We start from the raw sequence: 144,179 nt of genomic DNA, 5'->3' as shown, positions 1-144,179 counted from the left end.
AGGTTTATCAAATACTTTTTGCAAGGGTTACTGTACAAATGATATATATATATATATATATTTATATATATTTATATATATAGACATCGATGACAGGCGCAATGGCCCCCAGAGCTCGTCGGCCTTGCGGGGCCTGTGGGGGTGTCCGGTAAAACAGTAAATAGCTCACGTCTTAATCCGCGAGTCCTCCCATTGAAGTTAACTCGATAGCAGTTAGCCTACTACTCCTTGCAAAAAGTAATCTTCTCCCCCATTTGACCCCTTCCATGGTGCTGAACCAAATCGTGTGAAATGACCTCTTGGATTAATTAATTAATTTATTGTTGTTTATTCGAAAACCCCTAATTTATTTTACCTGCTAATCTCATGTCATTTTAATGACACAATCAAGTGGATTTTTGAGGAAATAATTTAGATAAAAGGAGCACTTACAGCAGCCTTATTTCAGTTTTCACCTGCCGGATTGCGTTTCTTATAGGGTTTATAGGCCTAACCCACTAAGCATTTGACATTTCTTTGCAATTTTTTAAATTTAACCTTTATTTAACTAGGCAAATCAGGCGACATCTTTTGGAAGTATTCAGCCGTGATTTGGCCCAAAAATAGACGCCTATAATTGGTCCAGACCAAATTAGAACCAATCATAGACATCTATGTTTCACAAGTTTGGACAGCACAGTACAGTACAGTCAAACACAGCAGCGTACAGTACATTACAGTACAAAGTACAGTAAAGAAACCTAGTACAGTAATAGGTCGCAGTTGTAAATGAGAACTTGTCCTCAACTGGCCTACCTGGTTAAATAAAGGTGAAATAAAAAAATATATAATACATTTGCCATTTAGCAGACCCTTTTATCCAAAGCGACTTACAGTCATGCGTGCATACATTTTACATATCGGTGGTCCCGGGAATCAAACCCACTATCCTGGCATTGCAAGCACCAAAGCTCTACCAACTGAGCAACAGAGGACCACATTATATTGTCCTCTACAGTAGAGTACAGTACAGTAGAGTAAGATAAAGTGAAGTATAGTGTACTGTATTGTACCCTACTTTAGTATTATGTACTCTACTCTACTGAACTAAACTGTACTCTACTGAATTAAACCATACTGTACTCTACTGCACTTTACCCTACTGAATTAACCTCTACTATACTGTACCATACTCTACTGTACTCTACTCTACTGAATAAAACGTGACTGTCCTGTACCATACCATAGCGTACCATTCTGTAATATACTCTAAGGTGCTCAACTGCGATCTGCTGTACTAAACTGCCATACTGTAATGTGATGTTCAAACGTGTGAAACATAGCCTAGAAGTCTATGACTCGTTCAGATTTGGATCTGGTCTGCACCAACCGAATTTGTACTTGTTTGGGGGCATGGTTCATTAGAACCATACCCAACATTGCAAGTGTTGGTTCACATTTACATTTTGGTTGTTCAGCAGACGGTCTTATCCAGAGTGACTGACAGTCAATGCATTCAACTAAGGTAGATAAACAGCAACATATCACAGTCATAGCAATATCAAAAAAAATTATGTAACCATTACTGAGAATGTTATTGTTGTGGGCTGTTGGTTTATTCTGTAGGTTGATCTATTTGGAACATCATTACAGCCAGTTTTAAAGTTTTTGAAAAACCTAACATAAATGCATGTGACAGATTAGAGCACTAATGAATATTCTGTTGCAATCTTCAGTTGGATCTTCTTTCCTATATCATTGTGATATAATGCTTACTTCAGAAAATATTCATAAACTTGATTTATTCCACATTTTGTTGTGTTACAAACTGAATTCAAAATGGATTAAATATTTTTTTTCTCTCACCCATACACACAAAATCCCTTGGTGAAACCTACATTTTTTGAAAAGGAAATACAGAAATATCTAATTTATGTAACTATTCACAGCCCTGAGTCAATACATGTTAGAATCACCTTTGGTAGTGATTTAAAGCTGTGAGTCTTTCTGGGTCCGTCTCTAAGAGCTTTGCACACCTGGATTGTACAATATTTTGTCACATTGTCATCTTGTCATGGTAAATTATTGTCCTGCTGAAAGGTGAATTTGTCTCCCAGTGTATTTTGGAAAGCAGACTGAACCAGGTTTTCCTCTAGGATTTTGCCTCTGCTTAGTTCTATTCCGTTTCTTTTTATTCAAAAAAACACCCTAGTCTTTGCCGATGACAAGCATACCCATAACATGATGCAGCCATCACCATGCTTGAAAATATGAAGAGTGGTACTCAGTGATGTGTTTTGTTGGATTTTCCCTAAACATAATGCTTTCTATTCAGGACATAAAGTACATTTCTTTATCAATTGTTTTGCAGTTTTACTTTAGTGCCTTATTGCAAACAGGATGCATGTTTTTGAATATTTTTATTCTGTACAGGCTTCCTTCTTTTCACTTTGTCATTTAGGTTAGTATTGTGTTAGTAACTACAATGTTGTTGATCCATCCTCACTTTTCTCCTATCACAGCCGTTAAACTCCGTAACTGTTTTAAAGTCATCATTGGCCTCATGGTGAAATTCCGTAACGGTTTCCATCCTATCAGGTAACTGAGTATTGATACAGCATCCAACGTGTAATTAATAACTTCACCATGCTCAAAGGGATATTCAATGTCTTACCAATAGGTGCCCTTCTTTGCAAGGCATTGGAAAACCTCCCTCTTTGTGGTTGAATCTGTTTTATATTTGCTGCTTGACTGTGGGACCTTACAGATAATTGTATGTGTGGGGTACAGAGATGAGGTAGTCTTTCAAAAATCATGTTAAAAACTATGATTGCGCACAAACATATTTAGGCTTGCCATAACAAAGGGTTTGTTTACCTATTGATTCAATACATTTCATCTCTTCATTTGAATCCATTTGTACAAATTTGTAAAAACATAATTCCACTTTGACATTATGGGGTATTGTGTGTAGGTCCGTGACACAAAATCTCAATTTAATCCATTTTAAATGCAGGCTGTAACACAACAAAATGTGGAAAAAGTCAAGGGGTGTGAATACTTTCTGAAGGCACTGCATGAGAAATGCACTCGTACATGAATAACTGCATTTCCATAAGATTGCGTCTGGTGTCTTCAGTGGACGTTATACCACCTGATAAAATGAAGTGTGCATAAACTTGAGTCAACATTTTTTTGTTGTTGACAGTAGTTGTGCGCAAGCTATTGATAATAAGAGGGCGCGAGCATATTGAACGTTTCCTCGAGGAACCTTTTCGCCCTGAGGTTCCAACAAGAACCATTTACAATAAGAAAGAGGATTTCTCCAGATGAAAATAACCTTTTTTACATTTCAAGGTTCATTATTGAACATCTAATTCTTAGAGTGTAGGCTACAATGTAATGTTTGTCGTATTAAAAAAGATTCTGCTAATGTCTCCAGTCATATAAAGTCTAGTAGAATTGCATGAAATGTGTTTATAAAAGGCCAAGAAAGGTATATCAGATTACGTTATTCATAAAAATGTGTTACTCACTGGTTAATGTAATAACCACTGGTTGATGTAATATCTTATTACAGTTAGCGGAAAAGTTCATTTTAGCGTTCAAAATTTTATTACGTTTCCAGGCAAATAATTTTATTTACTGGGTTTATTACATACACAATCGAAAAGTTATTACAAATCGAAAAGTTATTACATTTATAGGTGTTATTACATTTACCCTTTTTACAAGGATGTTTGATATGCTTTTAACATTTGTAACACAAAAAATCACGATGAAAGTGGCCATTTTGGGCCCTTTTAAGTTTTAAGACCTATAATCGCCCCCTGTAAGACCCAATGATTCATGAACCATACATGATACATACAACTGCTTGGTGTCCCTATACTCCTAATAGTGTGCTCTAAAATATGGAGTATAGTTACATTCTGAAATACAATTTTACACATTAATTTATTCAACATTAAAACGATTCATATTAATATCTCAAAAGCACCCTTTCTGATTTTGTTAATGTTTAAACATATTGTTTTAAACAATATAGTCTACAAGTACGTCACATTTCCAGAGTGGGCTCCCTGCTACTTTTACATATATTATATATTTTATGAGCACCACCAACGCAGTTAATGGAAAATTGGATTCAAAGAGAACTTCCTCTGCTCGTGATTTGCTGAATGTGCAATCATGCAGGAGGGTTGTGATTGGTTAATTACTTAGAACGTCAATTTCTATGTATAAAATTGATACTTTTCCCAAAAGTAACATAGAAGCCACTCATCTGCATCTCGAGAAAGAATCTTTAAAAATAGATTATAAACCGATTAACGAAGCCTGTCCTCGGATAAGGACTGATAGAGTTTGAAACGCATTAAATGACTTAAATCTGGCACTCATATTGTGTGACTTGCGTTAATTCCTTTGCAGCTCCTTCTCCTGCATCAAATTAGACGACTTTATTAAGCGGTTTGTCATCTCATAGCTTTCCATTCAGAGCAACAAGGAAATCACTTTGTCTGTTAAAAGGCTGGGGATTCCATTATTTCCCTGAAGTAGGCTACTTACATATTCGACAATGTAATGAATAACGGTGAGAGAATAATAGAGCAGGACTAGGCCTACACCAATCCCCCTTCAAAGGCCTATCAGCAACATAATACATCGAATTTCACTGAGTAGGCCAAGCCTAATCCAGGCATTAAAAAAAGACGCGGAGGCAAGAAGAAAATTAAGAGCCAAACACCTGTCACATTGTGACGGTTGTCCGACAGTCTTTGGCGTAGCCTCAAAGAGGAAAACAGGCCTTGCTAAAACACTCATCTGAATGCCAAGATGCATTTGAACACATTTGGGTAACCACACACAAGTTGTGTTATTTCCGACAATAGGACAACAGGCCACACAGGCCATGAAACAATGGAACGTTATAATTTGGATCAACAGGGGCTAATAAATGCAGCATGAGCATTAGCCAGTGTCAGCCACCAAGTGGAAGTTGTCACTGGGCAACTTCTGCCTCAGATGCCAGGCATTCTGTTGGCCCTACAAATTAGTCCATCAATAACATAAAAAAGTAACTCACTATCAAATGGACAATAGTGCACTATAATAGGACTGCAGTGGAAAGCCCATCCTTGGAACTCAGAGAAAATAGAGTGAGAGAGAGTGAGAGTAAGAGAGACAGAGAGGGTTTACCCACTCTGTAGATGGGCTATTGACTTTTCCCACCGTGTTGGAGAAAAGGGGACTATTTACTCCACCGCACAGCTGTAGGGGAGTGATAACCAAACTTTGATTTACTGCCATGTGGGCAACTAGAAGAGAAGAAGGAGAGAGGGAGCGAAAATAAGAGAAAGGGTGGGCATTGGGTAGGTAGCTCAGAGACAGAGGGAGATTTACAAAACATCATTATAATTCTGCTATAGAAAAACATTTTCTTGAGCATTCAGACATAATTTAAACCTTCCCATGGAAGACCATTTCATGCCTATTCTTCCGCTTCTGTATTCTGAAGGTACAAATTAGATGAGATGACTAGAGGGGGAAATGAGGTAAAGGACAGAGGGAGAGAGAATCTAAGGAAAGAGAAAAATACGGAAAGAGGTAAATATATTTGCAAAGAATAAGTAGAGTGTAAGTATAGGAGTGTAAATTGAAAACGTAATACTACGTTTAACAATCAGTTTTTATTCAAACATGATCATTGTTTATCATTTCAAACACACTATTAATGACCATCGCTGAGTAACAGGGATTGTGACAATGGCCATCACACAGTCAGGCCTTTTACCAAGAGTTGGACAAATACTGCTCAACTGGCACGGATTGAGGGTCAGGGGTGAAACTCTGACCAATCTCAACCAATCCCAATACAAGAGAATGCAGGAAAGAATAAAGAGGAGGATTAAAGGTAATCAACCTAAAAGAAAACATGGCATCAATTCTTCAAGATTAGATATTTTTCCTTTCTCGCTCTCCGATTTGTATTTTAACGATGTGAGGAGTGGAGAGATAGATAGATCACTTTAAAGCAGTAGGGGCTGTATGCGGCATCTTTTTCCCTTGAACACTTTCACCTGCGAGAACCGCTCGAGCACAGCGGGGGTCATATCACAAGTCAAATGGCATGCCTTACAGCACAGGACGATGAATAGAAAGACGGAGAGAAAAGAGAATGATTTTTTTTTTTTTTTTAAATGGGACCTAAAATGACTTGGCCCAAAAAATGAGAGGAGAAAATAGCAAAACAAAAAGATAACGCAAGATTGCAAAAGAACTCAAGAAAACTACAACTAAAGGAGACAGGAAAATAGGAGGGAGAGATGAGGAGAGCGAGAGAGAGATGCTGTGATAATCTCTTCTACAGGCGTACAGCCAGTCAGTGAATGTATCAGCTTCAGTGAGTGCTAACAAGGTGTAAATACAATAACAAGCATGTAATTAAGTGAGCATGATGAAGTTAATGGAGATAACACATTCCATTTGAGCTGCTTATGAATATTCTATTAGATGTTATTAGGCAGCTGGAATAGCTGTTAATTTAATCATCACTCCGAGCAGAGAAAAGTTCTTTGTGCAAGGGTAATTGCAGAGAATGAATAATTAATTTGACAATTGTACCAGTGGATTCACAATGCTGCAGGGCTCAGGGGGTGGTAGGTGGGCTGAGTGAGTACCGGGTAGACATGAAGGCTGAGGGAAAACGAGCAAAGCGGATCAAGGACCATTTTAAGTTATCAATGTGGTAAATTACACGTAAATATGCATGTAATCGCACAGTCCACATTATATGACATGAGGAGTTACAGATGCAGGGCATGAGAGAAAATAGAGAGCAGTAGCGAGACGGGAAATGAAAAGTTGTTCTAATAAGAATAGAATCAAAGTCTAACGAGAATCTGTCGATATTGGATATTCAGTTGTCTATGTTTTTATGTTTCACTGAATAGCTCACACTGTGTTTCAAATTGTCGCCACATTTAACTTGGTAGCCAGCAATCAGGCAGAGAGGATTGTGGTCTACATGTAGATCAGCTGTGAACGCCGTCCCCTGAATCTCAATCATACGTATTCCTCTACTCATTCCTCCATTTCTCTCTCTATCCCTCTCTCTTCGCTTTTGCCCGTCCTATTCATAAATCAGAGCTTATTCCCGAGCAATTGTGTTTTAAGAGGAAAAGGGAACAAATGTGCCTGTGAAGGATTAAGGGGAAATTGGTTTAGAAGGTTTCTATGTGATGCAGGTGAGAGAACACATTCTTCAGGGAACTATGCTTTTGTACGTCTGTTTGCAGATGACCAGGGGCCAAATCGGGTCGGTACTAAATTACAGGGGCCTGATCAGTGAACCACAGAACTGAGTCCAATCATTGTTCTATGGTCTCATCCGTACAACATTGGCAGAAATATTCATAGGGAAGAATGAATCAAATTTCCGACTGGGTTGCCTTTCATGTTGGACCAAGTTGTGTATTCCATTTTGAGTGTAGTGGTGGAAAAAAGATGCAGATGTATTTATCATGAATTCTAGCCAAGCAGCTTATAGTGTTTGGTACTGCATGATTACACATATTTCTGTAGTAGGTATTGCAATAGGGTATTGCAAGCTTTCAGTTATGTAGAAATGTATGAGGGAATCACTACAATGTCTTATTGAAGGGAGTTTAACATGCAAATGTATTTTATTGTCAGTAGAGGCGTGTGTTTATTTGTCTTGATGCGTGTATGTGTGTGTGTTTTCTCAAAATTATACGGGTGAACTATTGCGCGCTGCTGAACAGTGGCCCCTGAATCAGGGGGAATACAAATAAAGTGATGAATAAATATATACAGCAATAGTTCATGAATGCCTAAGTGGTGTCTGAAGAACGGAGGACGAAGACATAATCATGTTAGCCTCTCCCCTCGACTCCGGCTTAGACAGATGAGCGTTCATCTATTGATTACACAACCAACCAGCCTCCCTGCCTTTCACTCCAAACTCCCAAAGTGTTCATTCACATTTAAACGAATCCATTGTAAGAGGGTCCCCTTTTTCAATCAAGTGACATCAATCACAGCAACGTGTGATGATAACAATCCCTTAGGTCCCTCAGTGCTCCAGATGAAAACACCAGGCCTGGAGCTGGACATAAGCGTTCCAAACGAGGCCTAGCCTGCCAGCTCAAACACATGCTCCATGTCCCATTATTTATGAAGGGCTATCCTTTTGCCCTCTCGTCAATTACTCTCCCTATCAATTCCCTGAGTCTGAGGACTGTTTTCAATCAACATGGGCCGTCCAAGCAGTGTGATGGTGCAGAATATTCCTCCTTCCCTCGGTCTCCTCATCCCGCTCCTAGGACAGTGATTGGTCCACTTTGCATTGTGGATGCGCCTTGATTGCATCCACTGCTAAAATGAGCGCTGTCAAAATGTCTTGACCTGAGAGGAATATATAGGAACATCATTTGTTCTACCCCCTCCCTATTGAAAACATTTCAACTGGCTTTACTGGAGAAAAAAATAGACAGTCTGAGGGGTCAGGAATTGTAGGAATGGATTCTACAGGAGTGACTGGACAAATAGCTGGGCTTCTATCAGAGCTATCCTCCAAAGTATTTCATCATCAAAACTGCCACCCACAAAGAGATCATGAGAAATGTATCATGAGAAATATTGTTGTGGAGGAGCAAAGATGTATCCTGCTCCGTTCCCTGTGTTATCTGTGAGAGAAGGGAACAGAGCTGTGGAAACCTTTTGTTTTGTTTGTAAATCTGTCAGTAATTGCCCTAACCCAACACAACACCTGCCACTGTTGTTCCGGTCATACACACGAGCAATGGAGAAAAGACCTCCTTCATAATAGTTTGTTTTGATAAGGCATTGTGTGCGGAGCTGATGAGCAGTGACTGTCAATTTGATTAGGCGTTATTCTTTCTGTTAATTGTCATTATTGGGCCTGCGCCACTGTGTGTCACCATAGAAGCCATGCAATCCTCGCATGAATAACACTTAGGGGGGAATTAAGAAAATATGTGCATGGTTTTAATTGCTCTCAATACTTTCGTTTGGCTTGGCAACTGTTGACCCATGCACTGTAGCCTGTCAATTCAGCAATGCACAATGCACTATAATGAACCCTTCACCTCCAACACACACACACACGCACGCACGCACGCACGCACGCACGCACGCACGCACGCACGCACGCACGCACGCACACACACACACACACACACACACACACACACACACACACGCGCACGCACGCACGCACGCACGCACGCACGCACACACACACACACACACGCACAATATGACACTCCATGACTCCTCTTTGTTGATTTATTTTGTTGTAAGGCTAAAAGCTATTTCACCACAAAGTTGCAGATTTTTCAGCCTGAGCAACGCTGGACTAAACCATCTGTGAAATTACTTCTTTATCAGAGCAATTCAATGTTCCCCCTCCTTTGACTGCAACCCCCTCTACAAGCCCCCCCCCCCCCCCCCCTCACACACACACACACACACACACACACACACACACACACACACACACACACACACACACACACACACACACACACACACACACACACACACACACACCTGCACAATGGCCACCAGGGAAAAAACACACCTTAAAATACCTGAAATTATTCAGTCCACATTGGTGTCCAGTCTAGTAGTTCAAACAGAATGCTTTGCTACACCTAAAATCAACAGTTAAGCAAATGATTAGAGCTCCATCCAGCCAGGTCGTTCGGGATTGAAACTGAAATCAGACATCTATCCATGTCCTGAGGGAAATGCATTCCAAACCGGCCACTAGGGGCAAGAGTGAGAGCTATTGCCATCAAGTAGGCTTGGGTATTGCTAGGGTGTTGTGGACTCTCGATCGGAAGGTTGCATGTTTGATCCCAGTCAAGGACACTAGTTTTTTATTTGAACCCTATCCCAAACCTTACCCCTTACCTTAACCATTCAGAATGAGTGCCTAAACTTAATGTTTGAACCCCCCTATCCCAAACCTTAACGCTTACCTTAACCATTCAGAATGAGTGCCTAAACTTAATGTTTGAACCCCCTATCCCAAACCTTACCCCTTACCTTAACCATTCAGAATGAGTGCCTAAACTTAATGTTTGAACCCCCCTATCCCAAACCTTACCCCTTACCTTAACCATTCAGAATGAGTGCCTAAACTTAATGTTTGAACCCCCCTATCCCAAACCTTACCCCTTACCTTAACCATTCAGAATGAGTGCCTAAACTTAATGTTTGAACCCCCTATCCCAAACCTTAACCCTTACCTTAACCATTCAGAATGAGTGCCAAAACTTAATGTTTGAACCCCCCTATCCCAAACCTTAACGATTACCTTAACCATTCAGAATGAGTGCTTAAACTTAATGTTTGAACCCCCTATCCCAAACCTTACCCCTTACCTTAACCATTCAGAATGAGTGCCTAAACTTAATGTTTGAACCCCCTATCCCAAACCTTACCCCTTACCTTAACCATTCAGAATGAGTGCCTAAACTTAATATTTGAACCCTATCCCAAACCTTAACCCTTACCTTAACCATTCAGAATGAGTGCCAAAACTTAATGTTTGAACCCCCCTATCCCAAACCTTAACGATTACCTTAACCATTCAGAATGAGTGCCTAAACTTAATGTTTGAACCCTATCCCAAACCTTACCCCTTACCTTAACCATTCAGAATGAGTGCCTAAACTTAATGTTTGAACCCTATCCCAAACCTTAACCCTTACCTTAACCATTCAGAATGAGTACCAAACTTAACCCTTAACTTCAAAATTTGACGTTTGGAGAATTGGAACGATGCAGAGCAGCAGGAGCGACAAAAACACGTCGAAATTTGACGTTTGGAGCAACTTCGAAATTTGACGTTTGGAGAACGTGGATGAACGTCTAATTCTGCAGTGAGACTGTGAGAGCTTGTTGCTCAAGCAGCATGATTCTGGTCCTCCAACTTCCATTGTACAGACTTCAACAGTTATGTCTGCAGCTGCCGTTGAAAAAATAAAATCCCAAACAGGTTTGATGAAGCTTAACAAGAAGAGCCAATTTGAGTTAATTTGATGGGCAAAAATGAGAATGAAAAGCAATCCACAGAGCAGGGTCGCCTCCTGAGTCAATATGTAAATCTTTACAAGGCAAACACTGTGGGAAACAAAGACATTTAACTGAAGCACCAGTTGATGTCTCCACTTTTTGCTGCGCATAATTTGTTCCCATTGAAAGCTATAATTGTCTGCAATTTGAAGTTATTCATTCTAAATTTTAGAAATTAATTTCAATTGGGAAATGTAGAAATGTCAGCTCTCATGAAAGGGATTTGATTTCAATTATCCTTGCTCAAAAGACTGTGATTCCTAAATACACTTATGCAAAATTATGACATGAATTTGTGTTCCAGAAATTCAGTGCTTAAAGAGCGATTAGGCAGTAAATGGATGGTCTTTGAAATGGAGTGAATGTGCTGGGCTCCATTTGAAAGGCACTCAATTATCCCTGATTGCTCCCCTTTATAAAGTATCACAGAGAGATACCTGCTATTGCAGTAATTTGTGGGAGAAATAACATGCAGCAATTTGAACGGGAGAAAAAAGGAAACTATAATGGACGCCTGAATGTACATCAATACAACTGAGGAAGAAAAGGGAAAAGTGAGGGGGAGATAAAAAAAAAACGTGGAGATATAGGAGGGAGAGCAATAAAAAAATGAGGTGGAAAGTCACTGTCCACGAAATCCCAGCCCTCTTGGACAAACATGCAGCTCAACGACCCCATAACCCGACCTCAAATCAGTCTCTCTCCCTCTCTCTCTCTCTTGCTCTCTTGCTCTTTCTCGCTCTCTCTCCCTCTCTCTCTTGCTCTCTCTCGCCCTCTCTCTCTCTCTCTCCCTCTCTCTCTATCTCTCTCCCCCTCTACCCCCCCCCCCCTCTCTCAACTATCTAGCGCAAATCAGCATCCATTGTAACAGCTTGAATAGAATCATTATAAAACCAGAGGTTTCTTTCAAAATCAGTAGGAACCAGTGAATCAATCCCGTCTACTTTGAGCAATTTTGGTCCATCATGATAGTGGGCAGGGCAGACGGGGGGTGGGGTTGTTTGTACTGTGATGGGGTTTAATTTACTTTCCTTCATAACAGAAGTGCATGTATAGAGGTACCTTTACTCAGTTCCTACTCAGACTTAATTGGCAGCTGCCTTTCCCCTGGCGAAATAAGCTAAAGTCACACTGGTATGACATTATCACACACCACCGCACTAATAAATCACTATTCCTAGACAGGTATGTGTGCAGCAGCATGCACCTTTCATGGTTAACCAGCGGAAGAAACGCAAATTGATCTGAGCAATATTTGTCTTTTTTTTGAATATCTGATGAGGCAAATTACTCAGCGGAGGAGAAGTCAGTGCCACTCCATGTGAATGAAGCGAAATGAGGAATGAATCTCTCGCTCGTATCTAATGATGATCCCATCAACTCCCAGACAATCTGACAGGTTCCTCTGCCATTCATTTGACCTGGGTCATCACCTACAGTGTATTGGATATCTGACCACCAGCTACAATCCCACTGCCTATAATGGACTCACGCGTCCCTTCTTCTAGAAAACGGTTACTCAACTCTACCTAAGTTCAGGCTGTGAGTATATTATACATTTGACATGTTTTTTGTTGTTGTTGTGGAAATTCTTCATGGCTACTATAAAGGGAACACTTAAATGCAGAGATGCCGTATGACGGCACTGCAGCCTACATTATTTAGTCAGTTATTATGGGGAGAAATTAGGATGTCAGAGAGGTGGGGAAAGGAAATAAATCAATTCTAGCAGCTGACAGCTCATTCCAAGGATATAAAGCTCTCCCAATTGCATAATTATACCAGTCAATTTCTAATGTGATGAACACAGACACCTCCGCAATGAATTCTAGGTCATTTAACAAAACAGAGCAAAGCTCCATGGGCATAGCATTTAAAGCAACCAACCTACAATGTCTCTTGTTGCTCTTTTCTCTATATATCTCTCTCTCCCTTGGTAGTCTTTTGTTCAGCTGTAAACGTCCGTCTCCCACCTTGGCTCTAAGCGATGAGGAGTTAGCCCAAAGAAAAGGCACCAAATAAGCCCTCTTTTACATGTTCTGGTTAATCAAGGGCTTTCTATTCAGCAATTTGACCTATTGTTTATCACAGATTATCACTCCCCCCTCCATCCTAGCCTTCCACCAGCCGGTTACCATGGGCGACCTGCATGGTGAGCGTAATTGCAATAATTTGTGAAGCGCCATGGCAACCTCCATTAAAGCGGGGTAAATAGCCTACTAGGTCTTTGTGCCACACTGTTATTTCTGCTAGCGACGCTGGGCCAGACTGGGGAGTGAATGTGTAAATGTATATTTGCTTTTGCCCCCTGAGAATGTAAGCCTGCTAATGAGAACAGTAGCGAGGTGTCCGAGACTCTTCATCTCTCGTCTTGATTAATGCCTCTGTTTGGACAGGACTCTCAACAAACAACACCAATTTCTTATCTGTAGCCATGTTAGCTTCAACCCCCCCCCCTCCCATCTTTACTTTCCTCCATCTACTAAAAGACAAACTGCCCCACTGTATTTGTCCAGTCTTCTATTGCTAAGAGGAATTCTTTATTACAGGGGTGGGGATTGTGGGCTTCACTCATTCCAAACAATAATGGCTTGGGAGGGGTTTGGACAGGTGAGGCCTGGGTTAGGAACCAGCTTTCTAATGCGTTTTTTCTGTTTTCCACAATGTATTTGTTCAAACTAGACTCTTATTAAGGGTGCTTTACCAAAAAGTGGGCTAAACATTAATAATTTCAACACTCAAGGCATTGTCCTGAGCGTCCTTTGGCATCCCTATAATGTGTGCTCTTGTTATTGTGAACAAAGTAATAATGGATGTAATAGTAGACATTGGATTATGCAGCAAGTGTATATTTTATTTAAAAAAATACTGTACTTAAAGTGCAGGAGTAGATGGACTTACAGGGTGCTATGTGATACACTGTAACAGAAAACTGTAATTTATATGGTAATTTTAGGTATTATCCACAGTAAGAAACGTGAAAACGTTGTACTGCAGCATTCTGTCAATTATGGTACACTGTGGGGAAATTGCTGTATTTTGAATGACACTGTAATTCCATCCCACAGAATACAGTACCATACTGTATCTTCAGAGCGCCAAAAACCTTTTGAACACTAGTGGGTGCCTGGTATTGTTGTTTCTGGCTTATTAACATATTTTGAGGCCTGCCTTGTAAGATTTGTTGCACCCGTGAGTGAGAATGCTGTACCAATTTTACTCCTATGTGGTTAAAGTGTCCCTTCAACCAAACATGTACAGGGGACAGATTGGAGAGGTAGAAAGTCTTTAACCTTAAATGGTTAAAGCATTGAGCCTTGTAGTCGCTGCCATTTTGAAAGTCTTTGTTAAGGCCTCTGGAAGATGAATATACCGTAATGTGTAAACACTTAGGAGCCAACCTGCTTGCACCAATCCCATGTAATTACAGTAAATTACTGTGAAATACAAACCCCTCCCTTCAATAAATGTCATTCATTCATCCGTGTATTCATTTATTCATTCATTCCGATTACGGTAGCGTTTCGTTTATTTTTTACAGTATAATTCAGTCAATTTTACAGTACTGTACTGTGTGTCATTACACAGTACTTGTTTTGATACCATATTTATATTACAGCAGGTGTACTGCAATATGAAATACATTATTTTACTTACCACCGAGCTGCCTGTAAGCTACTGTTAAATTCACAGTAACCCCTTTACAGCGCAAGACGCCACCAAGTAAACTATTGCTTATTAATAGCACCATCTACATACAACAATGCAAACAGGGGGGTATGTGTACCCTCATACATGGGGGTATGTGTCTCTGTAAAGTTACATACATATATCACTGTCGTCCATGTAATGGGAGATGCAGAAAAACACAGATATTTGACGAGAGCTTCATTAGTCTTCTTTGTAGATTCCTGGATATTCTTTAAGTAAGTTCAGGAGTTTTTAGATCCCATGGGTCCGGTCACGTGGTCATGAAAAACTCCGGGCCCACTACATGATTTGACAGCCTTTTATGAGTGTCGTGTAATCCTCTAGATCAGTGACGTGTTCCGCTGTGTGCCAGACCAAGTTCAGTGGGCTACTGCGTTTATCTCCCAGATGCCTCTATTTCTCTGGCTAATTAGTGGACATTTAGAGCTGTCTTCATTATCATTGCTGTTAGTGCAGAGGAAACCCAAATCCACTGTTTTGCAAAGGGCTCTCTTAATTGGATGGAGGAATTCCAAAATGTTTACACATCGTTCTCTATGAACGGGTAATGGGCCTGTGCTAAAGTGGTGGTGAGACAGATGGTGCAGTTTGGGTTTTGTGTCGCAGTGGGGTTAAAACAACAGCATTTTTGTTAAGATATCCATGAGGGGCCTGAACAGCGCACACACACACACACACGCACACACACACACACACACACACACGCACGCACGCACGCACGCACGCACGCACGCACGCACGCACGCACGCACGCACGCACGCACGCACGCACGCACGCCCGCCCGCCCGCACGCACGCACACACACACACACGTACGTACGCACGCACACACACACACACACACACACACACACACACACACACACACACACACACACACACACACACACACACACACACACACACACACACACACAACTTTCCAACTTCTCTGTATCTGCGTGAAACTGGGAAATGGTGTGCACTGTGGCGAACTGTAACAGCTGCTGAGAGAGACTTGCTGCCAGGATTCATGACAACCTCAGGAAAAACACATTTAATTAGCAAATTTATTCAGTAATTCAACACTCTGCATCAGAGTAAGCCACTATGATTTCCTTTAAATGGAGGATAATTGAGTGAGAGGGTTATAAACAGCATTTAAATGGGACTTCAGATCCACACACAGGAGGAGTCATAATAACCACTAATGACTGCTAATCAGGAGACGCTTGTGTGGCAGACAGGGCCCCCTCTCTACCCCAACAGCTGCAATAAGTGAGAGAGACTGAGATAGACACACAGGGAGATATGAGGAAGAGAGGGAGGAGAGGGTCAGAGAGAGAGAGAGAGACAGAGAGAGAGACAGAGAGACATTTGATGATGGGAACTCTGACTGTAAGATAAATTCACGTAACTTAATTTTGGACTGCACCATTTGACCATTATAATGTGTGGGCAGCAATACGACTATGCAGTTAAATATGGATCAGAGGGTTATTGGTTATAATCATAGAATGGGCCACTACCTAAGACAAATAAGACAGCTGACTAAATAGCTCATATTCAGCTGTATGATACATGCGATGGCACGTACGTAAGTGGCAGGAGAGGTGGAAAAGTGTATGTATGTGTGTGTACATAATGTGCTTACAAAGTGTGTGGTGTGTAACTCTTGGTGCACATGATAAGCATGCGTGTCAAAATTTGGCGTAATGTTTTCTGTGTAACGTGAGTGTATTTACGTACAGTATGTGTATTGTGCGTGTGTGTGTGCGCATGCATGTGTGTGTGTGTGTGAGAGCATGTGTCATGGTGTGTGTACGTGTGTGTGGGGGTGACCTCTGCAGCAGAGGGATGTGGACAGGTGGGTGACATGGTTCTGTGGTTCAGAAATAAGGGCGCTAATCTTGGGCCTGCAAACGGAGACGCGGACACTCTGCGTCCTGTCAACAGCAATCTGCCAAGCCCCACCCCTAACTCACCCCTCGGCCCCTCCACCTGAGACAAGGACACAGAGCAGCTATTTCTGTGTGAATCTCATCTTGGAGAGACTCCACAGAACGGCTTATGGGTCCCTTTTATGAGGTGACACATTTTTTGGAAGTGGAGGGAGGGGGCAGGGAGGGAGGAGGGGTCTTATCCAATGACAGAACAGCCCTCTCGCTCTGCTTGTCGCTCTTCCTCACAAGGTTAGCATGGATTCTGAGGTTAGGCGAGAGGATATGGTTGGTCATAATGGCGGGGGGGGGGGGGGGGGGGGGGGGGGTCATGAGTCTCAGTTTAAAGAGATTAGAGGGAAAACAACTGCAAAAATACAATCTCCATAAATAACGAGGCAGATTCCAATCTAAATGAATCATTATCAACTACGTGCAAACATGCCCAGAGTTCATCAGACTGCTGCCTGCACAGTGATCTGGCGGAGCCCTACTCAGCGTGTGATAAGTGACTGTGGTCTGGGGTCATGAACAGAACTGAATGATCGGTGTGACTGTTGCTGTTCCAACAGGTGGGCTGACTTAGCACCGTTATTATCACCTCAGAGCACAGTCGCTGAACACTGTTCTAGGAGACCTCCCCGGGGGGCGGGAGACCGCCACAGCAGAGCTGTGAGTTATTATTCCTGATTACTCCTGATTTTACTACCTGTCTACAGAAACCGTTTGGCTACATACTCCACACAGCTCTCTCATTCATGGTTTACTGCCTCTCCACACCATCTTAGCATGGTCACGTGGTGCTAGGAAGAGGTGATATTCAGACAGACAGACAGATATATAGATAGAGAGTGAATGAATGAGAGGATGAATGAGAGAAAGAGAGCGGTAGACACACACAGAGAAAGAGAGAGAGAGAGAGATATGACTAAAACACATCTCTACCCTCTCTAATGAATAAGCAGTGATGAGAGAGCAGTGAAGACTACAAGGCTACAGTTCCATTTGTCTAATTAGATTTCTCAGTGCTGCTCTCTGTGTTGAGTTTGTCACAGAGCTCATTAACCTTTGACCCCAAGGCCAGAGGGTGAGACAGTGTTTTGACAGGACTGACAGCTGATGGACTGGGAGTGGGGGGGGGGGGGGGGGGGGGGTATCGGTGAAAGACAAGCACTTTGACCATGACCTAGGAATGCTCCCCAGGGTAGAGGTTGGTGGGGCTCGACTTTAAACGCATACCAACTGACACATTCCAAGCCAATCAAAACATAGAACGGCATGATGTCAGTATCTACACGTGTCCCATAACCCTTGCGACGTTGACCCCCCCCCACATACCTTTTCATGTAGGAACACAAGCTCATACACAGATACCCCTCTTTGTGTTACTTCATTAAGAAGACAGACTGTCCTCTTCATACTGGCCCTGGACACACATCAGCTCTACCACAGGTTTCTACCACGAAGAAGATTTGCACTCTATTCTTGCAGTCACTCAATCTGTCACCCTGTTCAGACCACTCAAGGAGCACACAAGGAAATACACTTCAAAACACAAAATCCAATGGGGGAACTAAATGCCCTTGTCTCCAAAACAAGTGATATACAGACGCTAACATACTGTATGGCCTTCCAACTATATACATTATGTGTGTTTTTCCTACATTTGTATCAAATATACTACATTTATACTCTGACATAACTGCCACAATATCTGCTTTTCTCTAGAATGTCAGTTGTAATACCTGGTTTATCCCAATCAGTGATATCCTAAAGGGCTGAGGTACAGTTTCCCCCTGCACATTATCTCTAATTCTCTCTCTCTCTCCCTCTCTCTCTCTTTATTGGCATGGGTAGCATATGTTTGTATTGCCAAAGCAAGTGAAATAGATAATCAACAAAAGTGAAATAAACAATAAAAAATGAACAGTAAACATTACATTCACAAAAGTTTCATAGGAATAGAGATATTTCAAATGTGAAATTATGGCTATGTACAGTGTTATAACGATGTGCAAATAGTTAAAGTACAATAAACGGTTTTTCTTTTCTTGTAGCAACAGGTCACAAATCTTGCTGCTGATGGCACACTGGGGTATTTCACCCAATAGATATTAGAGTTTATAAAATTTGATTTGTTTTCGAATTCTTTGTGCTTGTCACGACTTCTGCCGAAGTCGATGCCTCTCCTTGTTCGGGCGGTGTTCGGCGGTCGACGTCGCCGGTCTTCTAGCCATCGCTGATCCATTTTTAATTTTCCACTTGTCTTGTCTGGTTTTCCCACACACCTGGTTTCATTTCCCTCATTATGTGTTGTGTATTTAACCCTCTGTTTCCCTCATGTCTTTGTGTGGTATTGTTTATTCTGTTTCATGTATTGCGCACGTTAGTCTGTTGCGCTGGGTTATGTTAGCCCGTATTGTTATTTCGTGTTCACTTTGCCGTGTGTTTTTGGTTCGCCAAAATAAAAGGCTCTGTTGGCTACACCATATCTGCTCTCCTGCACCTGACTCCCTTACAACCATTTACGCATACCTGACAGAATATCACACCCATTATGGAGTCAGCAGGAGCAGGTACCTATGGTAGTGGAGTTGAGGAGCGCGTCCAGGAGCACACGGCGTTGATTCACCATCTCGGCACCACCATGGACCCCGTCTGTCAGACGATGGATCGCTGGGAGAGACAGGGAGGTCCTCCAGTACCTCCTCCAGCACAACAGGGGTCCTCACTACCCGTCCCTCCTGCACCCGGTTCCAGTGGGATGCGTCTCGCCCTTCCCGGGGAGGATGATGGGACGGCGGCACGGTGCCAGGGCTTCCTACTACAGCTGGACCTCTACCTGGGCACCGTTTATCCAGCTCCTTCGGGAAGGGAGAGGGTGTCCGCCCTCGTCTCGTGCCTCTCAGGGAGAGCTCTGGAGTGGGCCAACGCCGTGTGGGGAGAAGGAGATGCGGCGTTGAATGACTTCACGGAATTCACCCGCCGCTTCCGGGCAGTCTTCGACCACCCGCCCGCGGGTAGAGCGACGGGTGAACGTCTGTTCCACCTGAGGCAGGGGACGAGGAGCGCCCAGGAGTTAGCACTGGAATTCCGGACCTTGGCCGCCGGAGCGGGAAGGAGCGACAGGGCCCTCATCAACCACTACCTTTGCAGCCTGCGCGAGGATGTCCGTCGGGAGTTGGCCTGCAGTGATACCACTCTTACCCTCGACCAGCTGGTGGACATGTCCATTCGGCTGGATAACCTGCTGGTCACCCGCGGACGTCCAGAGAGGGCTCTGTCGATTCCATTTCCCAGCACCACCGCTCTGGTGCCTATGGAGCTGGGAGGTGCTGCGCACAGGGAGACCGGAGGAGGGGCTGTCACGTGTACCATCTGTGGCCGCAGAGGTCACACTGCTGGTCGGTGCCGTGTTGGCTCCTCTAGGGTTCGAGGCAGCAGGCAGGGCACTCTGGCGTCACCCCAGGTGAGAAGGCACCATTCTCACCCAGAGCCCTCTGTTGCACACATGTTTTTGTTTGTTACCTTTCTTGAGTTTTCCCCGCATTCCCAGCATAAGGCGCTCGTCGATTCAGGCGCGGCTGGGAATTTCTTTGATAGATCATTTTCCCATAGTTTAGGGATCTCCATCATTCCCGTGGATGTGCCCTTCCCCGTTCACGCCTTAGATAGTCGGCCATTAGGGTCAGGGTTGATTAGGGAGGTCACCGCTCCTTTGGGCATGGTGACGCAGGGGGGTCATACGGAGAGAATTAGTCTCTTTATTATTGACTCTCCTGCGTTTCCGTGGTGCTGGGCCTACCCTGGTTAACTTGTCATGACCCCACTGTTTCTTGGCCACAGAGTGCTCTCACAGGATGGTCGCGGAAGTGCTCAGGTAAGTGTTTAGGGGTTCCTGTTGGTGCCACTACGGTGGAGAGTCCAGAACAGGTCTCCACAGTGCGCATTCCCCCTGAATATGCCAATTTGGCTCTCGCCTTCTCTAAAAAGAAGGCGACTCAATTACCACCTCATCGACGGGGCGATTGTGCGATAGATCTCCTGGTAGGCACTGCACTTCCCAGGAGTCACGTGTATCCCCTCTCACAGGAGAAGACGGTGGCTATGGAAACATATGTCTCCGAATCCCTGCGTCAGGGGTACATTCGGTCCTCCACTTCACCCGCCTCCTCGAGTTTCTTTTTTGTGAAGAAGGAGGTCTGCGCCCGTGTATTGACTATCGGGGTCTGAATCAGATCACTGTAATGTATAGTTACCCGCTACCGCTCATAGCCACAGCGATAGAGTCAATGCACGGGGCGCGCTTCTTCACCAAACTAGATCTCAGGAGTGCTTATAACCTGGTGCGTATCCGGGAGGGAGATGAGTGGAAGACGGCGTTCAGTACCACCTCTGGGCACTATGAGTACCTCGTCATGCCGTACGGGTTGATGAATGCTCCATCAGTCTTCCAAGCCTTTGTAAACGAGATTTTCAGGGACCTGCACGGGCAGGGTGTAGTGGTGTATATTGATGACATTCTGATATACTCCGCTACACGCGCCGAGCATGTGTCCTTGGTGCGCAAGGTGCCTGGTCGACTGTTGGAGCATGATCTGTACGCCAAGGCTGAGAAATGCCTGTTCTTTCAACAGTCCGTCTCCTTCCTAGGGTATCGCATTTCCACCTCAGGGGTGGAGATGGAGAGTGACCGCATTGCAGCCGTGCGTAATTGGCCGACTCCCACCACGGTAAAAGAGGTGCAGCGGTTCTTAGGGTTTGCCAACTACCACCGGAGGTTTATCCGAGGTTTTGGTCAGGTAGCAGCTCCCATTATCTCACTGCTGAAGGGGGGCTCGGTGCACTTGCAGTGGACAGCTGAGGCGGACAGGGCCTCAGGGCCTCACCTGAGGACTCCGTTTACCTTGGCTCCCGTGCTGGCTCATCCGGATCCCTCTTTGGCGTTCATAGTGGAGGTGGACGCTTCCGAGGCTGGGATAGGAGCTGTGCTCTCTCAGCGCTCGTGTATGCCACCGAAGCTCCGCCCCTGTGCTTTCTTCTCGAGGAAGCTCAGCCCGGCGGAGCGAAACTATGATGTGGGGGACCGGGAGTTGTTGGCTGTTGTCAAGGCTTTGAAGGCGTGGAGACATTGGCTTGAGGGGGCTAAACACCCTTTTCTCATCTGGACTGACCACCAAAATCTGTCGTAGATCCGGGCGGCGAGGAGACTGAACCCTCGCCAGGCAAGGTGTGCCATGTTTTTCACCCATTTTGTTTTCACCCTCTCTTACAGACCAGGTTCCCAGAACGTGAAGGCAGACGCACTGTCCCGGCTGTATGACACAGAGGAGCGGCCCATGGATCCCACTGCCATACTCCCGGCCTCCTGCCTAGTGGCGCCGGTAGTGTGGGAGCTGGACGCGGACATTGAGCGGGCGTTGCGTAGAGCCCGCTCCCCTCCAGTGTCCCGCTGGGCGTCTGTACGTTTCGTCTGCTGTCCGTGACCGGCTGATCTATTGGGCCCACACGTCACCCTCCTCTGGTCATCCAGGTATCGGTTGGACGGTGCGCTGTCTGAGCGGGAAGTACTGGTGGCCCACTTTGGCTAAGGACGTGAGGGTTTATGTTTCCTCCTGTTCGGTGTGTGCCCAGTGTAAGGCTCCTAGGCACCTTCCCAGATGTAAGTTACACCCCTTACCCGTTCCACAGCGGCCATGGTCACACCTGTCGATTGATTTCCTGACCGATCTTCCCCGATCATGGTCGTTGTGGATCGTCTCTCTAAGTCCTGCTGTCTCCTACCTCTGCCTGGTCTCCCTACGGCCCTACAGACTGTGGAGGCCTTGTTTACTCACGTCTTCCGGCACTATGGGGTGTGACTAGGGTGGGCATTCTAGTTTCTTTATTTCTATGTTTTTCTATTTCTTTGTGTTTGGCCGGGTGTGGTTCACAATCAGAGGCAGCTGTCCATCGTTGTCTCTGATTGGGAATCATACTTAGGCAGCCTTTTCCCACCTGTGTGTTGTGGGTAGTTGTTTTCTGTTTTGTGTCTGCACCAGACAGAACTGTTTCGTTTTGTTCTCACTTTGTTATTTTGTTTCAGTGTTCAGTTGGAATAAATTATCATGAACACGTACCACGCTGCGCTTTGGTCCAGTCATTTCCAGGAAGAGGATCGTGACAACAATAGAAAAAATCTATATACAGTGTGTGCAAATGAGGTAAGATTAGGGAGGTAAGGCAATAAATAGGCCGTAGTGGCGAAGTAAATACAATTTAGCAATTAACACTGGAGTGATAGGTGTGCAGAAGATAAATGTGCAAGTCGAGATACTGGGGTGCAAAGGATAAAAAATAACAATATGGGGATGAGGTCGTTGGATGGGCTATTTACAGATGGGCTATGTACAGGTGCAATGATCTGTGAGCTGCTCTGACAGCTGATACTTAAAGTTAGTGAGGGAGATATGAGTCTCCAGCTTCAGTGATTTTTGCAATTCGTTCCAGTCATTGGCAGCAGAGAACTAGAAGGAAAGGCAGCCAAAGGAAGAATTGGCTTTGGGGGTGACCAGTGAAATATACCTGCTGGAGCTTGTGCTACGGGTGGGTGCTGCTATGGTTACCAGTCAGCTGAGATAAGGCGGGGCTTTACCTAGTAAAGACTTCTAGATGACCTGGAGCCAGTGCGTTTGACGACGAATATGAAGCGAGGGCTAGCCAACGAGAGCATAAAGGTCGCAGTGGAGAGTAGTATATGGGGCTTTGGTGACTAAACAGATGGCACTGTGATAGACTGCATCCAATTTGCTGAGTAGATTTTTGGAGGCTATTTTGTAAATGACATCGCCAAAGTCAAGGATCGGTAAGATAATCAGTTTTACGAGGGTATGTTTGGCAGCATGAGTGAAGGATGCTTTGTTGTGAAATAGGAAGCCAATTCTAGATTTAATTTTGGATTGGAGATGCTTAATGTGAGTCTGGAAGGAGAGTTTACAGTCTAACCAGACACCTAGAATATGTGGACAACAACAAATACCTAAGTCAGAACCGTCCAGAGTAGTGATGCTAGACGGGCGGGCAGGTGCGGGCAGCGATTGGTTGAAGAGCATGCATTTGGTTTTACTTGCATTTAAGAGCAGTTGGAGGCCACGGAAGGAGAGTTGTGTGGCATTGAAGCTCTTTTGGAGGTTTGTTAACACAGTGTCCAAACAAGGGCCAGAAGTATACGGAATGGTGTCATCTGCGTAGAGGTGGATCAGAGAATCACCAGCAGCAAGAGCGACATCATTGATGTATACAGAGAAAAGAGTCGGCCCAAGAATTGAACCTTGTAGCACCCCCATAGAGACTGCCTGAGGTCCAGACAACAGGCCCTCCGATTTGACACACTGAACTCAATCTGAGAAGTAGTTGGTGAACCAGGCGAAGCAGTCATTTGAGAAGCCAAGGCTGTTGAGTCTGCCAATAAGAATGTGGTGATTGACAGAGTCGATAGCTTTGGCCAGGTAGATGAATACGGCTGAACAGTATTGTCTCTTATCGATGGCGGTTATGATATCGTTTAGGACCTTGAGCGTGGCTGAAGTGCACCCATGACCAGCTCTGAAACCAGATTGCATAGCGGAGAAGGTACGGTGGGATTCGAAATGGTCGGTGATCTGTTTGTTAACTTGGCTTTCGAAGACCTTAGAAAGGCAGGGTAGGATAGATATGGGTCTGTAACAGTTTGGGTCTAGAGTGTCTCCCCCTTTGAAGAGGGGGATGACCGCGGCAGGTTTCCGATCTTTGGGGATCTCAGACGATACGAAAGAGAGGTTGAACAGGCTAGTAATAGGGGTTGCAACAATTGCGGCAGATAATTTTAGAAAGAGAGGGTCCAGATTGTCGAGCCCAGCTGATTTGTAGGGTCCTACCTCATGCAACTCTTTCAGAACATCAGCGATCTGGATTTGGGCGAAGGAGAAATGGGGGAGGCTTGGGCAAGTTGCTGTGGGGGGTGCAGGGCTGTTGACCGGGGTAGGGGTAGCCAGGTGGAAAGCATGGCCAGCCGTAGAAAAATGCTTATTGAAATTCTCAATTATTGTGGATTTATCGGTGGTGACAGTGTTTCCTAGCCTCAGTGCAGTGGGCAGCTGGGAGGAGGTGCTCTTATTCTCCATGGACTTGACAGTGTCCCCAAACGTTTTGGAGTTTGTGCTACAGGATGCAAATTTCTGTTTGAAAAAGCTAGCCTTTGCTTTCATAACTGCCTGTGTATATTGGTTCCGAACTTCCCTGAAAAGTTGCATATCGCGGGGGCTATTCGATGCTAATGCGGTACGCCACAGGATGTTTTTGTGCTGGTCAAGGGCAGTCAGGAACCAAGGGCTATATCTGTTCCTGGTTCTAAATTTTTTGAATGGGGCATGCTTATTTAAGATGGTGAGAAAAGCACTTTTAAAGAATAACCAGGCATCCTCTACTGACGGAAGGAGGTCAATATCCTTCCAGGATACCCGGGCCAGTTCAATTAGAAAGGCCTGTTCGCTGAAGTGTTTTAGGGAGCGTTTGACAGTGATGAGGGGTGGTCGTTTGACCGCAGACCCATTAAGGACGCAGGCAATGAGGCAGTGATCACTGAGATCCTGGTTGAAGACAGCAGAGGTGCATTTAGAGGGCAGGTTGGTCAGGATGATATCTATGAGGGTGCCCGTGTTCACGGACTTGGGGTTGTACCTGGTAGGTTCATTGATCATTGGTGGATTTTTAGAAGTAGAATCTTGAATTGTTTGGGCACAGACCTGGATGGTATGACAGAACTCTGCAGGCTATCTCTGCAGTAGATTGCAACTCCGGCCCCTTTGGCAGTTCTATCTTGTCGGAAAATGTTATAGTTAGGGATGGAAATTTCAGGATTTTTGGTGGCCTTCCTAAGCCAGGATTCAGACATGGCTAGGACATCAGGGTTGGCAGTGTGTGCTAAAGCAGTGAATAAAACAAACTTAGGGAGGAGGCTTCTAATGTTAACATGCATGAAACCAAGGCTTTTACAGTTACAGAAGTCAACAAATGAGAGCGCCTTGGGAATAGGAGTGGAGTTAGGCACTGCAGGGCCTGGATTAACCTCTACATCACCAGTGGAACAGAGGAGGAGTAGGACAAGGGTACGGCTAAAGGCTATAAGAACTGGTTGTCTAGTGCGTTCAGAACAGAGAGTAAAAGGAGCAGATTTCTGGGCGCGGACGAACAAATTCAAGGCAGAATGCTAGCAGAAGGGCCTTAGGGGGACGTCGCAATGGAAGAGTCTGTTGTAGCCCCCTCTGACGGTTACGTCGGCAGACCAGTCATGATGGATCGGCAGGGCTTCGTGTAGGGAGTAAAAGGGTTCAGGCCAATTGGTATTGTAGCCCAAGAAATTGGCTGATGGACCTCTTCAGTTAACAGTCCGATATGCTCTAGACAGCTAGCGGGCCGCTGCTAGCAGACTGGCAGGAGTTGACCGGGCTAAAGTTAGCTGATGACTGCTAACAGTGGCTAACTGATTACTAGCTAGTAGCTAGTTAGCTGGCTAGCTTCTGTTGGGGGTTCCGGTTCGTTTTAATGGACAGTCCAGCAGGCATCGGCTGTGTAGCCGAGTGATCATAGGGTCCAATGAGCAGCACTAGATGAAACAGGGAACAGTTCGGTAGTCGATTACTACGTTGAGCAAGTGGGAGACACGGCGTTCAAGGAGCTAGCAGGCCGGGGTTAGCAGATAGATCATCACCAAACATCCACGACGCAGAGGCCGGTTGAGAGCTCATCGTCGAGTTATGTCAGCTGACCAGCAGACCAGTCGTGATGGATCGGAGGGGCTCCGTGTCAACAAAGGGTCCAGGCCAATTGGCAAGAGAAGTGTTGTAGTTGGTGTACTTTGTTTGCTAGCTGGGAGATGGGCCTAGCTCGGGGCTAACTGGTGCATGCTTCTGGACAAGGGCGTTAGCCATAATAGCTCCTCGGTAGCAACTAGCTAGCTGCGAAGAGCTTGCGGCAGGAATCCGGTGATGTAGTGGAAAAGAGCAGTCCGATATGCTCAGGGCTGGTATCGCGCTGTGCAGACTGGCAGGTATTATCCGGGCTGTCTAGGCTAAAGCGGCAGGAGTCCGAGCTAAAGGTAAAGACAGCTAGCAGAGGCTAAAAATGACTAAATAGCTAGTAGCTAATTAGCTGGCTAGCCTCTGATGGAGGTTCCAGTTATAAGGTCTAAAAAAATAGCTGATCCGTACCACATCGGGTGAGGCGGGTTGCAGGAATGTATATTTATTTCGAAAATGGAAAAAGAGATTGAAATGTATACAAAAAAACTGAAAAATACAATATTTACATGGGATGAAAACAAACACGTCTTACTGCTGCGCCATTTTGGAATGGAACGCAGAGTCTCAATTTGGTGTTTGTCCCATTTTGTGAATTCTTGGTTGGTGAGCAGACCCCAGACCTCACAACCATACAGGGCAATGGGTTCTACAACTGATTGAAGAATTTTTGCCAGGTCCTAGTTGGGATGTCGAATTGTATGTTCCTTTTGATGGTGTAGAAGGCCCTTCTTGCCTTGTCTCTCAGATCGTTCACAGCTTTGTGGAAGTTACCTGTGGTGATGATGTTTAGGCCGAGGTAAGTATAGTTTTTTGTATTCTCTAGGGCAACAGTGTCTAGATGGAATTTGTATTTTGGTCCTGGCAACTGGACCTTTTTTGGAACACCATTATTTTTGTCTTACTGAGATTTACTGTCAGGGCCCAGGTCTGATAGAATCTGTGCAGAATATGTAGGTGCTGCTGTAGGCCCACCTTGGTTGGGGACAGAAGCACCAGATCATCAGAAGACATTTGACTTCAGATTCTAATAGGGTAAGGCCGGGTGCTGCAGACTGTTCTAGTGCCCTCCCCAATTCGTTGATATATACAGTACCAGTAAAAAGTTTGGACAAACCTACTCATTCAAGGGTTTTTCTATATTTGTAGTTTTTCTACATTGTAGAATAATAGTGAAGACATAAACTATGAAAAAACGCATATGAAATGTATGTAGTAACCAAAAAAGTGTTGAACAAATCCAAGTGACCTCATGAAGCTGTCATCAAGGCAAAAGGTGGCTACTTTGAAGAAGTAACTTTTTTGGTTACTACATGATTCCATGTGTTATTTCATTGTTTTGATGTCTTCACTATTATTCTACAATGTAGGAAATAGTAAAAATAAAGAAAAACCCTTGAATGAGTAGGTGTGTCCAAACTTTCGACTGGTACTGTACGTTGAAGAAGGTGGGGCTCAATCTGCATCCCTGTCACACCCCAAGGCGCTTTGGAAATAAATGTGCGTGTTTTTTGCCCATTTGAACTGCTCTCCTTCTTGCTCCTTTCTGTCTCATTTACAGTTGAGCCTCTGTGAGCATGGCTCTGTCACTCTGATGTCACTTGAAGGTCACTAACCAGGCCGGGAGGCGCATGCCTCAGTGCTGTGGTAATGGAACGGAGACTCACCCTGCTCTGCACCCCTAAGTCCCCAGAAATCTCACCTCTTATTTAATACAACTGCCTGAAATCACTTCAGAAGCCTGTGAGGGCAGCATTCTGGACCTGACACCTCTGTAAATCAAGACCTACCTCATCCCTATCCTAAACATACCCCTCTCCTGGCCTGGCCTGTTATCCGCTGAACAAACATCTTGACAATGCTGGGGCTGTCTGGTGCATACCCCAACACATCACAGACACACGCAACCATCACTCCATCACCTACCAATGTGGTATAACCTATACATCCACCTCATACCATACAAGCACCAGCACTATCCAATAACCATCAGCCATTTACAACCACATTATTGATCACCCCATACCCCCATTCGCCAGGCTTTGTTCAGTGTTATCATAAACAAATAAAGTCTTTGAGTTAGTTTAATTGCAGTCTTTATTTCACCGTGCAGTGCTGTTCAACAGAGGTATTGCTCTTCAGGTTTGTCCCCCATTAATACTATCCCTGCAATAACTCTTAATTACAACCTCTAAAATACGTACCTGACAACAATCAAGTTGTAAATCACACTTTATTTAATCCATAAAAGTAATCTATTTATTTTATTTTGTCCCATTAAGCGACAGCCTGATCCCTAATGAGTCTGACCCCATTCCTCTGTAGCAGTGTCGTATCTCAGAGATGTCAAATACATACTGGCACCGTGATTTTCCAGTCCCCCCCCTCTTCCAATGAATACTGGTGGAAAGGGCTGAAGGTGGGAGGCTGTCACAATGCAACGCATGCACCTCTCCCATTTTGTCTTATTCCTGGAAAATCAAAGGACACATTTTGTGGTTCTGACAACTGAGAGTACATAATCTGGGAGTGCAGACGAGCATGTGCTGGGGAGAATGTTTACTCAGATCATCTCTCCTCCACCCCCCTCTACCCACTGGCTCCATCCCTGCAGACCCCTCTCTCTCAGCCCTGGGTGAGTGAGTTACGGCCACAGGAATGGTCCACATTTTCACACGAGGTGGATTCACGGAGCAGATAATGGGTCTAATTTAACTCTGAGGCCGGTGGCCAGTTGCCAAGAGGCCAGGGATCAGACTCCTCACAGTGTTCCACAAACCAGTGGCACAGAGCCACTAGTCGGTAACTTAACTCAATTAAGCCTCACCAAACTGCCCTCTATGGGAAGAAATGACTCGGACCCACATTACCCTGGAGGGATTACACTCAACCAGGGTCCTAGACCTAGTCTACCAGATAAAGCTCAATGCTTGATCCCTTTATCTGGAGACATCAGGGTACATAGAGCCTGGCGTGGTGAAGTAGATCCTGGGGGTGTTGGCTGTGTGCTGCAACACAGGGAGTGCTCATGGTTGGTTCTCGTATCTAATTAGGCAGTGGGCTAGTTCAACAGCTTTGTGTTGCTGGGTCAGAGAGGGTTATCCTATGAGGTGCTAGTTGTGTCATACGGAACCTTTTCTAAGCAGTAGAAATTGGAGCATGGTCACAATGCCTCAATAATCATTGTTGTTTGTGTTGTATTCTTGGCCTTTACTAAACAGACCTTTGGCCTTCTGAAGTAGGCCATGTCATCGGGGAACCATTCAGTTCTGGGGAAGACCTGGCCATTCTTAGAAGGAATTCCATCTGCAGCCCCCTCCAAATAGCGCAGGTGCTTGTTGCACGTCAGCCGACCCCCCCTCCCTGGCAAGAGGCCACTCAATTCACTTAGATGGCAGGCTACAATTTAACCTGTTTCCAAGAAGCCAGTGGCACCACCATTAATAAAAGAAGGGACCCGCTTTGGTTTAAACACCCAGAACAGATTTGGTTCATGAGTAACAATAGAAGGTAAGTGTGATAATCTGCTGCCCTGCATGCCAAACATTATGGGCCTACTTCAGAGGTACAGGGACATGGCATCCTGCCACCTCCACTCAGAAACTCCACAAGGCCACAGATCATGTGTGTGTGGCGCCAGGCCTTCTTAGAAGACAAACACTGTCGGAACACTAGCCAGACATGCTAGAGCCAACCCTATTGCCCTACGGTCTATATTCTCTCCATTTTAAAACACACACCGGAAGAATGTTGCTTTACAAACCAGCCTTTGCCAACGCCATGTCATGTAACTAATGCTTTGTCTCTGAGATATGGGCACCATCTGGTTGACAAATAGAACATGTACATCCCTACGCCACACTACACAATCACTGACGCCCAGAACATGTGGGTAGCCATGCACTCACTGATGCCAACCATCATATGAGTACATAGCCACAAAAAAACCTTCCTTCTACACATCGTTCCTTCAACACATAGGAATCGTTCTATACAATACCATACAATGAAAAGGATTCATGTGGTTAAGGGTTGGAAGTGGATAACCCATACTTACTATCCTCAGAGGTACAGACCTAATGCCACTCTGACAGCCAGCTGATGGCCAACATGCCACAGTGGCCTACAGTCTGTCTGAAGCCTAGCATCTCCTTCAACAACATCTCCCTCTCTACAATCACACATTGGTCCTGAGGGACAGATCCCCTTCCCCAGGAGCCATTAAGCCATACCGTGAACAAGGCTGGCCGATACATGAGAACCATCGTTGAGAGCTGGGCGGCTGGGTGCTGTCTAGTTTGGAAGTTTCACATTTCTCAAGAAAGGTCCTGTCGTGACTACCTCTCCGTGACTATTGTATGTCAGGATGGGATATTGCGGGGACACTGTGGAGGAGTGGACCCATTCAATCATCTCATTGAACAGTGGCTTTTAATTGGGTAAGATATATCCTAGTAGCCCTTTCCTGCAGTCAAATGACCTAGTGGGCTCATGGTTGTAATGTTATTCATCTTTTTTATCATTTCATAATTAATAAACATGATTATTTTTTAAACTGCAGAAAGTCCGGTGTTTCCATGTCCAACGGTTTTGTTATATTTCAGTCTTCTGTGATGTCTATAAAGTGTAATATTGGGATGCAAACTCAAAATATCTATATTTTTTTGCCCATAACCATGTGTGTGAGTTGTATTATTTTCTTTCAAGTAGATTGTGACCCTGATTTATCTCACTGCAGTAAAAGGTTAATAGAATTTTATTTGGTATCCTTTCAGAACACTAGCTAAATGGCCCGGCTGTTAAGGTAACATAATTTGTTGATTTGAGTGCTAAGCTGATAATTGGGAAAGCTGGGAACGATGGACAGTGTTCATTTATATGATCTGATAACACCACAGAACGCTTTGCTGAGAACACTGAACTAACAGAGGGTGACCAGTAGCGTTCCAAATGAGTCACATAATGAGGCCCAGAGCACTTGATTTGTCCCATTTGATCCCAGCGCAACAGCCCCAGTACTGTCTGTCCCCCCATAAGCCATCTATTAATCAAGGAGACACGCGCAGCTGTTTGACACCCCCCGTTCCTCCCTCTCAGGGCCCCCCAACCCAATAGAGCAGATAAAAGGATTCTTCACGGTATTACCGCATGCCCCCCCCCCCACCCACCGTCCCCCTCCGTCCCCGACAGAACAGGTGTTCACTGGTGTGACGTCACCCTCACAGACCCCAAGGCTGACTGTCAACCCGGTTATGTCGGCTGCAGGGACCAGCGCAAATGGTCAGGACCTCTTATCAGTTGCTTTATTTCATTACCCATCAGTATGTCTTTTCTGAGATCTTAAGATTTCAACTTTCAATGAATGTTAAACCAGTCTCAATGAGCATTCAACCAGTCTTTCCAATGTTTCCAATGCGCAGTCGGCACAATATTTTGGAAAGGCATTTTTTTGCAGCGCTATAAACTAGTGCTCTACTGCCCTCCACTGGTTTGAAACTCCAATGGAATAAAACACGATTTACGTTTGGAACTGGCACATTTAATTCAACATAGCGAATAGTGTGCTTAACTGTGACAGATACATAATATGGTCTGCACTTTGCAGAAACTGTGAGTTTTATCAACCGTCTCATAAACACTGAATTACAAACTCTCAAGGGAAAGTATGACGTCATGGTGTGTATTACAGCATGATGGGGCTCAGGACACAAAATGTCTACCTCCACGTCATACTTTTCTGATTCCACATACCCTTCCATCCTAGACATTATTGTGAACAGCTGAAAGTCTTTACTGATAAATAACATGCTTAACAATAGAAATGTAATTGACCACAAACCAGTAGGTCAAAACAAAGGCTTTGGGTAACAGTTCCTTATACTTCTCCCTGTTGCCAATGATTTGCTACCACTCAAATATTATTTTCAGATCATCAGGCTTTCCCCAATCTTGCTCCTCGAGTTCACCCTTACAAAAAAAAAACATTTAAAAAATCACTTGCTTTTCAGACACGTGAACACACCTGTGAATAAATGACGTGATTTTTTAAGTAAAAAATTCACCACTTCCAACTATGTCTGGTCTTCGTCCTCCCATCCAGGATCAACAATGCTTATCTTCAGAGGCAAACCAGCAGTGGGGTGCAGGGTGCTGGAACAAATGTTACAAAACTTGCAACTGGAAAAAAGGCAGCGAAAGCAAAGGCCAAGATAACACAACCAAAGACAGGAAAGAGGGAGTAGTTTTATTTAATTGAGTATCATAAAATGGGATCCATTCATAATTAATTTGCTCTTGCAATATTTCGTTTCGTTGTCAATTCTTTTGGGTTTATGTTTTGCTTTCAATATATTTATTTTGGTTTGCAATACTAAGGACGTTGCTCTCGACTTCAGAAGCTTTGCTTGATATTAATGGCATAAATGTAACTCACGCACTAGAGGATTCCACCATTCTAATAACCCTATTACTCTATTAAAGGTGTTTCAAGCTGCCATCCTTAATTGAAACATTAACAAATGGGACTCCCCGCCACAGTTTCGGTAAAAAGCTGAGGGATGGGACTAGAGAAATGCAACCACTCTCAAATCCATAGACTACAAATACGGATGCAGGGACTGATATTCAAATTATAGTTTTAACCATGTTTTTAGGCTAAGCAGTGTACGTTTATATTTACAAAAATTGCTCATTTGTCATGCGTATTTTTGCAAGGGAAGGCCTAGCCTATAGCTCAATGGGATAATACAGTCTTATGTTATGGTCCAAATGTCCATGGGCTGATTTAGGCATAAGGGCATAGTGTCAATGTCCATGGGGTGATTCAGGCATAAGGGCATAGTGTCAATGTCCATGGGGTGATTCAGGCATAAGGGCATAGTGTCAATGTCCATGGGGTGATTCAGGCATAAGGGCATAGTGTCAATGTCCATGGGGTGATTCAGGCATAAGGGCATAGTGTCAATGTCCATGGGGTGATTCAGGCATAAGGGCATAGTGTCAATGTCCATGGGGTGATTCAGGCATAAGGGCATAGTGTCAATGTCCATGGGGTGATTCAGGCATAAGGGCATAGTGTCAATGTCCATGGGGTGATTCAGGCATAAGGGCATAGTGTCAATGTCCATGGGGTGATTCAGGCATAAGGGCATAGTGTCAATGTCCATGGGGTGATTCAGGCATAAGGGCATAGTGTCAATGTCCATGGGGTGATTCAGGCATAAGGGCATAGTGTCAATGTCCATGGGGTGATTCAGGCATAAGGGCATAGTGTCAATGTCCATGGGGTGATTCAGGCATAAGGGCATAGTGTCAATGTCCATGGGGTGATTCAGGCATAAGGGCATAGTGTCAATGTCCATGGGGTGATTCAGGCATAAGGGCATAGTGTCAATGTCCATGGGGTGATTCAGGCATAAGGGCATAGTGTCAATGTCCATGGGGTGATTCAGGCATAAGGGCATAGTGTCAATGTCCATGGGGTGATTTGGGAATCATGATCAAGTCGAATGACAGTCACAGATGTGTCGTGTGGGCCATTAATGACGTTGCTTGATTGATTGAGCTTTCAGTAAACATTGCAGTGGAGTACATAGATAGGCAACTTTAAGCTTCCTCTTGACCCACTGGAACAGCTTGTCCCACTACTATGTCTGGGTCCAAAGGTCGCCCCAGTCAGATCATTTTTGGGAGCAGTTTCTATTCATGAAACTCGGAAATATCATGTTAAAAATTAAATTATATTATCCCACGAGACCAAGTTGAACATCTGTTTCCAGTAGACACGCCAATAATAAGGTTATTTATTACTTTACAAATGTAAGAAAGTTCATAACAGCATGACTACATTTACATATAATTTATAAGCTTAGACCAAAAAATAAGAGAGCAGTCAGATTGTAAATGTCTGTTTAGGCCTACGTGGGGAACCCTTGATTCACCTCCTTTCCTTTACAGAGCCTGAAGTATCAACTACTCTTTACCTTGAACTTTGCACATTAGATTTTCTTGTCACCGGGGTCAGACCAGCCAGCAACATGCAAACTTTCAAACTCCCTCATAGATTGCAGGAGTGCAGCACTGACAGGCTTGGAGTACGAGCAAGCGGACGAGGCGCCAGTCGGCAGGTGAACAAGGCAACAGAACATCCAGCATGGTGGGAAGGAGACGTGGCTCCAGAGCCAACAGCGGACCACACCAGCCCCAACAGCAACGCAGTGGGGGACCCCGCAAGGTGAGTTAGACTACCTATAGGAGGTTTATCAAACGGTTAATTTAATATTTTTTTTGCATATAATGTCTAATCTCTGCCAGGTCTGAGGTGATTTACTGTCAGAGACTACTGATCCACATTTTGAGCCTATTTTTCAGTACTTCATTCTCAATGACAAACCCTATATGCAGCCAGCATTGCTGACTCAGCAAATGTTGCATTTTCTACAATTCTATATTTGATCTATCATTACTGGTAAACATACTGTAGCCAACAACAGTCAATTATTATGTTGCTCTGGAAATAAGTATTGTGTAATATGATCTTATTGTATGCTTTAGTGAATCTGTGTACAGTATGGGAGTGCATGCGTCGAAGGTAGGCTATACCTGACTCTGTACCCCAGTGTATTGTATAACATAGGCAGCTACAAACGATTCCTCAATAAATGTCATGGTACTGTCACTGTTGTAAATGTCGTAATGTTAAAGCATTGTGGTATAGCTCTTCGCAAGGTAAATTGATCTCTACCTTCAATGAAAACTTTTTCTTCCGCAGGGATTGAAGTCAATTCTTAAATCATGTACAGATGTCAAACAGCTCAGAGTTCAAAGTATACTGACAACTCTACAGATAATTCCTAGCAACCATATACACACCCACTAGCCCTCACATGCAGATATAAACACTAATGAAGCCAGAAATTCCTTACATATCCAAACACTTATCACAGCCCCGATGATTTCCATCACTGTAAACATAAAATACTTTACTTATAGAGTATTTATTATCCCCAAATCATTTATGTACCGATATCCCCTCCCATGAGGTAGGTTAACTCTTTCTGTGTCATCTCAGACTCTGAGGGAGCCAGCATTATTTGCCAAGAAAACAGGATATGAGTCAGAAGTTCCTCATGAAAAGATGACCATCGCCCAGGCCAAGAGAGGCACGCCAGGTCAGTCTTCATTACAGGTCTCCACAGGCCAGACCAATCACAGACCAGTCAGACTGATCATAGGTCAGTTTCACCACCAGTTTTATCAATCCTCACTGGGAATATTGAAGGATGGGCAGCGGAAGAGAAGAGATAAGGGCCAGTCAAGAGAGAGTCAGAGGGATGTGAACGTGAGAGGTGAGACAAGGAGAACGCAGCGAGACATCGATACAGTTATTGTTTTTGCTTTTCTTGTAGCAATCCGGCCAGTGCGAGTCTATGCCGATGGGATCTTTGACCTCTTCCACTCTGGACACGCGCGTGCTCTGATGCAAGCAAAGAACTTGTTCCCCAACACACATCTCATAGTGGGAGGTAAATCATATCTTTTGAATTTCAAGTGCCTTTCAAAGACTGTACAAACAAGCATGTACATAAACCACACAGAGAGAGTATGTCATTGTGTGTCTGTCCTTGCAGTCTGCAGTGATGAACTCACACACAAGTATAAGGGCTACACGGTGATGACAGAGTCGGAGCGCTACGAAGCCCTGATACACTGTCGCTATGTGGATGAGGTGGTACGGGACGCTCCCTGGACCCTCAGCCCTGACTTCCTGAAGAAACACAAGGTCGGCACTTCTGGGTCATATACAGTACACCACTCAATATTACAAACCATCTGCGTTGCTTGCGGTTCTGGGTTCCAGGCTGGGGTTTCTGTATAAGCACTCTGTGACATCTGCTGATGTAAAAGGGCTTCATAAATATATTTGATTTGATCAGTCCTAAAATCTGATACAGATGTACATAGCCCATGTCCCTTTTTTCCACATAAAATAATTTTAGTGCTATTCTGGGATTTCACCAGATTGACTTTGTGGCCCATGACGATATCCCATACACCTCTGCAGGATCAGAGGATGTCTACAAACACATCAAGGAAGCAGGTAAACAAATCTGCTCTGAAACAGACATGAACTTGTAGCCATTTGAGATTGTGTCTCTGTGTGTTTGCTGAGCTACCTACCGCCTATTCCCTTACCTGTGCCATCTTGGCTGAGCTGTGTTCTCTCTGTGGGGTCTCAGGGATGTTTGTGGCCACACAGAGGACAGACGGCATCTCTACATCCGACCTCATCACCAGGATAGTGAGAGACTATGACCTTTATGTCCGACGCAACCTGCAGAGAGGCTACACAGCCAGAGACCTCAACGTTAGCTTCATCAGGGTATGAATGACCTAATCACCTAATGAATTTTGAACAATTAATTAAGTTGGAATAACCATTTGTTACAATAATTTGTATTTGAGGAAGTGAAATGGTTGTTACAGTGTTGGTGGTTGTGGTTGATAACAGAAGACCACCTTTAGTTGATGCCTTATAGCCGACCACTTGACTTGTCATACATAGGCTGTTCTCTCTGCTATCGCACGGCAAACGGTACCGGAGCGCCAAGTCTAGGACCAAAAGGTTCCTGAACAGCTTCAACCCCCAAGCCATAAGACTGCTGAACAGTTCATCAAATGGCCACCAGACTATTACATTGACTTTATTAATTTATTTTTTATCTTTATTATTTGCACTGACTCTCTTGCACTGGCTCTATGCACACTCACTACTCTACCCACACACTGACACACACACACACACACACACACACACACACACACACACACACACACACACACACACACACACACACACACACACACACACACACACACACACACACACACACACTGCTGCTACTGTGTTTATTATCTATCCTGATTGCCTCGTCACTTTTACCCCTACCTACATGAACATACTGTATTACCTCAACTACCTCGTACCTCTGCACATTGACTCAGTACTGGTACTCTTTGTATAAAGCCTCATTATTGTTATTGTGTTACTATTTCCTTTTTTTTTTAGCAAATATTTGTCTTACTTTCTAGCTCTGCATTGTTGGGAATGGGCTCATGAGTAAGCATTTCAAGTAGTCTACACATTTGATTTATTCTGCAGGAGAAGAAAATCCGTCTGCAGAACCAGGTGGATCGTATGAAGGAGACGGTGAAGACAGTGGAGGAGAAGTCCAAGCACTTTGTGTTCAAGGTGGAGGAGAAGAGCCATGACCTCATCCAGAAGTGGGAGGAGAAGTCACGGGAGTTCATTGGAAATTTCCTGGAGTTGTTTGGTCCAGATGGAGCGTGGGTGAGTTTACCTTTAGCCCACAATAGATACCATAGTAGGAAGAGTTAACGGTCAATAGGGGAAGATAGTTAGTATTGATCTCATTCCTCTAAGCAAGTGACCACTCATTATGAACAAGTAGCTTAGTAAAGCAACACTTACTTGGACAAACAAAAAAACTATTCATTCACTCTTTCTCGCCCTCTATCTCTCCCTCCCTATCTCTTGCTCTCTCTCGCTCTCCCTCTCTCTGAGCAGCATGTGATCCAGGAGCAGAGTGGGCGTATGCTCCAGGCCCTGTCACCCTACGCGTCACCCGTTGCCTCGCCCCGTGGCTCCCCCAGTAGCAGCCCCACCAGAGGGCGCTCCCCATCGCCCCCCTCCTCTCCCACATCCCCTTCCTCCCGATCCCCTCGTTCCCCTCATTCCTCTCCCACCTCCCCTTCCTCTTGTAAGGGTACCTATGCCCATCCCTTAACCTCCCTCAGCAGCACGAGTGAGGGGGATGACGAGTAGAGATGGCACTGTCATTCCCAAACAAACACAAACACTCAGTGTACACAGTTACTTTGTGCACTTTGTGTATGTAAGATGTCGCCCACAGTTTACCATATTTGTGTTATTTGATTGTGTATGTTGTTAAGGTAACTGAATGCACTGTGGTATCTCAATCAGTTGACTCACTCCATTCTCACTTCTGATTCCGGTACCACACAAAAACATAAAAAGAATACCACTTTCACTGTCTCCATTTTGCATCAACCAGGCTTTATTTTTCTTTAGAAATACTTAGTGAAACGCTCAAATTTGCATTCGGTTGTCTATGATATGCAGTAAAAACAAAACATTTCGCACATTTTCTTTTTAAAATAATACTGTTTCTATGAAATATTAAATACAAAACAATCATTTCTGAGAGTATTTTGTCATGCAATAAGTAATCTAAAGTAAGATATGTCTCAATTTATTTAGATATTGTTCCATGCATTTCCTAAGCATCCAAAGTGATTATAATCTCTTATAAACTTACAGTACCAAATTGCATCATCATGCATTCAAATACCATCCTGAGTAACATTTCATGTCACATGTCACAAACACATACATACTAACCTAATCCCTTTTTCTAAGCTGGGAAAATGCCCACTGGGTTAATCTATTGAAAACCATTGCACACTGCCAAAAAATGATAAACTAATATTCTTGTTTCACACAGTATACTGTTATGCTAGGCCATTATTTGCATTAGGGTAAAAAGTACATTATTTCATGTGGTGTCACTCCCACGTGACACTTATTAAACCTAATAACAGAGTCATGCTATCTGACGGAGGTGGTCACCAATCACGATCTGCTACCATGGAAACTGTGGTCAATAATAACATACCAGCAAACAAGGAAATAAAGATGATCTGGATTAAAACTGTGTTTTGACTTTACCTGCCTGATGGAAATAAATATGTTACCTGTTGAGACAATATTTCAGTCAGTGCTGTGCTTTAGTTCTGTGCTTCACTGTAGGAGTGGAAGGTAACTTAATTTGTCTGTCATGTGACTAGACATGACCTATGGCATGCAGCGTTGCCTGAGGGCCACACTCAAGAGTTATTTGATCTTGTACTTGGCTGCATCACGTGGGTCACTGCTAGGGTTGCTCCAGTCATCTGCCTCAGGGCCAGTCTGGTAATGTCTCCACGCTGACTTGTTGAAGACGGGGAGACGTTCAAAGGACTCACTGGACAGAGCCTGGAGGTCAGTGAGAACCAGATATAAAACCACAGCCAGATGATAATGACAATATGCTACTTAACTAAACGCAAGTCCTTAACGCACCTTCAGATAGATGACAGCGTCTGTACCCACCCCCTCCATGGAGTAGAGGTTCAGGTCTCCTTGGAAGTAACGTGCATAAAGTCGAGAAATGGGGAGACCATACCCAAAGCCAGCCTAAGGACGGAGAAGAAAGAGTGGTTCATACTACAAACTGCGGGGTCAATAGACTGGCCGCGTCATGAAAAGTTGCGTGCGCAGTTCCTCGTCAGAAACCAGCTCTTCTCTACTAGCAGTGGATATGATAACATGCAACGTCTATACCGTCGCTATGTCATCAGAGGATTGATTACCAAGCCAGAAAAGCAAGGTCAAATATCACAAAGAGCTAGATAAAGAGAGAAGAATAATATACTTGTTGAATATAGATAGCTATAGCCATCCGTCTGGTCTGTTTTCATGGTCATCACTAAGTTTGTCAAGGTCCCAGCATCAGTGTTAGCTATCTTGCTACAGAACTTTTTGGTGCCGGGACGCACGTGCATCACTCGAACATGATGCTTGCTTGTAAACAAAAAAATCTCTCTATACACCTATTTGGGATGTGTTACCAGTGGTGCAGCCTGAGTTCCATTTCCTGGTTCAAGGCTCGGGGTGGGCGCGGTGGAGTACATGTAGCTAAAGAGCTTGTCAATCTTCCTGAGGGGCACACCCCCTCCTCTGTCACTGATCTGAGGGGAGAGGACAGGTGTGTGTGAGAACCTTGATGAGGTCATGTAAAAACACCAGACCGGTGTCCGTGCCAGTAACAGACCTTGATAGAGAGGTCTTCCTTTCCAAGCGTCACCATGGCCTTCACTGGGGGGAGTCCAGCACTACTGTTCTCATGGAGCTCCACTGTGGCCCGCATTGAATTCTACATAGTCATTCAATAAACATTAATGAATACACATAACTCAGTTGGAACGTATAAATACAACAGGATACAACCAATGATGATACACACATACATGTTACACACCTACAGTGCATTCGGAAAGTATTCAACAAAATGTTGTCAAATTCAACAAAATGTTGAAAAAGTCAAAGGGTCTGAATACTTTCCGAATGCACAGTACACTACAAATTAGGACCAGTTAATTGATAGCCTAGAGAAGCTTTCGTTCAGTACAACATAAATGCCAGTCACCTTGAAGAGCTCAAACAGCATTTGGAACAGGTGAGATGGAACATAAACCACCTGGATAGCCTTCGAAGAGGCCTTGGCTGAGGAAAGAGACATGTATGTTCATGTGAAATAAAGGCAATCAATATGTATCAATTGTTCTCTGTTCACATATCATTACAGTAGTCATGTTTCACGTAATATCACACGAAATAGATTTCCATTGGATCTGCTGCGTCTCCTCTGTTTACATTTGCAGGTTCGACAGGAGCCAACGAGAAACTCTGAGATGAGGCCAACTTTCCATTCCAGATGACTTTTTCCATTACAGCTAATAAACCTGCCAAATCCTAACCAAGAGCTTAGCGCATACTCAGACGTTTACAATCTAAGCGCCAGTGCCTTCTATCCTACCAATATTGCATTATAGACATGCTACCAGCCTTCATATAAGCAAATGGCTCCGTACAACAGCTTATAAATGCATAGACGGCTATTCCTCTTTTATAATGCATACACAGGTGGCTCAGCGTGTTTAATTACATTTCAACTTACAATTGTACTCTTCTATGTTCAGCTCAGGGGCGACCATGTAGTACTGCTCACAGAGCATCTTAGCGGTCTCATAAGCATCTGTAAAAGACAGTAGCATAGAGACACAGAGGAATAATGTTATGTGGCACTGTCCTCAACTTTGACCAAATATCCGCCTCACTTTGAGAGAAAAAGTAGTAGAGCTAGGTTTTACACAGTCAGACGTAACAAATAACAAAAAAAGATATATAGAAATGTACAAATTATAAATTTGTGATATCGGTATTTAAATACAATAAAAAATTATAATAATGAAATACAGTAATATGAGATCTGTATGTGAAACATTTACAATTTTTGTCAGTTAGCAGATGCCCTTATCCAGAGTGACATGCAGTAAGAACATTCATCTTTAGATGAATAATATTTTACACACACGAAGGTGTACTCCATTTCAATAGTATCATCATCCGCGACATCTCAAAATCATTATCCCGACTGGTGTGCACTGGGCTATTCTACAAACAGAGCCTGGTGGAAAGTCCCCCTCTCTTCTCGTACAGACATGCACAATCAGGGACATGCTGGTCCATTCTATCCCGAAGCCTGACCATACAAACTGGTTATCTCTACAACGGAACTATAAGTGTGGACGATGTGCTCAATGTAACAACACGGCAAACAGTAAATACTTCACACACCCTCTTAACAGGCCGAAAGTTCTACCAGAGACAGTTCATCAATTGTAACATTGTGTATATGCTTAAGGGACTGTAAAGCCTATGTGGGCCAAACAGAAAGATATTTCAAAATAAGAATATCTGAACACAAAACAGGGATCAGCACTGGCAATATTGAACATGCTATGGCAAACCACTACTTAGAAGCCAAACACGGCCCATTGTCCTCTTTGGTGGCCTGGAACAGGTCTATCAGAGCTGGCAAGGTCCCTAAAATGCTCTCCCAACGAGAGATGTTTTGTATTGAGAGGTTAAACACTGTGCATCCTCTTGGTCGAAACAATTATTTCTCATTCAGACTATTCTTGTATATACGGCTGCGCTGTCATTTGTATGCTCATGTAGGCTATATTTTCATACATTCAATCACAATCTTTCTGTCTAAAAATAGATGTCTATTCTTCATACCCCAAGGCATCTATTTCTGTAGGCTTTATTGTGTACTAGGAAGTAATTATTGCGCTAAAATATCTAAAATTTCCGACATCATCATGATACCTAAATGCAATTTTTTAGAGTTTATTCTGCTGATCTGTGTATTTGTATGTAGAGTATATTGTAACAATTGTTTGTTGACTAATAGTTTGAGTACCGCTATGCACCGCCATCGCACAGTTGTAGGCAATTGTAATGATCACCTAGGCACCTGCATAAAAAACCATGTCTTTGGCACATCTCTTGATGCTCTGATGAAGGCATAACTGCCAAAATGTGTTAGCCTACCAGGACTAAAATAAAATAAAATATTTTTGGGGGGAGTTCCACCGTTTCCCAATGTTCTTGAACCTGAGATTTAATTTGAAGCCATTGCCACATATGGCAGAGCACCCAGCTAATAAAGTGAGATAGTGCACCTGTTACCCACTCCACATGAAGGTACCCAAAAGCAATCATTTCTGATGAAAAAACACAAATGTGAAAAATGTGTGGATATAGCGTTTTGGAAAGAAACTCTTCATATACAGTGCATTTGGAAAGAATTCAGACCCCTTGACTTTTTCCACATTTTGTTACGTTACAGCCTTATTCTAAAATGGATTCAATTGTTGTTGCTTTTCTCATCAATCTACACACAATACCCCATAATGACAAAGCAAAATAAGGTTTTTAGAGTCTTCTTGGGTATGACGCTACAAGCTTGGCACAACTGTATTTGGGGAGTTTCTCCCATTCTCCTCTGCAGATCCACTCAAGCTTTGTCAGCTTGGATGGGGAGCATCACTACACAGCTATTTTCAGGTCTCTCCAGAGATGTTCGATCGGTTTCAAGTTCGGGGTTTGGCTGGGTCACTCAAGGACATTCATAGACTTGTCCCGAAGCCACTCCTGCGTTGTCTTGGCTGTGTGCTTAGGGTCGTTGTCCTATTGGAAGGTGAAACTTCGCCCCAGTCTGAGGTCCTCAGCGCTCTGGAACAGTTTCTCATCAAGGATCTCTCTGTATTTTGCTCCGTTTATCATTCCCTCGATCCTGACTAGTTTCCCAGTCCCTGCCGCTAAATAACATCCCCCTAGCATGATGCTGCCACCATCATGCTTCTCCAGACGTGACGCTTGGCATGCAGGCCAAAGAGATTCATCTTGGTTTCATCAGACCAGAGAATATTGTTTCTCATGGTCTGAGAGTCCTTTAGGTGCCTTTTGGCAAACTCCAAGCGAGCCGTCATGTGCCTTTTACTGAGAAGCGGCTTCCGTCTGGGCACTCTACCATAAAGGCCTGATTGGTGGAGTGCTGTAGAGATGGTTGTCCTTCTGGAAGGTTCTCCAATCTCCACAGAGGAACTCTGGAGCTCTGTCAGAGTGACCATCGGGTTCTTAGTCCACTCCCTGACCAAGGCCCTTCTCCCTCGATTGCTCAGTTTGGCTGGGCGGCCAGCTCTAGGAAGAGTCTTGGTGGTTCCAAACTTCTTCCATTTAAGAATTATGGAGGCCACTGTGTTCTTGGGGACCCTCAATGCTGCAGAAATTTGTTGGAACCCTTCCCCAGATCTGTGAATTGATACAATCCTGTCTCGGAGCTCTACGGACAATTCCTTCGACCTCATGGCTTGGTTTTTGCTCTGACATGCACTGTCAACTGTGGGACCTTATATAGATAGGTGTGTGCCTTTCCAAATCATGTCCAATCAATTGAATTTACCACAGGTGAATTCCAGTCTCATAGCAAAGGGTCTGAATACTTACGTAAATAAAGTATTTCAAAGAAATGTTGTCATATAAACCTGTTTTCGCTTTGTTATTATAGGGTATTGTGTGTAGAATCATTTAATCCATTTTAGAATAAGGCTGTAACGTAACAAAATGTGGAAAAAGTAAATGGGTCTGAATACTTCCCAAATGCACTGTACTCTTTATTGAATACAGTTTGAATAAGTTGATGTTTCCCTGATGCAGTCTGACTCAAAGTTGCTATTTGTCAAGCATTAGGATCAGTGGTATTCTGCTCACCTTTCACCACCTCAGGGACATTGCAGGTAGGATCAATACCTCCTATGTGCTTGGGATGGGAGGTGGTTCTGTCATCACCAAAAAGGAGTGCTGAAACAAAGTCTCACCTGATCAAGATCCTCATCAACATCCACTATAAAATCCAAGTCATACACATGCACTATTTTTACACAACATCCGGCACACATATATAAATAGCTGTATTGGCTGGTGATGTCACTTACTGTGCTGGTTAATGAGCATGCGGAAGGATATCCTGTTGGTGTAAAAGCGATCCAGGAAGTACTGAACGTTGCTGCTGATAAAAGGATCAAAGCCAAACCTCTGCTTGTACTCTATGACACCCTGGGCCATGGTGGGGACCACTTCATTGTGCCTGTTACGGATTTTGACCAGGGTGTCTAGAAAGCTGTTCCAGAGAAATATGGTGTGAGCACTCTCAGAAGTCTCAGTGCCGTCTGAAGTCTCAGTGCCGTCTGAAGTCTCAGTGCCGTCTGAAGTCTCAGTGCCGTCTGAAGTCTCAGTGCCGTCTGAAGTCTCAGTGCCGTCTGAAGTCTCAGTGCCGTCTGAAGATGTGGTGGGTGCCTGATGCGACTATGTACATGTCAACTCACTCGTTTAAGGTGCGGCTGTCCTCTGGACCCCTGTGTTCATAACCCAACAGCTCTTCAAAGCTCTGTATGTACCTGAAACACAAAGACCACAGCACACTGTCAGACCCTGGCGTACACCCAGACGGATGTCACCATGCATCCTAGAATACTGTGCTTACAGTCACCCCGGAATCAGTACAGAGGGACAGAGGTTCTCACCAACTGTGCACAAGCTTGACGGACGGCTGGATACGCAGGTCACTGGGTAACAGGTTGATTTCCTTCATGGTGTTGGCCCCCCGCACCGCAAGCTCCTTACGCAGGAACACGTAGGAGGTCTTCTCACATGCATTCTCCCTACCTGTGGAAAAACATGGGGTCAATAAACTGGTGACTGGTAGCAGACCAATACTTGTGCTGTGTTCATTTGACAGAGGTTGTAAAACAAGATTATATCAACAGACCTCTCATGCATGTCAGTTGGAACTTTCAAAATGTCTGTCTCAGAAACACCTGAATTCTTGGAGCTTTCCACATCTGCCTCATTTTAAGGAAGTTTGTGACAAACCACTGACGGATGTTTGTATTAGTCCAATAGGACATAAGTACATATGAGGACACTGAGGTCTGGTCAACATTTAGCCAGCAGCTTACCACCCTGCATCCCACTTCTGGCTTGCTTCTGAAGCTAAGCAGGGTTGGTCTTGGTCAGTCCCTGATGCTACTGGAAGTGGTGTTGGAGGGACAGTAGGAAGCACTCTTTCCTCTGGTCTAAAAAAAAATATCCTAATGCCCCAGGGCAGTGATTGGGGACATTGCCCTGCGTAGGGTGCCGTCTTTCGGATGGGACGTTAAACAGGTGTTCTGACTCTCTGTGGTCACTAAAGATCCCATGGCACTTATTGTAAGAGTAGGGGTGTTAACCCTAGTGTCCTGGCTAAATTCCCAATCTGGCCCTCATACCATCATGGCCACCTAATTATCCCCAGCTTCCAATTGGCTCATTCATCCCCCTGTACCTATTCCCCAGGTCGTTGCTGTAAATGAGAATGTATACTCAGTCAACTTACCTGAGGGGGGGGGATCGAAATATTGCTCCCAGCGTTGATCACAACGCTTATATTCTTGATCTAACTCTGTCCTCTCGCGGCACAGGCAGTGGGCCTGAGACGTGAAACAAACTACCCGAGCTCACAGTCGGCTCAAGTAGGCAACTAAAGACACTGCTGACAGTGTGTTTGTGAGATGTCCGGACAAAAGGCCATTTTAAAACCGTTGCGCGACTCCTGCCATATCTACAGACATCCCCCAAACCAACAAAAACTGACTCTCTGAGAATGAGTGCACAACTGGCAAACAGTCATTTATAGATAGCCCATGTCAGCCAGTCAGGTGGCTAGCTGCCGCCAGCGGCTTTTATTGCAGTAACGTTGAATGGCTCTGGCTAGTATTACTTAGCTTCTTACTTCATCCTTCTATCTGGCTAACATTAAACAGAGCCTCTCGGCACTAGCAGAAAATACGCTACTAAGTTCTCATAATAACGTTGTTATTGGTGAGGCTGAGGCAGGCTGCAACGCATGCAGGAGGAAGCAGAGGAGACAAGAGAGAGAGGAAGCAAGCAGAGAGAGAGATTAGTACAGTGGCTACAAAAGTTGCGGTCGGTGCCCCGTTCCCCTGAGAAAATCTGTACTGATCGTATCAAACAAGTTAGGAACTTAAAGAAAGGAAGACGTGTTTTAATATGAACATAACGTGAACATCTGTCATCAAAATGCAAACAATAAAGTTCTATAAATGGCACATGTGTCAGTGTGAATCATTTGCCATAACTCCCCCCTTTCAGAGGTATAACATTACAATTGTATAGTTAATAGGCCATGTGTTTGTAGATTGACTGATGTGAATGAACCTACAGCGGGCCAAGGTGATAAAGGCTGCTCTTTCCTGTTCTCCAAATAGCATTTAAAAAAATGTTTTTATTGTAAAGAATTGCAGTAAATGAGCTTCCAATATTATTATTATTTGCCAGTTACTCTATGAATATGGCTGCCACACATACAGCAATAGGTCAGTGGCCAGTTCATATTGAGAGACAGAACGACATGGAGCTATTTATAATGAGCTGCTGCTACGAACAGCGTTGTGCAACTGTAAGCCAAAAGTTTTGAGTGGACAGACAGAGAGCTTTCGGGTTGACCTTAGACAGTCCAGCTGGCACAGTTTGTTCTCTAAACTTAAGACACTTACTCTCACAGAGCACGTGGCTTACTGAGAGACGGAAGCCATCAATCTCTACACCGACATACAAACTATAGATTGACAGACAGTGGAAATGTATCAAGGCCTCTGTGAGACTGATGTCACATTACTGAAATGGAGGTGGCAGCTGATGTAACCATCTACTGTTTAGCAAAGCCACACTCAGGCATTATTGGGAAAGTAAGCGTTTTAAATATGAAGTACCGCAGTCCCATATATCGCGTAAACACAGCAATGTTCTTATTGCACACAAACGACAACATCTGAGGTCTATTCATTCCGCCGACTGTTGCAAAACGTTTCTTAAACTGAAGCAAACGAAACGGAGAGGGACCTACTTGAATTAGTCCAATAGAAACTCTCGTCCGGCTATGTTGGCTTCCGTTAGGAAATGGTAAACGTTTTCAATATACACCCGTTCGTTAATTAAAGCCATCAGTTATTTTTTCAATCAAATGGCAACCCTGTGTCCATGACATTTAAACTCTTGGGAGTATTAATTTTATACTCACCAAAGTCCAGAAACTGCTTGATCGACATCGGCGAGGGAGAGAACCTCGAATAATATTCTATTTTCAATGTTACATCTTTTAGTAGAAAGTTGAACAGCCTCATGATTGCTTCAAGTAATGACGTTCTAATTGTCAACACACATACATATGAGTACAGTTGATGGCATAAGAACGATTTCCAAACAACCCCCTGTCTACTAGCATCGACAAATATAAACACTCAATACAAGTTACATGCTGATATCCCCTCCTTAGACGGTAGCCTCCCATGTTACTCTGATGCATTCAGAAGTAGTGTGTGTGTGTCTAATTCCGACCCACGTGACAGAACCTGCAACCTTATTGGCTGACAGAACCTCTCCCTTCACCAGAGTGATACAAATGTGCAATTGGACAGTTGGCATCAAAGTGCGCTTTTGTCTAGCTAGTAGGAACGTCACTGTAACTTCTTCAATGCCATTCGGAGGGAATTTATTGTTATGACTTTAGATGAGAATATATAATTATTGGTCATGTATACCTTCAGGGCTCTTGTTCAGACAAACTGAACATGCAATTCCATGAACAATACCGCGCCACTGTTTAAGAATAGCCGATGTTCTTCCAACTAATCTCGTAAGAAACGGAATGGATTAATCCAAATGTTATTTGGTAAACAGATAGCTTAAAGAAAATGTAATTGTCTGTTTCCCCAAGGCTGCTTGCAAATCACTCCAATACCATAGGAGGGCGCGAAAAACTTGGACATTCGTCTTTATCCAAGCAGTACGCAATCCTCTCTCTCTCTCTCTCTCTCTCTCTCTCTCTACACACAATCAAATCAAAATATATGTGTAACTGTATAACGTGCCCTCGCCCCGACACGGGCGCGAACCAGGGACCATCTGCACCCACGAAGCGTCGTTACCCATCGCTCCACAAAGGCCGCGGCCCTCGCAGAACAAGGGGAACCACTACTTCAAGTCTCAGAGCAAGTGACGTCACCGACTGAAAGGCTGCTAGCGCGCACCACCGCTACCTAGCTAGCCATTTCACATCGGTTACATATGCATAAAGATTTAATACACTATATTTATTGATATGAATACAAAATACACATGTTATCCAACCATTAAGCCATTTTGGTTTATAAACGTATTTCCAAAACCCTCACATATCCAACTCCACATTGTAAAGGGTTGCGTCAATCGAATCTGGTATCAGGATAAAATGTGATTCAGAGTCACCAAATATACTTTAATTATATTTATTTAACACAAGTGATAAATGGTAAATGCAATTTTCGTATATACGGGCTCACTGTATCACCACGCAGGGTAAAGCAGGGAACTGACTGAAATAGTACAGACATCTTCTTTTATACTGTGACAGATGTAGTTTCAACTTTAGAGTTGGCCTGTCACAGTAGAGGCTTAGCGTGGTTTAAACTTGATGATGAACTTCACAGGGTGGAAAAGAAGGAAGGGGATACCAAGTCAGTTGCACAACTGAACGCATTCTACCGAAATGCCCTCCAACCCTGTCTGGTCTGTGTCTCTGTCTGTGGTGAAAGGCCAAAGTGATGAGCTTGATGCTCCGTTCCAATAAATATCGGGGGTCTTATTCTGGTGACATGATGATCGATGCTTGACTGCCATTTGACAAATACAAATAATCTCGTTCTTTTGTCCATAATAATCTCATAATTTAGGCTATACCCGAACGAGCTGTTGGCTAGAGCGCACGTGCCAATACCAGAGTGGGCACATTCGCTATATAACACAATATCTATTGTGACAAAGCCATCAGTAGAGTTGAAAACGCGATGGAAACCCATTTAACTTGTATTTTTTGTTCGGTATATGGGAATTTACCCTCAAAAGTCATTTGTATTTGCACTAGTAGCACTATTTTATCACGCACATACTTTTATCTACAACAAGTAAATTTGATGGAAACACATCTCTGGTGGGAAAAAATTCACATGTTTGATTTCTGCATATTTTAGAATATTCGCATGAAAATCTGTCGCCAACAGGATGGAAACCTAGCTAGTGTAAATTAATATTTGTTTGGTAGTGAGGTTATTAAAGCCTGTTGATACATCTCTCTCTCTCACACACACACACACACACACACACACACACACACACACACACACACACACACACACACACACACACACACACACACACACACACACACACACACACACACACACACAACACTCTCTCTATTCACTCCACCACAATCTCTCAGGCAGCATGCTCCCACTGTGGTGCCTGCAGGCTGATATTGGTGTTCTGGTCGTTGTCAGTCTCGTGGGGGTCGGAGGGCAGTGGGTCATAAGTGCGGCGGTACAACGCCCGGGTGACCAGGGTGATGATGAACATCTCCACAATCATTAGCTGCTGACTCAACACTGCAGACAGACAGATAGACACATACCAGACAGGGTTGGAGGACACAGATGTCATATTGATCAAGTAATGGCTCTCGTTTGGCCCTGTTTTGTCACTTACTGGTGCCACGGGCTCTAGAGGAGAAGGGCGGGGAGCAGGCAATGGTTCCATCCAAGGCCAGGACGTTAATAATGGCCGTCTGCAGCTGACTGAGCACCAGCACCAGCTATGGACACATGACCAGTGGCTTCATGAAGATACATCGAATATTAGGATGTAGGAACGGACACTGCCAGACCCAATCAGACAAAACATTCCACAAAGCCAAGGTCAAGGACTGAGTAAATGACAGCAGATGATGTATTCTCATCAATGGCACTTAGAAGAAGGCAGTTCCTTGACCAGCTGGTTGGTGCAGTAAGGTCAGACTCACCTGGTACATGGCATACTTAGGTATGATCCTGACGCTACGCAGTGTGTTGCATGTGTTCATGAACATGATGGTGACAGACCAAAGGGAGATGATGGTGAGAACCCCTATAAATGGGTTGATCCAACTCGCCGTGTTTGTGATCTCACTCTAAACATTGAGACATGGAGAAAGGTCAAAGAGGGTAGGTTATGCATAGTGGACCTACATGGCATGCCACCAGGCTCAGTTGGAAACGTAAGGTGTAGAGGGGGTGTTTCTTTTTGCTGACAGGATTTTCACAAGAAGGAAGTTTATTACTTACATCAGAAATATCAAAGTTGCCGTTGGTCCACAATATTATGGAGAGGATTGAGAGAAGTGTCTTTAATATAGCATACTGAAGAGCCCCCAGCTTCAGCAGGAATAACATACGCCTGAATGAAAACAGCCCAGAGTTATTAACATGTTCTTACCACTGTATACATTACCAACACAAAGAATCATCTGGCCCAAGAGTGACCTGAGCATGAGTCATCATGTGACCTGATTTATGTTGAAAGATAAAGTAATGTGACAATTTACATATCTTCATAATAATAATGATCATCATAACCAAACCAGTTTAGCTAAGATATTGCTGTTTGATGACAGACTCTGGTGTGCCACTGGTTACCGTGTGACCGGAACGTGGGGCAGGCAAGGACAGCAGCAGCAGCACGGTCCTGTACTGATCTTGAAGGTTTTCTTGTAATTGCGCTTCAGAAAGGTCTCGCTACCCCCACTCTCCTCTATCAGCATAATTAAGACCTTATACACCACCACTGCAAAGTACCTATAGAGAAAAGAAGAGTGTTTACTTGCAAGATACAGTGTACAGTGCCTTCAGAAAGTATTCACACCCGTATCAATAATTTGTCACTATTTCTGAGGCTATATGATGTATTGTTCAGCAGATTTACTACGTAATATGAATTTATTTGTTTTTATCTCATGATTTATTTGATATGCTATTAAATTGTTGGTGGGGGGGGGATTTACAAAATATATATCTATACATGTATTGTATGAATCCTATGAATAGAAATAATAAAAATTGGATGTACATTTTTTTTTTTAAATAAAGTATTCACACCCCTTCACTTTTTTCCAGATTTTGGTGTGACATCCTGAATTTAAAATCGATTAAATGTAGATTTTTTGTCACTAGCCTACACACAATACCCCATAATGTCAAAGGGGAATTAGGTTTTTCGAAAGTTTTACAAATGAATTAAAAGTGAAAAGCTGAAATGTCTTGAGTCAATAAGTATTCAACCCCTTTGTTATGGCAAGCCTAAAGTTCAGAAGTAAAAATTTGCTTAACAAGTCACATAATAAGTTGCATGGACTCACTATGTGTGCAATAATAATGTTTAACATGATTTTTGAATGACTACCTTATCTCTGTACCCCACACATACAATTATCTGTAAGGTCACTCAGTCGAGCAGTGAATTTCAAACACATATTCAACCACAAAGACCAGGGAGATTTTTCAATGCCTCGCAAAGGGCACCTATTGGTAGATTGGTAAAACAAATTTGACATTGAACATCTCTTTGAGCATGGTGAAGTTATTAATTACACTTTGGATGGTGTATCAATACACTTAGTCACTACAAAGATACAGGCGTCCTGCCTAACTCATTTGCCGGAGAGGAAGGAAACAGCTCAGGGATTTCACTATGAGGCCAATGGTGACTTTAAAACAGTTATAAAGTTTAATAGTTGTGATAGGAGAAAACTGAGGATAGATCAACGACATTGTAAGAATTTGTTGTTAACTGACTTGCCTAGTTAAATAAAGGTTAAATAAAATTAAGATAAATAAAAAGATTGTAGTGACTCCACAATACTAACCAAAATGACAAAGTGAAAAGAAGGAAGCCTGTTCAGAATAAAAATATTCCAGAACACGCATCCTGTTTGCAACAAGGCACTAATGTAATGCTGCAAAACATGTGGCAAAACAAATGAACTTTTTGTCCTGAATACAAAGTGTTATGTTTGGGGCAAATCCAATACAACAAATCACTGAGTACCACTCTCCATATTTGCAAGCATAGTGGTGGCTGCATCATGTTATGTGTATGCTTGTAACCGTTAAGTACTTGTGAGTTTTTCAGGATAAAAAATAAATGGAATGGAGTTAAGCATAGGCAAAATCCGAGAGGAAAACCTGGTTTATTCTGCTTTCCACCAGACACTGGGAGATGAATTCACCTTTCAGCAGGCGAATAACCTAAAATACAAGGCCAAATCTACACTGGATTTGGTTACCAAGAAGACAGTGAATGTTCCTGAGTGGCCAAGTTGCAGTTTTGACATGACCTGAAAATGGTTGTATAGCTATGATCAACAACCAATTTGACAGAACTTTAAGAATTTTGAAAAGAATAATGGGCAAATGTTGCACAATCCAGGTGTAGAAAGCTCTTAGAGACTTACCCAGAAAGACTCACAGTTGTAATCACTGCCAAAGGTGCTTCTATAAAGTATTGACTCAGGGGTGTGAATACTTATGTACATGTTTTAATATATTTTACCTTTATTTAACTAGGGAAGTTAGTTAAGAACAAATTCTTATTTACAATGACGGCCTAGGTGCAGTGGGTTAACTGCCTTGTTCAGGGGCAGAAAGATAGATTTTTACCTTGTCAGCTCAGGGATTTGATCTAGCAACCTTTCTGGCACAACGCTCTAACCACTAGGCTACCTGCTGCTACCTGCTGCTACCTGCTGCTACCTGCTGCTACCTGCTGCTACCTGCTGCTACCTGCTGCTACCTGCTGCCCCAGGTAAATTAGATATTTCTGTATTTCATTTTCAATAAATGTGCAAAGATTTATTGAAACATGTTTCCACTTAGTCATTATGGGTATTGTGTATAGATGGTTGAGAATATATATTTTTTGATCCATTTTGTTTTCAAGCTATAACACAACAACATGTGGAATAAGTCAAAGGGCTATGTACACACATAACGAGTGTGTGACCAACCTTCAAAACCAGTTAGTCTGCACATTCAACTTTTGTTTGTGTCCCAAAAAGTTTGTGTTTGTTTGTGTCATTTACTGTATTTCTGTGGATGTGGTCTGATCTCTGATCTTTCCCATACACTGACACAGCGTAATGATTAAGAAACTGATTAAACTGTGGTCAAATAGTTGAGTGCATTCATTAAAAAGCCTCTGCTTTGTCAGTGCTCCTTGCTATGGTTCCCTGTCAGCTCATTATTACAGGAGGAAGAGCACTGCATATCTATAGTAAAGTATAGTACACATGTGTTTGCCTTTATAGGAGAGTATGTGAAAGAGAAAGAGAGTGAGAGAAAGAGAGAGAGAGAGAGAAAGAGAGAGAGAGAAAAAAGAGAGAAAGAGAGAGTGAGAAAGATAGAGAGACAGAGAAAAAAGAGAGAGAGAGAAAACAAGAACAAGAGAGGAAGAGAAAAAGAGAGACAGAAGGGGAGAGAGAGCAGTAAGTACTGTGTGGGTGAGAGGAAACTTACGAATTAGAGGTCATATCTGTAAACATGGTTGCCCTTGGGATCCACATACCAAAACAAGCCATGGTAGCAATGACCTGAAACAGAGACAGAAAGGGAAAGGAAAGGGAAAGGGGGAAACCTAGTCAGTTTTACAACTGAATGCATTCAACTGAAATGTGTCTTCCACATTTAACCCAACCCCTCTGAATCAGAGAGGTGTGGGGGGCTGCCTTAATCGAATGATACGTTCAGCCATCTATTCACCGTCCACACGGTTCTAATTCATATAAATACAACATCAAATAGTCATAACCAAAAATATGAACACAGAATGACAGACATTCTCATTTACATCTTGAAAAAGTTGTCCGCAAGGCAAAGGGTGGCTACTTGAAGAATCTCAAATATAAAATATATTTTGATTTGTTTAACACTTTTTGGGTTACTACATTATTCCATGTGTGTTATTTCATAGTTTTGATATCTTCACTATTATTCTACAATGTAGAACATTTTAAAAATAAAGAAAAACCAGGAATGAGTAGGTGTGTCCAAACTTTTGACTGTTACTGTCTATGGTGATGGCTACTGAAAACGGGGAGCTTAGTTCTTACCGGTGCAGCTCCATTTACCCACATAATAGTTGTCTTCTTGGGAGACGGGACTTTTCTATAGATAAACACACACTCCTCCAGGTATAGTAGCAGGGACAGCGTAGACATGAGGGTCAGCATGGAGTACAGAGCCACCCCAAAGACATCCAGTTCTAGTTAAGGGAGAGAGAGTGAGGAATTCAGACGGTAGAGAGAGAGAGAGGTTGTATAGGTCATTGTGAAATCCATTACTGGACCGTTTATTGTAATCTAAGTCGCAGCCCCTGGCAACAACAACCTAATTTTAGGATAGGTCAGTGCCCTGACCACATCCCCATGGATTGGACACAACAGTATTTGTGAAACAGCATCAATTTAGACTTCTTATTTAGCTACAGCTTCTTTTGAGGTTGAGTGCAAATGAGATCCCAACAATACTTCACTCGGTCCAGTGAAAAGACAGCTGCCTAAGTGTACCCTGAATGGTTTAATATGGACTGAGATCAAGGTTATCTGCAGAAATGTAAATTACTCTTAAAGAGATGCAACCTGAACGCAAAGGATGAAAGTTCATGCAAGTCATTTGTCATTCATTAAATGATCCATCATGCTACTTCTGAGGACAGAAAATGACTGTGGAGAAACCAAATATTCATATCTGTAGCCTACACGTGGACATTTGGAAATGGGCAGAAAGAGATTTAATCAAACATAGCGTGAGCACAGCCAATGCTGTTCCTCTAAACAGCCTGTATCACAGACTGTAGCCTACAATTTGAAGGACATTGTAAGGTTCTGTATTTATTTTTCTTAGTCAACCTTGTGTTCTGTTTCTTTGTGTTCTTCAACGTAGCCCTGTCTTTCATTTTTGTTTATAGATTATTTTTATTTTTTTTCAACCAGGTAGGCCAGTTGAGAACAAGTTCTCATTTACAACTGTGACCTTGCCAAGATAAAGCAAAGCAGTGCGACAAAAACAACAACACAGAGTTACACATGGGATAAACAAAAGTACAGTCAATAACACAATAGAAAAAATCTATACACAGTGAGTGCAAATGGAGTAAGGAGGTAAGGCAATACATAGGCCATAGTAGCGAAGTAATTACAATTGAGCAAATTAACACTGGAGTGATAGATGTGCAGATGATGATGTGCATTTCACCTGTGTTAGTTACTCACCTGGTCTCATCAGCCTTTTCCTAGCTCGTTTGTGAGAACCAGTTATGGCCTTCAGCCCCAGTTTTGATTCACCAGCCTGTGTATGACCATTGCCTGCCTGTTTGCCTATCTGTGTATGACCATTGCCTGCCTGTTTGCCTATCTGTGTATGACCATTGCCTGCCTGGTTGCCTATCTGTGTATGACCATTGCCTGCCTGTTTGCCTATCTGTGTATGACCACGATTCCTGCCTTCTGCGAAGGCGAAATAATCACCTGCCGCGCTCTGCGCGTGAATCTACACCTTTTTCTCCCTGAGTATTCAGTACAGACATGTTAACTCAGAAGCTGTTTATTGGGCTTGCCTGTGTATTGAAGATGGCTCTGTGAACTGGAAAGTGAATTAATCAATCAATGAAATAATGAATTTACAAATTAATAAATATGTTAACTCTCAAGCTACCAACTGGGGTCATTTTGACCCCTGAGGCATATTTTGGAATATACATACGTGGTTTATTCAAACCTTAACATTTTTCTTGACTTTGACAATCAACTTATCCTTAACGAATATAAATAATTATTCAGTGTTTCTGTATCAATATGGGTCTTTAAAAACATTTGGGAGGCAATTTGAACTTTTCTCTAAATTAACTTTTTGGTAGTAATGTGGATAGTATTTTGGGAAAAATATGCACGTCATATAAATAACATTTAGCCTTTTCGTTTGAAAGAATATGCTAATTAATTGTAATTTTGCTAAAATAGCGGTCGGTTTTGGTATTTTTTTTCAGATTACATTAATTATATGTCTAATGATGTTTTGATATGAAAAAAGTTAATATTTTGCGATTGTTGCTTTTTCCAATAGTTTCTTATGCGGTCAAAATGACCCCAGTTGGTAAACGATACACGTAAAATATGTTGCTAACTTGAGAGTTAAGTTACTGCAATAAATCAAACATTAAAAACCAGCTCCCGCGTCCCAAAAATGTGTTACTATAACGTGCTTTAAAAATAACACCGAAATCTATAATGAAACACTATTTGCGAACTGATAGATAATGTAATCTGTGTCACTCACGCTTTATGATATCGATAGCCAGCGGGGGTTCTTGTAAACAGGTCGGATGTATAGTGCTGTTGAGGGCTTCTTCCATATCCCCGGTCAGTTGAAGTCGCTAATGTATGGACTCGCAGGTGGTGAAATAATGGATAAAATAAACTATCCGTATCTCTTGCCCACCGACAGCAGTTATAGGAGCTGAGCTGGGAAGAAGCAGACAGCAACAGGTAGACAGACTATTTATTGAAACCTCCCCCTGCAATTCAATTCTGAGGAATGAAGGTATGAGTAAGACGTTAGCTCAGTAAATACAGCTGGGTCTACTAGTCAATGGAACCACCTCTGGATAGAGAATGGCAGATGCCTTTCATTCAAATCTTAGAACTACTGCACTTACTGAGCAACCTTGCTTATCAGGGATGCCCAATGCCCCACAGTAGGCTCCTGTACCTCTCAGTGGAATTACTTGCCCATAGATTGTATTTAAATTCACACAGGAGAATGACCTTTGACTGGGGAGTATGTCTTCTTGCCAGCCAATATACAGGAATAAAAGGAGTGAATCCAAGGAAAAAAATAATGAAGTACTGTTCAGCCCACAAACTTAAAAGTTGTGGCTTTATTTAAACAGTATCACCTCTCTCTCTCTGATGCATTCTGCCAATCTTATTTATGTCTCGCGTAAATGTCTCTAGAATTCATTGCCTTCACTGTTTTTGTCGTCATTCTTGTCATCCGATGTGTATCTCTGTCACTTTTAGCCCCACATCATCTGTCGCCATGTACAGTAGCCAGAATAAAGACTGTCAGGCAGTGGGATTTAGCTACTAAATATTGATGGATTCGTATGGGGTCTCAACACTGAACTAGATAATTGCATTTGAGCTAAGAAAAAACATGATTATGTAGTATGTAGGATGAGAAAATTAGGTCTAATCGGCTTACCTGGTTACAAATTAAGTGAAGGGAGAAGTTGGACCATGATCCAAAAACAGACCTGGATGGATTACAGTCAAACGTTGAGGCTTGCAATAATAAAATATGAAGAGAAAAGGAAGAGAGAGAAAGTGTGCACGAGAGACAGCCTAAAAGACACTTGTCTGAATAAGAAGCCAAGCATTTGCTTTGCCTACAAAGACACCTGTAGATAGTCATGTGTGGCTTCACCAAAGACATGGGCTTCTCACACATTTCTCTCCATTCGCACAACTCCGGTGGATGGCAGAGAGTTCATTCCCCCACGGTAGACACTGTCACACTCTGTCCCTTCAAACCCCATCGGGGTTATAATCACATTCCTGTGAAGGGAATGTCCTTGAGATACAAACTAGTGTCACTTCAATGCCATGACCTGGCGGAGAAAACCATCTAAAACTGCTGCTTTATTTCGCCAAGACAAACAATTCATCCTGAACAAATAGTCTCTCATCAAATCAAAGTTTATTGGTTACGTACACAGTTTAGCAGATCCTATAGCGGGTGCAGCGAAATGCTTATGCGACTTGCTAACAATGCAGTAAAATGTCAAAGTTACACAATCAATTAAAAAAAAAAAGTAAAACAATCTAGAAATATCGTAACAAATTAACAACCCAAATAGCACTGTAACAATAATCCAAATGCAATCTATACGTATCTACACCGGATGAATTTATACAAGATATACTAGGAATGATGTGTACAGTAGATATATTAATGAGCTATGTCAAGAATGCAGTATATAAATAAATATGCGCGGTGTATAAACAGTGCAACTAAAATGCAATGTACAGTAGTTGAAATATTAGAATGAACTGTCAAGAACAGTATACAGTACCAGTCAAAAGTTTGGACACAACTACTAATTCAATTTTTTAAATCTTTTTTTTTTTAAACTATTTTCTACAACGTAGAATAATAGTGAAGACATCAAAACTATTAAATAACACATATGGAATTACATAGTAACCAAAAAAGTGTTAAACAAAAAAACTATTTCAGTTTTAGATTCTTCAAAGTAGCCACCCTTTGCCTTGATGACAGCTTTGCACACTCTTGGCATTCTCTCAACTAGCTTCATGAGGTAGTCACCTGGAATGCATTTCAATTAACAGGTGTGCCTTGTTAAAAGCTCATTTGTGGAAATTCTTTCCTTCTTAATACGTTTGAGCCAATCAGTTGTGTTGTGACAAGGTAGGGGGGGGGGGGTATACAGAAGATAGCCCTATTATGTAAAAGACCAAGTCCATATTATGGCAAGAACAGCTCAAATAAGCAAAGAGAAACAACAATCCATCATTACTTTAAGATGTGAAGGTCAGTACATGACGAACATTTTAAGAACTTTGAAAGTTTCTTCAAGTGCAGTCGCAAAAAACATCAAGCGCTATGATGAAACTGGCTCTCATGAGGACCGCCATAGGAAAGAAAGACCCAGAGTTACCTCTGCTGCAGAGAATAAGTTCATTAGAGTTAATTGCCTCAGAAATTGCAGCCCAAATAAATGCTGTTCAGAGGAGACTGCGTGAGTCAGGCCCTCGTGGTTGAATTGCTGCAAAGAAACCACTACTAAAGGACACCAATAATAAGAAGAGACTTGCTTGGGCCAAGAAACACGAGCAATGGACATTAGACTGGTGGAAATCTGTCCTTTGGTCTGATGAGTCCAAATTTGAGATTTTTGGTTCCAACCGCTGTGTCTTTGTGAGACGCAGAGTAGGTGAACGGATGATCTCCGCATGTGTGGTGTGAAGGATGGTTTTGTTCTCTTTTTAACATAAATATATGCCTTATAGAAATAGGACATGTTAATCACAAAACATAGCGTGATTGCAGAAAAGCTGTTGATAATCTAGGGTGTCGAATGTGCTAACCACGAGGTTGAGACAAGATGGAAAATTCTCAGCTACACAACAAACACTTCCGGATATCTGGATCCTGTGTGCTGTGCGGCTGGGACCAGCTTAGGCACCACCGATAGGCTAGCAAGTTTAAACCACGCTAAGCCTCTACTGTGACAGGCCAACTCTAAAGTTGGAACTACATCTGTCACAGTATAAAAGAAGATGTCTGTACAAATTCAGTCAGTTCTCTGCTTTACCCTGAGTGGTGATACAGTGAACCCGTATATACAAAAATTGCATTTACCATTCTGAGCTTATGTTAAATAAAAATACTTAAAGTATATTCGGTGACTTTGAATCACATTTTATCCTGATACCAGATTCGATTGACGCAACCCTTCACAGTGGTTCCCACCGTGAAGCATGGAGGAGGAGGTGTGATGGTGTGGTGCTGCTTTGCTGGTGACATTTAGTGATTTATTTAGAATTCAAGGCACACTTAACCAGCATGGCTACCACAGCATTCTGCAGCGATACACCATCACATCTGGTTTGCGCTTAGTGGGACTATCATTTGATTTTCAACAGGACAATGACCCAACACACCTCCAGGCTGTGTAAGGGCTATTTGATCAAGGAGAGTGACGGAGTGCTGCATCAGATCACCCGACCTCAACCCAAATGAGATGGTTTGGGATGAGTTGGACCACAGAGTGAAGGAAAAGCAGCCAACAAGTGCTCAGCATATGTGGGAACTTCAACTTGGAAAAGCATTCCTCATGAAGCTGGTTGAGAGAATGCCAAGAGTGTGCAAAGCTGTCATCAAGGCAAAGGTGGCTACTTTGAAGAATCTAAAATATAAAATGTTTTTGATTTGTTTAACATTTTTTTGGTTACTACATGATAGCATATGTGTTATTTCATAGTTTGATGTCTTCACAATTATTCTACAATATAGAAAATCGGAAAAATAAAGAAAAATCCTTGAATGAGTAGGTGTGCACGTAAGATAGCGCCGGAGAGGAAAGTAGACGTTTTACGTGTCCCCAACCTATTGTGGTTTTTTGTTTGTTTATTTGCTAAGTTTGTAACGTATTTAGGATAGAACAGCGACGTCTGGTAAGACAAGGGGCGGCGGACTATGTATTTTTGTAAATAACAGCTGGTGCACGATATCTAAGGAAGTCTTGAGCTATTGCTCGCCTGAGGTAGAGTATCTCATGATAAGCTGTAGACCACACTATCTACCTAGAGCGTTTTCATCTGTATTTTTCATACAGTGCCTTATGAAGGTATTCACCCCCCTTGGCATTTTACAATACATATGCACGCACCACTTTTCCGTTTTTAAATATTTTGAAACAAGTTATTTTTTTAATTTCACTTCACCAATTTGGACTATTTTGTGTATGTCCATTACATGAAATCCAAATAAAAATCAATTTAAATTACAGGTTGTAATGCAACAAAATTGGAAAATCGCCAAGGGGGATGAATACTTGTGCAAGGCACAGTAGCTGTTCACATACCACCACAGTCAGAGGCTGGCACTAAGACAGCATCGAATGAGCTGTATTCCACCATAAGCGAACAAGAAAATGCTCACCCAGAGGCGGCGCTCCTAGTAACCGGGGACTTTAATGCAGGGAAACTTAAATTCGTTTTACCAAATTTCTATCAGCATGTTAAATGTGCAACCAGAGGGAAAAAAAACTCTGGACCACCTATACTCCACACACAGAGACGCATACAAAGCTCTCCCTCGCACTCCATTTGGCAAATCTGACCACAATTTTATCCTCCTGATTCCTGATAACAAGCATACCCCAACCAGAAGCCATGGATTACAGGCAGCATCCGCACTGAGCTAAAGGCTAGAGCTGCTGCTTTCAAGGAGCGGGACTCTAACTCGGAAGCTTATAAGAAATCCCACTATGCCCTCTGACGAACCATCAAACAGGCAAAGCGTTAATACAGGACTAAGATCGATTCATACTACACCAGCTCTGACACTCGTCGAATGTGGCAGGGCTTGCAAACCATTACAGACTACAAAGCGAAGCACAGCCGAGAGCTGCCCAGTGACACGAGCCTACCAGACGTGTTAAACTACTTCTATGCTCGCTTTGAGGTAAATAACACTGAAACATGCATGAGAGCACCAGCTGTTCCGGAAGACCGTGTGATCACGCTCTCCGCAGCCGATGTGAGTAAGACCTTTAAACAGGTCAATATTCACAAGGCCGCAGGGCTAGATGGATTACCATGACGTGTACAGCGAGCATGCGCTGACCATCTGGCAAGTGACTGGCACTGACATTTTCAACCTCTCCCTGTCCAAGTCTGTAATACCAACATGTTTTAAGCAGACCACCATAGTGCCTGTGCCCAAGAACACTAAAGTAACCTGCCTAAATGACTACCGACCCGTAGCACTCACGTCTGTAGCCATGAAGTGCTTTGAAAGGCTGATCATGGCTCACAACAACACCATTATCCCAGAAACCCTAGACCCACTCCAATTTGCATACCGCCCCAACAGATCCACAGATGATGCAATCTCTATTGCACTCCACACTGCCCTTTCTCACCTGGACAAAAGGAACACCTATGTGAGAATGCTATTCATTGACTACAGCCCAGCGTTCAACACCATAGTGCCCTTAAAGCTCATCAATAAGCTAAGGACCCTGGGACTAAACACCTCCCTCTGCAACTGGATCCTGGACTTCCTGACGGGCCGCACCCAGGTGGTAAGGGTAGGTAACAACACATCAGCCACGCTGATCCTCAACACAGGGGCCCCTCAGGGGTGCGTGCTCAGTCCCCTCCTGTACTCCCTGTTCACTCATGACTGCACGGCCAGGCACAACTCCAACACCATCATTGAATTTGCCAAGGACACAACAGTGGTAGGCCTGATCACTGACAACGATGAGACAGCCTATAGGGAGGAGGTCAGAGACCTGGCCGTGTGGTGCCAGGACAACAACCTCTCCCTCAACGTGGTCAAGACAAAGGAGATGATTGTGGACTACAGGAAAAAGAGGACAGAGCACGCCCCCCATTCTCATCGAAGCGGCTGCAGTGGAGCAGGTTGAGAGCTTCAAGTTCCTTGGTGTCCACATCACCAACAAACTAAGTGGGTCCAAGCACACCAAGACAGTCGTGAAGAGGGCACGAAAAAACCTATTCCCCCTCAGGAGACTGAAAAGATTTGGCATGGGTCCTCAGATCCTCAAAAGGTTCTACAGCTGCACCATCGAGAGCATCCTGACTGGTTGCATCACTGCCTGGTATGGCAACTGCTAGGCCTCAGACCGCAAGTCACTACAGAGGGTAGTGTGAACGGCCGAGTACATCACTGGGGCCAAGCTTCCTGCCATCCAGGACCTCTTTACCAGGCCGTGTCAAAGGAAGGCCCTAAAAATTGTCAAAGATTCCAGCCACCCTTGTCATAGACTGTTCTCTCTGCTACCGCATGGCAAGCGGAAACGGAGCGCCAAGTCTAGGTCCAAGAGGCTTCTAAACAGCTTCTACCTCCAAGCCATAAGACTCCTGAACATCTTATCAAATGGCTACCCAGACTATTTTCATTGCCCCCTCCCCCTCTTTACACCACTGATACTCTCTGTTGTCATCTATGCATAGTCAATAACTCTACTGAGATGTACATACTACCTCAACTAACCGGTGCCCCCACACATTGACTCTGTACCGGTACCCCCCTGTATATAGTCTCGCTATTGTTGTTCTTTGCTGCTCTTTAATTACTTGTTACTTTTATCGCTTATGCTTTTAAGTATAAAAAAAAAACTGCATTGTTGGTTGGGGGCTTGTAAGTTTCACTGTAAGGTCTACTGTGTATTGTTGTATTCGGCACGTGACTAATACAATTTGATTTGAGTCCAAACTTTTGACTGGTACCGTATGTATGTGAATGGTGTGTATGGACAGTATGTGAATTGAAAAGGTGTGTATAGCAGTAGTTATATAGGATGGGCCATGACTAGAATACAGTATATACATATAAAGTGGGTAAAACAGTATATAAACATTAAAGTGACCAGTGTTCAATGACTATGTACTGTACATAGGGCAGCAGTCGCTAAGGTGCAGGGTAGATAACTGGGTGGTGACAGTGTCTGAGGTTCAGGCCAGGGTACTGGGCGGAGACTGGCTAGTGGTGACTGTTTAACAGTCTGATGGCCTGGAGATAGAAGCTGATTATCAGTCTTTCGGTCTCAGTATTAATGCATCTGTACTTTCTCCGCCTTCTACATGGTAGCGGGATGAACAGTCCGTGGCTCAGGTGGCTGGGTCCTTGATCTTCTTGGCCTTCCTGACACTTCATCTTAATGAGGTAACAAAAGAGAAGGTTATGATCTTCCCTATAGCTTTGTCAAGGACACCTCATTTCTTGAACCCACTATGTGTTGTTGAAAAGTCTTACACTGCTAAACTTTGCCACATAATTACCATCTTACTTAGTGACTCATGACAGTAGCTTCTTTCTGCTTGGCTTTTGTCACATTCAGTTGTGGGAAAAAGTACACAATTGTCATACTTGAGTAAAAAGTATAGATACCTTCATAGAAAGTTACTCAAGTAAAAGTGAAAGTCAGCCAGTTAAATACTACTTGAGTAAAATTCAAAGTATTTGGTTTTAAATATACTTACACTACCAGTCAAAAGGTTTAGAACACCTACTCATTCAAGGGTTTTTCTTTATTTTTTACATTGTAGAATAATAATGAAGACATCAAAACTATGAAATAACACATATGGAAAGCTGTCAAGGCAAAGAGTAGCTATTTGAAGAATCTCAAATATAAAATGTATTTCGATTACTACATGATTCCATGTGTGTTATTTGATAGTTTTGATGTCTTCACTATTATTCTACAATGCAGCAAATAGTAAAAATAAAATAAAAACCCTGGAATGAGTAGGTGTTCTAAAACTTTTGACCGGTAGTGTATCAAAAGTAAATATACATATCTAAAATATACTTAAGTATCAAAAGTACAATTATAAATATTTTAAAATGCCTTATATTAAGCAAAGCACGCAGCACCATTTTCTTGTTTTTAAAATGTATGGATAGTCAGGGGCACACCCAAACACTGACACTATTTACAAAAGATACATTTGTGTTTAATGAGTCCACCAGGCCAGAGGCAGTAGGGATGACCACGTGTTCTCAATACGCGTATGAATCAGACCATTTCTGGCTTGCTAAGCATTCACAATATAAACAAGTACTTTTGGTTGTCAGGGAAAATTTAGTAAATTTACAAGTACATTATTTTCTTTAGGGATATAGTGAAGTAAAAGTTGTCAGAAATATAAAATAGTAAAGTAAAATACAGATGCCCAAAAAACTACTTAAGTAGTACTTTAAAGTATTTTTAGTTAAGTACTTTACACCACTAATCTCACCCTATACAGTGGTCCAACTAAAATGTTAACCGGACTGTGTTCAAAATTAAGACAAGTCTTTAATAAAACCACTTTGTAAGTGAGACGGTTTCCTTACTCAGTGGGTATCGAATTTAAAACATGTGTAGTGAGTTTCACAGCATGCAGGTTTTGTGGGAACACTTAAATAACATATGGCACAGAGAGCAAAAGGTACAGTGCGTCTCAGATGGAATCACCTAAGACCAATACACAGTCAAAGGTTAGTGGCTTTGGCTGGCTCAGGAAATATGTCATACCATGGATGTTATTAAAAACCTGTCTTTCTAGTGTCTTTAAAACAAATCAATAACATTCGATAATTCACTGTGATCCAGTGAAAATATGCTGCCTCTGTGGCTGTCTAGAAGCAGAACAATTTTATATACATGTGTTTTAAGTAAGTTAACCATTTTGTTCAGGCATAAAAATTGGTGTACAAAGAGCATTTATTCCCAGCTTCCTGCCTTCAGTTCGCATCTCAGCAGTGCCTGCCCTTATTGATCATGGCACTATCTAGGCCTAGGGTAATCAAGTCTAAAAAAATGGGCAACCAACATCGTTTCTAACCATGTAAGAATCCATTAAATCAAGTATTTGAATGCATTAAACATTTATTAAAAATTTACACAATAATACATACACATTTAATTGTATTAGACATAAGAAACTTTGTGCAGACCATTTCCAAATTTAGAGTACATAAAAATAAAAACATTACACAGTTTTGGTTGACAGGGGCCTACAAATGTCGTTAGAAAATACTAACATATGCAAACAGATTCAATAAAATACTAATATTAATAAAAAAGGAAATCGAGCCATGAATAAACTTCGACAAATTTTGTGACTATACAACGTAGCGCAAAATATCTGTCATTAATGCAAGTTAATCAAACTAGAAGGTTAAAGCCATGATGCTTTCACTCCACAATAGGGTGTTATACCATCATATAGGCACCCAGTAAACAAAACAGCTTGTACATTCCAAACACAGATGATAGTCAGTTGGAAATGTAGAAACCTGATCGCAGAGCTTCTGAAATAAAGAATTTCTCCATTGAGATGTGATGCCTAGCTCTACCCTCCTCTTGGTGGCCTGCGTCCATACTGACATGATGTAAGACTGCACATGGAAACTGGCCTACCGGTATTAACAAATCTGGTTCAATACATTAAATATTGCTGTACATGTTCAACATTGTACATTTTTCCCGACAAAAAAATAAAATTGCTAGAAATTAGGATCATCATCAGTATCAAAGAAAGCAGCATTCGTCATGGAAAATGTGCTTTTAAAAACATTTTGTTCAAAGCCTTCCTTTTTCTTTATCTTTGGACACCAGACAAAGTTAGACACATCAGATACAAGACAGAAATTTAAGAAGTGTGTTTTGCATAACGTGAACACGTAGCTATTCCATATTCTCAAAGATTGAGGTTGAGTTCAAACACATTTCCCAAGTAAGTTTAATTGTTTGATGTTAAAAGTCTTCCTTATTGCCTGTGAAAGTGATACTTTACAGATATCTTGCAGACATACAAGTCCCTTAAAAAAAAAGAAACGTCTAAAAACAATACATGGCAATGGGGACAATAGACCCTTTTCCAGTACACGACACACTGACGTCACGTACGACTCTTGGCAGGAGTAAGAAAGCCATCTGCCTGAATTTACGTTTTTATTAGTTCTAAACAAAATACATTTAGGTTCTCATACGCTTACAATGGATGTTTTGACATTTGCTTGAACAGTAGTTAAGATGATATTTGCTTGTGATCTTTGCAAAATAACTATTTTGAATGTAGCAGTTAGCTAGAATGCTAACGCTCATTGATATAGGCTGTAGCAAAAGCTAGCCAAAGAGCCATTTTACTGGTTGAAGTGTAATGCAGTTGATTTGCGATGACAAACATATTAAACAGGACATTATTACGAGCCTTAAAATCCAACTATACTCCAAAAGTAGTGTGATATGCACTCTTAAGCAGCATGTTCTGTAAGAACTCCCGTGTTCCGCTACCAACTTGCAGCGTCGCCCTCGTGCGCCAATGTTTGCAAACACAGAAAGGTGTCAAAAGCAGTAGAAACAATGGAAAAACAAACTTAAAAGCGTAAACAAATACTTCATGAAATAACAATCCTGTACAGTGTTAAACTACAGTGAAGCTCCAAATGTATTGGGACAGCGACATGTTGTTTTGGCTCTGTACTCCAGCATTTTGGATTTAAAAAAAAAGGCAGCTTAAATTTGAGGGTATTTTCATTATTAAACATCGGGAGAATAGTTTAGAAATTACAGCACTTTTGGTAATTCATTAAAGACTATCCATAATCGTGGTAGCATACACATTAATATAGAAGTGTTTAAAAACATTCTATTTCTTATATACGATAAAAGTGACTCTAAAAATGACAATACATTATTTCAGATTAATTTCTATTGGGCACAAAATCTGACACAACCAAAACCAACAGCAAATGCATCCACCAAGTTTATAGAGTCACAAGCTTGATGTAATCATTGTGTGCTAGGAATATGGGACCAAATACAAAACTTTAAATATACCTCCAAATGTTTTGGAACAAATTCACTTAGTCCCCTAAAATGTGCGGGGGCCTATGTACAAAAAGTGTGGTAATTTCTAAACGGTTCACCCGATGTGGAGGAAAATACCCTCAAATGAATGCAGACAGTCTGCACTTTAACCTCATTGTATCATTTCAAATCCAAAGTGCTGGAGTACAGAGCCAAAACAACAAAAAGTGTGCCACTGTCCCAATACTTGGAGCTCACTGTATACAGTGCAGTCGGGAAGTATTCAGAACCCTTCCCCCTTTTTGTTACATTACAGCCTTATTCTAAAATGGATAAAAACAAATACCTTATTTACATAAGTATTCAGACCCTTTGTTATGAGACTGGAAATGGAGTTCAGGTGCATCTTGTTTCCATTGATCATCCTTGAGATGTTTACAACTTGGAGTCCACCTGTGGTCAATTCAATTGATTGGACATGATTTGGAAAGGCACACACCTACGTATATAAAAAGGTCCCACAGTTGACACTGCATGTCAGAGCAAAAACCAAGCCATGACATTGAAGGAATTGTCTGTAGAGCTCTGAGAGAGGATTGTGTCGATTCACAGACCTGGAGAAGGGTACCAAAACATTTCTGCAGCATTGAAGGTCCCCCCCAAGAACACAGTGGCAGCCATTATTCTTAAATGGAAGAAGTTTGGAACCACCAAAACCAAGATTTAACTATTTGGGCCTGAATGCCAAGCGTCACCTCTGGAGGAAACCTGGCACCATCCCTATGGTGAAGCATGGAGGTGGCATCATCATGCTGTGGGGATGTTTTACAGTGACAGGGAGACTAGTCAGGATCGAGGGAAAGATGAACGGAGTACTCCCTAAATTTGTTTTATTCACTGCTTTAACACACTCTGCCAACCCGGATGTCCCAGCCATCTGAATCCTGGCTTAGGAAGACCACCAAAACCCCTGAAATTTCCAACCCTAACTACAACATCTTGCGACAAGATAGAACTGCCAAAGGGGGTGGTGTTGCAATATACTGCAGAGTTCTTACTAGCCAGGTCCGTATCCAAACAATTTGAGCTTCTATTTTTTTTTTTTTATTCACCTTTCCAGAAACAAGTCTCTCACCGTTGCCGCTTGCTATAGACCACCCTCTGCCCCCAGCTGTGCCCTGGACACCATATGTGAATTGATTGGCCCCCCATCTATCTTCAGAGCTCGTGCTGCTAGGTGACCTAAACTGGGACATGCTTAACACCCCGGCCATCCTACAATCTAAGCTTGATGCCCTAAATCTCACACAAATGATCAATGAACCCACCAGGTACAACCCCAAATCCGTAAACACGGGCACCCTCATAGATATCAGTTGAGAACAAGTTCTCATTTACCCTACCTGGTTAAATAAAAAGGTGAAATATATATATATATATAAAGTTCCTTTCAACAGGACAATGACCCTAACTAAGCACACAGCCAAGACAACGCAGGAGTGGCTTCGGGACAAGTCTCTGAATGTCCTTGAGTGGCCCAGCCAGTGCCGAGACTTGAACACAATCTAACATCTCTGGAGAGACCTGTAAATAGCTGTGCAGTGACGCTCCCAAGCCAACCTGACAGAGTTTGAGAGGATCTGCAGAAGAGAACGGGAGAAACTCCCCAAATACAGGTGTGCCAAGCTTGTAGCGTCATACCCACGAAGACTCGAGACTGGCAGCAATTACAAAGGTGCTTCAACAAAGTACTGAGTAAAGGGTCTGAATACTTATGTTCATGTGATTTCATTTACATTTTTTATACATGTGCAGAAATGTCTTGAAACCCGTTTTTGCTTTGTGAATATGGGGTATTGTGTGTAGACTGAGGGGGGAAGAAATGACAAATCAATTTTAGAACAAAGGGTGTAACGTAACAAAATGTGGAAAAAGTAAAGGGTTCTGAAAACTTTCCGAATGCACTGTGTGTTGAGTCCCAACCAAATTCTTGAGATGAAAGCGATAAACTTGTCACAGAGTACCAGTCAAAAGTTGACACACCTACTCACTCAAGTTTTTTTGTTGTTGCTATTTTCAACATTGCAGACTAGTGAAAACAAACTATGAAATAACATATGGAATCATGTAGTAACCAAAGTTAAACAAATCAAAATATTTTATATTTGAGATTCTCCAAAGTAGCCACCCTTTGCCTTGACAGCTTTGCACACTCATGAATTCTCTCAACCAGCTTTGTGAGGTAGTCACCTGGAATGCATTTCAATTAACAGGTGTGCCTCGTTAAAAGCTAATTTGTGGAATTTCTCTTTCTTTCTTAATGAGTTTGAGCCAATCAGTTGTTGTGACAAGGTAGAGGGGTATACAGAAGATAGCCCTATTTGGTAAAAGACCCAGTCTATATTAATGGCAAGAACAGCTCAAATAAGCAAAGAGAAACAGTCCATTACTTTAAGAAGTGAAGGTCAGTCAATGCAGAAAATTAAGAACTTCAAAAGTTTCTTCAAGTGCAGTCGCAAAAACCATCAAGCGCTATGATGAAACTGGCTCTCATGAGGACCGCAATAGGAAAGGAAAACCCAGAGTTACCTCTGCTGCAGAGGATAAGTTCATTAGAGTTACCAGCTTCAGAAATTGCAGCCCCAAAAAAAAACACTTCAGTGTTCAAGTAAGACTCATTTCAAAATCAACTGTTCAGAGACTGCGTGAAATCAGGTCTTCGTGGTCAAATTGATGCAAAGAAACCACTACTAAAGGACACCATTAAGGAGACTTGCTAGGGCCAAGAATAACAAGCAATGGACTTCAGACTGGGGGAAATCTGTCCTTTGGTCTGATGAGTCCAAATGTGAGATTTTTGGTTCCAACCGCCATGTCTTTGTGAGACGCAGGGTAGGTGAACGGATGATCTTTGCATGTGTGGTTCACACAGTGAAGCATATAGGTGGTGTGATGGTGCTTTGCTGGTGACACCTTCAGTGATTTTCAAATTCAAGGCACACTTAACCAGCATGGCTACCACAGCAGTCTGCAGCTATATGCCATACTATCTGGTTTGTGCATATTGTGACTATAATTTGTTTTTCAACAGGACAATGACCCAAAACACACCTCCAGGCTGTGAGGGCTATTTGACCAAGGAGAGTGATGGAGTGCTGCATCAGATGACTTGGCCTCCACAATCACCCGACCTCAACCCGTTTGGGATGAGTTGGACCGCAGAGTGAAGGAAAAGCAGCCAACAAGTGCCCATCATACGTGGGAACTCCTTCAAGACTGTTGGAAAAGCATTCCTCATGAAGCTGGTTGAGAAAATGCCAAGTGTGTGCAAAGCTGTCAAGGCAATGGGTGGCTACTTTGAAGAATCTGAAATATATTTTGATTTGTTTAAAACTTTTGGTTACTACATGATTCCATGTGTTATTTCATAGTTTTGATATCTTCACTGTTGTTCTACAATGTAGAAAATAGTAAAACTAAAGAAAAACCCTGGAATGAGTAGGTGTGTCCAAACTTTTGACCGGTACTGTAGATCACAATATTGCAAAACATGCATCTAGAGTTAGGATTTGGCCCTGCGTCATTAGGGTCATGACACTTCAAATGTGTATTAGCAAAAATGAACAGTTTAAAATTGCAAACAGAAATGTTAAAGTAATTACACCATGCTAAGGTGAACCATTTACTATGGCACTGTACTTAACCTTTGTCCTTCCATACGACAGAACAAAAAAAATCTGAACAACTTAACTGAAGGCACATTTAAAAGCTAGAATCAGCAGTTGAAACAATGACAAAGTGTTACCCCGCCTCTGTTTTGGTAAAAAGCAGAGGGATGGACCTGGAGAAATGTAACCACTCAAATTCATAGACAGAGCTATGGATGCAAGGACTTACAGTCAAAAATATAAAAAGGATAGTTTTAACCATTTTCTGAAGCTAAATGTAAATGAGTTTACATTTACGTTGTTTACAAACATAGTAAAGAATCTGTAGGGGTATGACAGTTGAACTAAGCTCACGAATCATTTATAGGTTATATTCAAGAATCAATGGATATATCATTAATTTAGAATGCCAAAAACGAAGTGTTCTAGCTTTAAGTTACGATGATGTTGAGCAGGAAAGGATTTGGCATAGGGTCCTACAAAGCCTTTTTTCATGCAAACCACCTGTAAGACTGTATGGCCTGTTGAAATCAATGGATATGCTTAGCGCCCTCCACAGGGTTCAAATGTAAAGTGCATACAGTGCATACAGTACACAAACACACACTACAGTCAACTGAGACGTTGCGTCTTGAGGCCCTGAACATTGTATTCCCTGGGCTTAACCCAATCAAAACCAGTAACTGAGTTTCTGGGGTAAGAAACAGTAAACTCCCTTCCTTTTTTCCAATAAAGAAAGTGAATACTAATTCGACTGAGGTGTATAAGTGTAAAGCAATTATTTTCCTGCACTTTTCCTGAAATAACCTAACCTAGTGCAAAGAGTCCTCTTTTTTTTGGCTTGAATAACAGAGTAGTCCCAGAGATTAATCATAGTTACAAAAAAAAGCTTTGGTTAAAAACAAAGATGAAGTGTCAGAGAGTATGCGCTTGGTGAGGACTTAGATGGCTGATGTAGCGTCCATGACTGTCCAGGTTGTGTCCATCATACCAGGAATGCTGTTTGGTGGATGTAAGAATGGCAATAGAAAATATGTCCATACAAGAGCTGTTACTTGACATTTGTCCATGGTAGTAGGGGTGCTGCAGGTGATAAGGGGTGTTTTTTGTTTAGACAGATTCTGCTGGCTGTAAGGCATCACAGTTGATGGCTCAGTTGTCTCTTGGCAGTTTTGAGCCGACTGGTAATCAAAGATCATGGACGGTCATCAGTTTCCTCTCTAAGCTCTGTAGGAAACGCGCACACTTCAGCGGGAGTCATCCATAGGCTTACCTGTCTATGACTCGCTCTCTATGGTGACTGTGACCGTCTCGGCTACGTCTGAAACACAAGGGTGAGAGGTAAGAGGTCAAGGTTCAGGCAGCTCACAGACACAGGGCTACATGACATCACAGGGATCTACATACCAGTTTTGTCGAAGCTGCCATCCTGATGATCCTCAATGTGGTTGATGGTGTCGCCAAGGACATGCTTGGGGCTTGCAGGACCATCTACAGAGCTGTTTCAGGACAAGGCCGGTATTAACTTCATGAATGAGGCGAGATCATTTACTGAATCAGGAATTAAAGAAATCAAACCAAGAAACCATGAATAACCTTTTGCCGTTGATCTGGAGGCCCACAGCTATCTGCTCAGGATCTAAGTTCACCAACCGGGTGACAAAACTGTTACCATCACCGTGACTGACAGAGAAAGGAGAGCACAAGGGGGGGGGGACATTAGGCATTTAAATACCTACAGTGGAACTCAAACTAGGTTTTTATTGACTAAAAAGGCAGTACTGACTAAGAAGCAAAACTATTATTAAGCTCCAACAGAATAGATGGATAGGTGACTTTGTGTTTTCACCTGGTGTAGATGGGAAACATCCAGTACTTCTTCTGGTCTCCAAAGACCTCAGCCATGTTCCTACTGAATCCCAGAGAGAAGCCATTCTTGTCTGGGCCATTTCTGAAGACAGGAGCCCTGAAAGCCTCTGATATAAAAAAATATTAGTTGCAAGCAACAATGAACAGGGTTCAGAGGATGACAGAAATGAGACAAGATAAGTTGGATAACAAAGCAGCAATATGTACAGTAGAAACCATCGTCATTTAAGTACAATCTGTGAAAACATGACCATGTTTATCGCTCAATACCACAAGGATGACATAAGTGAAGTTAAGTCTAGTGCTATATCGTTGAATGCAGCAAGTAATCATTCTTAAAGTCCTTACTTAATGTATTGAGTGTATTAACCAATTCTGTGGTCAATTTGACTAATGGTTTATGACTTGAAATATTTTCAGCGTCAGTGTATTGCAGTGGAGGCTGTTGAGACAACGACTTATAATAATGGCTGGAAACGGAGCGAACGGAAAACACATTGAAACCATGCATTTGATACCATTCCACTTAATCCTGCCCCAGCAGTTACCATGAGCCCTTCCTCCCCAATTAACATGCCACCAACCTCCGGTGGTGTATTGGTAGGCTATATTTTGCGGTCATTTTTGAATTCTGGGACTTTATTTTGTCAAAATCTGTTTGTTAATTACTTCAATCTCAGTTGGTACACTCCATATTAGCTTTAATAAAATAAATAATTCAGTATACTTTCACAGCTGTAATACGCTGACTGCACAAGCGGCAGAACTTCTACTTTCCCAAATAAATGACACACTTTTCACTATGTTCAGGCCACATAATACAGCAACAATATGATTACACAGAAAGTAATCACGATATTTCACATTATTCATCTGCACAATTAAAATCTAACATTCATTTGCATGAGACAAAGTCCACCTGACAAATAGTTACTGCTCTAGTATCTCATGGTGCCACTGGTGCTAATAACATCTTTAGAGTCACCAACCGGTCTGGTGCAGCCATCTAAGGTTGCAGTGACTTTATATTCACAGTTATTATATAGAGCAGGTAGCCAAGCGTTTAAGAGAATTGTCTGTAACTGAAAGGTCACTGGTTCAAATCCGAGCCGACTAGTTGGGGGGGGGGGGGGGGGGGGGACTGTTGATGTGCCCTTGAGCAAGGCACTTAAACCTAATTGCTCCTGTAAGTTGCTGTGGATAAGAGAGTCTGCCCAAATTTCATGGCCCCGTGTCCATCAGTTCATTTTTTATAGCCCTGGTGAGATATGGTGCCATCTAGTGGTGTAATGTGGCCAACTAAGAATTCAGCAACTAAACATTCTCAAATTCATTACAGGCTAACTTATTGGGTCTATATACCAAACCTGTTGTCAATTGGACTTATGATTCATGAGAAGATATATATATATATTTTTTTTTAGCATTAGCACTAATGTGCATCTATTAGGTACAGTGTGGCTATATTTGAATGCAGCATAAAAAATAAATAATAATAATAATAATCTCTCCATAAAATGAAAGACTGATGTAATGAGCCTAACTTCAGGCTAGGCCTCTATTTTCTCCACTTCCTTTCTGATTGACGTGCCCAAAGTAAACTGCCAGTTACGCAGGCCCAGATGCCAGGATAAGAATATAAATTGGTAGCATTGGATAGAAAACACATTGAAGTTTGTAGAAATGTTAAAATAATGCATGAGACTAACACAATTGATATGGTAGGAGAAAATCCAAAGAACAACAACAACAAAAAACTGATTGGTTTGAGATCCTATGCTCTTCCATTAGAACGTATAGGGTCAATGTTAAATCCGGCTCCCAGTTTGCAATTCCTATGGCTTCCACTAAATGTCAACAGTCTTTGTTCGAGATTTTAGGCTTGTTTCTCCCCAACAAGGAAGAATTTTGAGTTTTGGCACTGGGAGTCATAGCTGGAAATCAGTCTGTGCGCGCTCATCTGCGTGAACGTGCCTTAGGCATGCTGCAAGAAGGCATGAAGACTGCAGATGTGGCCAGGGCAATAAATTGCAATGTTTGTACTGTGAGACGCCTAAGACAGCGCTACAGGGAGACAGGACGGACAGCTGACCGTCCTCACAGTGGCAGACCACATGTAACACCTGCACAGGATCGGTACATCCGAACATCACACCTGCGGGACAGGTACAGGACGGTAACAACTGCCCGAGTTACACCAGGAACGCACAATCCCTCCATCAGTGCTCAGACTGTCCACAATAGATATCCTCCTCCCTCATGTGGTACCCCTTCCTGCAGGCTCATCCTGACACGACCCTCCAGCATGACAATGCCACCAGCCATACTGCTCGTTCTGTGCGTGATTTCCTGCAATACAGGAATGTCAGTGTTCTGCCATGGCCAGCAAAGAGCTCGGACCTCAATCCCATTGAGCACGTCTGGGACCTGTTGGATCAGAGGGTGAGGGCTAGGGCCATTCCCCCCAGAAATGTCCGGGAACTTGCAGGTGCCTTGGTGGAAGAGAGGAGTAACATCTCACAGCAAGAACTGGCAATTCTGGTGCAGTCCATGAGGAGATGCACTGCAGTGCTGTTACTTTTGATTTTGACCCCCCCCTTTTGTTCAGGGAAACATTATTCCATTTCTGTTAGTCACATCTCTGTGGAACTTGTTCAGTTTATGTCTCAGTTGTTGAATCTTGTTATGTTCATACAAATATTTACACATGTAAAGTTTGCTGAAAATAAACAGTTGGCAGTGAGGACGTTTCTTTTTTTTGCTGAGTTTACATACAATTGGTTTCAAGTCTCTAGGTCAAACAGGGCGAAGGCTATGAGGGTTTACGTGAGACTGCTTATAACAGCGCCACAAATAGGCCAATTGGTGCCATTCTTTTGGACCATGTTACCCATGCCATCGAGTTTCTGTGTGCCAAATCAGAAGAAAAAAAGTTCCCAATTTATGCTCAAGTTATTTGACCATGTCAAGAAAAAAGAAAGTCAGAGAATAGGTTCTGAATCACTAATTATAACCAACAATAAAAAGGTGTCAACAATCAAGACAATAGTGGATGAGTTACTGTGTTGAGTATAGTGAGGCATGGCAGCTACCTATGGTGGTCCTGTTCTTTCCCACAAGCCAGAGATGGTAGCTGAAAAGCGACAGGATGCTGATGAAGAACATGGCCGCCACAAAAAACAGAAACAACACGTGGAATTTGGCGTGAGTGTCAGGCAGCTGATTCTTGAGGGAAGAGAGAGAGAGAGAGAGAAGAGCCGTTAGTGACGTCATACTCTTCATCCGCCACATACAGTAGTAACGTTCACCTTCTGCACAGACACACAGGATATAACACATCAGTCAGTTGTAAAATGACCTATGAAGACCTCAATCTGGAGTAGCAGACGCTTAGCCTACATGACTGTTCAAGTGAATGGCTCCAGAAGGTACTATATACAGTACAGACCTTTTGGTTGTTACGCACAATACAACATGCTGAACAACCAACCCTGTCCGACTCCACACTCGCCCTCAGTTTGGCCAAGATGACAGTGGACATTCATTGTCACGAGCAAGGCAGCATATAACACAAGCAAGGACAGAGGCCTAGTCTTACCACTCAAGGGGGAACAGACAACGGCTTATGTTGCAAGACAACGGCTTAAGTTGCAAGACAACAGTGTTTGACACATACTGAAGAGAATCCGTCAACAGCAATTTGTACTTCTGAGAGACAGAAGCCTTGCGAATGCCATTATGGGTTGAGCTTCTTGACCTTTCCTTAGTGACAATAGGCTACTCTAAGAAGTGCAACCTTTCTTTTTGACGAACCACAATGATCAGATGGCGACAATCTCGCATTTTACCTGAGGACAATCCCCAACAGATCTCCATCGGCAAAGCTTTAGGCAAAGTATTAGAGACAGGCAGATGATTAGTGCAGACATTAAGAAAGTGCAACTATCTTAGAGACATAAAAAGGACAACAACAAAAAAAAATAAGAAAAAAAGAGAAGAACAGGATTACAAAACTATTGGCACCTGCTCAATATCCTCCAGAATGTTAGCACAATTGCACATGTTCCCTCCCCCTTTCCACACTATACCCTACTGCAAACCACACAGCTAAATATAAACCAGATTCACACTAATTTCCCCTGACATGCAGACTGCTCAAGTTTGAGGTGGTTTATGTAGAGGATTTGGGGTATTGGCTAATTGGAACATGCTATCAGGGATCTTACTGCTTTCATTGGTTAACACTCAACTAAGTTCTAGCTAGTTAAGGAAGAAAGGACAGGCAGCTACAGTATTACTTACTGTCCAGAATTTGATGAAATACTGCAGGACGGTAGCGGCGATGAATGCACAATATAGCATGGAGTAGGCCAGAAACAAGACAAAGAACTTGTAGTTTGAAAATCCAACACAGTTATTCACCCTGAGAGAGAAACAGAGAAAACAAAAGTCAACGTGGCTTGTGCTGCTCGGTCTCCTTCTGAGAGCGGAGTAATCCTTTCCACATCACTATACCAGACAGATCAAATATGCTCATGCTGTAGAATGGACAGGATGAAACTCTCCACTGATCCAAATCACTATCAAGTCAGTTTTAACAATAGACTTCAAATGAAGGCAGGCGTATGTTTGAGCGGTATGGTCATGAGTGTACTTTGCTAAGCATCTATACTTCATGAATGGACCGTTACATACCATGGACAGTGATGGTCCATCTTCAGTACACACCTGAGAGAGAGGGAGAGTATGACAGCATGAAAAACAACGTGGAAGAAAGTATATAGAACGTTGCTAGTTTCGACTGCGCCGCTCTTGGTTGTACCGTCTTCCATATTTGGCGTTGTGAGGTGGTACCATTTCTTCTGGTTGGACCAATTGAAATCAACTTGATAGGTGAGCGCTACCATCAGTCCTGTGTCATGCCAACAGTAAAGCAACCTGAGACCATTCATGTGTGGGGTTGCTTCTCAGCCAAGGGAGTGGGCTCACTCACAATTTTGCCTAAGAACACAGCCATGAATAAAGAATGGTACCAACACATCCTCAGAGAGCAACTTCTCCCAACCATCCAGGAACAGTTTGGTGACGAACAATGCCTTTTCCATCATGATGGAGCACCTTGCCATAAGGCAAAAGTGATAACTAAGTGGCTCAGGGAACAAAACATCGATATTTTGGATCCATGGCCAGGAAACTTCCCAGACCTTAATCCCATTGAGAACTTGTGGTCAATCCTCAAGAGGCGGGTGGACAAACAAAACCCCACAAATTCTGACAAACTCCAAGCATTGATTATGCAAGAATGGGCTGCCATCAGTCAGGATGTGGCCCAGAAGTTAATTGACAGCATGCCAGGGCAGATTGCAGAGGTCTTGAAAAAGAAGGGTCAACACTGCAAATATTGACTCTTTGCATCAACTTAATGTAATTGTCAAGAAAAGCCTTTGACACTTATGAAATGCTTGTAATTATACTTCAGAATTCCATAGTAACATCTGATAAAAATATCTAAAAAAACTGAAGCAGCAAACTTTGTGGAAATCAATAATTGTGTCATTCTCAAAACTTTTGGCCATGACTGTGTGTGTGTGTGCGTGCGTATATATATATATATATATATATATATATATATATATATATATATATATATATATATATATATATATATATATATAAAGTTTCCACTCAAGAACCTGCAGCCACTAGTTAGCGCCGTTCTGCCGCAGAGCAGCGCCACAGAGTTCTATTGAGCAGTGGCCACTTTTTGATCATGCCTGTGATGACATTTCATTCACTCCAAACATGCTACATTCGCAGAGTAAATCGTCAAACTTCTCAACCATAGTTTTTCCTGAAAAACGGGCCACATATAGTAAAGACATGGGGTTTGGACACGTGTTTTTCTGACAGAATTCTCTATTGAGCGGACATTTGTATAAACCTTGAATGAATTAATCCTTTTATGGGTGAACACCCTAGAGTATATTACTTTGGAGTTGAAGCACCCAAAAAGACGCCGCGTAAAACCCCATGGTGCATCTCCTCTGAAACCCACAGTAATTGAACTGAACTCACATGTCACAGGTGGAGCAGTGGTGGCAGCGGTCGGGTTTGATCACCAGACAGTTGTCACAGTACCGGACGGCTGTGGAGAACACATACACCTGATCAATCATTAAATCCAAAGCTTGTGTTTCAACTACAGTCAATATGGAAATATTATTTTATACTAATACAATTGCCTAGTGAAATAGATTTTGTTTAACAAGTAATTTTTGTCTCAATTATAGGGGTCTAAATTATTGGCACTCCTAAAGATACTTATAAATACAATCAAACAAAATATATCTGCATTAACATTCTACTTTTTTCCTCTCTCAGCTTAAATAACTGTATTGTGGCCTTACATGGCTTCCTGTTTCACTAGGGTATAAAATGTGGTACATGCATGTAAAATCCTTTTGTCATCCATCCCCATGGGAAAAGGCAAAGCGCTCCCAAACGAAGAGACAAATGGTTGTTGACCTTATAAAAAATAATTAAATAACACTATTAGGAAGTTTAAAACCACTGGAACAGTGGTAAACTTGCCTGGTATTGGACGCAAGTGTATGTTGTCCCCACGCACAGTGAGGAAGATGGTTTGGCAGGCAAAGACAAAACCAAGGGCCAAAGGTGGACAATTACAGAACTTTGTTGCATTTTCAGGTCACCAAGTCTCCAATTACACACCAACTCCATGCCAATAGGCTCTTTGGAAGGTTTTCCAGAAAAAAAGCCTTTGAGAGCAAACAACAAATGTAACGCCTGGAGGTGAAGTATTTTTTTAATGTAACTCGGCAAGTAAGTTAAGGACAAATTCTTATTTACAATGTCGGCCTACACCAGCCAAATCCGGACGACACTGGGCCAATTGTGCGCCGCCCTATGGGACTCCCAATCATGGCCGGTTGTGATACAGCCTGGATTTGAACCAGGGTCTGTGTTGTGACACCTCAAGCATTGAGCTGCAATGCTTTAGACTGCTGCGCCACACAGGAGGGCATCTTAGCCAAAAACCTGGTTGCCTCTGCCAAGAAGCTGAAACTTGGTCACAAGTGGCTCTTCCAGCAAGACAATAACCCCAAGCACTAATTAAAATCCACGAAGAAATTGTTTATTGACCACAAAAACAACATTTTTCAATGGCCATCTCAGTCTCCGGACTTGAACCACATTGAAAACCTCTGGTTTGAATTGAAGAGGGCAGTCCATAAGCGCAGACGAGGGGTATCAAGGATCTGGAAAGATTCTGTATGCAGGAATGCTCCAAGATCCCTCCCAATGTGTTTCTTCAATCTCATAAAAACACTAGAAAAAAAGCTCAGTGCCATTATCCTCGAAGAGGGTGCAGGAGTATCGAAGAGGGTGCCGGAGAATTGAAACCAGGGGTGCCAATAATTGACACCTAGCTTTGAGATTTTTTTTATGAACTTGTAAACAAAATCTCTGAGCAATTGTATATGTATTAATTATGATCCTTGTTGATCATACAATGTAGCTCAGTATTTGTATCATTTATACAGTCTTTTTTCACATCTTTATCAAGGATGCCAATAATTTGGGACCCGACTGTATATCCCAAATACATAAAATAGCACATAAATTCTAATTGGCAACCTTGTTGGAGGTACACAAGGGGAGTTGGGGGTGGGTGGCAGTAACATTCTCACCTCCTGTCCCAGTGCGTGTATAGACAGGCAATCCTACCACCACCTTCTTCAGGATCTCCTGCTGAGTGTCTGGATGTTCCTCCTTCTCATACCGCTCCTTCTCCACTTTGGGCAGACAGAACTGATGGGAGAACAGAAAGGTGTTTCTCAAAGTACGCAATAACATAGGCTATTTATTACCGGTAGTCATGCATATTGAAATTAGGGAACAGTTTAAAATGTTGAAAAAAAGTTACTTGAGATTGAGGGCAAATCCCCTTCATAACCATACACTAGGGTTAGGCAGTATCCAGATGTTCATACCGGTTCTGTACCATACAGTATTACCGAATGTGCAAACAAGGGGTCTATTAAAAAAAATATATAAATACAATAATAAAAATACAGTATAAGGCTTGGGCAGTATCCAGATTTTCATAGCGTCACACTGTCTTCTCATTATGGGATTTACTGTATTACCAACATGGCACACAAGGGGGTAGTCCATTGGGCCTATACCATGATGCTGACAAAATATTAGCAAAATCAAAAGGCGCAGTTAGATAAATGCTAACGAGCAAAAACAAAATAACTGCAAAGATCGGCAAATCCAGCTCAAAGTTATACAAGCATAGCTAGCAGCTACCGAATGTCATTTTGTGTGAGTGTGGACATTGACAAGTTAAAATGAACGAGAGAAATGGTGTAAATAAAAGTTGATGCATGCTTTTCTGAAGGAAGAGCAGAATGTGTACATGGAGCAGATGAGAGAACAGAGAAAGAAAAAAAGAAAGAAAGAAAAAAAACGTTAGCAGGAAGCGAGGTGAAAAAAATGGCAGCTGTACAGAACTCTTCCAGACCTCTGACAGAAAGCCATAAGATGTGAGATGGCAAATATTTAGTAGTGAATGTCATACAAGTAACTTCATCACCTCATGTGCACCTCAGGGACTCAGCGATAGAACGCTATACACTCACCTCATCTCGCTTTCTCCATTTACAAAGAAACACGTGACTGTTCTGGGCAACTACAGTAAGCTTCATAATGTAAAATAATGTGACGGGTGAAATGAAAAACGCAATCTGTCATCTCTTAACTTATTACACAAGTTGACAGCAGCGGTTAACTTAAAAAGGTGCTACAAATATTCACATGTATTGGAAAAACTTCAAAGAAATAGTTGGCAGTATTGAAAAACCATCCCATGGCTTTTTCCAAATACCATGGTATAACCAACCGCCCAAGCTATATCTGAGAGCTAGAGATGCACAACGTTACCAAAAGTATGTGGACACTGTCAGCAACAGGTGTGGCTGAAATAGCAGAATCCACTTATTTGAAGAGGTGTCCACACACACATATATATCAAACATTAGGAACACCTTCCTAATATTAAGTTGCACCCTCCCCTTTTTCCCTCAGAACTGCATCAATTCGTTGGGACATGGACTCTACAAGGTGTCAAAAGCTTTGTTGACTTATGCTTCCCAGGCAGTTGTCAAGTTGGCTGGATGACGATTTTTGATACACAAGGGAGAGTTAAAACCCCAGCAGCGATGTAGTTCTTGACACAAACTGGTACGCCTGGCACCTCCTTTAAAAGCACTTAATCTTTTGTCTTGCCCATTCACCCTCTGAGTGGCACACATACACAGTCCATGTATCAAATGTCTCAAGGCTTAACAATCCTTCTTTAACCTGTCTCCTCCCCGTCATCTAGACTGATTGAAGTGGATTTAAAATGTGACATCTATATGGGATCATAGCTGTCATGTAGTCAGTCTCTCTTGGAAATCTGTTCTTAATGTTTACTCATATACATATATATATATATATATATATATATAAATAAATAAAACACACCAAAAGCTTGGATGCACCTACTCATTCCAGGGTTTTTCTTAATTTTTACTATTGTAGAATAATAGTGAAGACCTCAAAACTATGAAATAACACATGGAATCATGTAGTAACCAAAACAAGTGTTATACAAATCAAAATATATTTTGGATTTTAGATTCTTCAAACTAGCCACCATTTACTTTGACAGCTTTGCATACTCTTGGCATTCTCTCAACCAGCTTCATGAGGTAGTCACCTGGAATGCATTTCAATTAACAGGTGTGCCTAGTTAAGGGAATTTGTGGAATTTCTTTCCATAATGCATTTGAGCCAATCAGTTGTGTTGTGACAAGGTATGGGGGGTGTACAGAAGATAGCCCTATTTGGTAAAAGACCAAGTCCATATTATGGCAAGAACAGCTCAAATAAGCAAAGAGAAACAACAGTCCATCATTACTTTAGGACAAGAAGGTCAGTCAATGTGGAAAATGTCAAGTTTCTTCAAATGCAATAGTAAAAACGATCAAGCGCTATGATGAAACCGGCGCTCATGAGGACCGCCACAGGACAGGAAGACCCAGAGTTACCTCTGCTGCAAAGGATAAGTTCATTAGAGTTACCAGTAGAGGTCGACCGATTAAATCGGAATGGCCGATTAATTAGGGCCAATTTCAAGTTTTCATAACAATCGGAAATCGGTAATTTTGGACGCCGATTTAGCTTTTTTTTTTTTTTTTTACACCTTTTATTTAATCTTTATTTAACTAGGCAAGTCAGTTAAAAACACATTCTTATTTTCAATGACGGCCTAGGAACGGTGGGTTAACTGCCTTGTTCAGGGGCAGAACGATTTTTACCTTGTCAGCTCAGGGATTCAATCTTGCAACCTTATGGTTAAATAGTCCAACGCTCTAACCACCTGCCTCACGAGGAGCCCGCCTGTTACGCGAATGCAGTACGAAGCCAAGGTAAGTTGCTAGCTAGCATTAAACTTAAATCAATCATAATCACTAGTTATAACTACACATGGTTGATGATATTACTAATTTATCTAGCGTGTCCTGCGTTGCATATAATCGATGCAGTGCGCATTCGCGAAAAAGGACTGTCGTTGCTCCAACGTGTACCTAACCATAAACATCAATGCCTTTCTTAAAATCAATACATAGAAGTATATATTTTTAAACCTGCATATTTAGCTAAAAGAAATCCAGGTTAGCAGGCAATATTTAAACTGATGGATGCCACCCGTTAGATAAAATACGGAACGGTTCCGTATGTCACTGAAAGAATAAATGTTTTGTTTTCGAGATGATAGTTTCCGGATTCGACCATATTAATGACCTAAGGCTCGTATTTCTGTGTGTTATTATGTTATAACTAAGTGTATGATTTGATAGAGCAGTCTGACTGAGCGATGGTGGGCACCAGCAGGCTCATAAGCATTCATTCAACAGCACTTTCGTGCGTTTTGCCAGCAGCTCTGCTGTTTATGACTTCAAGCCTATCAACTCCCGAGATTAGGCTTGTGTAACCGATGTGAAATGGCTAGCTAGTTAGAGGGGTGCGCGCTAATAGCGTTTCAAACATCACTCGCTCTGAGACTTGGAGTGGTTGTTCCCCTTGCTCTGCATGGGTAACGCTGCTTCGAGGGTGGCTGTTGTCGTTGTGTTTCTGGTTCGAGCCCAGGGAGGAGCGAGGAGAGGGATGGAAGCTATACTGTTACACTGGCAATACTAAAGTGCCTATAAGGACATCCAATAGTCAAAGGTATATGAAATACAAAATGGTAGAGAGAGAAATAGTCCTATAATTCCTATAATAACTACAACCTAAAACTTCTTACCTGGGAATATTGAAGACTCATGTTAAAAGGAACCACCAACTTTCATATGTTCTCATGTTCTGAGCAAGGAACTTAAACGTTAGCTTTCTTACATGGCACATACTGCACTTTTTACTTTCTTCTCCAACACTTTGTTTTTGCATTATTTAAACCAAATTGAACATGTTTCATTATTTATTTGAGGCTAAATTGATTTTATTGATGTATTATATTAAGTTAAAAGTGTTCATTCAGTATTGTTGTAATTGTCATTATTACAAATACATTTTAAAAATTGGCCGATTAATCGGTATCAGCTTTTTTTGTCCTCCAATAATCGGTATCGGTGTTGAAAAATCGGTCGATCTCTAGTTACCAGCCTCAGAAATTGCAGCCAAAAATAAATGCTCCACAGAGGTCAAGTAACAGACATCTCAACATCAACTGTTCAGAGGAGACTGTGTGAATCAGGCCTTCATGCTGCAAAGAAACCACTACTAAAGGACACCAATAAGAAACATGAGCAATGGACATTAGACCGGTGGAAATCTGTCCTTTGGTCTGATGAGTCCAAATGTGAGATTTTTGGTTCCAACCGCCATGTCTTTGTGAGACGCAGAATATGTGAACGGATGATCTCCACATGTGTGGTTCCCACCATCAAGCAGCCATGCTGGTTAAGTGTGATGGTGCTTTGCTGGTGACAAAGTTTTATTTAGAATTCAAGGCACACTTAACCAGCATGGCTACCACAGCATTCTGCAGTGATACACCATCCCATCTGGTTTGCGCTTAGTGGAACTATCATTTGTTTTTAAACAGGACAATGACCCAACACACCTCCAGGCTGTGTAAGGGGCTATTTGATCAAGGAGAGTGATGGAGTGCTGCATCAGATGACGGCCTCCAAAAATCACCCGACCTCAACCCAATTGAGATGGTCTGGGATGAGTTGGACCGCAGAGTGAAGGAAAAGCAGCCAACAAGTGCTCAGCATGTGGGAACTCCTTCAAGACTGTTGGAAAAGCATTCCTCATGCAAAGCTGTCAAGGCAAAAGGTGGCTACTTTGAAGAATCTAAAATATATTTTGAGTTGTTTAACACTGTTTTGGTAACTACATGATCCCATGTGTAATTTCATAGTTTTGACGTCTTCACTATGATTCTACAATGTAGAAAATAGTAAAAATAAAGTAAAACCCTTGAATGAGTAGGTCTGTCCAAACTTTTGACTGGTACTGTATATATAGTATTTTTTTATACACTAAACAATTTAGGCAACATGGATGTTGATCCAGGAGGGGATTGAATGTCTCTGCTGTAACCACAAAGCGGGATCTTGACATCTAGCCACTTAGCTAGCAAACCAAATGCCTAGCTGGAGCCCTGAGCTGGATGTAATTTATTATACAGTTAGATGGCTTTATAGTTATACAGAACTTATAGTTATAAGCAGTGCCGTAGAACGAGGCAGGGATGCCCCAAATATGATTATTTTATTGAAAATCATATCTTTGGCATTTCAAAATATACCGTTTATACCGGGGTATCACACAATCCTACCACACACACACACAAACCCTGTCCTATGTTAACATATACTGTAAGGTGTAATTACAGAGCGCTTTAGGAACCGCCGTGCCTACTGCCCTGGCCACGTGGCATTGTGATGTAGCATATCACGGGAGGTAGAGCGAGTACTACTGACAAAGACAGATACACACACTCTCCGTATACCTCTTTAGAGGGGTTGGCGGGCCTGCTGCAGATAGTCTTCCAGTAGGACCAGATGAACATAATGAAGAACAGGTGAAAGACAACTAGGTATGATACTGTTGGAGAGAAGAAGCAAGAGAGACCATTCATACCTCATACGAGATCAAATATAATGCAATTATATCCATGAGGTCAAGGGATACATCTGGAATTTTGGTAATGAGCCCCTTTATCTACTTCCCCAGAGTCAGATGAACTCCTGGATTCCATTTTTATTTCTCTGACTGCAATTTGAAGGAAGTTGATAACTTGCGCAATGACTGGAGGTCAATGGGTAACTTCCTTCATACTGGACACAGAGACATAAAAATGATATCCACAAGTTCATCTGACTCTGGCGAAGTAGATAAAGGGGCTCATTGCTAAAATACCAAAGTATCCCTTTAACCCTAAATCACAACTTTTCATCCCATGCAAAACAAGTATTTAGTTTACCATGTCTAAATCACAAGTACCAAAGCATCAGTGTCACGTAGACAGAGTAAAGTTTGTGTGGGTTCAAGGTGGTGAAATCATGTGGGCCCAAGACAGTCAGTCTTAAATGCACCAGATGTTTCAGAATGTTACTTACTTTTTTCTGCATTATTTGGGATTGTTACTGAAAGAGACAAGGGGGTACAGAGAGAGAGGAGTTTAGAGAAGGCCTCTGATTTATGCTTTTGCTGAGTTACAGTACTAGGCTCACATCTACTTCCCCTTTCTCTCAACCCCCAGCAGCAGCCTGGTACTACCAGCAGGAGACCCACCAGTCACAGAACGCTTTGTTTTCCCTGCTGAAGGGATGCCCCTGACTACAGCATGTCATTGTACCATCACCAACAGCCCACAGAAACAGGCTAACCAGGTTAGACACAGTGAGTGGAAACAGTGTGGTTCACGAGGAGAGAGCTGGTCAGTTGTATTGGAATAAGTCAACTTGAGGCCAAAGTAGCCTCACATCAAATAGCTCTGAAGATGCTTGGCACAGAATCGAAGGCAGAATTACATAGCCAAAATGCAACCGAAGCTAAACAATGTCAAAATAAGAAATAAGGTCAGAGAAGAACAATTTCCAGTAGATTTGATTAAATAAAATATGAGATCGGACTAAATTAATCCAACATCCCCTCTATTCCAATATGGGACGAGGATTTAGTTTCCAGTCAATTCGATTGCGTCAATTTGTCTGTCCATTTCCTTCTAGCAACAGTGGCTTCTAACTATGGGCATGATTGGCTACCCACAAAAGGTAGCGAGTGTTTCACTCATTCTATTTCTATGGTTTCACTCAAGTAGCAAGTGTTACATTGTATTTTATCACTGTCACACTTGTACGGTGGTGACAATGATCCATACACATTATTACCCTGATTTCGTCCGAACAAGTTACTGTAAACTACCGGCTATACACATCCTCCAGCTGGGCAAGCAAGCAGTAAGGCAACTTTGTTTCAATGAAGAAACAAACCACGGTAACCCTCCAAAAAAAACGAGAATTTTATACTTACAGATACAGAGTTCAACGACGTATGCATAATAAGACCAGCCAACGACAAGGTTTATGAAAATAACAGGTATCCAAGATAAACTCCGCTGACAGCACCCTAGAACATGATGCGGCGCCATCTTTAATCCGCCTGGGGAAAATTGTGGTGTGACGTCAAAGCTCCAGATTTTTCAATAGACTAATGCCGCGTTCAAACAACTGAGAACTCGGAAATCTCAGACTTCCGACTTCAGTGCGTTAAAACAACTGGGACCTCGGAAAAAAACGAGCTCCGACTGAAAAAAATTGATTTGAACGGTCATCCAACTCGGAATTTCAATTGGGAACTCGGGCCTCTTTCTTCAGCTCCGGTCTCCCGACCTGAAAATCACTGACGTCATGATTTTCTTCTCCATCAGATGAAACCACCACAGATATGTACAGCTGTGAACCGTGAACTGGTAAGCCACTGGAGACTCGACATGAATCGACAATCTTATTTAATTACTGAATCAAATTAAATTGTATTTGTCATATGCTTCGTAAACAACAGGTGCAGACTAAAAGTGAAATGCTTATTTAAAAGTCATTTTCTAACAATGCAGAGTTAAAGATAAATCTATATTTTGAATTATTATTGTGGGGATGGGTGATTCTAGTAATTTAGCTCAGTATTGCAATCCCTGCTCGCAATGTAAACTACACATTTGTTGCAGTTCACCACAGTCCTATTCAATTAGCTTCTCCTGACCATTGTATTTAGACTGCATGAGAAGGGATAGCATTTTCCATTATGCTTCACTTCATGTGTCAACATGAAAACCAGACGTTATGCCCTCGTTGACAAACTAGCCATATTTATTTAACCTTTATTTAACTAGGCAAGTCAGTTAAGAACAAATTCTTATTTACAATGACGGCCTACACCTGGATGACGCTGGGCCTATTGTGCGCCGCCCTGTGGGACTCCCAACCATGGCCGGTTGTGATACAGCCTGGATATTTGGGTGGAGATAACAGATAAGACACAAGATAGGCCTGCAGGTGCTGTTTCTTGTTTTGAATATGCAAACAAAAAATCATTCTGAGGTCTATTTATATAAGATTTGAATTTGTCACATATTTGCCCCGATGTCAAATGGTATTGATATATGAATTTATTGGATGAGTTGCCCCAAGCCCAGATCAGCTCCATCAACTACTCAGATAGTATCACAGTGCTAGGAGGTGAAATGTGACTCTCTCCTTATGACATATCTAAATCTCAAACCAACTTTTTTCTAAATCATCTGCTGTTGTTGACTCCCCTCACCTCAAAGTCAAATGCTCCTACCTCCAGCAGAGGGCAGTAGTGCTATTGAAAACACAAAGGCACCCGCAGACTAGTTAGTAGCCTACATGACCCAATTAAAGCTCTTTTAATTCAGCCAGCAACCATGAGAATATAGCAGATAAACAAAGTCAACACAATTGATCAACAGGCTACCTGTACAAAAAGGAGTGCAGATACAAAGACACGTTATGCTAACCCCTCAGATCTGATTCAGAATACACACACACACGCATGCACACACACACACATTCACAGACAGTAATGACTACATGGTTATGTAAAAATGGACTCCTTCCCAGAGCTTCCCATTAAAATAATTGTAAAACTCAAATCAACTCCCCTACCCGTGAATACACACACACACACACCCCGACAAGCAGACATGCTCTTAAACAAACAAAAAAGAGTTTGTGAGAACAGAACTCATGATTTAGATTTTGCACTGTGTTAGGCCCTGATAAATTACCTCAACATGACATGTGTTTGACACCTTTCCTAGAAGTTGCCCAGAGCCATAACGTGACCTGCCAGTGTCAACCAACATCCCTTGTCTCCGGGATAATGTTTCTAAAGGGTGAAGGGTGAGGCAGAGACAGAGAGAGCTTAGCGTCATCCCATAATTAGATTTTCTAAATACGATTTCAAACACAAGTGGTCCTTGTATTCAGATTACTGACTATGTGCTTTAGCCCTCTGGGTGGCAGCGTATAAATGAAACAAGCTTGTGAGTATTTACTGTAACTGCTGCTTTGGGGGTAATATATGTATTATATGTATCTCTCTGTATATCAGTGTGTGGCTGGTTCTCTGTAACTGTGTGCCTCTTTTTTGTCATGCTGTTCACCCTAAAGTGTTCTGGTAAAAGTAGTACTTCAAGTCTGAATGCAGACTTTGTTTTATTTCAATGTTAGCGGAAAAGAGGAGAGAGAATCAATCAAATGTATTTATAAAGCCCTTTTTACATCAGCCGATGGCACAAAGTGCTATACAGAAACCCAGTCTAAAACCCTAAACAGCAAGCCATGCAGATGTAGAAGCACGGTGGCTAGGAAAAACTCCCTAGAAAGGCAGCAATCTAGGTAGAAACCTAGAGAGGAACCAGGCTCTGAGGAGTGGCCAGTCCTCTTCTGGCTGTGTCGGGTGGAGATTATAACAGTGCATCACTACTCTGGACGGTTCTGACTTAGAAGATGTGGACAACTACAAATACCTAGGTGTCTGGTTAGACTGTAAACTCTCTTTCCAGACTCACATTAAACATCTCCAATCCAAAATTAAATCTAGAATCGGCTTCCTATTTCGCAAAACAAAGCATCCTTCACTCATGCTGCCAACCATACCATCGTAAAACTGATCATCCTACCAATCCTCGACTTCGGCGATGTCATTTGTCACCAAAGCCCCATATACTACCCACCACTGCAACCTGTATGCTCTCGTTGGCTGGCCCTCGCTTCATACTCGTCGCCAAACCCACTGGCTCCAGGTCAACTACAAGTCTCTGCTAGGTAAAGCCCCGCCTTATCTCAGCTCACTGGTCACCATAGCAGCACCAACCCGTAGCACGCTCTCCAGCAGGTATATCTCACTGGTCACCCCCAAGCCAATTCTTCCTTCGGCCGCCTCTAGTTCCAGTTCTCTGCTGCCAATGACTGGAACGAACTGCAAAAATCTCTGAAGCTGGAGATTCTTACCTTCCTCACTAACTTTAAGCACCAGCTGTCAGAGCAGCTCACAGATCACGGCACCTGTACATAGCTCATCTGTAAATAGCCCATCCAATCTACCTCATCCCCATACTGTATTTATTTATTTATCTTGCTCTTTTGCACCCCAGTATCTCAACTTGCACATTCATCCTCAGCACATCCTACCATTCCAGTATATTGTAATTACTTTGCCACCATGGCCTATTTATTGCCTTACCTCTCTTATCCTACCTCATTTGCACATGCTGTATATAGATTTTCCTACTGTATTATTGATTGTGTCGTGTCTTTGGCCATGCCGGATTAAGTGATATGACAAGCTTTCTATAAAATCCTTTCTCTGTAATTAATATCACCTGATTGAGATAATCATGTAAATGTAATTAACTAGAAAGTCGGGGCACCACAAAATAATATTTATAGAGCAGTTATCTTCCGAATAAACTCTTAAAGACCTAGTAATATTTTACATCAATAGCAGTCAATATTAAGTCTCATCTGAAAGTTGTAAATTCTTGGTTATCTTCACGAACCCTGGCTAACAAGTTGAATCAGCAATACAAAATTGGGTTTAATTATTTATTTACTAAATACCTAACTAATCACACAGAATTACAAATACACAGAATGAATCATACCTTGATTACAAATGATGTCATAAAGGAAAACGTCCCTAGGGGACGGAACAGATATGACAGCTGGTTACACAAAGAAAAGGGGGCTGGGTTTGAGTGAAAGAGCAGGAAGACTGAAGAACAAAGGGAGAAGCGATGTCTCTATCAGGCCATAGGCAGCTACTCTATCGTAAATACAGAATCTTATGCATTCTAAATTACCGCCCATTTGGAAAAGGAAAATGCAATAAATATTTACTCTGAGCTGCACTTCAATAGGTTGGTGGTATATGGAAGGTCGTGTTGCCCAACAGAGTCCTTTGTCCTTTGAAGAGTGTCTCTGGTGGTGAACTTGAAACGTTGCAGTGTCGTCGTTGTGTGGTAAACGGGATACTCTGTCTGTCCTTTCCCAGTGCACGCTTGGCGGCTGGAGTGAATCAGAGTTCAAAGTTCATACGCCGTTGCCATGCTTATATGCTCATGCTATATTCTGTCAGGTATTGTCGAAATTCATCATATTTGACCTGTCGATCGTCCTCTTCACGTGGGAATTCAATGCTAATTTCGTTAGGTAGCTGAGATTGGCTTTGCTCTGTAGGTGTCACCTGTCCTTCTAACGTCAAGGCCGTCACCTTAATGTCCCCGGGACAGGAAGTTACATTGTCATCAAGGCTTTATATAGGAAGGGAGAGGAGGGCGTGTTTCATAGTTTATAACCAATGTCTCTTCACGTGGGCGGGCCACTGAGTCGGGCCTAATTCACTCATGAAAACCCAATTCTCACATTTTAGAAGCTAAAATCACATTTCATCCCCTCACAAATAATTTCATATTCAAACATTTAAATTGCACAACAATTCCATGTGAATCTGGTAACTATAATGTGTAGACTTTCCACTGTACAGTTTGTCATCCTATCATTGATGAGAATGTCTCAGATGACAACCGAACTGACATCATATTCATTAAGTACCAACGCATATGTTCAATTGGTTGCATTACCAAAATATGGTTCATTTCCCCCCACCTTCTGATGCTCCCAGAATATCTATGTTAACCAAGGGATTTTCAATAGTCACATCAGTAGGGTAGAGAGAAGGAAAAAGGGGGGTGAGGTATTTATGACTGTCATAAACCTACCCCCAGGCCAGCGTCATGACAATTGTATGTTTGTTAATTCCATGTGTAACTCTGTGTTGTTATATGTGTCGAACTGCCACAGACACTGTGGCTGCGTCCGACAATACCCCCGGACAGGGCCAACCAGACAGGATATAACCCCACCCACTTTTCTAAAGCACAGCCCCCACACCACTATCTTCAACCACCAACTTACTACCCTGAGACAAGGCCGAGTATAGCCTACAAAGATGATATGGAATCATGTAGTAACCAGAAAAGTGTTAAACAAATTAAAAATATATGTTATATTTGAGATTCTTCAAAGTAGCCACCCTTTGCTAGTAGAAAGAGGAGGAAGGGAAGCGCTACTAAGGTACACAATAGTACATTTTGGTAGATAGAAGGTGCTCTTTGGTAAAAGGTGTAAATTGGTCATCAAAAAGAAAAGAGGACCAAGGCACTCTTCATATAAATAATTAAAATGCCTTTATTAGTATGGCATGTTCAATAGAAACAACGTTTTTTAAAAACCGACGCGTTTCGGCTGCATGGCCTTCGACAGGGAGTACAAAAAAAAAAGGGAATACAATGTCCTCTTTTGAACAGCTTTTCCAATTAGCCCTAATTGGAAGAGGGAGTGGTTACAAAATTGATTGGACACAGCTAGTAAGCAATAATATACACATTAAAAGGTGAAATACTGTAGCTATGTTATCATAAACATACAACTCCAAGCTAGAAGTATCAGAACACTTAGAAAGGTAGTTCTAACCTTACATATGACTGGGAGAAGTGTCAAGAATAAGAAAGCAATATATTCCATAGTACACTAGAACACAGCAAAACATGAACAACAGTCTAACATAGCTGAGGGCAATTGAGCAAAATGTCCACTAGATGACAGCAAATGGATCAATCACAACCCTACAGGAAGGGTGAGAAATCCATATCTTCATTTAAACCAGGGTATTTAGTGGCCTGTAGTTTGTAAATCCCAAAATGTTCCCTTTGGTTTAACTGTTTAAGACGGTCCCCCTTTCTAATATATTTGAGATTCTTCAAAGTAGCCACCCTTTGCCTTGACGACAGCTTTTCACACTCTTGGCATTCTCTCAACCAGCTTCACCTGGAATGCTTTTCCAACAGTCTAGAAGGAGTTCCCACATATGCTGAGCACTTGTTGGCTGCTTTTCCTTCAGTCTGCAGTCCAACTCATCCCGAATTCTAAATAAATCACTGACAGTGTCACCAGCAAAGCATCATCCTCCATGCTTCACAGTGGGAACCACACATGCGGAGATCAGCCGTTCACCTGTTCTGCGTCTCACAAAGACATTGCGGTTGGAACCAAAAATCTCCCATTTGGACTCATCAGACCAAAGGACAGATTTCCACTGGTCCATTGCTTGTGTTTCTTGGCACAGTCTCTTCTTATTATTACTTTAATAGTGGTTTCTTTGCAGGAATTTGACCATGAAGGCCTGATTCACTCTGTCTCCTCTGAACAGTTGATGTTGAGATATGTCTGTTACTTAAACTCTGTGAAGTATTTATTTGGGCTGCAATCTGAGGTGCAGTTAACTATATTCTCTGCAGCAGAGGTAACTCTGGGTCTTCCTTTCCTGTGGCGGTCCTCATGAGAGCCAGTTTCATCATAGTGCTTGATGGTTTTTGCGACTGCACTTGAAGAAACTTTCAATGTTCTTGAAATGTTCCTTATTGACTGATCTTCATGTCTCAAAGTAGTGATGGACTGTCATTTCTCTTTGCATATTTTAGCTGTTCTTTTTTTTACCAAATAGGGCTATTTCCGGTACACCACCCCTACCTTTTCACAACACAACTGATTGGCTCAAATGCATTAAGAAGGAAAGAAATGAACTGTTAACAAGGCACACCTGTTAATTGAAATTAATTCCAGGTGACTACCTCAAGAAGCTTGTTGAGAGAATGCCAAGCGTGTGCCAAGCTGTCATCAAGGCAAAGGGTGGCTACTTTAAAGATCCTCAAATATAAAATATATTTTGATTTGTTTAACACTTTTTTTGGTTACTACACGATTCCATATGTGTTATTTCATAGTTTTGATGTCTTCACTACTAGTAAAAAAAAACTTTTAACTGGTACTCTATGTGAAAGAAAGATGGAGACAGGGTAGAGTGGTGGATGGTAAGGATAAAGTGATAGATTAAAACAGGGGCACTCAACTACTATTTGAGAAGGTCCATGTCACACATATTTCCTAGATGACAAAGGTCCGGATGGATATTGCAATTTATCGGCGTAGTAATGAACCCCAACATCACGACCCATACAACCCCAAGCTGCTCAAACTGTTCCCACCCCTCTTGAGAATATTTGTAAAGAATATTTGTACATTTTAAAGATAATTTCCTGGAATTCTACACATTTTGCCATGTCTTTTGTGTATTATGATACCTGAGTGACTCAACAAAATAAATTGGGCCCCCGGGGGTCGAGGCCCCTGAACATGTAATCTGGTCATGATAACTACAATATTTAGATAGCTGGTTAGCCTAATTGACCCATCTAGCTAACATGGTCAGTAGTTGATCAACTAGATTTTTTGGACAAATTAAAAATATCTCTCTACGGTCTATCAGTGAATGACTTAAGAAGAGGAAACCTGACCATGCACTACCAAATTTAGAAATTGGACCTTGTACATTGTACTATTACAGCTCTCAGCAGCAGTAAGTTAAAAACCTGTGTGTCGGGACCCGGGGTCCATATTGAACCCGTTCTGGGTCCCGATCCGGATGGCGGTCCACCAGTTGAGTAGGACTTTAAGTAGAAGATTGGAAGATGGAAAGGAGTGGAGGGGCAGATCTAAAAATAGAAATTGAGGAATGATCCAAAAGTGAGGTAAGATAATAAAGATGGAAGACAGTGGATTCACACTGTCGAAATGGGTTGGACAAGATGGCAACAAGCTCTGAGTGGAGGGCATAATGAATTCCATTGGTAAATGTGTGTGCATTTGTTTGTGTGTGTGTGAGTGAGAGTGAGAGAAAATTGGGTCTCTGCTTCCAGGCGATATAGAAGGAGCGATCCCCTCCGGGATAAACGCTCAGCCCAGACAGAGCTCTGTGTTATTTAGCAATAACATTTAACATAAGTACGTTAGAGCTTTCATATTTCTCAAATTCCCCTAAAATCCTAATTCTCCACATTTACACAAATCCTATATGTGAGACAGGGATGGCTCCATGTTTCATTCAATTGAATTTCTGTCATTAATACAAAGGCTTGTTTGTTATCCTCTCTGATGTTGATTTTGATAAGCTGTTGGGGAGGTCATGGCAGTGGCTGGGTTTGTGTTGGAGGGACATGGTAATGTAGTTACTGTATCTCATGGTCACATCACACTCAGGGCATTTACAGGCAAACACTCTTCAAAGAAATGGACATGCTTAACAAGACAGGAATGCATACACAGAGACATACACATACACATACCAAAACCCATACCCATATAAACACATCAACATAAAACAGGCAAATATGCATATGTAACAACACAAGAGACATGAAGCCTAGACAGAGAGTTCTAAACAGAAATAGACTGCGATGTGGAGAGAGGAGGGGGTATCAGCAAAAGAGAAACAGAGAGTAAAAAAGGCGAGAACTGTGTCTGGGGTGGGATGATGACAGCTTCTGGCTCCGCTCCATCGCTGACGAAAGCTGCTTAGCCCCTCAGTTGCCATGGAGACCTGCAGGAGCAGCCAGAGAAAAAGAGGGTGAGGGGAGGGGCATGTGAGGGAGAAATAGAGGAGAAAGACCTGGTGGGGAGAGAAAGACAGAGGGAGGGATAGAGCGAGAGGAGAGAGAAACATACTGCAAGCAATTGAAGCATAGCCAGTCTGCAGAAAGGAGAAGGTGTATTGTAAGAGAGAATAAAGGTACATGTTCTGTTAGCAATAGCTGGGTGAGAAAAATAGAGCACAAAATCGGAGTACAACAGAGAAGAGTATAGAGACTCAAAATGGATATACAGTCAGAGAGTAGCGAACTCTCGCCGTGCGACCCACAGCCTGCTGGAAAAATCAGAAAGGCCTTCAAGCTGTTTGGGAAGCGCAAGCCAGGCAGCATCTTCTCCATGCGCGGCAAAGGCGAGGGGAACAACAAGTCACCTATCGCCAGGAGCAAGACAGTGGAAGGATTAACGGAGTCCGCAGCAGCAGAGCAGGAGCTGGAGAAGGAGACTGAGAAGGAGGAGGAACCAGAGGTGAGTCACAGAGAGGAGGAGGAAGCCCTGGAGGAGCCCCTGGGTGATGCTGGAGATCCCTCCATCCCTTCTGCTGGCCGTCCCTCCATCTCCTCTATGACCTCTGCCAAATCCCTCAGCTTCCTGATGAAGTTGCGGCGCAGCCGTCGAGGAGGACCAGACCGGAGGTTCCGTACAGAGTCCCAGCCAAAGGTACGCCAGCGTCGGGGCCTGAAGGGTCTCTTCAACAGTATGGCGTGGAACCAGCGAGAGAAGGAGGCCAGGGACGAGGCCGAGACCCCCCCGAGCCCCCTCCTCATGTCGTCCCGTACAAACAGCGTGGAGATCATCAAGGAGGACATGACTTTGACTCCCAGACCTGCGCCTCGCAGCCAGGATGTCCCAGAGCCTGAGCCTGGACAAGAGTCCCCTGTTTCATCGAAGAGCCCCACAGGGAAGGAGAGCTCAGCCTCAAGCCCATCAGAGACGACGGCTCCCTCAGTGACTACAGACAGTGTCACTGAATCTAATGAGGATGTACTGCCGCCTCTGCCCACCACTGAACCACCACCCTTGGATCCTGCTGTGGATCGTCTGAGGTCGCTGCTTGCAGACATCTCCTCTCTGATAAGCTTTGACTCGTTGACAGGATGTGGAGACATTTCTGCTGAAGTGGAGGCGGAGTGGGGCAAAGCCTGCCCTACTGTCGGGACCGGACCTGGGACCAAGGGAGCTGTGGCTGGAGAGACATCCTCATCAACTACTCTTTCAGCAAAACCTACCCCTATTTCTAAACCTGCCCCTATTTCTAAACCTACCCCTATTTCCAAACCTACCGCTATTACTAAAGCTACCCCTTCACCTACACCAACCCCTGTTCCTACTGCTACTACTAAATCTAGTCCAACCCCTATCCCAACACTTACTTCTAAATCCAAACCTACCCCTTCCTCTTCCCCCACCACTAAACCTACCCCCACCTTTACCCCTACAACCAAACCTACCCTTTCGCCTTCCCCCACCACTAAACCTACCTCCACCTTTACCCCTACAACCAAACCTAACCTTTCGCCTTCTCCCAACACTAAACCTACCCCCACCTTTACCCCTACAACCAAACCTACCCTTTCGCCTTCCCCAACCACTAAACCTACCTCCAACTTTACCCCTACAACCAAACCTACCCTTTCGCCTTCCCTCACCACTAAACCTACCTCCACCTTTACCCCTACAACTAAACCTGAACCTACCAGCTGGTCGATCAAACCTGAACCTACCCCGATTGTGACGACCAAATTCTCAACTATCCCCACAACTATAACTAGCCCTACCACTAAATCAAGCCCTACCCCTTTAACAAAACCCTACCCTCCACCAACAACAAAATCCACCCCAAGCCCTGCCCCTGTATCCAAACCTTCCCCAGTAGTTACCCCACCTCCTGCCCCTGCATCCAAACCTTCCCCAGTAGTTACCCCACCTCCTGCCCCTGCATCCAAACCTTCCCCAGTAGTTACCCCACCTCCTGCACCTGTATCCAAACCTTCCCCAGTAGTTACCCCACCTCCTGCCCCTGTATCCAAACCTTCCCCAGTAGTTACCCCACCTCCTGCACCTGCATCCAAACCTTCCCCAGTTGTTACCCCACCTCCTGCCCCTGTATCCAAACCTTCCCAAGTAGTTACCCTACCTCCCGCCCCTGTATCCAAACCTTCCGCAGTAGTTAACCCACCTCCTGCCCCTGTATCCAAACCTTCCCCAGTAGTTACCCCACCTCCTGCCCCTGTATCCAAACCTTCCCCAGTAGTTAACCCACCTCCTGCCCCTGTATCCAAACCTTCCCCAGTAGTTAGCCCACCTCCTGCCCCTGTATCCAAACCTTCCCCAGTAGTTACCCCACCTCCTGCCCCTGTATCCAAACCTTCCACAGTAGTTACCCCACCTCCTGTCCCAGCGGCCAAACCAGCTTCTGTAACCAACCCTGCCACTCTTTCACCAGCCACTTTCACCTCTGCCCCACCCCCCAAAATGATCTCAGTCCCATGTCTGGATTCCACTACCGCACCTCCCTCCCTAACATCCTTTTATCCTACGGCTGTCCCGAGCTCAGCATTTAAAATGCCCTATATCCCGGTTCCAGTGCCAGCCTCAGTCACTAGCCCTGCTCCTGTCCAAACCCTGACTCCCATTCTAGCTGACTCAAAGGCTCCCTCTGCCCCTACTCCAAAATCAGGCCCTATGTCTAAGGCTCCCCCTTTCCCTACCCCTGTCCCTACCCCAACTCCAGTCCCTATGTCTAAGGCTCCCCCGTTTCCTACCCCTGTCCCTACCCCAACTCCAGTCCCTATGTCTAAGGCTCCCCCGTTTCCTACCCCTGTCCCTACCACAACTCCAGTCCCTATGTCTAAGACTCCCCCGTTTCCTACCCCTGTCCCTACCACAACTCCAGTCCCTATGTCTAAGACTCCCCCGTTTCCTACCCCTGTCCCTACCCCAACTCCAGTCCCTATGTCTAAGGCTCCCCCGTTTCCTACCCCTGTCCCTACCCCAACTCCAGTCCCTATGTCTAAGGCTCCCCCGTTTCCTACCCCTGTCCCTACCCCAACTCCAGTCCCTATGTCTAAGACTCTCCCGTTTCCTACCTCTGTCCCTACCCCAACTGCAGTTCCTATGTCTAAGACTCCCTCTACCACTGCCTCATTCCCTTCTATGCCCTCTCCTGTTCTCTTCCTTGCCCCTATGCAGTGTACGCCCCTTGCCTCTGGTCAGGTGAAGGGTGGTGAGCGCAATGCCTCTCTAGATACAGGAGAAGACACGACGAGTCCAAACGGCTTGGATGTGCGGGGTGCCTGGAACAATTCCCCCAAGAGAGAAAAGAAAGGCCATGCTTCACAGACTGAGACACACATGGTCCCCCAGGGGCCCCCCACAGAGAAGAAGACGCCCCCAGTGAAGGCAGCAGGGCTCAGTAAGATCCCTGTCTGCGGTGGAGGCAGGGCAGGCAAGCTACCACTCCGTGAGTCCCAGTCCACTGACGACGAGGGGAGCTGGGACCCACCTACTCCAGGGCAGGAAGAGGAGGGTCCATGCCCCAGCATACGACACGGAGTCAGCAAAGACACAATTAGTAACTCCTCTGCTGAAGCTGAAGTTGAGGCCAGTCATGTAAAACATAGCCCAGAGGAGAGTCGTCAGCTCCGCCAACCTACAGTCTACAGCAGTATACCGCGTGACTCCAAGATCCCTGTCAAGCTGGGAGTCCAGTCCAACACCCCTGTCCCCCAAGGAGCTAAGGAGCCCCCACGCTCCAAGATACCTTTGTCCAAGGTTCCTGTCCGCAGGACCGGCAATAAACCCACAGCCACCGCAGCTGCAAGCGCTCAAAATAGAAAATAAAGATACGAGACTGCTTCAAACACAAACACCGTAATGGCTGCTTTCATCCAAAATCACTCTTTTAATATGATCACATGGGCACCGTTTGCATCCTTTTTTGTACTGTATATTTACAAGGACAGTCAAATATCTTCATGATTCTCTCAAATGGCACTCTATCCCACATTGTTTTCGTCTCTCTGCTTTAGCACACCACCATCAGCTCCAGAGCAACACTAACATCGCGTCTGAGGCTCAAGCACAACAACACACAAGCACAACAACACATCTCCCCTGGAAGGACTGTGACTCCCTTGTATTGTGCCAACATGACAGATGCATTCAACCAAGGTTCAGGTCTAAACCTGGAGTAGAATGGTGATTGAGGAGGACGGTCGTAACAAAGGGTATTTTGGGATGTATTGTTAAAGGATGCACGGTATGGTAGCATACCAAGGTCAGAAACAACAGCATATGGAAGAGAGTATCTTTCTAAGGTGCTTTTTTCCTACAGACTATCAGAGTGAAAAAATCTACTTTTTCTACAATACTTTTTATCTTTTGTTACTCCCTCTTTTTTGTAGAACTGTCTAAAAACCCTGTCTTATTTTCCTGCAATTCCTTTTGATAAGTGATACCGTAGTCCTTTTTTTCCTTCATCATGCCAAGAGAGGGTCCACACCTCTGAAGAAATGCAACAACCCAAACCAACATCCTATAACATCTCTGGATGTATGTAGCAGAATTGCATGCCAACATGAGCCAGAGGACTCCTTTCCTCTACTTTCCTCCATTTATTTTTTGACACTGTGTGGAATCATACAGCGCCTGCCTGCCTGCTCATAAGTAACACTGTCAATCACACTGTGAACTTTGGGAAAGACTTGTGCTCTGGATGGAGTTCATTATGGATAGGATGGCCCCTGTGGAAGGTTGGAACAGTGGGTAAGCCTGTAAAACAGACCCTGTCAAGTTTGAGTGGATCCCGAGAGCATCAGCCTCGGAGGGGTGCATCCCTTTGCTAATCCCACGTATACATAGTCATGCTCAGATGAGGACAATATCTGTGTGTATACATGACCTATGCTGTTCTGTTTCTTACTTCATCAATAAAATAACGTGAGTACACTGTATGTCACCTGAAAACAACCCTATAGGTCTCTTTGAGTGTGATGCTACACAGCCACTTCGCACCTGCTCTTTTCAGTAATGTGAGACTACGATTCAGTGTTCGTACAACAACAGCAATGTCCGCATCAGCTTTATCTGAATAGACGGCATAAGGATTTGCTCACACACGTACAGTGTGATGCAGTGTTTCTCATCACAACACCACAGTGTCAGCTGATGGACAGACATGTGTCAGCTTTATCTCTATAGATGGCGTAAGGGTTTGCATACACACTCCTCGACCTATCTCTCTCTCACAGTACATGCCGAGGAGTTTGCTAGCCCTGTCTCAAGCAGAGATAAAATGGTGTAACTTCATTTCATGTGCGGGTTCACCTACTTGATTGCTATCTCTTTGGATGTATAGGAAGCAGGGAAGGGTAAGTCAATGTGGGTCGTGAGGATAGATAGTGCGCGCACGTTCATGCACGTGTGTGTGGGACAGACAATATGAGCAGTCAGGGTAGGGCTCAATGGCGTGGTGACAAACTGTTCCACACGAAAACAGTCTCTACTGCAGTGGCATTACATAAGGCCTGACACCATTAGAACAGAGGAGGGGAGGGAAGAAGAGAGGACAGCATGGGAAAGAGGCGTTTTCCTGTCTTCCGATCATTTAACTAACCCTCGGGCCGGTGCCTCAAAATATACTGTTGGCATTGTGATGGTGACCATGGGCTGGGACTGGGATGGTCCTCAGTAGAGCAACATTCTACTATGGTCCAACCCAACTGACCTGAATAACAAAACGCATGAATGTCAGCAGAGCCTGGCCAATGAGCTGTGAGAGAACACACTGCAGGAGCATGCAGAAACTCACAGTCATATCAAGAATATGGTTTATAGCCTACCATAGGCATTATACAGTGTGTATGTATTATGTATTGTATAAAATAGTTTGGTTTAGATACTGTGTGTTTATAGTACTCCGTGTGAAATCCACTCTAGGGGTGTAATGCTATTGTCACGTTCCTGACCTGTTTTCTGTTGTTTTGTATGTGTTTGATGGTCAGGGCGTGAGTTTTGGGTGGGCAGTCTATGTTTTCTGTTTCTATGTTGGTTTTGGGTTGCCTGGTATGGCTCTCAATTAGAGGCAGGTGTTTGACGTTTCCTCTGATTGAGAGTCATATTAAGGTAGGTTGTTCTCACTGTTTGTTTGTGGGTGATTGTCTTCCGTGTCTGTATGTATGTTCGTACCACACGGGACTGTAGCGTTTTGGTTTGTAGTCTATACCTGTTCGTACGTTCTTCGTGTTATTTGTAAGTTCTCTAGTGCAGGTCTGTCTTCGTTCGTTTTGTTATTTTGTAATTATTCCAAGTGTTGTTTCGTGTTCGTATTCGTCAGTTAATAAATTCATTATGTTTTCTAAACCCGCTGCATGTTGGTCTGATCTCTACTCCTCCTCTTCGGACGAAGAGGAGGAGAACAGCCGTTACAGAATCACCCACCAAACCCAGATCAAGCAGCGGGTTAACGGACAGCAACGACAGCAGCAGTGGGTCAAGGAGGATTGGACATGGGAAGAGATCCTAGACGGAGAAGGACCCTGGGCAGAACCAGAGGAGTGTCGCCGCCCCAAAGCGGAGCTGGAGGCAGCGAAAGCGGAGAGGCGGCGATATGAGGATGCAGCACGGAAACAAGGCTGGAAGCCCGTGAGTCAAACCCAAAAATTTCTTGGGGGGGGGGCTCTCGGGGAATATAGTTGGGTCAGTCAGGGGACTTGAGCCAACTCCTCCTGCTTTACATAAGGAGCCGGTGAGGGCGGAGTTGGAGGTGAGTAACGCAGAGACAGTAAAGGAGCTAATGGAGAAATTGAAGGAGAAGGATATGAGGGATGTACTGGTTTGGTGCATGAGGCACGGCATCCGTCCGAATGAACGTATTGGTGAGTTGATGTCACCGGGTACCGCTCTCCATACTCGTCCTGAGGTGCGTGCTAGCCGTCTGGTTAAGACAGTGCCTACACCACGCACCAAGCCTCCTGTGCGTCTCCAGAGTCCTGTGCGTCCTGTTACTGCTCCCCGCTCTAGCCCTGAGATACGTGTTCCCAGCCTAATACCACCAGTGCTGGCACCACGCACCAAGCCTCCTGTGCGTCTTCAGAGCCCGGGTTCTCCTCCACGCACTCTCCCTATGGTGCGTGTCTCCAGCCCAGTGCCTCCAGGTCCGGCACCACGCACTAAGCCACCTGTGCGTCTCCAGAGCCCTGTACGCACTGTTCCTTCTCCCCGCACTCGCCCTGAGGTGCGTGCCCTCAGCCCGGTACCTCCAGTTCCGGTACCACGCACCAGGCCTATAGTGCGCTTCGAGAGGTCAGTGTGCCCTGTCCCTGCTCCCCGCACTAGCCTTGAAGTGCGTGCCGTCATCCCGGTACCTCCAGTTCCGACACCACGCACCAGGCCTACTGTGCGCCTCAGCAGGGCAGAGTCGGCCGTCTGCCCAACGCCTTCTGCACTGCCTGTCTGCCCAGCTCCGTCTGAGCCATCTGTCTGCCCAGCGCCGTCTGAGCTATCCGTCTGCCCAGCTCCGTCTGAGCCATCCGTCTGCCCAGCGCCGTCTGAGCCATCCGTCTGCCCAGCGCCGTCTGAGCCATCCGTCTGCCCAGCGCCGTCTGAGCCATCCGTCTGCCCAGCGCCTTCTGAGCCATCCGTCTGCCCAGCGCCTTCTGAGCCATCCGTCTGCCCAGCGCCTTCTGAGCCATCCGTCTGCCCAGCGCCTTCTGAGCCATCCGTCTGCCACGAGCCATTAGAGCCGCCCGTCTGTCCCGAGCCATTAGAGCCGTCAGTCAGTCAGGAGCCGCTAGAGCCGTCCGTCAGTCAGGAGCCGCCAGAGCCGCCAGCCAGTCAGGAGCCGCCAGCCAGTCAGGAGCCGCCAGAGCCGCCAGCCAGTCAGGAGCCGCCAGAGCCGCCAGCCAGTCAGGAGCCGCCAGAGCCGCCAGACAGTCAGGAGCCGCCAGAGCCGCCAGCCAGTCAGGAGCCGCCAGAGCCGCCAGCCAGTCAGGAGCCGCCAGAGCCGCCAGCCAGTCAGGAGCCGCCAGAGCCGCCAGCCAGTCAGGAGCCGCCAGAGCCGCCAGCCAGTCAGGAGCCGCCAGAGCCGCCAGCCAGTCAGGAGCCGCCAGAGCCGCCAGCCAGTTAGGAGCCGCCAGAGCCGCCAGCCAGTCAGGAGCTGCCCTACAGTCATGAGCTGCCCTCCAGTCATGAGCTGCCCTCCAGTCATGAGCTGCCCTACAGTCATGAGCTGCCCTACAGTCATGAGCTGCCCTACAGTCATGAGCTGCCACTCAGTCCGGAGCTGCCACTCAGTCCGGAGCTGCCACTCAGTCCTGAGCTGCCACCCAGTCCGGAGCTGCCATTAGTACAGAGTTGTCCCTCTGTCCTAAGCTACCTCTCTGTCCTGAGCTACCTCTCTGTCCTGAGCTACCTCTCTGTCCTGAGCTACCTCTCTGTCCTGAGCTACCTCTCTGTCCTGAGCTGTCTCCTCTATGTAGGAGGGGCCTTAGTGAAGGTTCCTGGACCATGGTCGGGGGCGAGGGTCGCCACTCAAAGGACGCTAAGGAGGGGGACAAAGACAGTGGTGGAGTGGTGTCCTCGTCCACCGCCGGAGCCGCCACCGCGGACAGATGCCCACCCAGACCCTCCCCTTGAGTTTTAGGGGTGCGCCCGGAGTTCGCACCTTGAGGGGGGGGTTCTGTCACGTTCCTGACCTGTTTTCTGTTGTTTTGTATGTGTTTGATGGTCAGGGCGTGAGTTTTGGGTGGGCAGTCTATGTTTTCTGTTTCTATGTTGGTTTTGGGTTGCCTGGTATGGCTCTCAATTAGAGGCAGGTGTTTGACGTTTCCTCTGATTGAGAGTCATATTAAGGTAGGTTGTTCTCACTGTTTGTTTGTGGGTGATTGTCTTCCGTGTCTGTATGTATGTTCGTACCACACGGGACTGTAGCGTTTTGGTTTGTAGTCTATACCTGTTCGTACGTTCTTCGTGTTATTTGTAAGTTCTCTAGTGCAGGTCTGTCTTCGTTCGTTTTGTTATTTTGTAATTATTCCAAGTGTTGTTTCGTGTTCGTATTCGTCAGTTAATAAATTCATTATGTTTTCTAAACCCGCTGCATGTTGGTCTGATCTCTACTCCTCCTCTTCGGACGAAGAGGAGGAGAACAGCCGTTACAGCTATTGTCATTTCAGCGGCATCACTTCTGGATGGGCTTAATGTTCTTTACCACGATCTTCGCTGTGACGTTTACGTCGTCACGGTTTAACGGGCCACAATACGTACTCTCTGTAATCTCTCGGTGGTAGTTAACTACGGTTAGGTTCACACGTACTCTATGTGCTATGGTAACACTCTCATCATCATGGGCATAAAATTAAAAGAGGAACCAGGCTGTACAGACCCTAGTGAGGGTGAAGGAGCCAACGTGAGTCACAGGGAAGGGTTTGGGGGCTGATTTGATCCAACTCAGTCACGGGGAAGTGGGGTGGGCTGGTGATGGGGGGCTGGCCGTTTAGCAAGTAATCGATATTTATAGATGAAGCACGACGCACGACGCAAGCTGCACAAACACAGCTCTGTTCACTAAGTGAAGCCAGAGGCCCTGAGCAGAGGAGAGCAGTCGACGTTGCGCAGGAAAAACACGAGGACTTCACCGCATCATATGCTGAATTAGACATCAGGACTGTGAAAACATCTCTCCCTGCTAAAAGAACAATACCCCCAGGCTCTATATATTTATGAGGCACGCAGGAGGACATGGTGGAGGCTGGGGGGGGGATTAACTGTAAGTCGTTCAGGATAATAGATAGGAACATGGAACCTCTACGGTGGCAGACTGGTAGCGATAGACTAGGGATGGTGTAGGGTAGGAAGGAGTAGTCAATAGTGGTAGAGCTATGTGGAGCAGGGTGGTTAGAGGCCAGGCACAGAGACAATAGAAGCATTACTGAGGGATAATAATGGATTTCACTGCAGGGAGAGAAGTGTGAAAATGTGGATCATATGGGCCATGAAAAATCTAGGATTATAATGAGCACTGAGCAGTAAATTTTGCATCTCTGTAGTAGTGTTTCTCCAGTCTGTTTCTCCAGCAGGTATGTATACATGACACTGGGACAGATGGATGACATTACGTGGCCAAGCACGACTCCAACACCATCATTAAGTTTGCCGACAACACAACAGTGGTAGGCCTGATCACCAACAACGATGAGACAGCCTATAGGGAGGAGGTCAGAGAATAACCTCTCCCTCAACGTGATCAAGACAAAGGAGATGATCGTGGACTACAGGAAAAGGAGGGCCGAGTACGTCCCCATTCTCATCGACGGGGCTGTAGCGGAGCAGGTTGAGCGCTTCAAGTTCCTTGGTGTCCATATCACCAACAAACTATCATAGTCCAAACACACCAAGACAGTCATATAGAGGGCACGAACACACCTATTCCCCCTCAGGAGACTGAAAAGATTTGGCATAGGTCCTCAGATCCTCAAAAAGTTCTACAGCTGCACCATCGAGAGCATCCTGACTGGTTGCATCACCGTCTGGTATGGCAACTGCTCGGCCTCCAACCGCAAGGCACTACAGAGGGTAGTGCGTTCGGCCCAGTACATCACTTGGGCCAAGCTTCCTGCCACCCAGGACCTCTATACCAGGCGGTGTCAGAGGAAGGCCCTAAGAATTGCCAAACACTCCAGCCACCCTAGTCATAGACTGTTCTCTCTGCTACCGCACGGGAAGCGGTACCGGAGCGCCACGTCTAGGTGCAAAATGCTTCTTAACAACTTCTACCCCCAAGACATAAGACTGCTGAATAGCTAATCAAATGGCTACCCGGACTATTTGCATTACCCCTCCCCCCCTTGTTTACGCTGCTGCTACTCGCTGTTTATTATCTCTGCATAGTCACTTACCCCTACCTACATGTACATATTACCTCAATAACCTCGACTAACCTGTACCCCTACACATTGACTCGGTACCGGTACCCCCTGTATATAGCCTCGTTATTATTTTATTGTTGCTCTTTTATTTTTTTAAACTTTAGTTTGTATAGTAAATACATTTTTTACATTACATTTTAGTCATTTAGCAGACGCTCTTATCCAGAGCGACTTACAGTAGAGTGCATACATTTTATTACATTTTACATACTGAGACAAGGATATCCCTACCGGCCAAACCCTCCCTAACCCGGACGACGCTATGCCAATTGTGCGTCGCCCCACGGACCTCCCGGTTGCGGCCGGCTGCGACAGAGCCTGGGCGCGAACCCAGCCCAGCCTGGGCGCGAACCCAGAGACTCACTGCGATGCATTGCCCTAGACCACTGCGCCACCCGGGAGGTTAAAAATATTTTCTTAACTCTTATTTTTCTTAAAACTGCATTGTTGGTTGAGGGCTTGTAAGTAAGCATTTCACGGTAAGGTAAGATATTCGACGCATGTGACAAATACAATTTGATTTGATGATATTACCAAAGGTGAGGGATGGTTTATAATGTCAGTGATAAGCTGCATTATGTATGTGACATAAAGCCTGAAATTGGAGATGAGATTATCTGTGAGAATTACACAGGAAACAGATGAATCTATGCCGTGTTATGCTTATACAAGACATGTCTATGCAAGCGCATAATGCACATTTAAAGAATGCTCTTAACGATACCCTGTATTGCTTATTATTCAACATGGATTATCAGTCACGTTGCTGACATGTTGAATACTATGACGATAAACAATGTGTTTTAGTATGGTATAAGACATGCAGATTCTATCAGGCTGTACCGTCAGGAACATAAAGCTGACTCTTGCTGCTTTCTCTAGTGTTGGTCATCATTTCATTCTCAACCAGCTAAAGCCAATGCAGCCATGGGCTTCTACAAACCAAACCGCCTCCTGCCCCAGATATGTTACACAAATTACCATCCCCACAATGCACTTGGGTAATTCAGAGTAACGTCTGTGTGTGTGTTTGTCTGCCTCTGCCTCAAAAGAAAGGATGAGCTCCTTTAGAACCTAATTTAGCATGCTTAATTTACAGTGTCTCCATGCCAACCCTACTAGGTCAACCAATGAAAGGGCTTGGTGAGTGGGGGGGGTCCGATTAATGAATAAGGGCCCCAACGTGCACACTCATCCCATTTATGAACACATGAATAGGATGATTTCTGTAATATTATGCATCTTACAATGCTTGGATGTATATTTAAGCAATAAAGCCTGAGGGTGTGTGGCGCAATGCGTCCTGCCTGTATACAGTCTTTAGCCGTGATATATTGGCAATATACCACAAACATCCGAGGTGCCTTATTGCTATTATAAACTGGTTACCAACGTAATAAGAGCAGTAAAAATACATGTTTTGTCATACCCGTGGTAAACTGTCTGATATCCCACGGCTTTCAGCCAATCAGCATTCAGGGCTCGAACCACCTAGTTTATCACTTCAAATGTGTCAGTTTGCTTAATATTGCATAATAGTATAACAACTGTACCTGCACATTTTAAATACAAAATATAAATGTTAAAAAAAGGATACATCTAGTTTGTGCAGTGAAGAAAAACTGAGTCAGTCTTGTCTGATTGGTGTGGTCTCTGTCTGGGTACATTCTGCAGACTACCCCTGCCCAATCTCCATCCCCCACAAAAATCAGTAAAAAAAGCAGCCAATCATTCCCTAATTCCTCATGTATTATCTGTATGTGGTTAAGCAGAGAGAAATTGTCTAATTAGTGTGCACCAGATGGATATTCTTGGCCATGTAGGAGTGTGCAAATTAGGTCACCCATTCACATGAGTTAAGAAGACTGCTGTTGAACGGCATAGTTAGCTAGTGTAAAAGCAATGTAACACCTGTGACAGTGGCATTTGATATATCATCATAACTAACCGGCTTCACTGTATAATCTACAATATACAACAAAACATTACATGTTGAATATTTACCCGGTTACAATATATTTAGTATTGAAACATAAATATACTGGAATAGAAATAGTAACATGAAACAAATTAGTAAACGTATATGATTTATTCTTACATTTGTATAAAAAAAACATGCAGGATTAAAAATAACATTTGAATTAGCACTGTTCATATAAAAATACCAAATGTATATATATTTAAAATGCATAAAAAAGTGATTGTTTCCTTGGTACACATATGGAAAATACTTGAAGTGTGTCCATACTGTGTAGTCACACAGGCCGAGCATGAGGGTTCCTGCTTGACAGGTCAACTGGTCACAAAGAGCTAGTCAGTCCCCTTCATAACACTGTGAAAAATGTCCTATGAGCTAATCAACTGTCACCTCAACACTGTCAGAGAAGGCCCTTTGGTCTCGTGTGCACTCTCCCAGTAACCTCATTGACCATGTAACTACTTGCTACCTATGAGCTCACAGTGAGTGAGGGAGCCATTTCAGTATCATTGGATCTTAAAAGAATAATACATTTTTGATCACAGTAATTAAAAATACATCAGCTAAGATAACTGGGTCAAATAAGTAGAATCACATTTTTCTTTTCTATTTTAACTTCAGTATAATCATTCCAGAACACTGGAGATTGCTTTGCTCTTTGGTTTAACACAAATGGCTGATTTGTATGTTCAACATGCACATACTACTGACACATATTTAGATATGTCAAACAAAAAAAAGAGCAGATACAATTAAACCAATATAAATACATGTTCCATTATTTGTGACCTCAAAAAAGTCATTTTAAAAGCAGTAACTATTATAGCGCTACACAGGTCTTACAGCGACTGTGTAATAACTAAAAACAGACCAACTGCTAAGGACATCAATGACATCCAATATCACATGGTGCTTTACAATAGGAGCAATGCAAGGCCTTCTAAAACTTTCCCGAAATTAATGAGCCCATTCATTGGGTAGGGGAGCTGCACCCAGCCCACTGGTAGCCTGATATTACACAACCTGTCATAAGACGGACTTACATAAAGGCACAATATACAATGCCATGTTCCATTAAGACATTTTTTTTTAAACTAGTATTTTAAGTGCCCTGGAATGTTTTTGCCAACTTATTTAGCTGTGTGGCGCACACTAAATGTATATACATGCACACAGATCGTCAACGCCTTCCACACCCTGTAAGTATTCCTTCGCAGAACCTTTAGGTTCCATTTACATGATTTACATACAAATAAGTATGTCTTTGGTACATAGTGATGAGAGAGGTACTTTTCAAACCCTTCAAGTCTCCGTCGTTTTAGGATTTCCCCTGTTGACCCCACGTTCCTGAGCAACAGTAAGGTACAAAAGATGCATATCAGTTATGTGCATCACCTTGGCTTTTACAATGGAGGGCGCCATTGTCCTCTCAGTCTGTGCAGATGCTAGACAGTCCCCCAGAAGGTTTGACACATGAGGGGGAGAAAAAGAGACTGTCCAGCTGGAAGGAAAACAGATGGAGAGCTTTTGGTTGACCAATCAACAGCCGGCTCAACTTGGATGATGAAAAGGACGAGACAATAACCTCTAGTACACTGTTAGCCTATCAGACTGCATAATACACCCTAGACAGCGACTCGGGGTCATTAACGGTCCCAAAATATCATGAGGGTAAACCATGTGATTGTGCCAAAAGGCTTCTCACACATAAAACGTATTCGAATCTTCCTAGATTGTCATTTCCAAATGAACAAGCAACACTGGGCACCTAATCCTCCAGAGGAAGTAATTCCCTGCCAAACTGAAGTATCAGATTACCATCACATCAGTCCCGGAGAAGGAGGAGAGAGGCGGGCTCACTGAAGTGAGACCGAAATGAAAGTGGTTGTAAAGGTATAAACCAGGAGGGTATTGTGCTCGGGTCACAGATTCTCAATCCTGACCAGTCACATTGCTTTGTCTTTGAGGCAGCGATGGAACTGGAGGAGAGGATATTTCTTGTTGATTTGTCAACTGAGAGTCTGTGGTCAGAATGTGGTAAGAGCTCCTGAGGGGGGGGGGGGGGGGGGGTTCAGACCATGAAATGCATGTATCCTTCAGCCCCGGTGACGATGACGTCCATCCAGATGCGCATGGCCTCAGGGGAGGGAGACACCATGTAGTACACCCTGTCATGGGTCTTCACGCTGAACGTCAGCGATGGGTTCGGGCTCTGTGAGGGTGCAAGAGAGGGAGAAAAAAAAACAATGTCAAGTCTAGTTTAAGACAAATGGTGCTTCTTACCTTAAAACAAGGATACTAGATACTTTAAACGTGTAAATAATTTGTACCTTACCTTGTGTGCATTCTTTAAATGATCATAGTAAACCTCTTCTATGGCTTGGAAGTAGATGACTCCTTTCATCTTGGCCTCGTGTTTGTCTGGAACAGAGCACATAGCGTTGGAATGACTATGTTTATGGGCGGTGAAACAAAAACATGACATAAATCAAAGCACTTCCTAGATTTCCAGAGCAAAGCAGCATAGCCTGACGACGATATCGTTTCTGCTTTTCTTTCAGCGCTCTGATTGATCTACCAATTACAGCTGCAACAGACAGAGAAGAGGGAGAAAGAGAGAGAATAGAAGTTCTAATCACCTGCGTAGTAGGCCAGTGTCCTGCGGTTCCGGTCGAAGACAAACCAGCGTTTCTTCCAGGTCTTGATCTTGCCACCCATCTTGACCAGGAACCCTCTGCAGGTTTTATCGGTGATGGCCAGGTGGTAGCAGTTGTCTGGGTTGTGTCCAGCTGCCTCGATGTGACCATGGAGGTCAAAGTCATCCTTCCTCTGAGGTAGGTAGCGTGTCATCGGCCGGGCCTGGGGACAAGGGTCAGGGGTCACAGGTGTCTAGTCTGTGTTGAGCCAACGGTTAACAGCTACAATCACGTTGAAGATCTGCTCAACATTTTTATTTCAAATTGTCTTGAATCTTGTCTATTTAAGGCCAGACACACCAACCTAATAGGGTAATATTCTCCCCCCTATTCATATCACAATGATCTCTTACCAGTTGAATGTAGACAAAACCAATAACTACACAAACTAAATGTGGGGTTCAACAAGGGATCCCGATTAAGATCCCCATAGGAGGGGGTTCTTGCAGGAACCTAACTGCCCAACTGAAACGTTTGGATTTGAAAGGACAGCAGGTGGAGACACAACTGAACAATGTAAAGATCTCTTCAATTTAAGGTAAGATTTGTCCCTTGTATGATCTCAATGTATATTGTTTTATGATGATACCAGCTATCTTTTCATATTTGTGCAAATCTTTCTAAAACAGAAGATGGACGCAATTCAATGGATATCAGTCAACAAAGAGGTTAGAGTAGACTATAAGAATGTGTTGAAGGCTAGCTGTATTGGGTGCAGATGACTGAACTGCTCACTTTTCTCTGTCTGCAGGTATACAGACAAGGAGGCATACAAAAAGGTATGTAAATTGGTATTGGTATGTAATGCAGATCACAATTACCATCCTCCTCCCATACCTCGTCAATGAAAGTCCCATAGGCCTCTACATTATGGACAAGGTGTGTGTATGAAAACCATTATCAAAACAGTTTTTATTCATTCACATTCACCACAAAAACCAAAGTATGAATTCTGTCGTGTGCATGTTTTGTTAAACATCTGTATAATTACTATTTTTGGGATTCACAGACTTCACCCTCCCTACACCTCTGATGAATATAACAGGAAACCTGTTCGATCACCATGCAAAATCATTCTGGCTATGGATACGGAGAACATCAACATCAACAAGCCAGAGGATATAACCATTGGACTTGGGGTTCTGCTTGGAGTTCACCTCATATTGTGATTTTTTTATTCTGCTTTGCCACTAAAATCCTAATAAAAACACTGAGAACTAAAATATTGTGTTATTGTTATGCGTATTATTAATAATAAATGGGGAGGGGGTGGTTAAAAAATTAACCCCAAAAGGTTCTTCAAAAAGGTTATTGGAGGATCCATTAAAAGTGGTTCTTTAAAAGAACCCTTTTGAAAGGGTTATTCAAAGTACTTATAGGGGTTCCCCCACAGTTTGAAGAACCTCAAAAGGATACTTCAGGAACTTTATTTTTAGAGTACGTAACCTGATTTAAGATGTGCATCTATGTGAGAAATAGCTTTTATCTTTTTAAGGGCTAATCAGGGACATTTCTGGGGACAGGCTGGTTACCCTATATTACTACTTTTCTGAAATATAAAAATATGCAACAGAGGACACATATATATATATATATATATATATATATATACACACACTGCTCAAAAAAATAAAGGGAACACTTAAACAACACAATGTAACTCCAAGTCAATCACACTTCTGTGAAATCAAACTGTCCACTAAGGAAGCAACACTGACAATAAATTTCACATGCTGTTGTGTAAATGGAATAGACAACAGGTGGAAATTATAGGCAATTAGCAAGACACCCCCAATAAAGGAGTGGTTCTGCAGGTGGTGACCACAGACCACTTCTCAGTTCCTATGCTTCCTGGCTGATGTTTTGGTCACTTTTGAATGCTGGCGGTGCTTTCACTCTAGTGGTAGCATGAGACGGAGTCTACAACCCACACAAGTGGCTCAGGTAGTGCAGCTCATCCAGGATGGCACATCAATGTGAGCTGTGGCAAGAAGGTTTGCTGTGTCTGTCAGCGTAGTGTCCAGAGCATGGACGCGCTACCAGGAGACATGCCAGTACATCAGGAGACGTGGAGGAGGCCGTAGGAGGGCAACAACTCAGCAGCAGTACCACTACCTCCGCCTTTGTGCAAGAAGGAGCAGAAGGAGCACTGCCAGAGCCCCTCAAAATGACCTCCAGCAGGCCACAAATGTGCATGTGTCTGCTCAAACGGTCAGAAACAGACTCCATGAGGGTGGTTTGAGGGCCCGACGTCCACAGGTGGGGGTTGTGCTTACAGCCCAACACTGTGCAGGACGTTTGGCATTTGCCAGAGAACACCAAGATTGGCAAATTCGCCACTGGCGCCCTGTGCTCTTCACAGATGAAAGCAGGTTCACACTGAGCACATGTGACAGACGTGACAGTCTGGAGACGCCGTGGAGAACGTTCTGCTGCCTGCAACATCCTCCAGCATGACCGGTTTGGTGGTGGGTCAGTCATGGTGTGGGGTGGCATTTCTTTGGGGGGCCGCACAGCCCTCCATGGGCTCGCCAGAGGTAGCCTGACTGCCATTAGTTACCGAGATGAGATCCTCAGACCCCTTGTGAGACCATATGCTGGTGCGGTTGGCCCTGGGTTCCTCCTAATGCAAGACAATGCTAGACCTCATGTGGCTGGAGTGTGTCAGCAGTTCCTGCAAGAGGAAGGCATTGATACTATGGACTGGCCCGCCCGTTCCCCAGACCTGAATCCAATTGAGCACATCTGGGACATCATGTCTCGCTCCATCCACCAACGCCACGTTGCACCACAGACTGTCCAGGAGTTGGCGGATGCTTTAGTCCAGGTCTGGGAGGAGATCCCTCAGGAGACCATCCTCCACCTCATCAGGAGCATGCCCAGGCGTTGTAGGGAGGTCATACAGGCACGTGGAGGCCACACACACTACTGAGCCTCATTTTGACTTGTTTTAAGGACATTACATCAAAGTTGGATCAGCCTGTAGTGTGGTTTTCCACTTTAAACTTCTTATGGCTGCAAGGGAAAGTATTGAGTAGCCAGTGAAATCGTGCCCATTTCAAACGGCCTCGTACTCAATTCTTGCTTGTACAATATGGATATTATTATTACTATTGGATAGAAAACACTCTCTAGTTTCTAAAACCGTTGGAATTATTTCTCTGAGTGAAACAGAACTCATTTGGCAGCACTTTCCCTGACCAGGAAGTAGAATGTCAGAAATATATGCTCTGTTCAACTTCCTGCCTATACATGGTCATGACACGTAGGAGTCTACGTACACTCCATACGCCTTCCTCTGGGTGTCAAGATGATGTGAGAGAAGAAATTTTGTGTTTATCTTGGTCTGGGGTGGAATAAAAGCTATTTCTTTGACGTGACCGTCCACTTCCGGTACTCTGAAGCGCGCGACTTGGAAGTGGGATTGCCTTCTGTTTTGCTGCCGTAATGGATGACAACTATCTCCGGCTCGGATTTTATTTGATACATGTGACCATATCATCGTAATGTATGTTTTTTCAATATAGTTTAATCAGATTATTGAAATTTTTTCGGGAGTTTTGCCGTGTTCCGTTCTGTGACTTTGTTTACGTTGGAGAGATATGTAGCACTCGGCTAGTGCCCATGCTAAATGAAGAGGGAAAGTTGCCATTCTGAATCCAAACAACGACTCATCTAGACAAAGGACACCTTGTTCAACATTCTGATGAAAGATCAGCAAAAGTAAGACCCAATTTATGATGTTATTTCATATATCTGTCGTAGTCGCCGGCGCCCAAGTGTTTCTATTGTGCTAAGCTAAGCTAATATAACGCTACATTTTGTTTTCGCTGTAAAACACTTAATAAATCGGAAATATTGTCTGGCATCACAAGATGCCTGTCTTTCATTTACTGTACACTATGTATTTTTCAGAAATGTTTTATGATGAGTAATTAGGTATTTGACGTTGGTGTCTGTAAATATTATGGCTGCTTTCGGTGCAATTTCTGATTGTAGCTGAAATGTAAACTATGATTTATACCTGAAATATGCACATTTTTCGAACAAAACATATGCTATACATAAATATGTTATCAGACTGTCATCTGATGAAGTTTTTTCTTGGTTAGTGGCTATTTATTTCTTTATTTGGTCGAATTTGTGATAGCTAGTGATGGAGTAAGAAACTGATGGAGTTAGAAAAGTGGTGTCTTTTGCTAACGTGGTTAGCTAATAGATTTACATATTTTGTCTTCCCTGTAAAACATTTTAAAAATCGGACATGTTGGCTTGATTCACAAGATGTGTACCTTTCATATGCTGTATTGGACTTGTTAATGTGTGAAAGTTAAATATTTAAAAAAAATATCTTTTGAATTTCGCGCCCTGCACTTGAGCTGGATGTTGTCATAAGTGTACCGGTGTCGGGCCAGCCAGCCTAACAGGTTAATTTTGAGCGTGACTCCAAATCCAGACCTCCATGGGTTGATAAATTTGATTTCCATTGATCATTTTTGTGTGATTTTGTTGTCAGCACATTCAACTATGTAAAGAAAAAAGTATTTAATAAGAATAGTTCATTCATTCAGATCTAGGATGTGTTATTTTAGTGTTCCCTATATTTTTTGGAGCAGTGTATATACATACACACATTAAATATGCGCATATTTGCATATACCGCAAATCTGTTTTTCTGAACACAGGATAAAGTCAGCCTACATTTTTCATTTTCATGTTGTTAAGACACTCCAGAGGACCGGACATGTCCAGAGAAGATTGTGGATAAATACCTTTTTTCATTCTTTCTATCTGTAAAATACATTTTTGCCAGCATTTTCACAAAGAAAATGTTAGCTAGAATAACGTAAGAAAAATGATATCGACATTTCCCTCTGTACAAGTCTAGAGAATATATCTAAGGATAACTACACCAAATGTGGTGAATGCAGATGCGTCTGAAGCTGAGAGAAATGTGTCGGTCTGTGGGAAGGGTCTGACTTTTCGGGAAATGGCAGTTAAAGTACTATGAATTTTGCCTACCAATCGCCAAACGCCTATTTAGACCCAACCACGATCTCTTCAAAGTAACTTGACATATAGTCCTGTCTAACATTCTCTATGAAATGGGCTTTTAAATGTATGATTTAATGTAGTGAGCTTTGAAATGATGGATTTATGTTCAGTTGAATGTGGTTAAAATTCAAGGATTTTCGTGTTTTATGTTACGAATCCAAGTCATGCAATATGCTACAAATTTGTTGTGCTTAAGATCCCGGAATGCATCTTTTAAGGGACCAAAATACAAAAAAAATCTCTAAATTGATAAGTAGAATGATTGGTATTGTGATTCTTGGCCCATTCTATTTCTCCCACCTGTGCCCTCTGTTTCTCACGTAGCTTCACCTCCCTCTCGATCATCTTCTGCCTCCTGTTGGTCTCCTCCTGCAGTCTCTTCTCCAGGTCCTCCCTCCTCCGCCGCTCCTCCTCCAGGGCCTGCCTGCGCACCTCCATCTCACGCTCCTACACACAACGATAGTTACAGCATGGTCTCTCTCACACACACACACACACAGGTAGAGATGGGGTTGCTTATGAAGGCTTCATTACCCTGTGCTCAAGGAGACGATTCTTATCAGCCTGGGCCTCTCGTAACAAACGTTCCATCTCTTCAATCTTTGCTACGTTGGATGTGCTGGCACTGTTGGAAAAAAGAGAACCAGAAACACACATCAAGGAAGAGGACACACTCTCACCAGGAAAGGACTGTCCATCCTGGAACCGATTAAGTGTGAGTGAAATTCCAGACTAGGGCCTTTACTATAAAGTTAACGCTAACACTGCACCTCTGCATCAGTCATAAATCCCATTACGTACAACGTATAGACATTACATTCTCTCTCATGTTTTTCTGTCCTGTAAATAATGTACGGACTGACCAAGATCACATTCACACACTAAACCAGTGGTAACTCTCAGAGCTGTTGTGTAGTGTACAGGATTAGTAACATGCAGAAAGCACACCTCTTCTGCTGGTAAAACTGGCTGTGAGACAGCTGGACAACATCTGGTGAAGCCACGTTGTTCAGCCCCCTCACCGACAAAACGTATAACGACATACAGATTGTACAGGACTATCACGATACACCCAAACAACATCGGCAGCGATAGATAGAAATATAGATTTACCATTGTAACAAGACTATCGTGAAGATTTAGAATGAGTCGCATAGGTTTCGCTTGGAAGAACGTGACATCAAATGGAAAATCCCAAACCCTCTGCAGAACCACGTGTCTGTTGTCAAGCGTAACCAATGTGCATAATCAACTTTTGTCAAGAGAGTTGAACTGATTTCATCCAACTCATTCCTTCCGACAAGAACTGCCATTAAACAATCACACACAAGTCGCAAACAACACACTTTTTCACTCAAAAAGGATGCAACACAGTACTTTTGGTTTGAACAAACACGGCCTCCTCTCTACAACAGGCAACCTGAGCAAGCACCGACACACACAAGCAAGCCCTTTACTTACATTAGCTTCAGCATCCTGGCACTATCCCAGTGACACAGTAACAGTACTGATGGTTTGGGTTCCCACAATGCTCTAACAGGTGGTCGGGCCAATTCACTGAGAGCACAGATGTGTTTGTGACCTGACACTCCTGCACCAGCCACACCCCTCCCTCCCCCTCAGCCCTCCCTCACAGAATTAGGAAAGAACCATACATATGGCATGATGCTGAGTCACATCTCTCTAATTCATAAAATGTCTCTTACGGCCATGTCACCCAGCTCTCCTCTAGAAAAAAAATGATTTGCTATTTTCAACTAATGTCACATTGAGCTATCAATGGTCCTGTTTGAACCACAGTCCTATGTGAACAGTTCACGCTCTCTCTCTCACCTGGAGATGTTGTCTGGGGAGCAGGCAGAGATGCTGGTCTCCATGCTGTCAGAGCTGTCCACGCTGAGCGTGTCGAAGGCATGGCCGTTGTCTGCGTAGTGGAAGGACTCCAGGAAGACGTTGGACTCTGAGACGGTCCTGCTACACAGGTCAACCAGTCTCTGTCTGTCCTCACTCACGTACAGGTGGCTGTGGCCTGCTGAGAGACAGACGGACACACAGACAGACATACTCTTTCTAAAGTCTTTTATCAGATTAGATGGAAGATGTAAAAAGGTTTGTTGCTGGTTAACAGTCACAACTTGATTGCAGTTGGTCCGAGGTCATTGCTGGTACACAAATAGTATATTTCCCTCATAACACTGAAATGGGCATGGTCTTTCAACCCTCTCAGAACTGTTTCCAAAGTCTCTTGTTCCTTCCTGCTGGAAACATCATCAGAGCAGAGGATCATGAACATGTCATTACTGCTCAGACCGATTCTGATGGAAACTGGAGGAAAGGATGTGTTAACTAACAGACTGACCTGTAATGTGGACCAGGTCACACAAGACAGGGAAAGCTACAAATGTCTAACCCTGCAGCATGTAGCTAGCATGCGGTGAGAAACAGGCAGTAGGTTAGGGTTAGGGAGCGAGGCAGGGAATCCAGGGATGATGAGAGAAAAGGGCAGAGAGAGACAGAGATAATCCGATGGCTTTGCTCAATGAAAATAAAGAAACCTCAGAATAAAACTTCAAAAGAGAAAGTTTCCTTTCCTCCAACTAACCGTTTCCTTCTAGACAGTACTTCATTAGAGGCATCATTTACTTACTAAGAAAACCTAAAAAGAAGTTTAAAACTTGAGTAGACACCGATATCGTGTTCACAAAACAATGTTTTGGCTCACCCTTGAGCAGGCGTTGAGATTCCAGATCTCTGGGAGAGACAGAGAGGCCCCGGGGGATGGCACTACCACAGCTGGAGCTCTGGGACAGGGGCACGTGGGACTGCAGAGTAGACAGACAGACACAACAGAGAGAGAGAGATCATGACCTGGTAAGTGTCTCTCGAACCCAAAGCTCCAGTAATCAGATGAGGGGACTCTGGCATTCAATGGCATTAACAATCAATAGTTCAATGATGTGCAATGGGGAGGTTGGTCCCCCATGCTCACCTTAGAGGACAGGCTGCGGCCCAGTGTGGAGCTGCTGTAGTGACTGAGGGGCTGCTGGCTCCTCTTACGGAGATTGTCACTGAGGTGGGAGTTCTCCTTACTGCCCCGCCTCCTCTCCTCCAGAGAGCGGAAGTGCTGCAGAGACCAGAACAGAAACATATGGAAATGATAAAAGCTTTACATTCATTGAAAGTGGTGGTTTTATAAGGCAACTTCCTCTGTTGTTAGGAATTCCAGTCATGCACTGAAGGGCTCTTAGTACAGACACAGCTGCCCTCTGCTGGTCAGACATACAGTATGCACTGTGAGTAGTGAATGAATTGTACAATATACCTCTTTCATGGCAACAGGGTTGTTAGGGAAGGCCTGCCCTCCAGTCACTTCAGCATACTTCCTCTCCAGCGAGGCCAGGTTCTCCCTCTCCTAGAGACACACAGACTGTCAGTCAAACAGCGGTGCAGGCAGTCAGATACAAAACAAAACCAGTAACCAAAAACCTTCTTACCCTCTGAAGCATGAGGAGCAGGTTGTTCTTCTCTTTCAGAAAGCTGTCCTTCTCTCGCTGAGACTGCTGGGTAATCTGTGTTGACTGCTTCTTCAGGGTCAGGAGTCTCTCCTTGCGTGTGACAGTACTACGCTGGTAATCTGCTATCTCTCGCAGTAAATGCTGGTTCCGACCCTCCTTCTCCTCGTCCTGACGACTCTCTCTCTCCAGCTGCTGGAACTCCAGGTCTTCAAACCACTTCCTCTCAGCCTCCAGTACCTCCACATCCTGACAGACAGCGCACACACGCACATCATATAAGATAGAGAATGCACTGGCTTTAAGTGGGTCAGTGTGTGGAGGATTTAAACTCACAGACATACAAATACATTTCCATTTTACAGACAAACAGACCACAGGAATGAACTCCATTTATCCTGTAATGCCAGTTAAATGCATTAGCTGGATAACAACATACATCTACTCTCTGAGCACATCATTCAAGTCACTGCACTTTCCTTACTTTGCTATCTCGGTCTGAATCATAGGGGAGAGACCATCAAGTGAAACCAATAACTAGAAAAGGAGCTGTCTGAGTGAGGCAGGGGGGATACGAGGACATTTAGAAAAGGGAGCGGATGGCCAAAGAGGAGGATTCTATGTGCGCCACAGAAATAGAACGCAAAAGCAAACACATGGAAGAGGGTGAATTACGAGGAGGAGGAGCGAGGGAAGCAGAAACAACATGTTAAAAGGGAGAAAGGAGGCCATATTAACTGCGGAGGACGCGGGACCAGTTAGGAGTTTGTTGTTGTGTCTTACTGACCCTGGAGAGCTGCTGCTGAAGCTGCTCCTTGAGCGCCTCGGGACAGTTGTCCAGCTGGGTCCTCTGCTCAGAGACAAGCTCCGCCAGCCTCTCTACTTTTACCCTCTCAGCATCGAGCAGGGCTTTCTCCTGCATAGTCGTGGACACACACACACGCACAAATGCATAGGCACATACGCACAGACACAAAAGCACGCACACATGCATACACACACTAAAACATATGCGCAAGTGCGCACGCACACATGCGCACACACACACAACAGAGAGAGGAAAGAGAGTGTTAGTGAAGGGAGAGAGGAAACAAAGTGGAGGGATGGAGAAGAAAAAAAAAAGAGGAAGGACTGCTCTACTGTATTCAGACCTGTGGACTGGACTGCTCTACTGTATTCAGACCTGTAGACTGGACTGCTCTACTGTATTCAGACCTGTGGACTGGACTGCTCTACTGTATTCAGACCTGTGGACTGGACTGCTCTACTGTATTCAGACCTGTGGACTGGACTGCTCTACTGTATTCAGACCTGTGGACTGTAGATTCCTCCTTGTCAGATTCTTACCACTGACATCCCGACTCCCACATACTGTTGTCTCTCTGTCCGTCTCTCCCCCTCACGTTCCCTGTGTCTGAGAGCAAAGGCATCCAACTCAGGGCTGGACAACGTCTGCTGCACTTACCTGGGACTTCTCTGTGAGGGCAGTCTTGTCAGTGCTGCCAATCTTCTCATTGAGTTGGTCCAGTACCTCCTTCTCCCTCTGTAGCAGAGCCATCTCAGAGACCTGCTCCCCCTCCAGCAGAGCCCGCTCTACCTCCATCTGCATACCACACACACACACACAGGTAACATTATCCCACTGACCGACGCAACTTTAAATTACAATGATCCATAACTCTAGATAATTTGCTCCCAAAAGCCAGATACCAGCGCTAACCCCCACTAGTATCATTACCCAGCCACAACTGTAAACATTCATTTCCTAACTCCACAAAGAATTCCAACTCATAAACACACACACACGTCAACATTAACTCCCACTGACACAAACATCAAACACCCAGCATGCATGCAGCTCCGTTCACAATCCCATGGCGTGCGCTGCATACCTCTCTGATGGACTCCTCCATCTGGTTGTCCAGGTCTTTGATCTTCTGCTCCACCTCCTCTACGTTGTTCAGCACCTGGATCCTCTCCTCCTCAATACGGCTCACTTCCTGTTTCAGATGCACATCCTCCGCAGCCTGCTGCTGGTGATATTACAGAACCATCATTAGTCCACAAACTACCGCATCTACTCACAATGTGTGTTACCGTCAACACTCTAATGATGTCATGTCTAAAGTATTATAAAGGCCCACGCCAGGATCATGCCTCATGTTTAAAGATATCCACTGTTGTACACAGCGGTATGGGGGGAAAACATGTTTTTGTTTTCTTCACATCCTGTAATTTGTTGCCATAGTACGTCGGTGAGCTGGAGCTGCCGCAGATTGCTGTGAGTGATGGTGGGGTGGCCTAATGCTCCTGCCTCGTGTCTGTAACGCAGAGGAAACCCAAGTCCTTCAGCAGAACAGGGACTGGGTTACTCATACTCTGCTACATCAGAAGGACTCTAGTGTACAAGCCGTAGTCATCTCCTCTATCAGTCAGAGAGGGCTGCTGCCACCAGACAGAATCAGAACACCCGCTCCTTCTCATCAGCCCCAGGTCTAATCCACACACATTCAGCCACATGCTGTATCTGACGATGTGTCTCTACAATATCGGATTCCTACTCCACATAGGAGCCTAAAGTAGTGCTGGTCGACAGCGGTCTGAACCTCATGTGGCAGGCAGACCGCAGTCCTGCGATTTATGGGCTGTTTCAGAGACGGTATTTCACTAACTGTTCCACTGTTCCACTGCCAGGGCTTAGGAATGTGAGTCGGAAGAAGAGTGGATTGGGAGGTTCAATAACTTGTGTCTTTAATGGGTGTCTGCCTCAGCCGTAACAAATGGTATCGGAAATGTATTCTCTACATGCAATGAAATGTAATGCTAATCTGGTAGTCAGGGAATAAAGTAGGCCCCCAAATATTTTTTTTCTCCCAAATTAAAAAGGTAGTATGATTTTCTATTGAAATGGTATAAATATTAATATCAGCTACAAAGCAGGTACTGGGTATTGTAAGTACTGTAATATTAAAGAAAACATCTGGAGAAATACTTCTCACACCGTATGCGCGCGCGCACACACACACACACACACACACACACACACACAGTTATTCCACTGGGGTTAAAGTCATTTCCTGCTCCCCCTCCTTTCAGATAGGGCTGTAACTGACTTAGGGCTGTAACTGAACTATTCCCCAGAGAACTCCATTAAAACCAAACACAGCATTAAGTCATTACTGCTCTAGAGTGGAAAAATGCCACAGTTTTACAGCGATAATATAACTCTAATAGTTGCACTGGGACTGAAACTGGGACTGGGGTTAGGTGCAGAGTCGGACTAAGCTCCTGGTGGAAGACAGAGGAACCAGTGGAGGTGTACTTTGTGTTTAAATACAGCCCTACGGGGAAAGTATAGTATATATCAGGAGGACTCCTTATATCTTCAGCAACACTGCTGCATACCTCAACCCCCACAGGGCTACATAGTTTCCACTACCTTGTGTACTCACATACCCTCTAATGCCGGGGTGTCAAACATACAGCCTGCAGGCCGGTTTGGCCCGCGATCCGGTCCAATCCGGCCCACAGATGGTTTGAGTAAAAAAATAAATATATATCTACATATCATACAACAAACTCCGTGTACACTATATATACAAAAGTATGTGGACACCCCTTCAAATGAGTGGATTCGGCTATTTCAGCCACACCCGTTGCTGACAGGTGTATAAAATCGAGCACATAGCCATGCGATCTCCATAGACAAACATTGGCAATAGAATAGCCTTCCTGGAAAGTCACTGAGTTCTCCAGTAAGTCAGTTTGTCAAATTCCTGCCCTGCTAGAGCTGTCCCGTTCAACGGTAAGTGCTGTTATTGTGAAGTGGAAACGTCTAGGAGCAACAACGGCTCAGCCGCAAAGTGATAGGCCACAAATCCTCACAGAACGGGACTGCCGAGTGCTGAAGCGCGTAGCAACACTCACTACTGAGATCCAAACTGCCTCTGGAAGCAACGTCAGCACAATAACTGTTTGTCGGGAGCTTCATTAAATGGGTTTCCATGGCTGAGCAGCCGCACACAAGCGGCATGGTGTAAAGCTCGCCGCCATTGGACTCTGCAGCAGTGGAAACGCGTTCTCTGGAGTGATTTATCACGCTTCACCATCTGGTAGTCCGACAGATGACTCTGGGTTTGGCGGATGCCTGGAAAAGCTATCTGCCCTAATGCATAATTCCAACTAATGTTTGGTGGAGGAGGAATAATGGTTCGGGACTGTTTTTCATGTTTCGGGCCAGGCCCCTTAGTTCAAGTGAAGGGAAATCTTAACGCTATAGCATACAATGATATTCTAGATGATTCTGTGCTTCCAACATTCTGGGCTCCCAAGTGGCACAGTCGTCTAAGGCACTGCATCTCGGTGCTAGAGGCGTCACTACAGACCCTGGTTTGATTCCAGGCTGTATCACAACCGGTTGTGATTGGGATTCCCATAGGGCGGTGCACAATTGGCCCAGTGTTGTTAGAGTTTGGCCGGGGCAGGCCGTCATTGTAAATAAGAATTTGTTCTTTACTGACTTGCCTAGTGAAATAAAGGTTAAATAAATACAAATCTAACTTTGTGGCAACAGTTTGCGTGTCAATTCACCCGTGCACAAACAAGGTCCATACATAAATGGTTTGTCGAGATCGGTGTGGAAGTACTTGACTGGCCTGCACAGAGCCTTGACCTCAATCCCATCAAACACCTTTGGGATGAATTGGAACGCCGACTACGAACCAGGGCTATTCGCTCAACATCAGTGCCCCACCTCACTAATGCTGTTATGGCTGAATGGAAGCAAGTCCCCCCAGCAATGTTCCAACATCTTCCCAGAAGAGTGGAGGCTGTTATAGCAGCAAAGGGGGGACCAACTCCATATTAATGCCCATGATTTTGGAATGAGACGTTCGACGAGGAGGTGTCCACATACGTTTCGTGATGCAGTGTACCGGTACTTTAAAATGACTAAAAACGTAATGCGTGTATTTACATTCACTCTGTCATAGGTGAACACACGCAGCTATGTCAGGAAATACTGTGTCATGCAGATGCTTTGATAAATCACTCCCATACCCAGAATTCCTTGTTTCTTTTTATACCCCCCCAACACACTTTTTCTATACACTTTTCCGTGTGTGAGTATGTGTGCCCCACATGTTTGTCTGTGTATATTGAAGTGCTTGTTTGAGTGTTGAATGGGTTAGAAAGGAAAGACCTCCAGTCTCAGGACAATGTAAGACATGTCCCCCAGGCCTTACCTTGGCTCTGTGGCGAGGGGAGGGTGAGGGGGCACTGCTGCGCAGGCTGAGAGCAGGTGACTGAGCCCTGGCATCCCTGTGATGGCGCTCGCGGACCTGCCGCTCCTCTGCCAACTGGTATCCCTCGGGTCTGGTGCCAAAGCCGTTCTCCGGGGCGGTGCCGCTGACGCTGCCAGGGGAGTCGGAGAACACAGACTCATCATCAGACACCTGCAACTTCTCCAGCTCCTTGTTGATCTTCTGCAGGTCGGAGACGGCCAAGCCTCTCTGGTCCCGCTCCACACGGCCCAGCTCAGTACACAGGCTCAGGATGGTCTCCAGTCGCTGGCGCTCCTACACACAGACGGGGAGAAACCAGTGGTCAACACAGTCACGTATACAGCCAATATACCACTCAGATTGTGAAACTGGGATCCAATTATTTAGTAGATGGGTGGTTTCATCTATTTACAGTCTTTCGTCAACACAATGTGATCATGTGATCAACCATAAGCACGATCAAACAACCCATAAAAACACAATAAAACCAGAGAAACCACATTTTTAAAGGGATTTTGACGTGCAAAATTGTATCCAGTGATTTTCTGAGGAACGCAGCGTTCAAAGGAGTTTTAACCAGTCTGACCAACTGGTTTTATGGCGTACCAGTCTGAATGTCTTCCATCTCTTTACAGCAGGACTGAGTGCGTGTTCAGTCAATTAAACAGGGGGCTTGTGAAACATGGTGAGAACTAGTCAGAACATCCAATTAGCCTTCTCAAGTAACAGAAGCTGAAATCAAAGCCCCATAAACACTTTCATGTTTTCATAACAGTGCCTAGTGAAGAGACTGGGGACCAGATGAACTGGCAGAATGAAACCAAGTGTCGCAGTCACACAATCAGAAGCTTCTACATTAAACTCTAGACTGAATAATAAAAGCAGGATATTATCATGGCAGAATAATAATGAATAGGAGTGAAATAATTGCTTCTCTCACCAGTCTCTGCACCTCCTGTTCTCTGAGCCTCTCATCTCTCTGGTGCATGTGGTAGTCTCTCAGCTCCTCCTTCCCATTCAGAGAGCTGATGCTGCCCCTCCTCGATCTCGGCCCCAGTCCCCCCTTCCCAAAGGACAGCCTCCTCTCGCCCAGGCCCAGGTCCAGGCAGGGTGAGGAGCCCTGCAGGCCCCCTCCCTCCAGCTCACAGCCCAGAGAGGCCAGGCTGGCCCGGCGGGGAGTACCCGGTACACTAGCTGTGGCTGGCACAGTCACGTCTGGCGGCCGCTCCAGAGAAAACAGGCTGCGCCTCGACTTGGAGGAGAAGGACACAGAAACCTTCTCCCCTCGGTGGGAGACCATGGAGCGGCGTGGTGGCAGGGACAGAGCCGGGGAGTCAGCCGAACGGTGGAGGCGGGGTAGAGAGCGGCTGTGGGTAGAGCCCAGACCGTTGAGTGACCCTGTAGAGTACTTCCTCTGACGTGGTGCAGGGTCCATACCATTGTCCACGTTCCGGCCCTGGGCGTATAGCCTGCGGCCTAGACGAGGGCTGGAGGGCATGCTGGCCGCACCGCTGTGGCCCCGAGGTGGGCGGGGGGCAGGCTCCCCATAGGAAGAGGAACCATTCCACATGGACAATATAGAACTGGCTACAGGGGGGCGGCGACCATCAGAGGAGTTAGAGAGGAGCAGGCTGTCCTGTGATTGGTGGCGTGAGCGTGTGTATGGCGGGTTGGGGCTGAGAGGGCGCTCGCCCTGGCGAGGGGAGGGGGGCATGCTGCTGCTGGTCATGTAGGGGAGGCCTCTGGAGGAGAGGGGGCGCTCGGAGCTCCCGTGGGCAGTGGGGGACACAGGGCTGGGAGGAGGCAGGCTGAGGTAGGTGCGGGTAGATTCTGCGCTGGCCCTCAGGCTAGCCTCCAGAGCACTCTTCCTGCGCTGCAGAGTCTCCATCAAGTCCTGCAGCTCCGCCTTCGAACGGGAGCCTCTCATCACGGTGCCACCCACTGAGCTGCCATTGCTGTGCTCAGTCTTCACACAGTCTGCGGAAACATCAGATGAATAGAACTCCCGTTAATGTGGATCTAGGATCCGGTCTTGGAGCATCCTTATAAACACCCTACTTCAAGCCTAACACCTGAGCTGAGAGAGATTGAGGCAATCAGACAGTGGGATCTAATAGCCAAACAGTGATCAGCCCCCTGCAATGTGCTGACTAAGGAGGGAAAAACCAGCGAAGAACTCCCCTCAGACGGTTCTGGGCCCAACCCAAACACAGAGTCTGTGGTTAAGGAAAGCTTCTTCTAAAAATGGAAAAATGCTGGCAGAGCAAGACGGGACAGAATGCCTTTGTACTTTCTAGCACTGTGGGACAGCCTGGACCCTGAGCACCTCTGTCAGCACACCCCTTCCTCCCACAGAACCGGGCCCTGCATGCTCTGAGGCCAACTGGGCTGGCTGGCCTCAGACTTTGTTTATCTGCGCTTACATGCTGTCATTTGTTTTCGCAGCGGATAAACTCACACTGCATAGCGGAGGATGTGGTGGTCTTCCATTTATTTATACCTTACATGGGCAGTTTGACCAAAGTACTTTGGCTGTGTACATAATCATTTAGCTGAAGAGTATAACTACAGTGTCAGAGAGACGGGCAGAAAGACAGAGAACAAGCACATTCTGGACTCTGAGAACCACTTCCATAACACACATCAATCACACTGACACCTTGGCACATCTGGAGGTTCCTCATGCAAGGGGACAAGGGGGATAAACAGGGGAGAATTGCAGTAGGTATGGGGGAAGTAGAGAAATGAGGGTAAGTGGTTGTGTGTTGTCTTCGGGGTTGTGGGAGAGAGAGAGAGAGAGAGAGAGAGAGAGGTTCCTACCTGAGCCGTAGCCCATTGTGGTGACAGGACTCTTCTGGGGCAGCATGCTCTTCATTCGACTGGCCTCCTCTGGGTGGTTAAAGTGGAAGAAGTTGGATTCACCTAGACAGAGTGTACCCTGGGAAAACAACAAACACAGTTAGAACTGCACTCTCTCACAAATACACACACATTCAGGGGAGTACTTTGTAGAATATATTGAACACAGCCATGCACACACACACACAGTAATGACTACATGGTTATGTAAAAATGGACTCCTCAGAGCTTCCCATTAAAATAATTTTCAAACTCAAATCAACTCCCCTACCCGTGAATACACACACACACGAGAATGCTTCTTGGAGCAGAGCTTTACTGAGTTTCCGCCGATTACATCAATATCCAAATAAAACACATTGTTTAATGAAGAGAGCAGTATAAGATACTGTCACGACACCTCAGACCAGTCAGTATATAGAGCACACTACAAAATACACTCTGTTCTCCAACACAGTCTGGAGCAGAGCAGCTAAATGAGAAAACCTTACAGAGTAGGAATACAGTAGTCTGGCTGACGCCTAATTCAAAGTCCTCCTGACTTCAGAGTCTGGAAAAGCTGTTTTGATCATGTCAGCATGATGCGTTGATAATAAAGGGGGCTGTGCTTTTTTGCTGATTGGTTCTCCTCTGTGTCTTTCTCACTCAAACACCCACTTGGACAGCCACACAGAGCCCCCTGAGCGCCGCCCCCCCCCCTTCCAATACAACTGCTGGATTTTCTTATCCAAACAACGTGAGGTCTCAACCCCCCGGGAATATAAAACATCTGAGAAAACCAATCAAACTCAGCCTGAAATAAACTGTGTGAATACTGCATTTACAACGGCCTCCTGTCCAGACCAGGGTGTCAGATCTCCCTCTCTGATCACGTGAGTCGAGACAGCCTTGCTAGGAAAACAGATCCCAGGGAAAGAATTCAGGCTCCAGCATTAATGATATCTCAGATGGAAACAAAGTTCACCTCACTTTTGTGGGCAAACAATGGATGGCTGAGAAGGCTGCTCTTTGTCCCTGAATCAATATGCTGTTTACCCTTTATCTATGTCATTGAACTGAGCGGTCTGGTACACACTTTGATGATTTCAGCTATATTTACTCTCTGAGACTCTGACAGAGATGTACTACTCCCCTCCCCCAAACACACACAAGCACGTACAGATGTACGCACACACGAGTCTTTGGGTCTGATAATCCAAGGTTTCCTGCTCCGCCAGGCTGATGGCTAGAGGAGGTTTCTTCAGGAAGTGGGGGATCCTTTTATACAATCAGCTACAACCCACAATCCATCAGCATGAGTTGGCCCTGCTCTGGTCACCTAAAACAGCTTTCCCTCATACGAGGAGTAGGGGGCTTTTAAACCAACACCAGACAACAGGGCAGCAAGGCAGAGCAAAAACAGACAGAGGATTTCTTTCTTCAGGGAATCTCAATTCACATAGGATGCCTCCTACACATGTGGGTTCTACTCAATGTTTGTGTGTGTGTTAAACGACAAGCCTTACACTGGATCTAGGGTTACTTTGTGTAATAATATAGTGGGCTGTATATTACCAGTGGTGGAAAAAGTACCCAATTGTCATACTTCAGTAAAAATATAGATACCTTCATAGAAAGTTACTCAAGTAAAAGTAAAATACTACTTGAGTAAAACCCTCTGGTTTTAGGGTAATTGCTCAAATATACTTAAGTATCAAGAGTAAAAGTATACACTTTCAAATTCCTTCTTTTAAGCAAAGCAGACAGCATCATTTACTTGTTTTTAAATGTATGGATAGCCATGGACACACACCAACACTCAGACGTCATTTACAAAAGATGCATGCGTTTAGTGAGTCCGCCAGATCAGAGGCAGAAGGGATGACAATGTGTTGTCTTGATAAGTGTGTGAATTGGTCCATTTTCCTGTCCTGCTAAGCATGTAACGAGTACTTTTGGTGTCAAGTAAAATGTATTGAGTAAAAAGTACATTATTTTCTTTAGGAATGTAGTGAAGTTAAAGTAAATGTTGTCAAAAATATAAATAGTAAAGTAAAGTACAGATATCCCCAAAAAACTACTTAAGTAGTACTTTAAAGTATTTTTACTTAAGTACTTTACACCACTGTATATTACTAACTGATAAGACCTCTAACACGTTTTTCTAAAAAAACAAAACAAACATGTGTAACAACTTATTAAAAATATGTATACTACAGAGGATGGCGTTGTGGTACTGTACCTCATATGACCAAACACCCAAGACTTAGGGAATCACTCTTTCACAGATTCTTAGCCCCTTCTGAGAATAGTACAACTTTTTGTCTAGTTGATTAGCCACATAATGACTGATAAGGACTTGGTTACTCAGCAGCAGAGGTGTCATAATTAGGGGTCCAATGCGCAGCCAGCTTGACTTCTCTTTAAACTCTGCAATGCATTTCTGTTATCTCCCAATCATATCAGAAAACAGCAAACACAAGTGATCAAATTATCGGCATATCCTTCGAATTAAGTAGGCCTATTAGCTTACAATAAAAATAAAAAAATCCGAAGGAGTAGGCTATCAAACCACTTCGGGGAAACGGTGCCACCATACGAAAAGTACTTAAGGAAAGCGCACTCTGATTTTCCGAGCAATTCAGCTGGAAAACATCCATACATTTATTCTTAAAAATAAAATAAGAATATAGCCTATTTTGCGGGCAACTCTTTCACACAGACAAGTAACCCAACTGAACCATGCCTATATTTGAACAATGAAACAAACCGGAGTTCGAGAAAGATGAACCGAACGACTGGTAAAAAAAAAAAAAAAAAAGGTTATTCTCCTGGAAGATAAGAGAGAACGCGGCGCTGGGTGAAACAGATGCGCATCTACTCTGTCTCTTGCAGCAACCGATAGGTTTCTCCAAACTTTTGATAACTTCTGAGATTTCTTTGTTCAGAAGACGACAACTAACCTTTGTGTGCTGTCTCATTCAAACTGTTGAGCGCTGGTGATGGACAACACTCCACTACCTCGGATTAGCATGACAATGGGACAGAGACGATGCCTGCTGCTACCTTGACTGATTCCTCTGACGCTCCTCCCCATTCTCAGTCGAAGCCCCAAACCCGCGGACTACGCAAATCTGGTTGGTTGATTTGGGTGGTCGCAGACGCGCTAAATGGGGGAGAGGAGGGTGCTTTGGTGGGACGGTGGAGAGGGCAATAGGGGGCTGGGTGACGGGGGTTCTGTAACCGCAACCCTAATCGACCCACGCTGATAAAGCACGCCCCAATAGCAATGTCTAAAACATCACTACATTACGCAGATCTCTAATCAGTGCATACGTTTATTTCATTCCACTGTATGTTCCCCCTAGGACATTCAAAACTACAGGAACAAGAGCCACTACCTGTTATAAACCTAGAACCATTTCCAAACCGACTGCTTGAAAACAGTAAACTGATACTACAAACACTAACAACTATTACTTACAACATTATAATATAGGCCTAACTAATATTTGTTTTCTTCCCCCAATTGTTTACACACTAAAACTGGCCCATGAGGCACAATGACCCACACCTGTATCTCATTTAGCAGAACCAGACACCAAATCTGCAATACTACTGGTACATGTTTTGCTTTACAATCAGATTGCAATTCTATATCAAACATTTGGCAAAACGCAACACACAATTCTCTACCTTTGGCACAATATTCACAACTAAAATCTCTTGTGCAAATGAAAAGCAACACTGTTCAACGAGCTAACTCAATTTATCACTTTCACTCTTCACATGTGCAAACACTAATTGCGTAAATGTTCACTTTGCAATCAGACCTTTGGTATGGATAAAAAGGCCAGTCCTGTGTTTGGAAAACAATGGAAGCAAACTTTGTAGAGGTAGAGGTAGAGGTAGAGGTAGAGGTAGAGGTAGAGGTAGAGGTAGAGGTAGAGGTAGAGGTAGACCTAGACCTAGACCTAGACCTAGACCTAGAGGTAGACCTAGACCTAGACCTAGACCAAGACCAAGAATCTCTGATGAAATTCGGACGACTGTGGTGGACCATGTGGTCAACCATGGTTTGACCTTGAGAGAGGCTGGGCAGACAGTACAGCCCAATCTGAGCCGCTTCACCGTAGCATCCATCATCCAGACGTTCCACAATGAGAATAGGTATGTACTGCAGACATTGGACCTCTAGTACTTTTACTACTTGACAGTAGTACAACATAAAGCACAGTAAAGACTGTAGATTCCAATACATACTGAAAGGGGAAACAAAGTCAATGTTTCATGTATTACCGTATGTTTGAAATTGGTAGCTATACTACTTTGTAACATACTGTATTACTGTAGTGTTTACTGTATGCTATTTTGTTTTTGTAGAACTGAAAGACAACCACCACGTGGGTGGTAGAACATGTCTATTTACAGACGTACAGGAGGCTGCCATTGTGCAAATGGTAGTTAAATAATGCCATTAAACTGCAGGAAATCCAACAACAGATTATTGAAAATCCTGCCATCTTCCATAACATCAGAGTGAGTTTATCAACCATAGCCCGCATCCTTAAGTAACATCTCCGGATGAAGCAAATCTACAGTCCCATTTGCAATGGTGATTTTAGCATGCAAATCTTGGTTGGGCAAACTTGCAAAACATTTTTTTTATGCATGCCAGCAAAGCCTACACTAAACAACACATGAATTGCACTAATGGTGCCCACAAACTGTTAGGGCCTACATAAAGCTGTCCCAACAGCAGAGTCCCAACAGCAGTCCCAACACCTTACCACTGCTACACCTGGCTATCAGCGGAGCCTTGTCTGGCAGCGAAACAGTTCATTCAGCCTCATTTACTGCCTTTTAAACAGTGGTGTAAAGTACTTAAGTAAAACTACTTTCAAGTTCTACTTATGTCGTTTTTGGGGGTATCAGCACTTTACTTTACTATTTACATTTCTGACAACTTACTTTTACTTCACTACATTCCAAAATAAAAATTGAATGCTTAGTAGGACAGAAATGGTCCAATTTACACACTTCTCAAGAGAACATCCCTGGTCATCCCTACTGCCTCTGTCACGACTTCCGCCGGAGTCGGTCCCTCTCCTTGTTCGAGCGGCGGTCGACATCACCAGCCATCACCGATTCATTTTCCATTTGTTTTGTCTTTGGTTTTTAAACACCTGGTTTCAATTCCCCCAATACATGTTCATTATTATTTAACCCTCTGGTTTCCCCCATGTTTGTTCTATGTTGATGGCTGTATCTGACGGCTGGTATTTTGTTGCCGGGTTTTGTATTTACGCCCGTTTATTCGTGGTACAGTTATATTTCATGCACCGTTGTATTGTTTCTATACTGGTGTATTAAATACCTTGACCACGCATCTCAACTCTCCTGCGCCTGACTCCTTTTCACCAGTTACCCAAAGCCTTGACACTCTGATCTGACGGACTCACTAAACACAAATGCTTCACTTGTAAATTATGTCTGAGTGTTGGAGGGTGCCCCTGGCTATCCTTAAAAGTAATACAATTATCCCATCTGGTTTGCTCAATATAGGACTGAAGTGATTTATACTTTTATTTTTGATACTTGAGTAAAAGTATTTGGTTTTAAATATATTTAAGTATTTTACTGGGTGACTTTCGAGTCATTTTCAATGAAGGTATCTTTACTTTTACTCAAGTATGACAATTGGGTACTTTTTCCACCACTGCTTAAAAAAAAACTATCTGACTTGCTTAAACAAATGTGGTTTCTACTGACAATTGAGATGTACAGACTATGGCATAAGGCAGGTATTCCCAAACACATTTTTTTTTTCCTTCACATTTTTAAACAGTCCATATATATTTTCCAACGGGGCTATACATTTGGTTGAGTTTTTTTCTCGCCTGAGTCGCCTCGTTTCACTGCCAAAAAATAAAATGTAACCATCTAGTGTTCAGCAAAATAACAATGTCAAATACAGGTAGCCTAGTCAAAGAATTAACATCCAATCACATTAACCGTTTCTCTCTCGTGGGAATTCCACTAACGGTCTGAATGTAACCAAATGTAGCTGCTGCTCATGTTGGTATCTGTACTGATTGTTCAAAATCCATGACAGGGAGACATAGTGGAGTGGTAATGCACGTGCAAGCAGTTATCCCCGACGCCACTTGGGTACAATGCAGCATCCACCAAGAGGCTCTTGCTGCCAAGGGAATGCCTGATAGCTTGAAAGACGTTTTGGACACTACATTGAAAATCGTTAACTTTGTTAAAGCAAGACCCTTGAACTCTCATGTATTTTCTGCACTATGCAATGATATGGGAAGCGACCATGTAACGCTTTTAAAACATACAGAAGTGCGCTGGTTATCGAGGGGCAAAGTATTGACACGTTTTTTTTAAATTGAGAGACGAGCTTAAAGTTTTCTTTACTCACCATAATTTTCACTTGTCTGACCGCTTGCATGATGACTTTCTCACATGACTGGCCTATCTGGGTGATATTTTTTTCTCGCCTGAATGATCTGATTCTAGTATTACAGGGACTCTCTGCAACTATATTCAAAATTGAGGCTATGATTAAGAAGTTTTTCTGTTTGCATTAACAAGGACAACACACAGGTCTTTCCATCATTGTATGATTTTGTTTGTGTGCAAATGAACTCAAGCTTACGGACAATGTGATATAAGCGAAGCACCTGAGTGAGTTGGGTGCGCAATTACGCAGGTACTTTCCCGAAACGGATGACACAAACAACTGTATTCTCATGCCCTGCCTCAGTCCACTTACCGATATCTGAACAAGAGAGCGTCATCGAAATTGCAACAAGCGGTTCTGTGAAAATGTAATCAGAAGCCACTGTCAGATTTCTGGATTGGGCTCAGAGTATCATGCCTTGGCAAATTGCGCTGTTAAGACACTGATGCCCTTTGCAACCACGTACCTATGTGAGAGTGGATTCTCGGCCCTCGCTAGCATGAAAACTAAATACAGGCACATTTTCCAGACTGTGGAAAATGATTTAAGACAGACTCTCTCCAATACAACCCAACATTGCAGAGTTATGTGCATCCTTTCAAGCACACCCTTCTCATTAACCTGTAGTGAGTTATTCACCATTTTCAATGAACAAATACATTTTTATATGTAAGATGGTTAAATAAAGAGTAAAATTATTGATTATTATTATTTGTACCCTGGTCCTATAAGAGCTCTTTGTCACTTTGCACGAGCCGGGTTGTGACAAACTCACACTCATTCTTATGTTTAATACATATGTAGTGTGTGTGTGTGGCAGGCTTACAATGATGACAAAACATTTGAGAGTGCGCTGAACCTGGTGCTAGAGGGGGTATGCAGCTGGAGGTTGAATGTTTGAAGGGGTATGGGACTATAAAAAGTTTGGGAACCACTGGCATAAGGGGACGATGAGCGGACAAGAGGCAATCCGTAATTTCGATTAAGACATTAATTACCAAGCTAGGACGGACGTAGTCAATATAACTATTTGCTCAGCACTTTATGAAATGTACAGCGACATAATTCAGAACATGGGCCATTCTTACAGTATTCTCCCTGTACACCAAGTCAGAACCGTAGGATAAATAAAGGGGCATATAAGCAGATAATGAAAGCTCTTACAATATTCTATGATGATATTTCTCTAAAACAGGATATAGGCTAAATGTGCACCACCAAGTCAAAACAGTAGGCTAAGTTATGAGGGGGAAAGGGACCAAATTATTAGGGTGAGGCACATGGGCTTCTAACAGCTTACTACACAACATACACTTAGTATTACTTTCTTAGCTACAGTATACATATCTCCCTGGCATATTACATCATTATTGCAGCAGCACACAAGACAGTTTTGGACTCACCTTGTTGTGCTGGGCTCACTTGAACAGGAAGGAGGCTCAGTGGTCTTTCGTGGCAAATTTTGTCATTGACCTTTGTCAAAGTCTGGCATTCTCTGGATTTATAGTCCTTTCAAGACAACTGGGAACTCGGAAAAAAACAAGGTTGAATCATGACGTCAGTGATCTTCAGGTCGGAGCTCTAGAAAGAGGCAGAGTTCCCGACTTGGAATTCCGAGTTAGATGCCCGCTCAACTTATTTTCCCAGTCTGAGCTAGTTTATTTCCAACTTGCCAGTTGTCTTGACCTCACTGAAGTCTGAGATTTCCCAGTTCCGAGTTTCCAGTTGTTTCGAAGGCAGCAGAAGTCATGCTGGATTGACAGCATGTCCAATGTTGAATGTTTATCCTTTTAAGCTTGGAAAAGAGACCCTTAAACCAAATTTGGACCACACACTGACTCCCCCAAAAAGCAGGTCTAGTGATTGCTTTGCAATGCTTGCAGTAAGCCACTGATTCCTCCCAAACAACTTATTGTTGAATTTGCGATTTCCAACTTGTTGTGGAATGTTTATGTCCAATGGCCGATGAGCACCAATAAGGTTTATTAATAATTTCTCTTCATAATTAGTCTTCCTATGACAAAGATTGAAAAGTATTTGCCAGTATATTGTCGACGTGATTCATGATAACTGCAAGTTTGCTAGCTAAGATTTTGAAAATATGATGTTGACATGATCAGTCCAATTAAAACTACAGTACACATAACGGGATTTGACGTCATTTTATCTGTGGCCAATGACCTTGATTGAGCCTTCTTGGATGGCATTTCTAATGTAACTCTATGGCAAGACTCAAGGGCTTGAATTTTAAACCTCTCCCCGTGGATTTTGCGGTGACGTAGTTTCCCCATGAGTGACAGAATACTGAGCCGATCACTGCGCAATTAGAGAACATTACCAACCCCTACGCTCCATATTTTCCTCTGGCTGCCCCACTACCACAGAAAGCACTGAGCTTGGCTGAAACACCTGCGTTTTGGAGCTGCCTTACTCAACAAAGCAAAAAAGAGACCATGTTTGTTTGCGGCTTTAGTAACTCAGTTATTTTTACATTAATTGCAAACTGATATGTGACATGTACAGTGCATTCGGAAAGTATTCAGAAGCCTTGACTATTTCCACATTTTGTTACGTCACAGACATATTATAAAGCTGATAAAATATTTTTTTCCCTCATCAATCTACACACAATACCCCATAAAGACAAAGCAAAAACTGGTTTTAGAATTTATAAAACCAGAAATGTCAAATTTACATAAGTATTCAGACCCTTTACTCAGTACTTTGTTGAAGCACTTTTGGCAGCGATTACATCCTCGAGTTTTCTTGGGTACACCTGTATTTGAGGATTTTCTCCCATTCTTCTCTGCAGATCCTCTCATCCTCTGTCAGGTTGGATAGGGAGTGTTGCTGTGTAACAGTATGACTTTAGTACGTCCCCTCGCCCCGACACGGGCGCGAACCAGGGACCCTCTGCACACATCAACAACAGTCGCCCACGAAGCATCGTTACCCATCGCTCCACAAAAGCCGCGGCCCTTGCAGAGCAAGGGGCAACACTATATCTAGGTTTCAGAGCAAGTGACGTAACTGATTGACAGCAATTACAGTATTTACTGTAATTTCAGAGAATCATGGAGTTTGATGGAAGTCCCATCTCACAGGAACTCAGAGTTCAGTGTGTCAAATCGGAGGGCCTGTTGTCCGAACCTCTGGCAGTCTCTATGGGGGTGCCACAGGGTTCAATTCTCGGGCCAACTCTTTTCTCTGTATACATCAATGATGTCGCTCTTGCTGCTTGTGATTCTCTGATCCACATCTACGCAGACGACACCATTCTGTATACATCTGGCCCTTCTTTGGACACTGTGTTAACTAACCTCCAGACGAGTTTCAATGCCATACAACACTCCTTCCGTGGCCTCCAATTGCTCTTAAATGCAAGTAAAACTAAATGCATGCTCTTCATCCGATCGCTGCCCGCACCAGCACGCCCGTCTAGCATCACTACTCTGGACGGTTCTGACTTAGAATATGTGGACAACTGCAAATGCCTAGGTGTCTGGTTAGACTGTAAATACTCCTTCCAGACTCACATTAAGCATCTCCAATCCAAAATTAAATCTAGAATCAGCTTCCTATTTCGTAACAAAGCATCCTTCAGTCATGCTGCCAAACATACCCTCGTAAAACTGACCATCCTACCGACCCTTGACTTCGGCGATGTAATTTACAAAATAGCCTCCAACACTTTACTCAGCAAACTGGATGTAGTCTATCACAGTGCCATCCGTTTTGTCACCAAAGCCCCATATACTACCCACCACTGTGACCTGTATGCTCTCGTTGGCTGGCCCTCGCTTCATATTCGTCGTCAAACCCACTGGCTCCAGGTCATCTAGAAGTCTTTGCTAGGTAAAGCCCCGCCTTATCTCAGCTCACTGGTCATCATAGCAGCACCCACCCGTAGCACGCGCTCCAGCAGGTATATTTCACTGGTCATCCTCAAAGCCAACTTCTCCTTTGGCCGCCTTTCCTTCCAGATATCTCTGCTGCCAATGACTGGAACGAATTGCAAAAATCACTGAAGCTGGAGACTCATATCTCCCTCACTAACTTTAAGCATCAGCTGTCAGAGCGGCTTACCGATCAGTGGACCTGTCTGTAAATAGCCCACCCAACTACCTACTACCATCCCCATACTGTTATAACATTTTTTGCTCCTTTGCACCCCAGTATCTCTACTTGCACATTCATCTTCTGCACATCTGTCACTCCAGTGTTTAATTGCTAAATTGTAATTATTTTGCCACTATGGCCTATTTATTGCCTTACCTTTCTTATCTTACTACATTTGCACACACTGTTTACAGACTTTTCTATTGTGTTATTGACTGTACGTTTGTTTATACCATGTGTAACTCTGTTGTTTGTTGCACTGCTTTGCTCTATCTTGGCCAGGTCGCAGTTGTAAATGAGAACTTGTTCTCAACTGGCCTTCCTGGTTAAATAAAGGTGAAAAAAAGAAATTCATAGATGAGGTTGGATTCAATTTAGCAAAGACGAGGAGGAGAGGACGGAATATCATTGGTCAATGCGCCATAATTGAGGTACCTGGCCAGCCTGGGGGAAATGTCACCATATGAGCAGCTATGAGCCACAATAGGGTCCTCCACCGCCATGCATCCCTTGGACCATACAACACTGCCCATCTCGTTCATTTCCTGAACACCTTACATGACAATCTTTCTCAGCCAGAGCAGAGAGGGCCATGTGATCCTGAGCAGAGAGGGCCAGGTGATCCTGAGCAGCAAATGTATGTTCTAATTAGGGACCACGTTTCCATTGGGCTGCTCAGGTCAGCAGCTGGTTCCATGACCATCCCATGTTTACAATTTTCTTTCTCCCACCATATTCCCCATTTCTCAACCTCATTGAGGAGTTGATTTCAGCATAGCGGTGGAAGGTTTATGATCGCAAACCCCTTGAACATACTGCCCTTTCCAGGCAATGGAGGAGGCCTGTGGTGACATTCCAGCGGAGTCCTGTCAGGGGTGGATGTGTCATGCCAGAAGATATTTCCCCCGCTGTCTGGCCAAGGAGAATATCGCCTGACATGACTGATTTTGTTTTCGCAATGGAGTATTTGTTTCTTGACTTATGATTTAGATTTGACTGTATTTTTACAGGTTCTATATCTATTGTTAAATTGATCTAACATACAGTACAGTAGTACAAATAGGCCTATTTTTTTTCATTTGTATATTCGAAATATATTTACTGTATGTGTGCTTACTGTATGCTGTTTGACATCTATTGAGTCATGTTGAAATATAAAACAAAAAATATTGCGTTTGTGTTCCTTTCTTGTTTGAGGACACACAAACAGTATACAATATAATACAAAAAAATATTAGTCTTTACACTGAAATAGGTTCTGATAGTAGTGTTTTGAATATGTCACATTAGTGTGATCTCGGTTGTCACTGTTAGATTCACTTGACATGTGTGTGTCCAATTTGTATGCAGAGTTTCATTTTGAGCAGGGGGTACATGATTTTGATTGCTGTGTTTCATTTTGCAAGATGTTTGTGGGGGTTGGGGAAATTGGATAACTGTTTGGAGTACCTGAGATGTGGTTTCAGCAAATGTGTGTTAACAGTTGGGAAAAACTGTAAACTGATACAAAGGAGAACTGACAATGACTGACCAATGCAGAGACAAACTAACACATTCACAGACTCATCTCTCAGAGTGTGGACCATGGGATAGTGTGTGTGTGTGTTTGGGGTGTATTTGTACAAGTGAAAGTTGGGCGGTGGAAGGCGAGTCTCGAAAACCCGATCCTGGGCAACAGTGACAAGGGTCAGGTTTCAATGACGGAGTCTTTTGGCATAGAGGACTTACGTCACTGCCCACATCACTACCTTATCTGTTTGAATAAAATACTAAAGCTAGAGATCACAGAGGTTATTTTTATTTCACTAAAACCACTGCAAAGTTTTTTCCTGCAAACTTTGGTTTCGATTCGTTACGTTCTGGCATGTCTGCCTCATGATTTGTTAGGAGGGTTGTCTGTCTGAAGAGGACTCGCACTGGATTTTTTTCCCCCCTTATTATCGAAGTTGCCAAAAGAGTCCATAATTGAAACCAGACCTTACACTTTAAAACTTTTCTGTAACAGTAAAACACAGAATGCACAGGCAAATACAGTAAAGTTTTTTAAAGCATTAATACTGTAGATATAAGGACACAAGGCGAGACCCAAATGCAGACACAGGAAGTAGATGGTTGAGTGCCGATATTTATTAATCCAAGGGGTAGGCAAAAGGTAGGTCGGGGACAGACGAGAGTTCATAAACCGGGTCAGAGTCTGTGTGTAGATTAATGAGGAAAAAAACGATTTAATCAATTTTAGAATAGGCGATAACCTAACAAAATGTGGAAAAAGTCAAGGAGTCTGAATACCTTCCGATGGCACTGTATTTGTTCAATGCCTCAATTCAAATCATAAATGAAACGTCCCTTTTTCAGGACCCTTTCTTTCAAAGATAATTCGTACAAATCCAAATAACTTCACAGATCTTCATTGTAAAGGGTTTAAACACTGTTTCCCATGCTTGTTCAATGAACCATAAACAATAAATGAACATGCACCTGTGGAATGGTCGTTAAGACACTAACAGCTTACAGACGGTAGGCAATTAAGGTCACAGTTATGAAAACTTAGGGCACTAAAGAGGCCTTTCTATGCACTCTGAAAAACACCAAAAGAAAGATGCCCAGGGTCCCTGCTCATCTGCGTGAACATGCCTTAGGCATGCTGCAAGGAGGCATGAGGATTGCAGATGTGACAATAAATTGCAATAAATTGCAATGTCCGTACTGTGAAATGCCTAAGACAGTGCTACAGGGAGACAGGACGGACAGCTGATCGTCCTCACAGTGGCAGACCACGTAACACCTGCACAGGATCGGTACATCCGAACATCACACCTGCGGGACAGGTACAGATGGCAACAACAACTGCCCGAGTTACACCAGGAACGCACAATCCCTCCATCAGTGCTCAGACTGCCCGCAATAGGCTGAGAGAGGCTGGACTGAGGGCTTGTAGGCCTGTTGTAAGGCAGGTCCTCACCAGACATCACAAAGAAAAATGGTCGGATTTGCGTTTATCGTCAAAGGAATGAGCGTTACACTGAGGCCTGTAATCTGGAGCGGGATCGATTTGGAGGTGGAGGGTCCGTCATGGTCTGGGGCGGTGTGTCACAGCATCATAAGACTGAGCTTGTCGTCATTGCAGGCAATCTCAACGCTGTGCGTTATAGGGAAGACATCCTCTTCCCTCTTATGGTACCCTTCCTGCAGGCTCATCCTGACATGACCCTCCAGCATGACAACGCAACCAGCCATACTGCTCGTTCTGTGCTTGATTTCCTGCAAGACAGGAATGTCAGTGTTCTGCCATGGCCGGCTAAGAGATCGGACCTCAAGCCTATTGAGCACGTCTGGGACCTGTTGGATTGGAGGGTGAGGGCTAGGGCCATTCTCCCCCCAGAAACGTCCGGGAACTTGCAGGTGCCTTGGTGGAAGAGTGGGGTAACATCTCACAGCAAGAACTGGCAAATCTGTTGCAGTCTATGAGGAGGAGATGCACTGCAGTACTTAATGCAGCTGGGGGCCACACCAGATACAGACTGTTACTTTTGAATTTGACCCCTCCATTGTTCAGGGACACATTATTCCATTTCTGTTAGTCACATGTCTGTGGAACTTGTTAAGTTTACGTCTCAGTTGTTGAATCTTGTTATGTTCATACAAATATTTAAACATGCTACATTTGCTGAAAATAAACGCAGTTGACAGTGAGAGGATGTTTCTTTTTTTGCTGAGTTTATAATGGATATATGGGTGTACAGATGACAAGGTGGCCCAGAGGAAGCCAGCTGTTCTCAATACCTACATTGCCCCATTCTTCCAATAGCTCTCACTGAGTTTGAATGAAAGCCTCCAGTGAGGTAAGTGCACGCACACACACACACACACACACGCACACACACACACACACACACACACACACACACACACACACACACACACACACACACACACACACACACACACACACACACACACACACACACACACACACACCAGCTTGATATGTTCCTTGTCACCAATCTTTTTACCCACAGAGTAACAGCCCTGTTGCTCTCAACCTCCCATTCTATTATTTATCTGTCTATGCTTGTCCTAGGGGTGAGAAGAGCTGACCAATCAGAACCGAGGAGGATTGTTACAGAGCCCCATGATGAACACCTGATGCTGCACTGACTTCTCTCTCCTGGGAGCTCTCCTCTCCAAACTGTCCCGTTGTGTGTTTCACCGCCTCTCAACTCCGCCTACGCCTCTGCTGTAAATTTACCCAAGTGATGCTGTAATATATTTTACAGTAACACACAATTACAGTATTAAGCTGGTAGCTCTGAATTCACAGGGAAAAGTTTGACAGTGTAGTCACTGTTGCCTACGGTCAGGTTTTCGAGACTAGCGGATGGAAGGGGTCTCACCCACTGAAACCCTTCAGGCTCTGCTCTCCATTACACTCACAACTCCTGTTTCATCATGTGGAGGGGGTTCTGGAGCGCAGCCCAGACCAGCTGATTACTTCCAGACACTGCTCTGGAGTCTGTTAAAAATCTCTCTCAACACACACACAGACACACACTCACCAATGCATACAGTATTAGCGTCACACAGGCACACACACTCAGTGTTAGTGCGTGACAGTATACAGTATTAAACACACCAACGTTTTAATCAACATATACCAGTGCAACACAATCCAACACACAGTCCAACCTGGTTTTTATCTGTCAAACCAATGATGCAGAGATGGTGAGTAGCAGTTGAG

At 43.6% G+C, this 144,179-nt stretch overlaps 5 protein-coding genes across 12 annotated transcripts; 1 reads left to right on the top strand and 4 right to left on the bottom strand.

The window, feature by feature from the left end:
* Positions 1–34,592: 34,592 nt before the first annotated feature.
* LOC120057283 (choline-phosphate cytidylyltransferase B-like) lies at positions 34,593–38,789 on the top strand. Its single transcript, XM_039005846.1, has 8 exons — positions 34,593–34,784; positions 35,622–35,721; positions 35,959–36,075; positions 36,181–36,332; positions 36,572–36,650; positions 36,790–36,932; positions 37,713–37,901; positions 38,139–38,789. The coding sequence occupies exons 1-8, from the start codon at positions 34,704–34,706 to the stop codon at positions 38,394–38,396; spliced, it is 1,119 nt and encodes a 372-aa protein (XP_038861774.1). The 5' UTR covers positions 34,593–34,703; the 3' UTR covers positions 38,397–38,789.
* Positions 38,628–48,158, bottom strand: LOC120057282 (pyruvate dehydrogenase (acetyl-transferring) kinase isozyme 3, mitochondrial-like). Its single transcript, XM_039005845.1, has 11 exons — positions 47,902–48,158; positions 45,347–45,488; positions 45,149–45,220; positions 44,759–44,943; positions 44,535–44,624; positions 41,371–41,448; positions 40,840–40,916; positions 40,465–40,566; positions 40,262–40,381; positions 39,714–39,827; positions 38,628–39,626 (listed from the first exon to the last, which is right to left on the bottom strand). The coding sequence occupies exons 1-11, from the start codon at positions 48,002–48,004 to the stop codon at positions 39,486–39,488; spliced, it is 1,224 nt and encodes a 407-aa protein (XP_038861773.1). The 5' UTR covers positions 48,005–48,158; the 3' UTR covers positions 38,628–39,485.
* Positions 48,159–50,135: 1,977 nt separating this feature from the next.
* Positions 50,136–57,134, bottom strand: LOC120057574 (organic solute transporter subunit alpha-like). Its single transcript, XM_039006155.1, has 8 exons — positions 57,059–57,134; positions 54,835–54,986; positions 54,242–54,315; positions 51,368–51,526; positions 51,017–51,128; positions 50,716–50,862; positions 50,403–50,508; positions 50,136–50,302 (listed from the first exon to the last, which is right to left on the bottom strand). Exons 1-8 carry the CDS (start codon positions 57,132–57,134, stop codon positions 50,136–50,138), a joined length of 993 nt encoding a protein of 330 aa, XP_038862083.1.
* Positions 57,135–71,309: 14,175 nt separating this feature from the next.
* Positions 71,310–88,139, bottom strand: LOC120057280 (palmitoyltransferase ZDHHC20-B-like). The gene is made up of 12 exons (XM_039005844.1): positions 88,022–88,139; positions 87,106–87,132; positions 86,496–86,590; positions 81,112–81,232; positions 79,475–79,544; positions 78,095–78,127; positions 77,702–77,822; positions 76,492–76,624; positions 73,380–73,506; positions 73,127–73,213; positions 72,938–73,029; positions 71,310–72,851 (listed from the first exon to the last, which is right to left on the bottom strand). Exons 1-12 carry the CDS (start codon positions 88,137–88,139, stop codon positions 72,808–72,810), a joined length of 1,068 nt encoding a protein of 355 aa, XP_038861772.1. The 3' UTR covers positions 71,310–72,807.
* Positions 88,140–109,555: 21,416 nt separating this feature from the next.
* Positions 109,556–131,957, bottom strand: phldb2a (pleckstrin homology-like domain, family B, member 2a). Of its 8 annotated transcripts, none has more exons than XM_039005838.1 (17): positions 131,808–131,957; positions 128,827–128,944; positions 126,947–127,983; positions 125,968–126,300; positions 122,617–122,757; positions 122,190–122,327; positions 121,512–121,640; positions 120,707–120,973; positions 120,535–120,624; positions 120,202–120,336; positions 119,935–120,034; positions 119,046–119,241; positions 117,747–117,837; positions 117,513–117,659; positions 112,101–112,320; positions 111,797–111,882; positions 109,556–111,673 (listed from the first exon to the last, which is right to left on the bottom strand). In XM_039005838.1, the coding sequence occupies exons 1-17, from the start codon at positions 131,823–131,825 to the stop codon at positions 111,533–111,535; spliced, it is 3,387 nt and encodes a 1,128-aa protein (XP_038861766.1). In that variant the 5' UTR covers positions 131,826–131,957; the 3' UTR covers positions 109,556–111,532. The 8 variants fall into 8 exon arrangements, with proteins under 8 accessions (XP_038861766.1, XP_038861764.1, XP_038861765.1 ...); XM_039005836.1 differs by having other exon boundaries at positions 119,046–119,244; positions 131,808–131,956; XM_039005837.1 differs by having other exon boundaries at positions 119,046–119,244; positions 122,617–122,754; positions 131,808–131,956.
* Between the last annotated feature and the right edge of the window lie 12,222 nt (positions 131,958–144,179).

This window comes from Salvelinus namaycush, chromosome 12 (assembly GCF_016432855.1).
Source record: "Salvelinus namaycush isolate Seneca chromosome 12, SaNama_1.0, whole genome shotgun sequence".
Taxonomy (NCBI): domain Eukaryota; kingdom Metazoa; phylum Chordata; class Actinopteri; order Salmoniformes; family Salmonidae; genus Salvelinus; species Salvelinus namaycush.
Note: the sequence above shows the minus strand (reverse complement) of the source record. Positions and strands in the feature narration are given on the sequence as shown.

Bases quoted from the DNA above. Each gene is read 5' to 3' on its own strand.
- LOC120057283 (XM_039005846.1), top strand. From the start codon at position 34,704: ATGGTGGGAAGGAGACGTGGCTCCAGAGCCAACAGCGGACCACACCAG. The intron at 36,333-36,571 runs GTCGGCACTTCT...GGATTTCACCAG, and splicing joins ACTTCCTGAAGAAACACAAG to ATTGACTTTGTGGCCCATGA. The intron at 37,902-38,138 runs GTGAGTTTACCT...CTCTCTGAGCAG, and splicing joins TTGGTCCAGATGGAGCGTGG to CATGTGATCCAGGAGCAGAG.
- LOC120057282 (XM_039005845.1), bottom strand. From the start codon at position 48,004: ATGAGGCTGTTCAACTTTCTACTAAAAGATGTAACATTGAAAATAGAA. The intron at 41,449-44,534 runs GTGAGCAGAATA...TGTCTTTTACAG, and splicing joins TGTCCCTGAGGTGGTGAAAG to ATGCTTATGAGACCGCTAAG. The intron at 40,917-41,370 runs GTAAGTTGAAAT...CTCTTTCCTCAG, and splicing joins GAACATAGAAGAGTACAATT to CCAAGGCCTCTTCGAAGGCT.
- LOC120057574 (XM_039006155.1), bottom strand. From the start codon at position 57,134: ATGGAAGAAGCCCTCAACAGCACTATACATCCGACCTGTTTACAAGAA. The intron at 54,987-57,058 runs GTGAGTGACACA...TCCCTTAACTAG, and splicing joins GGCTATCGATATCATAAAGC to AACTGGATGTCTTTGGGGTG. The intron at 50,863-51,016 runs GTAAGTAATAAA...CTCAATGTTTAG, and splicing joins GCAACTTTGATATTTCTGAT to AGTGAGATCACAAACACGGC.
- LOC120057280 (XM_039005844.1), bottom strand. From the start codon at position 88,139: ATGGCGCCGCATCATGTTCTAGGGTGCTGTCAGCGGAGTTTATCTTGG. The intron at 78,128-79,474 runs GTGAGTTCAGTT...CCTCTCTCTCAG, and splicing joins CACTGCTCCACCTGTGACAT to GTGTGTACTGAAGATGGACC. The intron at 77,823-78,094 runs GTATGTAACGGT...TTTCTCTCTCAG, and splicing joins ATGGACCATCACTGTCCATG to GGTGAATAACTGTGTTGGAT.
- phldb2a (XM_039005836.1), bottom strand. The intron at 122,758-125,967 runs GTAAGGCCTGGG...TAATATCACCAG, and splicing joins CCCCTCGCCACAGAGCCAAG to CAGCAGGCTGCGGAGGATGT. The intron at 120,974-121,511 runs GTCAGTAAGACA...GCTGTCTGTCAG, and splicing joins TTCAGCAGCAGCTCTCCAGG to GATGTGGAGGTACTGGAGGC.